This window comes from Budorcas taxicolor, chromosome 5 (assembly GCF_023091745.1).
Source record: "Budorcas taxicolor isolate Tak-1 chromosome 5, Takin1.1, whole genome shotgun sequence".
NCBI lineage: Eukaryota > Metazoa > Chordata > Mammalia > Artiodactyla > Bovidae > Budorcas > Budorcas taxicolor.
The window spans coordinates 119,133,862-119,239,555 of NC_068914.1; the positions used below are offsets into that span (position 1 = coordinate 119,133,862).

The 105,694-nt window shown below is 48.4% G+C and overlaps 4 protein-coding genes and 1 non-coding gene across 8 annotated transcripts; 2 read left to right on the forward strand and 3 right to left on the reverse strand.

Moving 5' to 3' along the window:
* Positions 1 to 5,625: 5,625 nt before the first annotated feature.
* On the reverse strand, positions 5,626 to 5,732 carry LOC128049074 (U6 spliceosomal RNA). Its single transcript, XR_008199447.1, has one exon. It is a non-coding gene; the product is annotated as a U6 spliceosomal RNA (small nuclear RNA).
* Positions 5,733 to 30,489: 24,757 nt separating this feature from the next.
* Positions 30,490 to 46,647, reverse strand: TEX33 (testis expressed 33). The gene is made up of 5 exons (XM_052641335.1): positions 46,626 to 46,647; positions 43,138 to 43,589; positions 40,958 to 41,102; positions 30,772 to 30,882; positions 30,490 to 30,578 (listed from the first exon to the last, which is right to left on the reverse strand). The coding sequence occupies exons 1-5, from the start codon at positions 46,645 to 46,647 to the stop codon at positions 30,490 to 30,492; spliced, it is 819 nt and encodes a 272-aa protein (XP_052497295.1).
* A 4,081-nt stretch (positions 46,648 to 50,728) lies between these two features.
* TST (thiosulfate sulfurtransferase) lies at positions 50,729 to 58,206 on the reverse strand. 2 transcript variants are annotated; one of them, XM_052640447.1, is made up of 3 exons: positions 58,105 to 58,206; positions 56,821 to 57,436; positions 50,729 to 51,179 (listed from the first exon to the last, which is right to left on the reverse strand). In XM_052640447.1, exons 2-3 carry the CDS (start codon positions 57,413 to 57,415, stop codon positions 50,881 to 50,883), a joined length of 894 nt encoding a protein of 297 aa, XP_052496407.1. In that variant the 5' UTR covers positions 57,416 to 57,436; positions 58,105 to 58,206; the 3' UTR covers positions 50,729 to 50,880. The 2 variants fall into 2 exon arrangements, with proteins under 2 accessions (XP_052496407.1, XP_052496408.1); XM_052640448.1 differs by having other exon boundaries at positions 57,865 to 58,183.
* A 205-nt stretch (positions 58,207 to 58,411) lies between these two features.
* Positions 58,412 to 68,294, forward strand: MPST (mercaptopyruvate sulfurtransferase). 3 transcript variants are annotated; one of them, XM_052640022.1, is made up of 3 exons: positions 58,412 to 58,480; positions 63,457 to 64,078; positions 67,044 to 68,294. In XM_052640022.1, exons 2-3 carry the CDS (start codon positions 63,484 to 63,486, stop codon positions 67,340 to 67,342), a joined length of 894 nt encoding a protein of 297 aa, XP_052495982.1. In that variant the 5' UTR covers positions 58,412 to 58,480; positions 63,457 to 63,483; the 3' UTR covers positions 67,343 to 68,294. The 3 variants fall into 3 exon arrangements, with proteins under 3 accessions (XP_052495982.1, XP_052495980.1, XP_052495981.1); XM_052640020.1 differs by lacking the exon at positions 58,412 to 58,480 and adding an exon at positions 58,482 to 58,576; XM_052640021.1 differs by lacking the exon at positions 58,412 to 58,480 and adding an exon at positions 58,811 to 58,942.
* A 24,343-nt stretch (positions 68,295 to 92,637) lies between these two features.
* KCTD17 (potassium channel tetramerization domain containing 17) lies at positions 92,638 to 102,448 on the forward strand. Its single transcript, XM_052640723.1, has 6 exons — positions 92,638 to 92,811; positions 94,000 to 94,108; positions 96,409 to 96,500; positions 97,434 to 97,529; positions 99,295 to 99,420; positions 102,419 to 102,448. Exons 1-6 carry the CDS (start codon positions 92,638 to 92,640, stop codon positions 102,446 to 102,448), a joined length of 627 nt encoding a protein of 208 aa, XP_052496683.1.
* The last annotated feature ends 3,246 nt before the right edge of the window (positions 102,449 to 105,694 follow it).

Genomic DNA, 105,694 nt, shown 5'->3' on the forward strand with positions numbered 1-105,694 from the left:
ACTTCACTCTGTATAATAGGCTCCAGTTTCATCCACCTCATTAGAACTGATTCAAATGCATTCTTTTTAATGGCTGAGTAATATTCCATTGTGTATATGTACCACAGCTTTCTTATCCATTCGTCTGCTGATGGACATCTAGGTTGCTTCCATGTCCTGGCTATTATAAACAGTGCTACGATGAATATTGGGGTACACTTGTCTCTTTCAATTCTGGTTTCCTCAGTGTGTATGCCTAGCAGTGGGATTGCTGGGTTATATGGTAGTTCTATTTCCAGTTTTTTAAGGAATCGCCACACTGCTCTCCATAGTGGCTGTACTAGTTTGCATTCCCACCAACAGTGTAAGAGGGTTCCCTTTTCTCCACACCTTCTCCAGCATTTATAGTTTGTAGACTTTTTGATAGCAGCCATTCTGACCGTCGCGAGACGGTACCTCATTGTGGTTTTGATTTGCATCTTTCTGACAATGAGTCATGTTGAGCATCTTTTCATGTGTTTGTTAGCCATCTATATGTCTTCTTTGGAGAAATGTCTGTTTAGTTCTTTGGCCCACTTTTTGATTGGGTCGTTTATTTTTCTGGAATTGAGCTGCAGGAGTTGCTTGTACATTTTTGAGATTAATTCTTTGTCAGTTGCTTCATTTGCTATTATTTTCTCCCATTCTGAAGGCTGTCTTTTCACCTTGCTTATAATTTCCTTTGTTGCAAAAAAGCTTTTAAGCTTAATTAGGTCCCATTTGTTTATTTTTGCTTTTATTTCCATTACTCTGGGAGGTGGGTCATAGAGGATCCTGCTGTGATCTATGTCAGAGAGTCTTTTGTCTACATTTTCCTCTAGGAGTTTTATCGTTTCTGGCCTTACATCTAGATCTTTAATCCATTTTGAGTTTATTTTTGTGTGCGGTGTTAGAAAGTGTTCTAGTTTCATTCTTTTACACGTGCTTGACCAGTTTTCCCAGCACCACTTGTTAAAGAGATTGTCTTTTCTCCATTGTATATTCTTTCCTTCTTTGTCAAAGATAAGGTGTCCATAGGTGCATGGATTTATCTCTGGGTGTTCTATTTTGTTCCATTGATCTATATTTCTGTCTTTGTGCCAGTACCGTACTGTCTTAATGACTGTAGCTTTGTAGTAGAGCCTGAAGTCAGGCAGGTTGATTCCTCCAGTTCCATTTTTCTTTCTCAAGATTGCTTTGGCTATCCAAGGTTTTTTGTATTTCCATACAAATTGTGAAATTATTTGTTCTAGTTCTCTGAAAAATATCATTCATTGGTAACTTGATAGGGATTGCATTGAATCTATAGATTGCTTTGGATAGCATACTCATTTTCATTATATTGATTCTTCTGATCCATAAACATGGTATATTTCTCCATCTGTTTGTGTCCTTTTTGATTTCTTTCATCAGTGTTTTATAGTTTTTATATATAGGTCTTTTGTTCCTTTAGGTAGATTTATTTCTAAGTATTTTATTCTTTTTGTTGCAATGGTGAATGGAATTGTTTCCTTGATTTCTCTTTCTGTTTTCTCATTGTTAGTGTATAGGAATGCAAGGGATTTCTGTGTGTTAATTTTATATCCTGCAGCTTTATTATATTCATTGATTGCTGCTGCTGCTGCTAGGTTGCTTCAGTTATGGCCGACTCTGTGAGACCCCAGAGACGGCAGCCCACCAGGCTCCCCCGTCCCTGGGATTCTCCAGGCAAGAACACTGGAGTGGGTTGCCATTTCCTTCTCCAATGCATGAACGTGAAAAGTGAAAGTGAAGTCACTCAGTCACATCCAACTCTCAGTGACCCCATGGACTGCAGCCTACCAGGCTCCTCCACCCATGGATTGTCCTGGCAAGAGTACTGGAGTGGGTTGCCATTGCCTTCTCCATATTCATTGATTAGGTCTAGTCATTTTCTGGTGGAGTCTTTAGGGTCTTCTGTGTAGAGGATCATATCATCTGCAAACAGTGAGAGTTTTACTTCTTCTTTTCCAATCTGGATTTCTTTTATTTCTTTTTCTTCTCTGATTGCTGTGGCTAAAACTTCCAAAACTATGTTAAACAGTAGTGGTGAAAGTGGGCACCCTTGTCTTGTTCCTGACTTTAGGGGAAACGCTTTCAATTTTTCACCATTGAGGATAATGTTTGCTGTGGATTTGTCATATATGGCTTTTATTATATTGAGGTATGTCCCTTCTATTCCTGCTTTCTGGAGGGTTTTTATAATAAATGGATGTTGAATTTTGTCAAAGGCTTTCTCTGCATCTATTGAGATAATAATCATATGGTTTTTATCTTTCAATTTGTTAATGTGGTGTATCACATTGATTGATTTGCAAATATTAAAGAATCCTTGCATCCCTGGGATAAAGCCCACTTGGTCATGATGTATGATCTTTTAAATATGTTATTAGATTGTGTTTGCTAGAATTTTGTTAAGGATTTTTGCATCTATGTTCATCAGTGATATTGGCCTGTAGTTTTCTCTTTTTGTGGCATCTTTGCCTGGTTTTGGTATTAGGGTGATGGTGGCCTCATAGAATGAGTTTGGAAGTTTACCTTCCTCTGCAATTTTCTGGAAGAGTTTAAGTAGGATAGGTGTTAGCTCTTTTCTAAATTTTTGGTAGAATTCAGCTGTGAATCCATCTGGTCCTGGGCTTTTGTTTTCTGGAAGATTTCTGATTACAGTTTCGATTTCCATGCTTGTGATGGGTCTGTTATTTTCTATTTCTTCCTGGTTCAGTTTTGGAAAGTTATACTTTTCTAAGAATTTGTCCATTTCTTCCACGTTGTCCATTTTATTGGCATATAATTGCTGATAGTAGTCTCTTATGATCCTTTGTATTCCTGTGTTGTCTGTTGTGATTTCTCCATTTTCATTTCTAATTTTGTTGATTTAATTCTTCTCCCTTTGTTTATTGATGAGTCTGGCTAATGGTTTGTCTATTTTATTTATCTTCCCAAAGAACCGCTTTGGGCTTTGTTGATTTTTGCTATGGTCTCTTTTGTTTCTTTTGCATTTATTTCTGCCCTAATTTTTATGATTTGTTTCTTTCTACTAACCCCAAGGTTCTTAATTTCTTCCGTTTCTAGTTGCTTTAGGTGTAGAGTTAGGTTATTTATTTGACTTTTCTCTTGTTTCTTGAGGTAAACCTGTACTGCTATGAACCTTCCTCTTAGCACTGCTTTTACTGAGTCCTATAGGTTTTGGCTTGTTTTGTTTTCATTTTCATTCATTTCTATGCATATTTTGATTTTTTAAAAATTTCTTCTGTGGTTTGTTGGTTATTCAGAAGCGTGTTGTTTAGCCTCCATATGTTGATATTTTTAATAGTTTTTTGTTCCTGTAGTTGATATCTAATCTTACTGCACTGTGATCAGAAAAGACATTTGGAATGATTTCAATGTTTTTGAATTTACCAAGGCTAGATTTATGGCCCAGAATGTGATCTATCCTGGAGAAGGTTCTGTGTGTGCTTGAGAAAAAGTTGAAATTCACTGTTTTGGGGTGAAATGTCCTATAGATATCAATTAGGTCTAACTGGCCTATTGTATCATTTAAAGTTTGTGTTTCCTTGCTAATTTTCTGTTTAGTTGGTCTATCCATAGGTATGAGTGGGGTATTAAATTCTCCCACTATTATTGTGTTACTGTTAACTTCCCCTTTCATACTTGTTAGCATTTGCCTTACATATTGCAGTGCTCTGATGTTGGGTGCATATATATTTATAGTTGTTATATATTCTTGTATTAACCCTTTGATCATTATGTAGTGTCTTTCTTTGTCTCTTTACACAGCCTTTATTTCAAAGTCTATTTTATCTGATATGAGTATTGCTACTCCTGCTTTCTTTTGGTCTCCATTTGCATGAAATATCTTTTTCCAGCCCTTCACTTTCAGTCTGTACTTAAGGGTCTTGTTTTTGTATCCATTCAGCCAGTCTTTGTCTTTTGGTTGGGGCATTCAACCCATTTACATTTGAGGTAATTATTGATAAGTATGATCCCATTGCCATGTACTTTGTTGTTCTGGGTTCAAGTTTATACACTTTTTCTGTGTTTCCTGTCTAGAGAAGATCCTTTAGCATTTGTTGAAGAGCTGGTTTGGTGGTGCTGAATTCTCTGAGCTTTTGTGTGTCTGGAAAGCTTTTGATTTCTCCTTCATATTTGAATGAGATCCTTGCTGGGTACCGTAATCTGTAGGTTTTTTTCTTTCATCACTTTAAGTATGTCCTGCCATTTCCTTCTGGCCTGAAGAGTTTCTATTGAAAGATCAGCTGTTATCAGCTGGAATCCCCTTGTGTGTTATTTGCTGTTTTTCCCTTGCTGTTTTTAATATTTGTTCTTTGTGTTTGGTCTTTGTTAATTTGATTGATATGTGTCTTGGGGTGTCTCACCTTGGGTTTATCCTGTTTGGGACTCTCTAGGTTTCTTGGACTTGGGTGACTATTTCCTTCCCCATTTTAGGGAAGTTTTCAACTATTATCTCTTCAAGTATTTTCTCATGACTTTCTGTCTTCTTCTTCTGGGACTCCTATGATTTGAATGTTGGGGTGTTTGACATTGTCCCAGAGGTCTCTGAGGTTGCCCTCATTTCTTTTAATTCTTTTTTCCTCTCTACTTCATTTATTTCCACCATTCTCTCTTCCACCTCACTTATCCTATCTTCTTCCTCAGTTATTCTGGTTCCCTCCAGAGTTTTTTTGATCTCAGTTATTGCATTATTCATTATTGATTGACTCTTTTTTGTTTCTTCTAGGTCCTTGTTAAACATTTCTTGCATCTTCTCAATCCTTATCTCCAGGCTATTTATCTGTAACTCCGTTGTTGTTGTTGTTGTTTTTAATTTTATTTATTTATTCATTTTACTTTACAATGCTGTATTGGTTTTGCCATACATTGACATGAATCCGCCACGTGTGTACATGAGTTCCCAATCCTGAACGCCTCTCCCACCACTCTCCCCATATCATCTCTCTGGGTCATCCCAGTGCACCAGCCCCAAGCATCCTGTATCCTGTATCGAACCTAGACTGGTGATTCGTTTCTTACATGGTAGTATACATGTTTCAATGCCATTCTACCAAATCATCCCACCCTCTCCCTCTCCCACAGAGCCCAAAAGTCTATTCTATACATCTGTGTGTCTTTTGCTGTCTCACATACAGGGTTATCATTACCATCTTTCTAAATTCCATATATATGTGTTAGTATACTGTACTGGTATTTTTCTTTCTGGCTTACTTCATTCTGAATAACCAAGTTTATAAGTTTCATCCACCTCATTAGAACGGATTCAAATGTATTCTTTTTAATGGCTGAGTAATACTCCATTGTGTATATGTACCACAGCTTTCTTATCTATTTGTCTGCTGATGGACATCTAGGTTGCTTCCATGTCCTGGCTATTATAAACAGTGCTGCAGTGAACATTGGGGTACACTTGTCTCTTTCAATTCTGGTTTCCTCGGTGTGTATGCCCAGCAGTGGGATTGCTGGGTCATAAGGCAGTTCAATTTCCAGTTTTTTAAGGAATCACCACACTGTTCTCCATAGTGGCTGTACTAGTTTGCATTCCCACCAACAGTGTAAGAGGGTTCCCTTTTCTCCACACCCTCTCCAGCATTTATTAAAAATATGGAATGCGTCATGAATTTGCATATCATCCTTGCACAGGGGCCATGCTAATCTTCTCTGTATCATTCCAACTTTAGTATATGTGCTGCTGAAGCGAGCACTGTAATTCCGTTTGTTTGTTTGTTTGTTTTTTTCAAGATTTTGGATCATTTTTACTATCATTATTCTGAATTGTTTTTCAAGTAGACTCCCTATCTCCTCCTCTTTTGTTTGGTTTGGTGGTCATTTATCATGTTCCTTTACTTGCTAAGTATTTCTCTGTCTTTTCATCTTGTTTATATTGCTATGTTTGGGGTGGACTTTCTATATTCTGGCAGTTTGTGTTTCCTCTTTATTGTGGAGGTTCCTCCCTGTGGGTGAGGTTGGATGAGTGGCTTGTCAAGGTTTCCTCGTTAGGGAAGCTTACATCAGTGTTCTGGTGGATGGAGCTGAATTTCTCCTCTCTGGAGTGCGATGAAGCGTCCAGTAGTGAGTTTTTAGGTGTCTATAGGTTTGGTGTGACCTTGGGAAACCTGTATATTAAAGCTCAGGGCTATGTTCCTGCGTTGCTGGAGAATTTGCATGGTATGTCTAGCTCTGGAACTTGTTGGCTCTTGGGTGGAGCTTGGTTTCAGTGAGGGTATGGAGGCTTTTGGATGAGCTCCTATCGATTAATGTTCCCTGGGGTCAGGAGTTTTCTGGTGTTCTCAGGTTTTGGATTTAAGCCTCCTGCCTCAGGTTTTCAGTCTTATTCTTACAGTAGCCTCAAAACTTCTCCATCCATACAGCACCAATGATAAAACATTTAGGTTAATGGAGGAAAGATTCTCACAGTGAGGGAACCCAGAGAGGTTCACAGAGTTACATGGAGAAGAGAAGAAGGAGGAGGGAGATAGAGGTGACCAGGAGGAGGAGAGTGGGAATCAAAAGAGGAGAGAGAAATCTAGCCAGTAATCAAATCCCTATGTGCTCTTCACAGCCTGGAACACCCAAAGAGGTTCATGGAGTTACATAGAGAAGAGAAGAGGGAGGAGGGATATAGAGGTGACCAGGAGGAGGAGAAGAGGGGGGATCAAAAGGAGAGAGACCAATCTAGCCAGTAATCAGTTCCCTAAGTGTTCTCCACAGCCTGGAATACCCAAAGAGATTCACAGAGTTGGGTAGAGAAGAGAGCGGGGAGGGAGGAGAGAGAGGTGACCTAGGGGAGAAAAAGGAGAGTCAAAAGGGTGAGAGGGCAATCAAGCCAGCAATCACACTTCTAAGTAAAATGGGTACTGAAGATTGGATTCTCAAAGGTACAGAATTTATAATAAATACCAAAAAGCAAAGATTAAAAATCTAGAGTAGAGGTTAGACTCTCAAAAATACAATATTAAAAAAACAAAATAGGATCACAAAAATTATTTTAAAATATATGAAGTTTACTTTAAAAATAGGGTCTTTTTTGGCAAGGTAATAGCAGGTTATAAAAACGAAAATTAAAGGAGTAATAAAGGACTTAAAATTAAAAAAATTTTTTTAAATGATAATAGTAAAAACATACGTAGGAATTTTTCTAGAGCTGTTGTGGGCAGTGTGTGGTCAGTTCAGTTTCAGATAGTTCCTTGTTCCAGCTTATACTTCTCAAGGCCTTTAGGCCCCTTCCAATGTAGTTGGTGCCAACTACATGGTTTTAATCCGTTGCACCTGTCACTTCAAAAGCAGTTCCTTCTATTTTGGCTTGTTCTGTTTGCAAGTCTCTTTAGTGTCTAATTTCTGTCCTGACACAAGGGAGCGAAGGTGGTCACTTATTTAGGCTCACTTGTTTAGTGTGCTGTTGGGAGGGAGGAACACTGCAAACAAATATCACTGGTGTGTGTGGGGAGTGCTCGCAGTGTCTTGGCCACACTGGGTTTGCCCCCACTCATGGCATGTGTGCTTTCCCAATCTACACTGCTCAGGCTCCAGGTTGCTCTGCAGGGGGACTGTCTAAAGCAGGCCCTGGGTGGCGTGCACTTCCCAGGTCTAAGCTGCTCAGGTTCAGGCTCTCGGGTACTTCACAAAGGCACAGACTCGGTTGGGCCTGTGTTTTCCACCTTTCCCAGGTCCGAGCAGCTGAGGTGACCTGGTACTTGGTGAACGCATTCTCCCCAGGTGGGGCGGTGAGTCTTATCACCTCCCCTGTCCCAGCTGCTCAGCTTCCTGGGTGCGCAGCGGGAGCACTGTCTCAGGTGTGCCATGTGTCTCCTCTAGGGAGCTCATCTCTGGCTGAGACCCTCCTGGCGGATGTCAACCATCCAGGATCCCAGGAAAACTTGGTTAGCAACTGGGAGCCTGCTCGCAGTTTGGTAGAGGATGCCATCTCTGGGGCTGAGATTGCCCCTTTCCGGCTCTGGCTGTCGCCCGCCTGCCTCTCTGCCTCCGGTGGGGGATGGGCCGGTCCACAGTTGGCTAGCTCTCCTCTGGTATTTGCTCAGTCCTTTGTTCTGTGAGCGGGCTGGCAGTGTCTTAGGTTAGAGCTTTTCTCGTGAAAGTTCTCTCTCTCTCTCTCTTTTTTTTCTTTCTCTCTCTCTGACTATCCCACAGTTTGGGTTGCTATCTCACTTTAGCTCCCTCAGATTGTCCTCAGTGCATTCAGGCCCAGTCCTTACCCTAAGCAATGCAACCCTCGCCTCCCTGTTCAGCCCCCGCTTGCTGGTGGCAGATGTGAGCATCTGGACTACTTCTCCACTGGGAGTTGCCATTAGGCATGTAATCTATGGGCTTTATTTATTTATTTATTATTTATTTTTCCTCCCAGTTATGTTGCCCTCTGAGATTCCAAAACTCCCCACAGGCCCGCCGGTGAGAGGATTTCCTGGTGTTTGGAAACTTCTCCTCTTTCACAACTCCCTCCCTGTGACAGGTCTCCATCCCTAACTCTTTTGTCTTTCTTTTTATCTTTTATATTTTGTCCTACCTCCTTTTGAAGGCTTCCCTGGTGGCTCAGAGGTTAAAGCGTCTGCCCCAATGCAGGAGACCTGGGTTTCATCCCTGGGTCGGGAAGATCCTCTGGAGAAGGAAATGGCAACCCATTCCAGTATTCTTGCCTGGAGAATCCCCTGGATGGAGGAGCCTGGTAGGCTACAGTCCATGGGGTCGCAAAGAGTCGGACACGACTGAGCGACTTCACCTTCACCTTCACCTCCTTTTGAAGACAATGGGCTGCCTTTCTGCGTGCCTGGTGTCCTCTGCTAGCATTCAGAAGTTATTTTGTGGAATTTGCTCAGCATTCAAATGATCTTTTGATGAATATGTCGGGGAGAAAGTGGGCTCCGCATCCTATTCCTCCACCATCTTAGGACCACCCCCCTCAATAGTCTTAAATAAAGTCTTCCTTGTCTGTTTCATTTGGCAACAGAAGCCACAGTGGTGGGACTGTCCCTCAGAACCTGAAACCTGCCAGGGATTATGGGTTATGCAGAGATTTTTAATGTCGCAGAAGCTACTGGTAGGGCCTTTCCTTTAATTTATTGTACTGATTGATTTCTTAAGTTGGCACTATCACTGCACTGTGGGAATGAATTATTCTACTCAGTCAGATAGTCCTTTGAAACACTGTTGGATCTGATTTGCCAATACTTTATCAATGATTTCATGTCTGCATTTAAAAGTCTGATAAACCTATAGATCTCTTTTTGTGCTAGCTTTACCAAATTTGGGGAACATGGAGAAAAAAAAAGATAAGTAAAAAAAGCATTGCTTTCACATTTAGATTGCAGGGTAAAAAAAGCTGTCAAATATCAAGTATTTTTAAATTGTTACAGTAAAAAAAGGAGAGGACTCTCTTAATGATGCAATCATCTGCTGAAGCTTCATGCTTTCTAAATATTGTGCTGCTTCAAGAAATTTGCTAAGCTTGCTGTTGAATCATTTATGTATACTGACATAATTTTTGAACTATCATCAATTTTCATGAATTATATAATTTAGCCTGAGCAATGTTTCAGAAGCCCTTTGAAACAACTGAATTATTCAAAGAGTCTTAATATGAGCAATAAAAAGTAAATGAATATGCTCATGAGCACCAGAGGAATTCAGTTTTTTCTGGGAGGTGAGTTTGAGTTCAGATAAAGCAGGTAAAGCAATTAAGCATTGGTTTTCAGGCTTTTTATTCCGTTGGTAATTTTAGCTGCAAGCCTGTTCTTGATTAGCAGCTGGTCAAACGGCCACTCTAAAAAGGACCTTCATCTTCTTGATCTTAGGTTTTCTCTCTCAAGACGGGCTTATGTGTTTTCTTCCCACAGTTTAGGAATGTGACAGCTGCACTGAACCTAACTGGGAAGTTTTCCTTCCATCTTTGCCTTTCCTCTGGGATCATGTAAATAACACAGGGATAATCTGTTGCTTAAAAGTAACTTGTCTTAAAAGAACTTAAACACTAAATGAATTTAAGCATTTGAAAGAACTTGTTAAACAATACACTTATAAGTGGTTAATTATTATATATGCTTTTCCTTTTGTTTCTACTATTATTCTGTTTTTCAGTATTTTACAATACTTTTAAGGAGACTTGTTGGTTTCTAAAAAATACTCTTTCTACATCACAGCTGACATTCATCTCCCAAGGATCTATGTCAAAAGAAAAGCTTCCCCTGCCCAGTCCCGACCCTGCCAAGAGATGTGTCTGTCTCCTGGGGCATAATATTAATTTGATATGCTTCTTGACATATTATTTCTTAAAACTTTATTGAAGTATGGTTGATTTACAATGCCAGGTTTAATTTCTGCTGTACATTGAAGTGACTCAGTTATACACCTATATATGTGTAGTGTGTGTATATATATATATATTCTTTTCCATTATGTTTTATCACAGAATGAGCATAGTTCCCTGTGCTATACAGTAGGATCTGCTTGTTTGTCCATCCTATAGATAATAGTTTTCATACGCTAATCCCCAATTCTCAGTTCTTCCTTTCCCCCACCTCTTCCCCTTTGGCAATGTGACATATTATTAAACTGAACATCAAATTAAAACCTACATCAGAAATATACTCATGTTTTTTCTCCCTCATTAGCATTTCTACTTCTTTTTGAATTGGTTTTGGTGTGTGATATTTTACCAGATAATCAGGCATTTCAACTAGACCTTCCAAATTATGGGCACAAAGTTGCACATAATGTTTCCTTGTACTTGTCAATTTTCTCTTTCTATGACAATATCTACTGTTCTCATTTGTTTATTACACACTTTTTGTCCTCTCTTTTAAAATTAGGCCTAGGCCTGGGCAGCATTAAGTCTTCTGAAACACTCAGAATAAAATTATTGATATCATCTACATAAAAGATAAAAGATCATAAATGTCTTTAGTGCCAAAAGTTTTCTAACCCAGAAGCAGAAAAAGACCTCATATAACTTTTTCAGTATTAACGTTTCATCTCTGGTGGGTCATTATCAGGTTCCTTCAGGAAAATTCTTCACATGGAGCCTAAGGTTCCATGTGTACCAAAGCATCCAGACTTTCTTCTTTTGGTGGGAAGAAAGAGGGGAATTACTCTCACTTCTTCATTCCCCCTCCTTCTCTCCATTTTTTCTATCTTTCCTTCTCACTTTTCTTCCTTCCCTTTTTCTCCTTGTTAAATGTTGCCTCCTTTTCTTCAGGAGGCTGTGCCAAGGGCTTCGTGTCCCTCCAAGTAAAGCTTGCTTATCTCTAACAAGAAGGAATTACCCCACATCTACAAGTTCTTCACTCTAAGTAGCCATCTCAAAATTAGGTTTAAAAATAATTCAGATTTGTGGTTGGAATTGTACCTGCTTGCTGGCTATATATGCATATACTTCTCTTAAAAACTAGAGAAAAGTGAGTGAGTGTATCATTATTCCACATGAGATAAAAGGAACATGTGATTGAACATCATACAGGTCCTGGTGGTAACTTCTTCATCTGGCTGTTGCAGGGAATCTCTTGGCCATGGGCAAATCCCACTGGTGTCACTGCTGTCAAAAAGAGAACTGATATAAAGTCAAACTCTAAGACAGCCTCAGAGGTTGAAGAACCCTACCTTCGAGCAAAGGACTGGGAACGGTGCCAGGGTGCCTGGCTTACAACACTGCATATTCTCTCACAGTCTCTGGCTCAGACCAGATGTGCCTCAGCTGGATTGCCCAACTCAGGGTCTCTGGCAAGGACACGGGCAAAGTGTCAGCTGAAGCCACAGTCATCTTAAGGTTCAACTGAACCAAGATTCGCTGCCAAGTTCACTCAGTGATAACTGAGGAGATTGTGCCTTGTGTACTCTAGGACCAGGAGCCTCACTTCCTTTCTGACTACGGACCAGAGCCTGACACGCTCAGTCTTGCAGCATATAGACTGTTCCATCAGGCAGTTTGCAACATGGCAGGTGAAGGGCTTAGTTGCTCTGTGGCCTATGGGATCTTCCCAGACCAGGGATCAAACGCATGTCTCCTGCATTGGAGGAGCCACCAGGGAAACCCTTGAGAGAGTATTTTTACTGGCAGCTTCCCATTCGATGATGTATTTCAAACCAAAGATGTCTTGGGGGAATTTCTTTAAAGGAATTTCTATCAATCAAGTACTGGAACATAGATAAAACTGACTTAAGTTTGTGGGACATTGATGCTTCAGGATATGCTTAGTAATTCAACAAATAGTAAAATCAAGTGTACAGTTATAAAAGAGAGAGAGAGAGAAACTGAATAACACCTGCACAATACTCATTTTTGCAACTGGCCATGTGGACGCAACTGGTGTTAATAACTTTTCCTTCCATCACTCATTCTCTTTTCCTTGTGCCCAACCAGCACTTCCATACTCCTGGTTCTTTACCTGTCAGAGCAGCTCACATTATCCTTGAAGGTGGTTCTACCTCATTTAGTTTGCTGTAGTTCTGTTCTTACTTTTACCATGGGGCATACAATGTTATGGAGAAGGAACTAGCAACCCACTCCCAGTATTTTTGCCTGGGAAATCCCATGGACAGAGGAGCCTGGTGGACTACAGTCTATGGAGTCACAAAGAGTAGGTCACAACCTAGCAACTGAGCATGTAATGTTAAGAGGCATCACACAAAAGCCTGGATCCTTTCCGTGGTGTAATAGCAATCTTCTCCCTTGAGCATCACAACCTATGACCCCAACAGGACCATGGCTCACTTCTTGCCTGTTGGTTTAGTGATGTGATAAGCCTCAAGTGGGCAGGTGCAGCCTCAGCTTCTGGGACAGCAGAACCTTTGTCTGATGTCCCCTGTTAGAATCATTTCTCCCACAGTAACCTAGATTTCTAAACCAGCAAATCCCAATATTGCAGAGATAGGAACACAGTTTTTGCAAATGGGCCATTAGGAAAGTCTAGTCCCAGTTCTGGCCCTTGTGCCTGGACCAGAATCTTCAAAAAGTCTGAAGACTTCCCTGGCAGTCCAGTGGTTAAGCTTCCATGCTCCCACCGCAGAAAGAACTGAGATCCCACAAGCCCTGCGGAGTAGCCAGGGAAAAAAAAAAAATCTAGGTCCTCCCCTTTCCCTGATGCTCAGTCCCTTTGTAGAAAGCTAGAAGAAACATTTGCCATATACATGTTGGGCAGTGCGGCAGGGTCCTTCCTTGAAGGGACCCACCCTTCCCTTCAATCAGGGGGCTCTATTCTAAGAACCTGCCCAATTCTAGGAATTGAATAAGGGGGAAAATCTCCTTAGTGTGGTGACTCAAATCACATCCCTGTCCATTAGGAGTTTTTTCATTCGTACAGATTAAAACTTTCTTAGGCTGCCCAACTACATCACTCCCAAGTACACCATGACCAATTAACTTCTGCTAAAGCCCTCTCGGGTTATACTATTTTTCACTATTTCAGCTCTGCTTCCTAAGGTGCTAACCACACCCACCTTACAAGTACTTCCTCTTAGCCTCCACAACCCCTGGACTCCATCAAGGCCCTGAATTCAGGGAACCCATTGCAAAGGTGGCATCTCCTACATCATTCCTGGTCTGCAAAAAACAACCAGAGACTTTCAAGGAGGTTGCACTCCTCTCACCACTGAAGCAGGGATTAACGCACTTCCAAAGGTCTCTATGAACACGTGGTTTGCTTGATAGAAAGTGATGCAAACAGTGGGACTTCCCGGGTGGTCCAGTGGCTAAGACTCTGCGCTTCCAATGCAGGGGGCCCAAGGTGGATCCCTGGTTAGGGAACTAGATCCCACATGCCAAAACTAAGAGTTTGCATGCCACAACTAAAGATTCCTCATGCTGCAATGAAGATGGAAGATTCTCTGTGTACCACAACTAAGACCTGGGACAGCCAAATAAATAAGTAAATTTTTTAAGGAAAGAGAGAAAGGTAGAAAGTGATGCAAAAAGACTAAAGAGAAGGACTTATGGTGATGCTAACAATCTTTCCTGTTAGCTCAGCTGGTAAAGAACCTGCCTGCAATGCAGGAGGATCCCAGTTCAATTCCTGGGTCAGGAAGATGCCCTGGAGAAGGGATAGGCTACCTACTCCAGTATTTTTGGGCTTCTCCGGTGGCTCAGCTGGTAAAGAATCCGCTTGCAACGTGGGAGACCTGAGTTTGATCCCTGAGTTGCGAAGATCGCGTGGAGGAGGGAATGGCTACCCACTCCAGTATTCTGGCCTGGAGAATTCCATGGACTGTATAGTCCATGGGGTCCCAAAGGATCAAACACAGCTAAGCAACTTTCACTGTCACTCTTTCATACAACAGTCCTTCAGTGAAGCATCTGGTTTCTCCTATCTTCCAACAGTAAATCACTCCTTCCCTTAGTGTCTCCTGCAGAGATTGCGGGGAGATCACACCTGAAAGATCCAGCTAGCTTGATCAGTTGCCAAGTGCTTGCACATCATCACAAGTCATGTCCTGCTATGAGCTTTCCTAACAACGATGTATTCTGAGCAGACACTCTGCATGTTCATTAGATATTTTTGTCTCATGCTGCTGAACATCTGCACTGCGGTGCAGCTCCGTGTCCCTGGATGACTGATGGGGAAGAGGCTTCCCCATCTCCAGTAGGCTTTGCCACATCTCATCAGCCCAAAGTATTTCCCCCAGTTTTATTGAGGCATGGTTGATGAATAAAAATTGTATGTATTTACATGGTACTGTGTGATTTCTTCACACAACATGATGATTTAATATACTTTTGCAGTGTGAAATGAACATCACAATCAAGTTAGTTAATACATCCATCAGCTCACGTGGTAACCATGTTTGAGACCTACTCTCTCAGCAAATTTCAAGCAAACAGTGAATATGAGACAGTACAGACACTATGTTGTAATTTACATCCCCAGAACCTATTCGTCTCATAACTGAAATTTTGTACCTTTTGACCAGCATCTCCCCATTTGTCCCACCCCTAGTTCCTGGCAAACACTATTCTACTCTCTGTTTCTCTGAGTCCTGTTTTTTTAGATTCCACATATAAGTGAGATGATACAACATCTGTCTTTCTGTGTCTGGCTCACTTTACTTAGCATAATGTCCTCCAGGTTCAACCATGTTATCACAAATGGCAAGATTTCTTTCTTCTTTTATAGCTGGATAATACTCCACTATGTATATATACTACATTTTCTTTATCCATTCATCCATGAGAAGATCCTCTGGAAGAGGGAATGGCTACCCCCTCCAGTATTCTGGCCTGGAGAATGCCATGGACTGTATAATCCATGGGGTCCCATGAACACTTGGGTTGTTTCGGTATCTTGGCCATTGTGAATAATCCTACTGTGAACAAGGAAGGGCAATTCTCTCTTCAAGATGCTGCCTTCATTTCCTTTGAATACATACCCAGAAGTAGACTTGCCAGATCGCATAGTAGTTCTACTTTTAACTTTTGTGAGGAACCACCATACTATTTTCCATAGTGGTTGCACCGATTTACATTATCGCCAACAGTGTGGGCTTCGCTGGTGGCCCAGATGGTAAAGAATCTGCTTGCAATTCAGGAGACTGGGCTCAATCCCTGGGTCAGGAAGAGCCCCTGGAGGAGGATGTGGCAACCCACTCCACTATTCTTGCTGGGAGAATCCCATGGACAGAGGAGGCTAGTGGGCTACAGTCCAGAGGGTCGCAAAGAGTCATGACTGAAGTGACCTAGCATGCACACATTCACAGGAGAAAATGTGCTGAAGTAAAGAAAATGTCGTGGAGGGGGGGACACACTGTCACTTTCTGTTACAGGATTTTAAAAAGTGCCAAGCTATGGATGAGTGGCTCAGATGGTAAAGAATGTGCCTGCAATGTGGGAGACCCAGGTTCGATCCCTGGGTTGGGAAGATCCCCTGGAGAAGGGAAAGGCTACCCACTCTAGTATTCTTGCCTGGAGAATTCCATGGACAGAGGAGCCTGGTGGACTACAGCCCACAGGATCTCAGAGTCAGATATGACTGAGCAACTAACACTATCCCTATCCTGTGTGATTATGACAAAATGTGTTGCATTTGTAATCTGAAAATTGAAAGAAACAAAAAAAGAAAAATATTAAAAGTAAATGAGAAAAAATGCTGCTGCTGCTGCTAAGTCACTTGAGTCGTGTCCGACTCTGTGAGACCCCATAGACGGCAGCCCATCAGGCTTCCCTGTCCCTGGGATTCTCCAGGCAAGAACACTGGAGTGGGTTGCCATTTCCTTCTCCAATGCAGGAAAGTGAAAAGTGAAAGGAAAGTCACTCAGTCGCGTCCGACTCTGTGAGACCCCATGGACTGCAGCTTACCAGGCTCCTCCGTCCATGGGATTTTCCCGGCAAGAGTACTGGAGTGGGTTGCCATTGCCTTCTCCGGAGAAAAAATGAATTGGATAAAAATATAGGCACAGAAGAATGGAATGGGTAAACCTGTTGCTTTGGGAAAACACCAAGCTTTCCGGAAAAGGGTAGATGCACCTACATTCTCTGCGGGCCCGGCCCTTCTTTCCTTTCCAGCCGGAGATGAGGCTTGACTCAGCTTGGTGCTGCCACCTAGAGACCATCATCAGACATGACTCCAAATACAATCGGTAGTGACAGCCCGTTCTGCGGCAGCATGCAGTTTTCTTTCTAACAAGGCTGCCGGTGGAGCTTTGTGGGGACTTCCAGTGTGAAGACAAGAAGGCAGGAAAGAGTGCGACAGAAAGAGATAGACAACACATGTGTGTGCATCTGTTCAAAAGTATTAAGCATTTCAAAAGCATGGCAATAGATCATTAAACCAAGTGGGGACCCCTCTGACTGTAATGCCCTGTGTGACCACATAGGTTGCACAACGAAGTTGTCCTGGTTTGCACACTTGAGTCTGGCTATATGCATGTTTTCGATGCTTTTCTATATCTGTCATATGTGTATGTGTGTACAAACACACGTAACTGTGTGCAGGCATCAGGCTGATGTTCAGCCGTCTGTGAATACACATTTGTTCAGGTAATTGTGTATGCCCATGATGGTGTATTTGTGTGTGTGAGAGAGAAGGCAGGTTTCTGTATTTCAGGACATGGGAGCCTCAGGTCTGTGACTTGGGCTGTTGGGAAATGGTAAATGGGCTGGCTGGCTTCCTGGGAAACACTCGCAACAGATCCATCTGGACCTGCCCACCGAAAACTGCAGAACTCTCACAGGATAACTCCATACAAACCCCCACATCAAAAGACTTGATCAGATTCTAGTCCAGCTTCTAGCAACCTAAGGCTGTGCCCCTTGGATGACACCAAGCCTTCCACTGAAAGGCCTGCCTGAGAAAACATAGCTGCTGGGAGAATTTACCATCTGTTGCAGCCAACACCCAACCGTAGGTCTCTGCCCTCCCTTTCTTAGAGTGTTTGCCAGAAAGAGCTTACTTGACAAGTCCCTCCTCTATGCTTTTGAGATGTTTGTGTTTCTCCTCCAACCCAGGAGTAGCTTCCTCAAGGACCCGGACGAAAGACATCCTTTTGAAACACAAAGACCAGGGAGGCCAATCCCATCTCCCAGACTCTGGGAGGGCAGAATCTCAGCCTCCACGACTGCCAGCTCCAGCCCCCGGCCTCACCACATTTACTTGACCCAAACCTCAGGCTCTGTTTACCTTTGACACCACACCCCCGCCATCTGCATTGTCCAGGGCACCCAGCCACAGGACAGAGGATGCTCTCTGGCTTTGGGAACAGAGCTCACCAAAGGCTCCAGGGACCAGGGACTTGGGGCCCCTGGAGAGCCCACCCTGCCCCGACCCTTCAGTGGGGTAACTGAGGCCCAGGGTCCAGACGCTTTCCAGACTTCCTTGGGGGAATCAAGTTCTTTCCAGTTGTCCACGTGGTAATTTACTTCATAATGTACATTTTATTTGTCTCTCATTTCCTGAGTAAACAGTTCACAGGATCCCTGCCGCAGGGTCTGCTTCTGAGGACCCCAAACTCAGGCTGCCCTCCAAGGCTCGTACCCCCAGGGACTGCTTTAGAAGAGTTTTTTGTTTTCTGAGCTTCTCTCTGCTCAGTCAGCTGACCAGCACCCAGGCAGCCTGGCAATGGGCCATGTGTGTATCTGTCTCCTGCAGGCTGCGCTGCGCTCAGACGCCAAGGAGGGGGGCCCCTGGCTCTTCTTTCTCACCCTCCATCTCCCCTCTCAGCTTTTCTGCTTCCCAACTGAGTTTTTACCTTTTTTCCTCTTTCTTTGCTTGTTTGCTTTTTAATGATTTCTGGGGAGCAAAGAAAGATCTTCCATGTGGAAGAGAAAATGACTGCATAGCATTTATCAAGCACCTACACTGGGCCAGGCACTGCTACTGATCACTACATTTAGGGAGCCGTTGACCACCCTCTGTCCATCAAGCTGCCTGAGGAGATTTGTTCTCCAACTTTCCTGTTATTACATATGAGGACGCTAGGATTCAGAGCAGCCTTAAGGAACCCATCCAGGGGCTCACATATGTTTGTTGGTTGAGTTAGGCATCCCAAGGGAGAATGCTGAGACTCAAGTCCCAGGTCTGCCTGCCACTGTGAGCTGGGTTAGCAAAGATAAGGAGGTCACCAAGAGGTCATCACTTCACTTGATTCCTTGTGCCTCATTTTCCCCATCTGTTAATTAAGGAAATGCAAGGGTTTTCTAAAGTCCCTCCAGCCTTTGCTTTCATCCTCCTCTTTAGGGATGGAGTACGTGGTCTGCTGACCTCAGGCCACAGTCCAAGACTCCCTGCATGCCTGGTTGCCCGTAAACAATTTACCCAGGTTAATTTTCCTTGTTGACATTATCTGGCTCTCACTCAGATCAAATACTCGAGAACTTGCCTCCTCCTTCACTCAGCTTTTAAAAGATCACTGGCATTCCACTATCAGAAAGAATTTAAGGATCAGCCAACATGAAAATCCCTGTGTGAACTTCCTCCTCTGGATTCAGATACAAACATTTTAGAAGCCTCACCCTGTGCCCACAACAATTCCTGAGGAAACCACTGTTTACATTTCTTCAGAGCAATGTAACCGGTGGTTAAGGGCAAGGACTTCAGAGACCCTCAGAATTCAAATCCCAGCTCCACCACTTACCGACTGCGCGGACCTCTCTGTGCCACCATTTCCAGATCTGTAAAATGGGACCATTAAAGGAAACGATTTTGAAGGAGCGTTGTGACTGAGTTGATAAATGTAAAGCTCTCAGTGCTATTTTCTAAATGGAGTCTGCCTGGGTTTCTAGTCCCTTAAATCCAAGGACACAGAGGCTCTCCACAGTGACTCACCTTTCCTGTGGGAGACCCTTGCGAGGTGGCTGAGGAGGGGGTCTTACCTTGGGCAACAGGGTAAATAGGTAAATAGAATGAAAGGGAAAGCAAGAACCTAGGGAATATCTCTTAAGGATCATAGGTTAAGATCTGTGACTGAAGAATGTTGCTTGCCTATCAGCAAACAGAGAATGTTGCATCTGTCAACCACTATAGCCACTCAAACGGTGAGCCCCGAGGGGACTCAGGATGAGAAAGCACAGGATACCGGCCCTAGATATCAAAGGTACATATCAAAGGAATGATTTCAGGGAACCCAGACTCTGGTATCTTCCCATACAGAGAAAAGCTAAATTCCTTAACTTGAGATACCTGGTTTTCTTTAATTAATGGTAATTTTTGATGTTCTAGTTACCTAGTCTTTGTTAGAAAACCCCTCTATAGCCAGGACCACCTCCCCCCGCCCCTTACTTCTGGGGAGCAGTTCCTCTGTCTCCCGGGGTTGAAGTTCTCAGAAAATCCACCTAATCTAGCACAACCCTCAACGTTTAGGTTGTTTTTTTTACCTCCCACCCCCACCCCGGCTTCTCTTCCGGAGAAGGCAACGGCAACCCACTCCAGTACTCTTGCCTGGAGAATCCCAGGGACGGGGGAGCCTGGTGGGCTGCCATTTCTGGGGTTGCACAGAGTCGGACACAACTGCAGCGACTTAGCAGCAGCAGCAGTGGCTACTCTTCATTGTGGCTTCTCATGGCAAAGGCTTCTCTTTTTGTGGAGCATGGGATTAGTTGCTCCAGAGCATGTGAGATCTTTCCAGATCAGGGATCGAACCAGACTGGGGTCTTCCTAGACCTTGCACTGCATGGCGGCTTTTTCACCACTGGGCCACCAGGGAAGCCCTTGTGAGTCTTATTATAATTGCAAGGCCCCCTTCAGCAATAGCCATCGGAAACACTGAGAAAATAAAGGCTTATTACTTACAAGACCTGGAATTTACACAGTACAGTGGGGCCAGAGAGCGAGGTCCTGGAGAGGGAGAGAGAGAACAACCTGGGTTTCTACTTTTACTGGGGTCAAAGGTGGGGGGCTAAAGTTCTGAGGGTTCATTCTTGTCAACTACAGATTGGCACTTGCCATCCGCCTCTACTAGGATTATTAAATCAGTTGCTGCTGCAGCTGCTGACTTCCAACGCCCTCTGAAAGGAGTTCAGGGCAGAGCACAGAAATGAGGCACTCTGAGCTCTGGGAAAACTGGCAGAACAGGTCTTCAGACAGGTATCTTCAGGAGCCAGTGTATGAGCCTGACTCTGGCGCCTCCTCGTGGGGCGTCTTGGTGACGTGTATTCTCCTCGAGACTGGCAGTATTGTGCTGTGCTGTGCTTAGCCCCTCAGTCGTGCCCCACTCTCTGTGACCCCATGGGCTGTAGCCCATCAGGCTCCTCTGTCCACAGGGATTCTCCAGGCAAGAACACCAGAGTGAGTTGCCATCTCCTATTCCAGGGGATCTTCCCAACCGAGAAATCAAACCGGGGTCTCCTACATTGCAGGCACATTCTTTACCAGCTGAGCTACCATGACTAGCAGCAACCTTCTGTAAAAAATGTGTGTTTGATCGCCTGTATTCCCCCTTTACCAAAACCGCAGACATACTGACCTTCCCTTACCTCTTTGGAGCAGTTTCTCAGAGCTATCTGAGATGCTATCTCCTGGGCTATAGTCCTCGTTTTGCCCCAAATAAAACTTAGTTCACAACTCTCATATTGTGTTTTGGTTTTTTTTTTTAACTTGGCACTGTTTATTGGTGAATTTAAAACATAAGCAGGGAAATTTAAAGTGTGAGAACAAGTGACCCAAATAGTCAGTGATTGAAATCAAACAAGATCTCTATAACTGAGGAAACTCAGTGGAGGGGTAGGGGCATGGGGTGGGAGGTGGCATGACTCTTTTCTTAGTCCTGTGGCTGTGCAAGGTGCTTCTTTGTGATCTCCGTCTTTCAAGTGGATGCCTCTGTAATGAAAGCTTAAATCACGCCCTTGCATTGCAAAGAAGAAAAAAGCAAACTTCAGGGCTTACCCTCTACACTCCTTAGTATTCTGCTCATCTCTGTCTTCCATTATTTTTAAAAATATTTATTTAATTTTATTTGGCTGTGTCAGGTCTTGTTGCAGCATACAAAATCTTTGTTGCATTATGCAGGATCTTTCATTGCAGTGCACAGACTCTCAGTTGCACAGGCATGGTTGCTCCATGGCATGTGGGGTCTTAGAACCCTGATGAGGATTAAACTCACATCCCCAGCACTGCAAGGCAGAGTCTTAACCACTAGACATCAAGGAATTCCCTCTGTCCTCTGTTATCATCACCGTGTAGCCTGGGAGCCCTCTGAACATAAGGACAACTCATCTCTGTCTCTTCCATGGTGCCAAACACCCAGTACATACTAGGTGCTTGGTAAATGCAAGTCCACCGGAAAGAGATTAGGAATGGGGGAGATCCAGGCCTGCCTTCTGGCCACTACCTGGAGCAAGTCACCCTCTAGCTTGTAATCCAGGGAAGCCAGCAGCACAAGAATGGGAGAAGAGGCTGGGTTATCCCTCACGTGGCCTAATTCACACGGGATCACTGTGAAACTCACCCCCTTGTCCTAAGGACAGGCTCATGCCTTCTGTTATTACTTATAAGCTTCCCAGATGAGATGCCTGTATGCTTGGCCAGAGGGAGGAGGCCAGGCTCTTTGGCCTTGATACAGAGCATCCCGGATGACACATGAGTCCATCCACCACCACTCTCCCCCCGCCAAAAAAAACAAGGCTCCTCCCCCCTAGATGATTCCCCAAGCTTCTGAACTTGCAATTTTAATAAAATCAGTTTTATTCTTACAGCTACTGGTGGCTTTCTCTGTCTGTGCTAGGCACAATGGAAAACAGTGAAGACTAGGCAATAATTTGCAGTGGCACAATGAGTCTTTACATATTCCAGGTCCTAAGAAATCTTGCACAAAGAGAAAATTAAATCAGCATCATCCATTTGACAATGAGACAATTCTTTACATCATACTTATTAATATGTCCCAGTGTTTCTTGAAACATAGTTGGGAAACCTTGGCCTGAAAGAAAAGAATAAGCATTTATTACATGCCTGAAAGAGGGCTATGTGCTATGCCTGATCCTGGACATGCGTTTTCTCAGACAGTCCTGAGACTGGTGTTATTTTCCCTGAGGTAAAGGAGAATGAGTCTCTGATAAGCAAGGTGACCTTCTCAGGGACTAGAGCCCAGCTAGAGAGTCACTTACGGCTGCAGAGTCTCTTGTTGCCTCTTGGACTTCCTCTGGACTTACTGCGTGCAGGCGTGCATGCGTGCATGCATGCTCTCACTTCAGTCATGTCTGACTCTTTGTGACCCCACAGACTGTAGTCTGCCAGGCTCCTCTGTCCCTGGGACTCTCCAGGCAAGAATACTGGAGTGGGTTGCCATTTCTTTCTCCAGGGGCTCTTCCTGACCCAGGGATCAAACCTAGGTCTCCTGCAGCTCCTGCACTGGAGGCAGATTCTTTACCGCTGAGCCACGGGGGAAGCTTGGATTTATTACAGTTCCTGCTAGCTCCCATTTACCACGGAGACAATGATTCCCAGAGGGAGAAGGCAGAAAGTCTCTTCCAGCCACTCTGGACTGTCACTGACAGTTTGGATTTGCAAAGCTGACTATGTGTACTGTTCACTTTCAGATTAAACAGAAATTCACTCAATTGGGCCTTAGCTTCCACAGCTCTAAAATGGAGCTATGAATGAAGAGCAGGAAATACATGGTTAGAAAGGTGTAATTAAATGGTCTCTGGGTCCCCTCCTTAGCACATACATGCTGGATTTCTAAGGTCTAAGTACTTTGCTGTAATTTAGAGACACTACCACCAGGGAGCGAGCTGGACTAGGATAACAGCCAGGTACAGCAGGTCGCCTGAGTCCCAGGACGGAGCACTGGAAGTTGTTATAGGTTTCTCCCTCAGGTGGTACTTGAATATCACACAAAATATGAAGACAGATCTGAATCACTTTGAGTAAATGAAGTCCTGCAAGAATGGAGGATGAATAACTTTTCCATTCTGTGCACTAATGCTACTTAAGACCTGGTCCCTGTACCTCCTAGAAACTTAAGAATCACCATGTCTACCATCTAATGGGCTTCTCTCGTAACTCAGTCAGTAAAGAATCTGCCTGCAATGCAGGAGACCTGGGTTCAATCCCTGGATCAGGAAGATCCCCTGGAGAAGGTAATGGCAATCCACTCCAGTATTCTTGCCTGGAAAATCCCATGGACAAAGGAGCCTGGCAGGCTACAGTCCATGGGGTCGCAAGAGTTGAACACAACTTGGCGACTAAACCACCACCACCATCTAATGACCTCAGAAATACAATGAACAAGGAATGCTGTTGGAAACAGCACCAGCAACAGTGAAATTAAGGTCTCACTTAAGTTTTAAAAGCTGTGCATGTTTTATTTTGCCAAGATTGCAGCTTCTCTCTCTCCAGAATATTCAATGTTTAATTAAAAAGGGCTTCTCTTAATGTCCAGAGATAAAATCTTTAACTGAAGCAAAGACATTAAATATCTTTGTTCATTTATTCATTTTGTTCAAATTGAAATTTCTCATTTAACTTAAAATCACCTTCCCCACATTCTGTTACTCGGAGGCTCTTCCTGAGCATCTGAGCTCTCTCAGAGGGCATCTTGCCAGCTCTCGCCAGCCATTACAGGAAACAAAGCAGTTACAGAAACAAAACAAATGTAATGTGAAGTTGATTTCTGCAGTATCCTTTCAATCCACCTTCCATACTGTGAAAGTGGAAAATTGCTCAGCTCTGATGAGCAATGAAGCTATTGGGTGTATGCTTTTTTGAAGGTTACATAAATGGCACATTTCATACTGTAAGACTCATTCTGCAGACTGTCATTTCCACCCACTATGATATATCGCGAGATCTTTCCATGCTGGTGTATGTAGATGTGGTTCGGCCCTTTCCACTGTCATAAGTTATCCGCCTTGTCCATACTCTGCCTAACAGATCTGTGTGTTGTCTTGCTGTTACAAAAAATGCTGCAATTAATATCTTTGCATGAGGTTCCTTGTGTGCATGTTTCAGAGTCTCTCTAAGCTATGCAGAAATTGAAGTGCTAGGTTGTAAAATTTAATTTCAACCTTGCTAAATTCTTCCTTGCTGTTCTGGACTCATGATTCATGGAATGTATGTGACTTCTCATTTCTCTCCTCACCTATACTTGCATTTTAATGTTTGCCAACTCTATGAATTTATCGTTTTAATTTGTATAATGGTCTCTCTAATTAGTGGAGGTACTGAGCATCTTTTCAACTTGGCTATGTGGTTGCTTCTGTCATTATCAGCCCTTTGTGTTCCAGCCAGACTCTAAGTTCCTGGAAGAAGGGTTGGATCTCACATCCGAAACCCTCAGAAGGCACAGTCTCATCCAAGTATAGATTTTCTTTCTGTGAACCTTTTCCCCTTGACCTTTGTGCCCCACCTTGGAGTCCTACCCTTCAAGATTAATGAATAAGCAGCTCCCCAAATAAGCATGCTAGGTTTGTGCTTACACAATACCTTCAGTCTGGAATGCTGTATCTCTTCCAGGCCATCTGAACCTACCTACTCATGTCCCAAGGTTCACCTCAAGATCTTCCTTTTCTATGAGGTCATCTATGAGCCCCCAGCCCTCTCTCCCACCCCAAGTTCACCTCTGTGCTTCCATTGGCCCCATATGACCTTCTCACTGCATGTGTAAAACTTATGAGGATCTTTGATTGATTCATCTCTCCACCAGACTCTGGACTCCTTGAGGACAGGCACCATGTTTTATTCATCTCTGAGCTTCTGGTTTATTGTTCAGTACTGGACAGAGGGTAGAGGCATAGTATGTGTTTGTCAGATGGGTGGATGAGTCTCAAGGCCAGCTCCCTCCACATCAGTTCTCTGCAGACTGTGATGTCCTTAAGGACAGAACTGTATAATTCATATCATCATGCCCTGCGGTGGCTAACAGAGCCAAGTGATTATGGCCCTCAGTATCTATGATTGCCTGGTAGATCAGAAAACAACTTTGGACAGATTTTCCTGAATTTTCCACCCCAGCTTCCGGCTGGAGAATTTCCTTGGTCTCTCCAAGCCTCAGTTTCCTCATCTTCATAAAGAGGATGATAATAGCATTGAGGATGGCATAAGGATGAAATAAGGCTGTGTGTGTAAAGCATCTGGCACACAACCATAAGCATCTGACATATTATAATTTCTACATCAGAACAGGATGGGGTCTACTTTAGCTACAATTCTCTAGATGGCTCATTTTTTTTTTTTTTCAGTTGCCATATGTGATGAGCAGATAGTTCAGTTCAGTCGCTCAGTTCTCTCTGACTGTTTGCAACTCCATGGACTGCAACAAGTCAGGCTTCTCTGTCCATCACCAATTCCTGGACCTTGCTCAAACTCATGGCCACCAAATTGGTGATGCCATCCAACCATCTCATCCTCTGTCGTCCCCTTCTTCTCCTGCCTTCAATCCTTCCTAGCACCAGAGTCTTTTCCAGTGAGTCAGTTCTTCACATCAGGTGGCCAGAGTCATAGCTCAATCGGTAAAGAATTTGCCTACAATTCAAGAGGCATGAGTTCAATTCCTGGGTTGGGAAGATCCCTTGGATAAGGAAGTGGAAACCCACTCTAGTATACTTGCCTGGAGAATCCCAAGGACAAAGGAGCCTAGCAGGCCACAGTCCATGGGTTTGCAAGAGTCGGACATGACTTAGCAACTAAACCACCACCAGACTTAATTGATAAAACAGTGGCAGGCTTTGAGAAGACAAAGCAGATAGTAGCTACTCAATAGCTACTATTGAATCCAGATGTTCAGGCTGGATTTAGAAAAGGCAAGGAACCAGAGATCAAATTGCCAACATCTGTTGGATCATCGAAAAAGCAAGAGAGTTCCAGAAAAACATCTACTTCTGCTTTATTGACTACACCAAAGCCTTTGATTATGTGGATCACAACAAACTGAGGAAAAATTTTTGAGAGATGGAAATCCCATACCACCTGACTTGCCTCTTGAGAAATCTGTATGCAGTTCAAGAAGCAACAGTTAGAACTGGACATGGAACAATAGATTGGTTCCAAATTGGGAAAGGAGTATGTCAAGGCTGTATACTGTCACCCTGCTTATTTAACTTCTATGCAGAGTACATCATGCAAAATGCCAGGCTGGATGAAGCACAGGCTGGAATCAAGATTGCCAGGAAAAATATCAATAACCTCAGATATGCAGATGACACCACCTTATGGCAGAAAACGAAGAAGAATTAAAAAGCCTCATGATGAAAGTGAAGAAGAAAGTGGAATAGTTGCCTTAAACTAAGATCATGGCATCTGGTCCCATCACTTCATGGCAAATAGATGGGGAAACAATGGAAACAGGGAGAGACTTTATTTTGGGGGGCTCCAAAATCACTGCAGATGGTGACTGCAGCCTTGAAATTAAAAGACACTTGCTCCTTAGAAGTAAAGTTATGACCAACCTAAGCCTTTGACTGTGTGGATCACAATAAACTGTGGAAAATTCTGAAAGAGATGGGAATACCAGACCACCTGACCTGCCTCTTGAGAAATCTGTATGCAGGTCAGGATGCAATAGTAAGAACTGGACATGGAACAACAGACTGGTTCCAAATAGGAAAAGGAGTACGTCAAGGCTGTATATTGTCACCCTGTTTATTTAACTTATGTGCAGAGTACATCATGAGAAATGCTGGACTGGAAGAAGCACAAGCTGGAATCAAGATTGCCGGGAGAAATATCAATAACCTCAGATATGCAGATGACACCACTCTTATGGCAGAAAGTGAAGAGGAGCTAAAAAGCCTCTTGATGAAAGTGAAAGAGGAGAGTGAAAATGTTGGCTTAAAGCTCAACATTCAGAAAACGAAGATCATGGCATCTGTTCCCGTCATTTCATGGGAAATAGATGGGGAAACAGTGGAAACAGTGTCAGACTTTATTTTTTTGGGCTCCAAAATCACTGCAGATGGTGATTTCAGCCATGAAATTAAAAGTCGCTTACTCCTTGGAAGAAAAGTTATGACCAACCTAGATGGCATATTCAAAAGCAGAGACATTACTTTGCCTACAAAGGTCCGTCTAGTCAAGGCTATGGTTTTTCCTGTGGTCATGTATGGATGGTGAGAGTTGGACTGTGAAGAAGGCTGAGCACCGAAGAATTGATGCTTTTGAACTGTGGTGTTGGAGAAGACTCTTCAGGGGTCCCTTGGACTGCAAGGAGATCCAACCGGTCCATTCTGAAGGAGATCAACCCTGGGATTTCTTTGGAAGGAATGATGCTAAAGCTGAAACTCCAGTACTTTGGCCACCTCATGTGAAGAGTTGACTCATTGGAAAAGACTCTGATGCTGGGAGGGATTGGGGGCAGGAGGAGAAGGGGACGACTGAGGATGAGATGGCTGGATGGCATCACCGACTCGACGGACGTGAGTCTGAGTGAACTCCGGGAGATGGTGATGAACAGGGAGGCCTGGCGTGCTGCGATTCATGGGGTCGCAAAGAGTCGGACACACCTGAGCGACTGAACTGAACTGAACTGAGACACTATATTAAAAAGCAGAGACATTACTTTGTGAACAAAGGTCTATCTGGCCAAAGCTATGATTTTTCCAGTAGTCACATATGGATGTGAAAGTTGGACTATAAAGAAAGCTGAGCACAGAAGAATTGATGCTTTTGAACTGCGATGTTGGAGAAGACTTTTGAGAGTCCCCTGGACTGCAAGGAGACATTCTAAAGGAAATCAGTCTTGAACATTCATTGGAAGGACTGATGCTGAAGCTGAAACTCCAATACTTTGGCCACCTGATGTGAAGAACTGACTCCTTGGAGAAAACCCTGATGCTGGAAAAGATTGAAGGCAGGAGGAGAAGGGGACAACAGAGGATGAGATGATTGGATGGCATCACCGACTCGATGGACATGAGTTTAAGCAAGCTCCAGGAGTTGTTAAAGGACAGGGAAGCCTGGTGTGCTGCAGTCCATGGGGTCACATAAAGTCGGACATAAGTGAGTGACTGAACTGCTCTGAACTGAAAGATAAAATCTAGTTTTTCTCACACAAGAACAGTGTCTTGCAGAAATTAGGTACCTAATATTAGAAAGCTGAGCTGAACTCAATGTTTTACACAGTCAGGTACCCAGTAAATATTAAATCAAGCCGAATTCACCTCCCTCTACTACGTCCAATCCTACCTTAAAGATGTCACTCCTTTTTGTGGAAGAAGGGGCCTGCCCCCTTTTTTTGCCAAAGATGTACTTTTGATTTTTCCAGAGGATGATGGTCACTGTGGTAGACAGTTATTGTGGTGAGTCCCCAGTGAACTGTTTCTGCTGATAGGAATGCTCTTATTTAGCCACCTCCCACTAGAAGTTTAACTTGACCGTATTTGTCTCTGACCACAGGGACATTAACAAGCTGGTATTAAGACATGATAAGTTCTAACACGTTGAGTCTTGTCTCCTTGAGAGACTCCTTCTTGGAACACAGTCACCATGCCAGGAAGAAGCCCAAGCTGCCACAAGGAGAGGCGGAGCTCCAACAAACAAAAAGTAATGCCCAACTGGCCTCCAGCTGAGACACAGGGTATGTGAGAGAAGCAGCCATTTTCACAGCAGATGCCCCATGGAGCAGAAACGAGCCATACCTTCTAACCCTGCTCAAACTGCACAATCTAAGTAAATAAATGATTGTGGTCATTTTAAGCTCCTAGGTTTGGGGTTGGTTTAGTGCAAATCAGTGATCTGGGCGTTGGAGAGTGCTATGTCTTGGAGACACCAGGTTATAAGCCTTGGGATCAGATGGCAAGCATGACTGTCTAACCTGGAACCCCTTCTCTGGGGATTCTTCCTTGGTGCCCCAATTCCGAGGTCCCTCCTCTCTTGTTACCAGGGGCCTTTATTGGTTCAAGATAAGTTTGACTTAACAGTGAGAAGATGCCCAGGTGCACATTATGAGAAGTCCAGAGGGAGCGGGCAGTGGGTGTGGGGGGGGGTGGGGGTGGGGGGAACATCTGGCCAGGAGGATGGAGTTCGGTGAGGTCATGGGGGACCAGATTGTGCTGCAGTGTCCGCCGTTCCTTTAGTCATAGGGTATCTGCCAAGAGCTGCCTGCTCTGCACGTTTCTCTCACCACAAGAGGAGCAAGGAAGGCTCCTAAGCTTTCCAAGTAGAGGAAAGAATTTCCCAGAATGCTCCACACACCTACACCTTTTCTTGCATCTCATTGGCCCAAGTTGAATCACATGCCCCTTTAGAACCAATCACTTTGTGTGTAGAAGGACGGGTTAGAATTCCTGAAGACCAATCAAAATTACCCCTGGATTGGAGGAGGCAGGGCCAGTTCCTCTGAAGTCCCTTGGATCTTGGGGAAGGAACAGATGTCTGGAAATAATTGGGGTTGTGCTAGGGAGACGGTGCAGTAAGATCTAGCAGTGGTCCCCTATAGGAGCCCTTCGCCCTGGGCGAGGCACCCCGTGGGCTTGAGCAGAGTTCCACTCTGCTCTCACATCCTTTCCTGGAATTATGAGGGAAACGTGTGTGGTGTGTGGTGTGTGTGTGTGTGCTGTGTGTGTGTGTGTGTGTGTGTGTGGTGTGTGTGGTGTGTGTGTGTGTGTGGTGTGTGTGTGTGTGTGTGTGGTGTGTGTGGTGTGTGTGTGGTGTGTGTGTGTGTGTGTGGTGTGTGTGTGGTATGTGTGTGTGTGTGGTGTGTGTGTGGTGTGTGTGTGGTATGTGTGTGTGTGTGGTGTGTGTGTGGTGTGTGTGGTGTGTGTGTGTGGTGTGTGTGGTGTGTGTGTGTGTGGGGTGTGTGTGTGGTGTGTGTGTGGTGTGTGGTGTGTGTGTGTGTGTGTGTGGTGTGTGTGTGGGGGGTGTGTGTGTGTGTGGTGTGTGTGTGTGTGTGTCCCCAGGAGGAAAGGCTGGGGTTGAGTGAGGAGGGGACGGTAGTTTGGACTGTTAGGGCTTCTGTCCTTTCTCAGTAGGCTTCTCCAGCGCTACACATTGCCCTCTCCCCCAACGTGAAGAGAGGAGCCAAGCAGAGACAAAGGTTCAGATGTGTGCCTTTCTTTATTAGCACTTTCTCTGAGCGGAGGGCACCTCTCCTGGGTTGTATCTACTTTGAGTTCTTGTTTTTGCTCTTTTCTTTCTCATCCAGTGCTTTCTGCAAGTTCATGTTCATTGCATTTTTCTGGTGCCACCGTCCTGCAGAGAGGAGAGAAGGAGCCACCACAAATCACCAAGAGGATCTCTGGAGTGTGCGGGTCCCAGTGGCAACCTTATGTCTTCCGGGCCCACCCCAGGGCTCTGGCCGCTGCTGTGGATTCTCTCAGGACCTTAGGCCAACACAGCCTACCCAGGGAGTTCCCTCCTCCGCCACCCTCAGCTCCCCACCTACCCAGATCATCCGTCTTCCTGCCATGCCAGTGCTCCAAGTCCCTCACCGATCTCTCAATCACCTCGGGGGTGTAGGAAGCCTTCATGAGGCTCTTCGTCTCCTGTGGGGCCCCTGTAGAACCCCACGAAGAAAAGAAGCCCCAAGTCAGCAGAGGTCAAGTACTCCAGGGTTCATCTCTGGGTGTCAGTTTCCCCTGTGGATCATGGGTTGTGGAAGGGCAGGGGATAGGAAGGGTTAGGCAGAGGAAGGCTGGCCTGGACTCAAACCCAATGTCCATCATTTATGGACAGTATGGCCTCAGATAAGATTTTAATCTCTCAGAGCTTTGACCTCTTGATCTGTTCAAAAGAATACAATTTTCTCACAATACTGGGAAGATTACATTCCTTGGAGCAGCTGGCATGTGGCAGTTGGTACTTATATTTTCATTTAGGTCTGTGTGTTAAGTTAAAACACACACAAGGAAATAGTTACCATGATAAAAAGTCAGAAAAATCATCAGAGGACCAAATTCCAAAAGACACAAGGATTTGAATGATCAGTTACAGAGTATAAAATTATTGTCATTCAGTGTGTGAAGTTGTGAAAAAGAGAATAAAAACATAAGCAAAGAATAAAAAACTACCCATAAAGAACAGACAGGTTAGTAAAAGAAGCAAATGGAATTTCAGAAATGAAATATATTAGTTGAAAGGCAATGGGTTCAATCCCTAGGTCAGGAAGATCCCCTGAAGGAGGGCATGGCAACCCACTCCAGTATTATTGCCTGAAGAATCCCATGGACAGAGGAGCCTTGTGGGCTACAGTCCATAGGGTCTCAAAGAGTCAGACACAGCTGACGAGACTGAGCATGCACACACAATGGATGGAATATAAAATAAAAAGAAAGGTGATGGATGGTAAGAGGCCTGGGATTTGCTTCAGAATGATCTGGGGTGGGAATGAATGGGTGGGTGAGGAAAATGATGAAACAAGATTAGTTGTGTATTGATAATTATTGAAGCTGGATGGTAAGTGCAGTATCTGCTTATTAAATTCTTCTCTCTACTTTTCTTTAAGTTTGAAAATTGACATCATAACTTTTAAAAACAAATTCAACAGACAGGTAAAAGAACTAATTAGATACAGATGAGAAAAAAAGGTAAATCAGTAGATACTAGCTAAAGAAATTAAGTAGAATGCAGCATAGAGGGGGGAAATAAAGATGTGGAAAATAAAAAATTGTTAAATGAAGATTAAATGAGAGGGCCTAACGTATGTCTAATTGTAGTTCTAAAGGAGAGAGTGGAGAAAACAGGGAAAGACAATATTTGGAAAGATAGTGGCTGGATTTTTTTCAGAATTGATGAAATATATGAATCCTTAGATTCAAGAATCACAATTTCCCAGTCGGTTTAAGTAAAAAGAATTCCTTACCTAGGTACAATCAAGTAAAATTTGGAATACCAGAGACAATGAAATCTTAGAAATAGCCACAGAGAAAAGACAGATTACTTACAGAGAATAATAATGAGTATAATTAACCATCCAAGTGAAAAGGAAATAAATTAGCATTATCAAAGTGCTGACAAAAAGAAATCAACAATCTAGAACTGTTTACAATAACTCTTCCAAGAATAGGATGAAATAAAAATCTTTGTGAGCGTAAAATTTACCAACAACAGGGATTTCCTGGGCAGTCCAGTGGTTAAGACTCTGTGCTGCCAATGCAGGGGACACAGGTTTGATCCCTGCTTGGGGAACTGAGATCCCATAGGCCACACAGCTTAGCAAAAAAAATACCAACAACAGAATCTCACCCCAAATATCTTCTAAACAACATAATTCAGAAAGAAAAAATAATCCCAGAAGGAAGATCTGAGGTAAAAGAAGGGATGGTAGGCAAAGATATTGAAAACCCTGAATAAATCTAAATACACATCAATTATAACAACAGTACAATGTTGAATATATGGAGCAAAATGATGACTGTGACAGGTAAGTATTTTTGACGATGTATCAGGTGCTAAGCACAGACTGTTTCATTCAAAGCTTTACAGAACTTCCTCACTGAATTTTCCCAACAACCCTAAGAAGTGTAGTTATTACCCCCATTTTGCTGTTGAAGTCACTGAAGCACAGAAAGTTTAAGTCACTTGTCTAAAGTCACGCAGCTGGTAAGTGAAAGATGGAGGACTCAAACTCGGACCCTGTGGCTCCAGAATCCACAGCTTAAACTACTTTGCTTATGTAGAGTAAAAAACCTGTAAAATAATCACGCATTAGCTGATATTGGAGGGGTGGCAAGAATAAAGGTGAAGCATTTTAACACCTTTATATTGTTCAGAAAAGCTGAAATACCTTGATTAACTTTAGAATTTGCTAACTATGCATGTAAAAATATCAAAGATAGGGAATTCACTGGAGGTCCAGTGGTTAGGACTGAGCTTCCACAATAGGGGAACTAAGATCCTGCAAGCCACACAGTTTGGCCAGAAAGAAAAAAAGTCAAGGATAACCACTGAGACAATAGGAAGAATAAGGACAAAAATTAGATTGGGGGAAGAAAGAAAGCTCACTCAAATCCAATACAAGAGAAGGAGAAAAAAAGCAGCATAGAAAAATTAGGTCAAACAGAAAGTACAAAATAAGATCATAAAAATAAATCCAAATCTATCAATAATTAAAAGAAATGTAAATGGAGTAGACAAGCTGTTTAAAAAACAGATGATCAGGCTATAGATGTTTTAAGATATATTATTTAAAGCACATTTAAAGCAAAAAGACACAAAGAGAAGATAAAAATGGAAATACAGAAAAGGATTAATTATCACAAAATCACAAAGCAATCTAGTCACACTACATTAATATTGGATAAAATAGACTGTAAAGCAAAAGCACTATAAGAAATAAAAGTAACTGCAGTTCATTCCAGTGACATAATAATTCTAAACTAGCTGCACTGGAATAATCCCAAAATTGGTAAAGCAAAACTGACAGAACTGCAAAGAGCAATTGACAAGGCTGCTCTCACAGGGAAAGACTTGAAGGTACATCTTTTAGTAATTAATAGATTAAACAAAAAAATATTAACAAGGAATTTGAAGATTTCTATGGAGATAATTAGCAAGCCTGCTTTATTGAACAAATACAGAATCCTGAATTCAAATTATTTTCAAATATATATTGATTATCTATAAAAATTGACCATCTGCTGGGTTATAAAGCTCCACATTTGAAAGGACTGTAATCATTACAGGTCGTGTTCTCCAACGGTGATGCTATTGAGAAAGAAATCCACTTTTTAAAAAGTGATTTTTATGGTGTTTGGTATTTATCGATTTAAATGCTTACGGAACGCAATGTTACATCAGAGACTTGGACTGAAGCCCAAGGCTAGTAGAGATCAGATAACAGACTGAGCTGTGAAATAACTCCTGGGGTCACTTGGGGAGCTTGACACATTGCCCAAAAGTTTGGGGTGCACCAAGGCTTGGAACAAGAGGCATTGGCCCCAGATAAGAATGCACCAGGCATGATCCCTCAAGTGCAAGGATGTACATGCATGTGTTTCTGTGAACCAGATGTGAGCTAGTGGAGAGAGGACCAGCCTGGAGCCATTTTCAATCCTGCCTCTGATCTGGTCCTCCTCACTGGTCCCCCTGCTTCTAAGTCCTGCCCCTCTGGGTTTTGTCCTGTAACACTACAGCCAGATGGATCCTTGGAAACAGAAGTCACTCCTTAGTACAAAATCCTACAGTGGTTCCCAGTAAAAGGGCCAGAAAGAGCCTATGTCCTTAGCATGGCCCCTGTGCCTGACTGCTTTTCCCTTGCAATCCACAGGCCAAGCCCCACTCCTTCCGGTCTGTACTCAAATGTCTCCTGCCCAGGAGGTCTGACACTATAGAGAAAAGCAAAGGGATTGTTAACAAGAGTCAAACAGGGACTTCCCTGCCGGTCAAGTGATTAGGACTTAGCACTTTCACAGCCATGAGCCAAAAACAACAAAAAAAAACGGGTCAAACAAAAGTGAAATGAGGCAGCTGGGAGAAATACAGGAGAGGCTTCCAAGGTCCCTGTAAAACCACCCACTGACCCAGGAGGTGGCACACAACTAGTTATTATTATTCTTTATACTCTACACAAAGACTTTATACACTTTTCTACAAGACAGCCTTTACAATTAAAAAAAATAATGCATCTGTTGTTTAATCGCAAAGTCGTGTCCAACTGTTTGGTGATCCACGTGGACTATAGCCTCCTCTGTCCTTGGGATTTCCCAGGCAAGGAGTGGGTAGCCATCCCCTTCTCCAAGGGATCTTCCTAACCCAGAGATTGAACCCTCAACTCCAGTGTTGGCAGGTGGATTCTTTACCCCGAACCACCCAGGAAGCCTGATAATGCATCTATACTAATTTAAATGCAGGTATACAAGTTTGGTTTACTATTTAAAAATCAGTTACTATAATTTACGACATCAACAGATCAAAGGGAAAAATCACATGACCATCTAAGTAATAGCTGTATGACTTCCCTGGTGGTCCAGAGGTTAAGACTCTGTGCTCCCACTGTGGGGGTCATGGGTTCCAACCCTGGGCAGGGAACTAAGATGTTGTGAGGCACAGCCAAAAATAGAAAAACCTTATGGGGCTTCCCTGGTGGTCCAGTGGTTAGGACTCCACCCTGCCGCGGGTCTGGGTGGGGAACTCATCCATGCAAGCCAAGCAGTACAGTCAAAAAAAACTAAACAAAAACAGCTGTAGAAATAGTTAATACAACTCAACACTCATGCACGACTTTTAAAAAAATTAAAGTGCTAGCTAACTAGGAATAAATGGAACCTTCAATCTGATAAAGGGTACCTTCAAATTCCTTTTAAAATATTGGATTTAATAGTAAAACGCTAGACTCAAGAAGCAGAGAAAGATACCTGCTTATTTGCACCATTGTCCCAGATAAGCCAGCTGGGACAGATGGTACAAAGATGGAATAGAGCCTCATGGGTAATAATATGAATTCTGGTCCCAGGCTGCCAGAGTTTAACCCCAACTCTGACTATTCCTAGCTGTGTGGCCTTAAGCAAGTTATTTAAGCAAGTAGCCTTAAGCAAGTTATTTTTTCTATCTTAAAAAGGTGGCAGGGGCAGATTATAGCAATACTGCCTAAGGTTCTTATGAAAATTAAAATGTATATAAAGTACTTAGAGCAGTGCCTGGCTCATGTTACATGCTACACATAAATAGAGCCATTGTTACTATTAAAAATAAGAAGTCCCAAAGAATCTACAAACAAATTATTGGAATTAATAGGTGAATTGAGTAAGCTCTCTGGATGTAAGATTAATATACAAAAATTAAAATTGCCTCTGTGTATATAAGCAGCAAAGTTAGAAAAAAAATCACATTTTAAAAAATATACTATTTGCAATAAGCAGCAAAAAGTAGATAAATAAAAGATTTTTCAAAGTAAGTCTAACAAAAAGTTGTATAATCTTTGCAGAAAAAAAATTGTAAAGTGTTATTGACAAATTTTGAAGGTAGATTTAAGTTAATGGGGTTGTAGACCATACTCATGGATTGGAAAATTCATTGTCATAAAACTGAAAACTGCCCCTAAATTGAGCTATAGATTCAATGTATCAATACTTTCAATCAAAATGCCAACAGGATTTTTCATGGATATTGACAAGCTGATTTAGAATTTATATGAAGAGCAAAGAGCCTAGAATAAACTATGACGTTAGCTGTTCCTGCTGGTGGTGGTGAAGGGGTGGGGATTGAAGACAGCCCAACCAGATATCAGGCCACTTATAATACCCTAATAATTAAAAGTGCAATATTAGACCAGTGGACAGAATAGAGAGCCTGGAAACTGATCCATGCGCATAAGAAAACTTGATGGAGACCAGTGGTACCGCTGCAGGTCACTGGGGGGAAAAGATGAGATAATTCAGTAAAAGGTACTGAGAAAATTGGTAATTCACACCAAGGAGAAATTAACAATGAATACTTACTTCACACTGAAAACAGAAATCAACTCCACATGGATTAAAGACTTAGGTGTGAAAACCAAAACTGAATATTTTAGTAGACTATATAAAAGATTACCTTTATGACTCAGCATGGCATAGGATTTCTTCAAGCCAGTCCTCCTGGACCCTTCTCTATCTCAGTAAATGACAATCTCACCCTTTAAGTTGTTCAGGTCAAAGACCATGACATCAACCTTTATTCCCTCTCATGCATCCCAGATCCATTGGTTAGTATGTTGTGTTTACCCTGCCTTACACAAATAGCCTTTGTGCCCTGCAGATCACCTTCACCATTACCTCCTTGTGCCACCATATTGCACAATGTGTGTGCGTGCTCAGTTGTGTCCGACTCTTTGTGACCCCATGGACTGAAGCCCATCAGGTTCCTCTGTCCAAGGGATTTGCCAGGCAAGAATACTGGAGTGGGTTGCCATTTCCTCCTCCCGGGGATCTTCCCACCCCAGATGTCAAACCGGCATCTCCTACATCTCCTTCGTTGGGAGGCAGGTTCTTTACCACTTGAGCCACCTGGGAAGCCCATTCTTGCACAATGGTACCCATCAGAGTCATAAAATGCAGCAGCCCTGCTCTCTAGACCAAGCCCCCATCATTTACCCCACCTGGATTTTTGCAGGCACCTCCTCACTGGTCTCCCTGTTTCTATCCCAGCTCCCTGTGTTCTCAACACAGCAACTGGAATGATCCTTTAATCAAAGTCAATGCCATTCTCTGCTTTAGACCCTCCCTTGGTTCCTCACCTCACTAAGAGAAAAGACCTTCCTGCGGCCTTCCCCACCTTGTCTCCCACTCTTGTCCCCACCTTCCCTCCCACTCTTGTCCAGCCACAAGCACTTCCTCAGCCTGGAGCAGCAAATGCCAGGACCACCTTGGGCGGATGGAGGGGGATGGATGGGTGAGGCACACTGCCTGTCTGCTTTCTGCTGGGTGCAGAAAGCAATGCCCTAATTTGTAAGCCCTTGCCAGTTTCTGGAGTTGACCCTTGAACAATATGGGTTTGAAATGCACAGGTCCACCTATATGTGTATGTTTTTTTTTTTTTTCAATAAATTTAGTACCTGCATTTTCCTTCTATAGTTATTTGAAAACTAACTAGGTGTAGGGCAAGTTTGTGTTTGGTTATGGGTCACCATACATAGAATCAAAAGAACTAGGATTTGAGTCATGATTCTGTTTCAACTATCTCAGCGTCCTCCCTTGGGTGAGCCATTTATCAATTCCTTTGTTTGGGGGGCAGAGATAGTAGTACTTGGATTGTTGACTGTGTGCTGGGGGTACGGGTAGGGCAGTGATTGACACCCTGACTGCTCTGTGTTCAAAGGGCAATTGTAGGACTACGGCCAATTGTAAGATAGCTCATGGTATCAACAATTTGGTAAAATTTAACAATCAGCTCTTAGAAGCTGATGCAAGCTAGTTTGCACTGGCTCCATGGGTTTGCTCCCTTGACGCAATTATTTCTCAGGCTGGCTGAAGTGTGCGTGTGCATGCCAGTCGCTCAGTCATGTCCGACTCTTTGTGACCCCATGGACTGAAGTTGGCCAGGCTCCTCTGTCCATGGAATTTTCCAGACAAGAATACTGTAGTAGGTTGTCATTCATTCCCTTCTCCAAGGGCTCTTCCTGACCCAGCGTCTCCTGCATTGCAGGCAGATTCCTTACCATGTGACCACCAGCGAAGCCCTGGGTAAAGTATACACAGATGCTTTTTATATCATTCTTTTATCTGGTCCCATCACTTCATGGGAAATAGATGGGGAAACAGTGGAAACAGTGGCAGACTTTATTTTGGGGGGCTCCAAAATCACTGCAGATGGTGATTGCAGCCATGAAATTAAAAGACGCTTATTCCTTGGAAGGAAAGTTATGACCAACCTAGATAGCATATTCAAAAGCAGAGACATTACTTTGCCAACAAAGGTCCGTCTAGTCGAGGCTATGGTTTTTCCATTAGTTATGTATGGATGTGAGAGTTGGACTGTGAAGAAAGCTGAGCACCGAAGAATTGATGCTTTTGAACTGTAGTGTTGGAGAAGACTCTTGAGAGTCCCTTGGACTGCAAGGAGATCCAACCAGTCCATTCTGAAGGAGATCAGCCCTGGGATTTCTTTGGAAGGAATGATGCTAAAGCTGAAACTCCAGTACTTTGGCCACCTCATGCGAAGAGTTGACTCATTGAAAAAGACTCTGATGCTGGGAGGGATTGGGGACAGGAGAAGGGGACGACAGAGGATGAGATGGCTGGATGGCATCACCGACTCGATGGAGGTGAGTTTGAGTGAACTCCAGGAGATGGTGATGGACAGGGAGGCCTGGTGTTCTACAATTCATGGGGTCGCAAAGAGTCAGACACGACTGAGCGACTGAACTGAACTGAACTGAGAGAGACTTCCCTGGTGGCTCAGACGGTAAAGAGTCTGCCTACAATGCAGGAGACCTGGATTCGATCTCTGGGTCAGGAAGATCTTCTGGAGAAGGAAACAGCAACCCACTCCAGTATTCTTGCTTGGAAAATCCCATGGACAGAGGAGCCTGGTAGGCTACAGTCCATGGGGTCGCAAAGAGTCGGATACGACTGAGTGACTTCACTTCACTTCAAACATCACCATATAAAGACATACATAAAATTATTGAGTGATAATTGTAATGGAAGGCCAACTCCCAAGACTCAGAAAGGGACAAACTGAGGCTGTATTCTCTCTTCTCTCCCCAAGCACTACTTCTTCTTCAAGCTCAAAGGAAAACTTAGAAAGTTTTCCAGTGGTTGTCTGGTTCCTTGGGTGATGAGGATCTGAGCCAGGTAGGAGGTTTGCCAGGCCCTGAGGACACTGAGAAGGCACAGAATAAGGAGGGAGGGAAGAAAGGGGCCAGAAAGACTTGATATTTTGCAGTGAGGCCAAACTTGAATGTGGGGACAGAGAGAAGCTGCCCCTTGCTCACCAAGGACCCCCATCCGAGCAATCAGTTAGACCCCTGGGAACAGGGTCATATTTTGGGAGGTGACCAAGTACTGGGAAAAGACTCTGGGGCTTTGCAAGTGGAAGGAAAACCTGGATTTGAGTTTCAGATCCACCTTGTATGACCAAGAAGCCCTGGGGAAATTGTTTCCCATCAGCCTGTGAGATGGAGCTAGGGGTACTTCTCTGACAAATAGGACCTCAGAGGCCCACAGAACTTACTGCAGATGTCTTGGCCTCTGACCCATACTTTGCCCCAGAGGTGCCCCTGCTGGGCTCTGGGAAAGAAAAATACTGGCCTGTCAGATAGTAAGCTAATTCCTCATAAAATCCTGTCATGTTATAAGCCCCATTGTACCAAGAAAGTACATAAAGAAGGACCGTAAAGAAGGCTGAGTGATGAAGAATTGATGCTTTCAAATTGTGGTGCTGGAGAAGACTCTTGAGTCTCTTGAACTGCAAGATCGTCAAATCAGTCAATTCTAAAGGAAATCAACCCTGAATAGTCATTGGCAAGATCATTGCTGAAGCTGAATCTTCAATACTTTGGCCACCTAATGGAAAGAACCAATTCATTGGAAAAGACTGTGATTCTGGGAAAGGTTGAAGGCAAAAGGATAAGGGGGAGGCAGAGGATGAGATGAGTAGATAGCATCACTGATGCAATGGATATGAATTTGAACAAACTCTGAGAGACAGTGGAGGACAGAGGAGCTTGGCATGCTGCAGTCCATGGGGTCGCAAAGAGATGAACATGACTCAGCAACTAAATAACAACAACCAAGAAAGTTGGCTGAGGCTCAGAGAGGTTAAGGACCCTGCCTGAGGCCATACCCATTGGCTAAGCTGAGCTTTGAACCCAGGAAGTCTGATACTGTCACTGTAATCAAAGCAGGCCAGACCAGAGATCCACTGGCCTCCTCTTGGCAGATTAGGACACCAGAGGTACAGGGGGGAGGTAGGGCTGACTGTCAACTGGGAGGGACCATCTGCTCCGTGAGGACAGACTTGCCAGGGGACTGGACATTCCCAGCACTTGGCACAAGGCCTGGCATACAGGTGGCCCTTGGTGGCTGTCAAATGAGTGTCCCTGGGGATGTATCCTGGGGTCTTAGATTCCTTTGGGGATCCAGGTCCTTTCTGGCCCAATAACTTGAAGGCTGTGGGTTTTCATAGCCCATACCCTTGTCTTTTGGCCTGACCTTGAAACAAGTTTGAACGCATGTTGTAGCCCAGATCATAGTAGTCTGAAAAGATGGAGGTAATTTCCGTGGGGCTCTGGATCCTGCTGGGCCATGAGCTTGCCCTCTTCTGGCCCTCCAAGGCTTCCCCGATGGCCTTTCGAGCCTAAGTAGGAAGGGAAGGAGGGAGAGAGAAGACAAAAGGAAGGGAAGCAAAGTGAATCCCACATCTCCCCTCTAATTTCTCCTCCCTTGGAGCCTGCCCTCACCACTCCTCCCCACCCTAAGCCTGCAGCCTTCAACCAACTCCCAGTCCTGGGAGCTGGCATAGCTGAACGCCCTCATCCTCCCATACCACCTCAGCTTTCACATGGGCCTCAGGCATCAAGGAAGAAAATGATCATGAAAACTTCTCCCCACACTGAACGTGTGAATGTGTCAGTTGCTCAGTCTTGTCCAACTCTTTGCAATCGCATGGACTATAGCCCACCAGGCTCCTCTGTCCATGGGATTTTCCAGGCAAGAATACTGGAGTGGGTTGCCATTCCCTTCTCCAAGGGATCTTTCTGACCCAGGAATTAAACCCAGGTCTCCTGCATTGCAAGAGGATTCTTTACCGTGTGAGCTACCAGGGAAGCCCTATGGAACAGCACCAGGGGACATGTTTATAAGGTGGTATTATTTCCACAATTCATAAAGAAGGAAACTGGGCCTCAGGGCAGGACTCAATCCAGCATACAGCTAGAGAAGGAAGCCCTGGTTGGCCTCCTACAATGGTAGGAGTGGTTGAGCCCAGGCCTAGGAGCCAGGAACCTGGTTTGGGTCCCAACTCTGCCATATACCAGCTGCTAATTTGGGCAAGTCTCTGCTCCCCTCTGGGCCTCAGTTCCCCTACTCTTAAAATGAGGGTGGAGGTAGAACTGGGTGGTCTTTGAAATAACTTCCAGTTCTAATATTTGCTGGCCTGATGACACTTGTGATCTGGGTCACAGCTGGATTTAAACCAAAACAAAACACAGATCTCTTAATTTAAGCCCAAGACAATGATGGCCAGAGAGAGAAATGGCACGTTCCCTAAGCTAAGAAGGGCAGAGAGAGATAATGACCATACTGCCAACCTCAAGTTGGGGCAAGATCCTCCAAGTGGAGTCGGGAGTTTAGGATTTTGACCTCCCAGACTAACAGGTGCAAGGGTCACCCCACCTTAAGATGATAAAGTAGAAAGGGACCCACCCATAGCCTTTCTGACCCTGGCTCTTCTACTTGTTCTGTGTGACCCCAGGCAGATCATTTCACCTCTCTGAGCTCCAGATTTATCATTTGTTAAAAAAAAATGGTGAAGGACAGGGGAGCCTGGTGTGCTGCAGTCCATGGGGTTGAAAAGAGTTGGACATGACTTAGCCACTGAACAACAGCAAAAAAAAGAAATAATGACTAGCGCTGGGCCTGCTGTACAATGTATCCATTATGAGGGCTGAGACGGTGACTGAAAATATGTCTCAAAATGCCTCAAAATATCTCTGTTTGACCAGAAGTGGCAGGTAGGCAGGTAAGTTTTCTCTCAACTTTCAGTTGATCAGCACTGAGTTCCTGCAATGATGTATCAAGTGGGGGGAAAAGGGCCAGCATCGATTGGTGACGTCTGCTGTGAATTCAGGCTCTGTTATTTGCCAGCCTGATCTAGTCAGCCTCACTTGACGGATGTAGAGACTGGGTTCAGAGAGAAGAAGTAGCTATACAAAGTCTCCCAGGATTCAGGGGCAAAGCCAGGATTCAAACCTAAATCTTCTGATTCCCAGTCAATCCTGTCCCCTTGAGGAGACTTAAATTAAAAGCATCTAATTCTAACATAAATCTTGTAAGTGCAAAATCATTATAGACCAGGGCTCCAGAATCTGCCAGACAGTTTGGATCCCATTTAACTTGAGTTAATTTACTTAAGCCTGCTAAAGCTTGGGCTTCTAATCTGTAAAATGAGGATTATTATAGTACCTCCCTCACTGGGAAAATTGAACAGTTAGATGTGAATACTAAACAGTGCACAGTGCCTAGCCCATAGCAAGTGGGCAGTAAACACTACTCATTGATGATATTATTACTGGGACTCTGTACTCAAGAGCAACTTCCTTAGGGGTCCTCATTGCCCATCTCCATGCTTGACCCTCCTTCCACCCTTAGCTTCCTGTGCCCCGTTCTGACACCTGCTCTTCAGAGACCAGCTGGTCCACCACGTTGCTCCCAAACTTGTGACGAATGTTGTTGGGAATGCTGCTGCCGCTCTGGCCCTGGGCCCCAGAGTCGGGGTCTTCCTTCAGCACCTGGCATGGCTGAGCCCCTTCTCGTAAGGAAGCCCTGCTCTCCCTCGAGGAGGGTCTGAAGCTCCCCTTCTTCAGGGATTCCGGGTCTGAGTCCCTCCAGGGGGATCGCCGGCTGACAGCTGAAGGGGGTGGAGGCGGGATCTCCTCCAGGGAGGCCCGCTGTAGGGAGCTGCCTCGGGGGCTGTCTCCTCGGTACAGGGATGGCTTTGGGGAGACTGGGGCCTGGTACTTGAGCTTGGAGGTATCCAAAGGGCTATGGGCAGCTCTCCAGGGGTCCGTGTCCTGCTGGCCTTCCTTCTTGTTGTTTGGATGGGCCCTGGTCAGAGTGGTTGTACCTGAAAAGGGAAGAAACAGGGAAGGAAGGAGAGGAGACAGACATGCAGAAAGTGGAGGGTAGGAAAACAATGATGGGGGTGGGGAAGGGGAACAGACAGACAACCCAGAGCAGAAAAAAAAGGATGGTATGGGGTGTTGGGGGGGTGGTAGGATGGAAAGAAGTCATGGGAGATGGAAGCATGGGTGAGAAATCAGGAGAGAGACCAAGAGAGAGGGTAGTAGCCTGAAAAATGTCCCACTGGACAAGGCAGCCCTCACTGTTTTTGACCACAGGGGCTGCAGCCCCAGCCTGACCAGCCTTGAGGCTAGCTGTGTGACCTTCAGGAAAGGAGGTGACCTCTCCGTGCTTTAGTGAACTGACTCCATTTGGTTAGTTCCCTTCTGCACCTTGAACCCCCTCCATCCACCACCCCTGACCCCCGACCCCCAACAATCCAGTGAGCGACTGTGAAAGCTGACAGAGGGCATCTTTCGGCTTGGCCAAGTCACACAGCTAGAAAGTACTGGAGCTGGGTTGGCCGGCTTTTGTCCCCAGTTAGAGCTGCTCCCCAACCTCACTTCTCTCCTCTGCTCTCCAGCTCATGGAGTAGTGTCATCCCAGCCACTTCCGTGCTCTCATACCCCATCTTTCCCCTTCCCTGTCCCCATCCCCACTTGCCCTGACTTCCAGTTTCCGGGAATCTCCTGCCCCAAGCCCGCAGTTCTCCTCATTCTCTTCCCTGATCCCTGGGACTCCAGCCAAACTGCCACTCCTTCCCCACCACACCTCATGATGTCCGACCTCCCAGCCTTTGCTCACACTGGTTCTGCTACCTGGAAGTCCAGCTCCTCCTTTCCCCTAAGTCAAAATCCTCCAGGTTCTTTCCAACTCAGCCCCACCAGGGAGTCCTCACTGACACCCACCTCAAGCTGGTGGAGCCAATGCCTCCCTACAACTCTGTTCCCAGCACGCTCCATGCATCTCTTTGGGTTTTCCCCTCTCACCATCCTTGTAAGCTTCAAACCCTGTTATTTTCTCTCCCTGATCAGGGAGGGGAGTCATGGTAGTGGGTCCACAGGTGAGTCGGTCCTGGGCCTCCCCTCAGCACCCATCAGAACCCTATGCATCAGAGATGCCAGTGGCACCCATCAGTGAGGGAGTGAATGAGTAGATGGCTGCAGGGGAGTCAGACCCAGGGTCACCCTGCAGCTCATCAATTCTGAAATATCCTTTCTTCTCATATTATCATCCTTGACATCCGGCTGCATCTGACAGTCAATGCCCTCTGGTCTAACCAGTGATGTTTTCTTTCCTAATGACCAGTAACAGTTCACCTTACAACCCCCTGCACTGTGACTTACAACACATTTTATATAGCATTTTACACGTGGTATATAATAGACACCTTCTTACTGGGCAAAATACAGAAGACAGGTCTGTCTCTGCCCCCTCCCCACATACAGCCACCCCCACAATCCTCAGTTTCAGGTGGTAGCTGTCCCTCCACAATGTTTTGGATGGATCCTCCAGTACTCCTGAAAGATACACAGCCCTGTGGGCTCAGGAGGAGTCCTGCCCTGAGCTGGGCTTCCATCTCCCCACAAGCACAAGGCAGGGCCATGGTTGATGAGGCCAGTGCTGAGTGCTCTTACTGCTGTCTGCATGCATTCTCTTGAGAAGGTTCACTGTCCCCATCCTGGAAGCCTCGTCCCCAGAGGCGCCCTTTTCTTGGCTGCCTGTTTGTTGGCCAGAACCACAAGACAGGAGGGAGGGAAGGCAGTCTGGTTTGGGGGAACAGGTTTCTCCTCTTTTGTGCAGACAACAAAGGGGCAAGAACAGGATACTCTGACTTCAGCTCCATGTGGGTAATGATCGTGGGGAGGAGAATAGTGAGGAGGAAGCGGGCAGGTCTCCAGGATCCATACTCCTGTTTCTCCCAGGCTGTGCTACTGCCTGCCTCCTCTCAACACAGTTTATCTTAATTGCCTGCTCACCCTCCACTTGCCCTGTAGGGTCAGGAGAGCTGCAATGGCTGGGAACATATCTCCTGCCCCGGCTCAGAAAGCCAGTGTGTGTGTGTGCTCAGTCCCTTCAGTCATGTCTGACCCCATGGACAGTAGCCCACCAGGCTCCTTTGTCCATGGGGTTCTCCAGGCAAGAATACTGGAGTGGATTGCTATGCCCTCCTCCAGGGGACCTTCCAGAGCCAGGGATTGAACTCGCATCTCCTGCGTCTCCTGCATTGCAGATGGATTCTTTATGCACAGAGTCACCTGGGAAGCCCAGCCAAATCAATGAATAAATAATTAAAAAAAAATATTGCAGGGAATTCCCTGGCACTCCAGTGGTTAGGACCCCACACTCTCACTGCCGAGGGTGCAGGTTCAGTCTCCGGTCGGGGAACTAAGACCCCGCAAGTTGTGTGCTGCAGCCAGAAAAAAAAGAATAATGCAGTGATTAAGGCAGGATCCTAGTTCCTCCTCAAGGAATGTCTCTGAGTTTTTCTCAAAAGAAGTAAGGTCTCCACCCTGGTGGAGGATGAAAGCTTCAGACTGGAGCACAAGATTCCTAGAACACCACTCTGTTATCTCACGACCAACCAATCAGAAGGAAGTCACACACCTTACAGCCTTCTCCCCAAAGCCTATAAAATCTTCTGCCTGGAAACCATTGAGGAGTTCAGGGGTTTTGAGCCAGAGCCACCCATTTTCCTTGCTTGGCCCTGTAAGGAACTTTTTCGGCTCTAAACTCTGATGTTTTAGTTTATATGGCTTCACTGTGCCATGGGCACATGAACTTGCGTTTGGTTACAAGAGGGGACACTAAGGTGGGGTCATAATCCCCAGACCAGGCAGATGGGAGGGGATCAGCAACCCTCTGTGCCCTTCCTCTTCTTTCTGTCTTCAGATAGAAGCCTCAAGGAAGTCGGGGCCACACAGCAGGTCTAGAGGCCAGAGCAAGACTAAGAGGGGGAGGGGTTGGTCCCTGCTGTCCTCAGGGGTCCCTCCAGAGGCCCTGCATGTGCACTCAGCATGTCCCTGCTTGCCCATCCTACCTGCTCGGTGGCCCAGCTCCATCGGCTCTTGCTGTGGAACAGGTAATTCCAAGCCTAGTCCTGCAGACAAAGAAACACACAGGGCCATCTCAAATGACAAGTCTCTGCAAACAAAGATGAATGGAGGGCTGAACAGGGAGGCCTGTGGCCATCTGCCCAGCCCCTGACCAGAGGGCTCCCAGTGCTGCCTCCAGGGCTCTCTGGCACCAAGGAGCCCCTCTGCTCCATCCACCCATCACCCCTGGCACTGGACCTGCTTCCTGGACCCTGGCAGGCTGGATCACCCCATCCCCAGTGCCTCTTTCTCAAGGAACCTGGGGGTCCTCTTCCTCCTTTGCAATCTTTTTCTTCTATTTCTTCCCCCATCTGTACCACCCAACCCTCTCTAGGGGCCCCCAGCAGGCCCCTAGCTGGGAGGGGCATTGCCCCAAGCCTCCCATCCTGGAGACTACTTGCCTTCTGCAAATAGGATTTTGTCTATTTTTACTAACTGGTCATTCAAAGAGAGGAACCAGCTTGGCCAACATGGAGGAGAGCCAAGAGCAGGAATTGACTCTGGGATAATCTCTGCCTTTCTTCCGAAGAACAGGCCTTTGGGTCAAATTTGAGGGCCAGCACTGGCATCTTCAAAAGCCTCTGCAGCTTTCAGGTTTATGTTCCTTTCTTCTAAGTGAATTTTTTCTTTATTCATATTCTCTTATTCTTTTGCATGTGTTTTTAAAGGATTTTGTGCAATTTGTAATATGAATAGGATAAAATGGTTTAGGATAAATGATGATTAATACCTAGATCTAAGTGGTAAGTATCTTAATAAGGAAAACATAGAAGCATCAAGTCAGAGCTGGAAAGGGTCTTTGAGATTAGTTAATCCAATCCCTTTATTTTACAGAAAAAGAAACTGAGACTCAGAGAGTGTGATTTGTCAGATCACCCAGCAAATTGGTCTCTGCCAATAAACTCAGAGAGGTTAAGAACCAGATGAATTGAATTCTCTTGAAAAATCACCCCCCCAAAAATACCCTATTAATTTTGACTTATTGTTTGGTGATTGTGCAGCTTCTGGTATGACTCTTAACGACCCTTAGCCCCCTGGTATTCATACACTGTGTTTCCCCTCAACCCTTGAGTCTGGGTTGAACTTAGTGACTTGCTTCCTTTAAAAAAAAAAAAAAAAAATTTCTTTTTTGGCTGTGTCGGGTCTCATTGCATCATGCGAAATCTTGCGTTGCAGCAAATGGACTCTAGCTGTGGCTCGTGTGCTTGGTTGCTCTAAGGCATGTGGTATCTTAGTTCCCCAACCAGGGATGGAAGTTATGTCCCCTGTACTGCAAGGCAGTTAACCACTGAACCACCAGGGAGGTCCTGGAAAGGATGCTTGTCATCAGAAGCTGGAGGGTGGGCTGAGGTGGACCGTGACTTCTCTCTTGTTCACAATCTCTCTGACTCTTCTTGGCTCTTCTTGTGCCGATGGAAGCAGCTTCTGTGTTGTGAGCTGCCTTCTGGACAAGCCCCCACGGCAAAGAACTGAGGGCCTGTGGCCACCAGCTCAAGAAGAAATGTGACTCTCAGTTCAACAATCTGAGGGACTGAGTCTTACCTTGGGCATGCTCACGGAAAGCGGTCCTTCACTAACTGTCCTTTGAGATGAGGCAGAAGCCCTGGCCAATACTTTGATCACCGTCTGTGAGAGATTCTGAGACAGATGGCCCTGCATTCCTGACCCACAGATACTATGAGGTGATAAATGTGGTCTGAAGTCACTCAGTTTGGGGATGATTTGTCATACAGAAGGAGATGACAAATGCAGCTCATATGTTAAGTATTCCCCCATCTAGGACTCTAGCCTCTTTTCACGAGGACTCACAACTGGAGAAACTGAGGCTCAGAAAAGAAATAGGACCTCTCGCAGGTGGTGCTGAAACCAAGCCCCACTTCTGTCTCCTTTGAGTTCTCTTTCTGCTCCTGTCCCTGTTCCCCATCCCCACCCCACCCCCTGCTCCCAATATGCCCACTGGAGCTCCCCATCAGCTCCAGGGACACCCCCAGTCCAGAGTGGCCTGGACTGGTTTGAACAGAAGTATAGGCTCGCTGCCAGTTTCTGACCTGGAGAGAAAGATCCCAAGAGACGTTGGTCAAGGAGGGAGGGAAAGTAGATCCCTTTCAGTCTGGGAGCTCCACTCACAAGCAGCTCTGCATAGAGAGAAAGAAGATGAAGTCCCATGTCCTGGCAGACTCCCGGCCCACTTCAGGGTCCCTGCCTCACCTGTCCACTCTCTCTCATAACGTCAGAAAACATGTGAACTGCCCTGGTGTGTTCACTCCGAGGCCCAGGAGTGCAGATCTGTGCTGCACAACTGCTGCTGGAGACCAGTGGATAGTTGCTGGGGAGCAGCCCACCCCTGTCCATTGGAGTTGCCATGGTGATCACTGTACACAGGGCTCTGTTACCTCAGAGGGCTGATAAGCCCACCCTGGGGAACAGAGGCCAAGGAGAGCCAGAACTGAGGGGGCAGCAGGGCCCTTCAGACATTGCTCACTCTCTCATCCACTCAAAATGTCCCAAGTATTCACCATGGGTTTGGTTGCATGCTAGGCACAAAGGGCTCAGATACCATCAAGTGTGAAGGATGTTCTTGGGATTACAAATTTGTTAAGAAGAGAGGGTAATTAGTTTTATCTAGGGAAAAAGAGGTGGGGCTCACAGAAGGACCATTTGAGCTGGGTCTTGACATATGCATAGGAGTTTAACAGTTAGAAGAGACTAGACTATTAAAGGCCCAGGTGTGATTTTGAGCGTAAATTAGGTTAAGGGGAGTGGGGAGGGAAAGGAAAGATGTACCTGGAGCTGTCTGAGCTGGTTTCAAAGGGATGAGGGATCAGAGCAAAATGAGAGCAGGGGTGGAACAGCGAGGATCTACTCTCTTCCCATTAAACCCCAAGGTTACTTTCTTCCCTTGCAGCTTTCTTATTCCCACTGCCAGAGCTCTGAGACCTTCTCCCAGGGACTGAATCTGTTTCTCCGGTCCCTCCCCCCATCACTCCTCAAAAGGTCTTATTCTGAGCCAGGAAAGACACCCAAGGTAGAGACCACCTTCCTTTGGCCTATCTACTTTTTAAACATTTTTCTTTATACTTTGATATAATTAATTTATCATGTGTTAGTTTCAGGTATACTGCAAAGTGATTTAGTTATACATATATTCATTCTTTTTTCAGATTCCTTTCCCATATAGGTTATTAAAGAATATTGAGTAGAGTTCCCTGTGATATACAAGTCCTTGTTGATTACCTATTTTATGTTAAGAGGTCAGTGTATGTTAATTCCAAACTACTAATTTGTCCCTCCCTCCCCCACCCCCAACCTTTCCCCTTTGGTAACCATAAATTTGTTTTGGAAGACCGTGAGTCTGTTTTTGTTTTATAAGTAACTTCACTTGTATTATCTTTCTGGATTCCGCAGGCAAGTGATATCACACGATGTTTCTCTTTCTTGGACTCACCTCACTTGGTATGATAGTCTGCAGGCCCTCCATGTTGCTGCAGATGGCATTATTCCACCCTTTTTTATGGCTGAGTGACGTTCCACTGGACATATAATATGTACCACATCTTTCGTATCCTTTCATCTGCTGCTGGGCATTTAGGTTACTTTCATGTCTTGCTTATTGTAAAGCATGCTGCAGTGAAGATCGGGTTCACTGAGCATCATCTGATCATCACCGCTTCTGAAAGGCCCCAGGGCCTGTGGGACATTTCCCTGAACACTCATTTCAAGTGAAAGACCAGTTGTCTTCTCTTCTACCCTCTTCTCCCAGAGGGCTGGACCCAGAGCAGGAAGGGGTGGCCCCCAGCAAGCCTGGGTCTCACCCTCTTTCTGGCTTACTGATGCCCTTTCCAGGTAAGGGCCTGGTGTGCTCCATCTGACAGGCATCAACAGGCAACTTCTTTTGCCAAAACTAAATAATAAAGTGGTATCCCCAGTGTGGGGGCTGCTGTGAAGTTTCCTTCCTTGGTAGGTTCTAAGGAATTTGAAAGAGAAGAAAGTAAGGGCAAGGATGGAACCAGGGAGAAAGAGGCACACACAGCTACTTGAAAAGGCCAAGTTTATTCCAGTGTTGTTGGGGAAAGGAGCACTCTACACATTAATTCTAAAAACTTGTCCATTTCCTTGGCTGAGGAGGCAAAGATTAGCTGGAGGCCATGCCAGATAACTCTACCAGCAGGAGTTGTGGGCAAGGCGAGAAGAGGCCACCACTCAGGCCTTCCCACCTTTCCCCTGGGACACCCGGGTCTCCGGCGGGGCCCGGTGGAACCACTCAAACCAGGAGCCATCGTAGATGGCCACATCGGGCTTGCCACAGAGGTAAGCGGCCAGGGCAATGTGGCAGGCGGTGACACCCTTCCGGCATGTGGCGATGAGGGGCTTTGCGAGGTCCACCTTCTTGGCCTCGAACATGGCACGGAGCTCTTCTGGGCTCTTTTCAAAGCCATCCTCTGTCAGGAAGTCCATGAAAGGCATGTTGACTGAGCCTCGGATGTGGCCTGAGTCCAGTCCTGGGCGAAGACAGAGGACAGGACAGGGTTAGGAGCAGCACAGGGGGTGGGGGTGAGTGAGCCTGGAGGTTGGAATCAACCATGGTTATGAGGATAGAGAGCTTTGCAAACAAAAAATAACGTCCTTGCCTTTCTCAGAGCTCAGTTTATTCTAGCCCTGGCTACATCCAATGCTCATGACCACCACCCACACCCCCCATCAAATCCACCTGATATAGATATGTTCTACCTGCTTGAGAGGAGAGGGAGGAGTCTCGGCTCTACCATCTACTAACCTTTACCTTAGGCAAATTGCTTCACCTCTCTGAACCTCAGTTTTCTCATCTGTCAAATGGGCTCAGTGTTACATTCCTATGTTATAGGGCTGTGGAGAAGAGCAAATGGGATGAGGAATGCAAATGCTATGGGGAGTACTAATTGCTAAGAACATTGGGTGAAGGGGAGACACAAACCACACTCTCAGGGAGATTACAGTCTAGCAAGGAAGATAGAGGTTAAATACAGAACCACGATTCAATAATATAACGTTGCCCTATTTTACAAATGAGTACACTGAGGCTTGGGAGAAGGCAATGGCACCCCACTCCAGTACTCTTGCCTGGAAAATCCCATGGACGGAGAAGCCTGGTGGGCTGCAGTCCATGAGGTCGCTAACAGTTGGACATGACTGAGCGATTTCACTTTCACTTTTCACTTTCATGCATTGGAGAAGGAAATGGCAACCCACTCCAGTGTTCTTGCCTGGAGAATCCCAGGGATGGGGGAGCCTGACGGGCTGCCGTCTATGGGGTCGCACAGAGTCGGACACGACTGAAGCGACTTAGCAGCAACACTGAGGCTTGACAAAATGAAAAGACTAGCCTGAGGCAACCCAGCGAGGTAAAGGCAGGGCCAGGATTGTGCCAAGTCTCCTGGTTTTCTTGTCAAGCCCACAGTGTGTAAAGAGCATGTGATCTATTATTGGACGGAAGTTCAAATCCCAGCTCTGCCACTTACCGAGCGGTGACCTTAAGCAGAGGAGAGGCCGCACCTCTCTGAGCCTGTGTCCCCACGGGTAATGCGGGAAGGGCTGCTGTAAAGGGTGAAGCACCGACTACCTCAATCGGCCCACCACCCCCAGTGCTGCTGCCTCTCCATCACCTTCCCACCTACCCTGGGGGGCAGGTGAGAGTGGGGGCCCTGTGGTCCCTCGAGGACCTTCCTAGCAACCCTGAGAGGCTTTGACAGGAGCGGAATGGGGTTTTAGGCTAGCTCCAGGGTCCATTCCAGAAACTTCTCTACACCTAGTTAGGCCCCTCGGCCAAGTCTGGGCTTCAGAATAGCCGTCATGTGGGGCAAATGGAACTGGGCCATGGCTGAGCTGGTGCAAGGCCAAGGCCAAGGCCAAGGTCCAGCCTCCAGCATGGCCTTGGTCACTCCTCTTCCTCAAGTGCCCCACACCGTGGCAGACTGGAGTGCCCACTGGGAGTGGGGCCTCTTTGTCTCCCAAAGCCCCTGCTTAACCCAGACTGTGGGGCAGGACCAGGTGGGCAGCAGTGTGAGAGAGAGTGTGCCCAGTGTAACCAGGGCACATCCTGCGGCAGTGTGAAGGCAGCTGTGCCCTGTATGTCTGAGGCTCAGTTTTCCACCTGGGAAATGGGGAGATAACCACACCTATCTCACAGGCTTGTGGGGAAGTCAGCTTCAGCAGATAAAAGCCCTTAACAACCTGGCCACCCAGGAGGTGGGCAATCATGCCAAAAGTGTCCCATTCTCCTCACCTCAAGGCCAAAGAGAATTTGAAATGCGCTGGCCCAGTCAAGAGCTCCTTTGATTGACTATAGATATCCTGACTTATTAAATTATAGTGATTTATGGGTTGAGTATTCTTGCCTGGGAAATTCCAAGGACAGAGGAGCCTGGAGGGCTACAGTAAATGGGGTTGCAGAGTCACAACTGAGTGACTAACACTTTATTCCTGTTCTTATTTCATCCTCTGGTCTGGAAATTTTGATCTGAGATCTGATGTGAACTGACCCTACCAATGGGGAAAAATTGGTCTGTTGGCTTCAAGGGTGTTCTTTGCCAAGAAACCAACTTAAAATGTCTCAGGGAGCTCCCTGGTAGCCTAATGGTTAGGATTCTGGGCTTTAATTGCTGGAGCACTGGTCAGGGAACTTAAATCCCATGCAGGCACAAAAGAAAAAAAGGTTCAGTACCCAGGCAGTGGGCTGGATGAAGTACATTAAAAAAAAAAACAGCATTTATTGAGTCCTGAATGCTGTTTTGTTTCTTTCCATCCATCCCTGATGAAACAGCTTTATTGTTTTTTTCTAATTACAGAAAAGGCACCTCCTCTGAGGAAAAAAGTGGTGGTAGTGGGTGTTCTATAGATTCTGGCCCCTCCCACCCTGGGCAAGCCTCAGGAGTTGGAGGCCCTCCCTTTCTGCCAACCAGGGCCTGTCTGAGGAATTTAAATGAGCAGAAACTGGCCGCCTGCGTAGGGGGAGGGCCGGGATGAACTTGGCTGGAGAACCTCGGAGACCAGCCAACTAGGGGAAAGGCACTTTGTACCCAGGGGCAAGGACTCCTGCTGTTCCTCCAGGCCCAGCATCAGCTGCAGGCTTGTGGCTCTCCTCTCCCCAGCCACCATGCCAAACCTCTGGCATCAGGCACCCAGACGGCTTATCGAAGAAATTTTCCTGTGTCCTCACATTACCATACAGATGGGCCTCCTGGCACTAACAGGGGGCTCAGGCTCAGAGAGGTGAGGTAACTTGCCCCATGACACACAGCACAGGTGTGACGTGCACTCAGGTGTGTCCGACCTCAAAGCTTGTGTACTCTGACTACCCTGAGCCTTCCTAGAAAGAACAGCTGAGGCAGACCGAGATGACCTCTCATGATGACCAGTTCAGAGGTCTGGGACTTGGTATTCCAACTTTGGCCAAGAAGATGGTAGTTGAGTCGGCAAGTTAGCATCCCGCAGGTCACTGATAGGTGTGGGCTTTCAAGGCCAGGAAAACCTGAGTAGCTCTTTCTTGCTTTCCTCCTAAAGACATCAAGGAACCCAGTGCAGGCAGCCCCCAGCCCTGCCTGCTGGGAGTCAACTTGGCACCCCCTACCCCTTCCTACCCCAGTCCACAGCCCTGGGAAGACATACAGGCAGAAGTCACAGGACCCCATGAAGCAATATGAAGCAACGCTTCAGAACTGTGACCACCCCATGCTTGTTGACACAGCAGTGGCCTTGGGAAATAACCCCACTTTGATCCTGTGACTGGGATCGAGTTTTGGCCTCAGTGTCTCGCTGCAGAAGTTTCTGCTTCCTTTCCCTACCTGCAAAGTGGGACCACTTGGAACCCCCATCTGCCTCCCCTGCTTGGCTGCTGTAGTTGCCCAGGGGAGAATGTATATAAAGGGTCCTGCAAATAACAGTAAACATTAAGGGGTCAATATTCTCCCTCTTGACCCTCGTGGACCCCACTTCCAAGCAGAGGGGAGGAAAAGAGAATAAGGTTTATAAAGATACTGAGCTGGATCAACTCCCACCTCTGTTCTCTCCTTTTCCCTAAGGCTCCTCCTACAAAGTGAGCAATGGTGTTCAATAGGAGGGTTCAGAGGTGAAGGGAGAGACCTGAGGCCACACCTAGTATGTAAACTCAGGTCTGTCTGACTCTTACTTTTCTCCTCTTACAAACAGGACCAAAGGCACTGGGAGCACCCAACTGAGGCCAGGTGGGAGGTTGCTTGCCTGAAATGGGCAGAAAGTGGCTGTGGGGTTTTTAAGGCCCTGCTTCCAGCTCCTCTTGGGGATTATTCCTTCCAGGGACACCCAGGGCCTGCCACCCATACTCCTTTGGGTGTTATATCTGGATGGCTGAGCCCACAGGGTGCCTCCCTGATCCCATGAGCTCAGCAGAGCCTTACATGCCTAATGTCTTGTATAGGAGGCCAGCAAACCCTCTTAGGCTTTACAGACAGCCCCAGGCTTTGCAGTGTTCCTCATCCTTCTCAAAGTACCTTTCCAGCCATTGCTGTGTTTGATAAATACATAGTCAGTTGGGTAGGACTGGCATTACTCTTTTCATTTTATAAGGGAACGCAGAGAGACTGAGCAATGAACTGATTGAGGTCCCAGTATAAAGGAGGAGTAGGATTCAAACTGGGGCCTGTGCTCCCTGGTCTCCAGATGGGAACTGGAGGGGAGAAGCTGGCTACAAGAGAGGAGCCAGGGACTTTAGAATCAGGGGCTTGCAGGAGGTCCTACCTGCAGCAGCTGGCTTTTCCCCACTCTGAGACTTAGTTTCCTCATCTCTAAAATGGGAGAATGGAGGCCGAATCTGGCATCTCTACGCCCTCTGCTCATTTATTCTGTTTGCTTCAGGGCAAGCTGGGGGATAGCTAGAGAAACAATTTCACCTCTCCTCCCTGCAGTGGCATCTCAAGTGCCAAGGAGTGGAAGGTGCCTTGAACCAAGGCCAGGAGGGGCCTGCAGGAGCTGGTGCCAGGAGCTAAACAAACTTGAACCTTCAACTTCAGACCTTCATAGAGCAAGCCAGGCAGGAAAAACACAGTCCTGGAGAAAGCCACGGCAGGGAGGGCAGAGTCCTGTGTCTTCCTAGTTCTGCCTCCAACTACCCAAGTGGCCTTGACCCCCCCCTTCCTCTGTGTACCACAGCCTCCCCTCTGACCAGAGAGGCGACCTTTCATACCCTGCAGTTCTAAGAATGTTGGAATGGCTTTCACAATGCTCTCCACAGAGGCACAAAAAGGAACAGACTTTTCAACAAGTTAGTCCAAATGTTGCACAGGAGGTGGATTCCACAGAGGTTTCCTGAGGACAGTGCTGCAGCCCACCCCCCCACCCACCCCCGGAGCCATCCCGCACCCTGAGAGCAGTGAGGTCCTGGCCACTGGAGGTGTCCAGGAGAGGTGATGGCAAGACCTCTGTGGTCCTGTTAGGAGGTTCTAGAATGCAGTTCTGAGACTCCCCTCACCCCAACTTCCACCAGTGTAGAACCCTCCCTCCTTGTCTACAGAAGGGGACTCATGAGCCATATCCTTGGAGACGCCTAGCGGAGGGGCTCCCTGCTGGCCCCGGGAGCTGAGGGTGGGGCAGGATGGTGGTGCATCCTGGTTTGAAACTAGGCAGCACTGGGTTCAAATCTGGACTCTGCCACTGAATTGAGCAGGCAGCCTAAGGAAGGCCAGGGGATCTGGGAGAGCTGGGGGAGGGAGGGGGTGCTGGGGAACAGCCCTGTTCATGTGCTAAGAATTTCTGAAGAATTTGAGGGGTCCTAGGAGACTTCTGTACAGTGATGCTTGTGTGGCTCACGGACGCTATTGAGCATGTTGGGGAGCTAGTGAGTGGGCATGGATGCGGGTGGAGACGTTGTCAGTTACCGCTACTGATGCCACTCCACACAGATGCTCGGTTGTGCCTTAGCATGTGGCTACGGGAAAGCATGTGTCTGTTCCTGTGCATCACAGCTGGAAAAACCTTTAGGTTGGGCTCTCCCCTTTCATTTTACAGATGGAAAGACTGGGGCCCTCCTCGTGGCTGCTGAGGGCAAAACCTAGAGAGGGTCCCAGACATCCTACTCCCCATCTCTCCATGAGCATTGCTCCCCAGGGACCATCCCCCCACGGGGACACCTACCTACGGCATCTGGCTCCGACTGTGTGCCCAGGTACCGCCCTTGGGCCCGTGAATCCACCAGCTGGAACCTCTTTGATTCGAGGTTCTCCAGCACCTGCTCGTAGGTCTTGAGCAGGGAGCGGTTCAGCGTGGCTTTGAAGATGGCTGGCTCTGGGCGTGAGGGCTCCGATGTCACCGGGTGACCTTCCTTCAGCCAGTTCCGGAAGCCACCATTGAGCACGGACACGGTGCGGTGGCCAAACACACGGAACATCCACCAGACCCGCGGCGCATAGAAGCTGCCCAGGTCGTCACCATCGTACACCACCACATGCGTGTCGTTGCTGATGCCCAGGCTGCCCACGTAGTCGGCGAAGCCCGCCTCGCTGGGCAGCATCATCTCGTAAGGGGAGGCCTTGTCCCGACACTGCTCTATGTCAAAAAAGGAGGCGCCGGGCACATGGCGCTCCAGGTATTCCTTGCGGGCCTCGCGGGTGCCCGGCGAGTACCAGGACGCATCCAGCACCCGAAGGCCAGGGCCCAGCTTCCCAGCCCGGACGGACTCCGCCAGCCACTTGGTGGAGACCAGCGCCCGGTAGAGCACCTGCTGAACCATGGTGTCAGCTCTCCGTGTCACCTGGCGCGGGTGGGAACCAGGAAAGAGATCGGCGTGAGGACTGTTCGTGCAGTGGGCTGGGGCCTGGGAGGAGGAGCTTTTTCCCCACTGCACTCCCCAGGTGTGTCGTGTTTATGGCAACCCGGCAGGGTTGGGTTGTGCAGTGAATTAGGTTTGCAGATTCCTTAGGGAAAGCCTGGTTCCGCCGCTTCCTGCGCCCCCCGCCCGCGCAGAAGTGGGTGGAGCGAGAGGGCTGGGGATCGCGGAGCTGGCTGGTAGGGTGTCCGGCCCTAGATGCTACTATACTCTCCCTCAGGATCCTCCAGGAGCAGCAAAAATATGTCCAAGATGGGAGGAGAATGCATCTTGGGCTTAGAGACCCCTTCCTGGGAGCGTAGGGGAGTGGGCACATGGGGAACTGTCCGCTGGAGGCCTGCAGCCGCCCTCACCCGCGCCTCTCGCCTTGCAAACCTTCCTGCAGTCTCTCAGCAACCTGGGGTCGCCCGCCTCCTGAATGCCCGCGTCCGGCCCAGCTCGGTGTCCTCTGCCCGAGTTGGGTCCAGGGTTCCCGGGGCACCCCCGCCCCGCTCTCGCCACCGGGACCCTCCCCAGGGTCGCAGGTGGTTTGGCCGGCGGCCCAATCCCGAGCGGCCCGGGCGCCTACCGCAGCCCCACCCCGCCGCACTCACTCGCCCTCGCCGCCGCCCTGGCGCTTGTCCCTGCCCGCTGGAGAAGTTGGCAGGTTCAAACCCGGAGCCCGCAACTCCCCGGCCGGCCTACACCATCGCGCGGCCACCCGCGGGGGGGATCGCGCGCCGCCCGCCACTCCACACGCCCCGGCCCCGCGCCGCGCCTGCCCCGGGCCTGTCCCCGGGCTCTCGGCGCCTCTAGAACCCGCGGGGACCCAGGAGGAAACCGGACGGCAGGGGGGGGGCGGCGCGGGGCGGGGCTTGGTGGCGCGGGCTTCCCCCCAAGGCCCGGCCAGTGGAAGGTGCCGGCAGCAGAGGCTCCCAGTGGCCGGGGCGGTGGGCTGTGCCGGAGTCTCCTCCCTTTGGCCCGCAGCAGGTTGGTGGCGGGAGGAGGGTACTGCTGAGGGCTCGGGGAGGGGGCTCTCTGCGCGAGGTCATGGCCGAACCCGGAAGCCGGGAGCCCGCGACTCCGGTAACTGCTGCGGCGTGGCTCTTGCCTTTCTTTAGGGGGAGGCCGATCGTCGGGGTGCGCAGCGTGGGGCTCCCCCGAGGGGCCTGAGCAGAGCAAGGGGCCGTAGTCTAGGAGGGAAGACGCACCCCTTCCGTAGTCCAGGAGGGAAGGACGGCTGTCCGCGGCTGCTGGGGGGCGGCCCACTAGGCGGGGTCGGGGTAAGTGGCAGGGGGAGGGGGTTGTCACCTGGTGACAGGGAGGAGGACTAATAAATCCTGACCGAGAGGCCAGGAAGAGGAGGCCAACTGACCCACAGGCTCCAGGAGGACGAACTGGCAAAGAACTTGCTGGAGTGAAACGAAGCTAACATTTGTCAAGGCCTGCTTGGTGAGGCACTTTACTGGGGACTCCTACAGCTGTCACTTCCTTCCCATAACAACCCTGGGAGTAGGCCAGAAACTTCTTTAAAGACTTGGAAAAGAGTTGCCCAGGGGCTCGCGGTGACATTGAGGCCAGGCCGTTTGTTAATCCTGGATCTGAAGCCCACGTGGCAGAGGCTGCTTTTGTTTACTTGTTCATCCCTGAAGTCACATATTTTTTTTTAAAAAACTGCCTTTGTCCTTAACCTATTTCATTATAAGTGTATATAATTTAATTTTTAATAATGGCTGTGTTTAACAACCAGTTGGCTTAATATCTGAAAATCTAACAACTGCTTCTTGCAAGCTATTGAGACACCCCTACCAGCCCCTACACAGTTTTTGTATATGCTATTATGTATGCTTGGAGTGATTTTCATCCCCCTTGGAAAAAATTCTTTTTATGCTGAAACAATGATAGTCTCACGGAAAGTTGCAAAAATTCGTACTTTGATAAGCATGTACCCAGGGAATTCTCTGAGCTTTGTGCTTTGCAGTCAAGGGAGAGAGAGGGCCAGGAAGTACAAGACCAGGAAACCCTTGTAGAAGGTCGAGTCTGACTGGACCCTGCTATTCCAGGGCCCATCCCGGACGGCAGCCTGGCGCTTACGCCTTCCCTAGCACAGCGTGCATCCGGGAGACGGGCCTGGGCCTGTCCTGTTTGTCTGGGGGTCCTTGACTCCCGGAGCAGCCCCACCTACAGCCATCCAGGCCTGCCCAAGCACCTTGGAAGCTGGTCCACACCCTTCAGTTACACACATGGTCTGCTCTCCCAAAACCTCCTCTACCTCCCACCATCCTTGAGGGGAACTGCCAGTCCAGCATAGGGAGTGTGTGTGTGTGTGTGTGTCAGGATGACCTCAGACCTCTGAAGTCCCCATTCTAGACTTGCTGATGATGGATCAGAGGCCACCCATGAGAGTAACTTTGAAGAAATAATGGGATTTTTATGAAGCTGTCTTTAATGATTATTAAAACCAGCCATATGCAGGGCATTATGGTGGCACTTTGATGTTCACTGGGGCTTCCCTTCTGGCCCAGTCCGTAAAGAATCTGCCTGCAATGCAGGAGACCCAGGTTTGATCCCTGGGTCAGGAAGATCCCCTGGAGAAGGAAATGGCAACCCACTCCATTATTCTTGCCTGGAGAATTCCATGGACAGAGGAGCCTGATGGCTAAAGTCCATGGGGCCACAAAGAGTCAAACATGACTGAGTGACTAACACTTGATGTTCATTTTTTAATTTTCACCATTAAGAGGTGAAGATTGGAAGCTCAATTATAAGAAATGGAAATGGTTGTGGGTCCCTCATGCCTGCCCAGCACACACCTGGTTAAGACGGGCATGGGACTGGCACTGACTTTGAAGGGGCTCTGGCTCCCAAGTCAGCGTTCTTTCCACTCTAAATAGATCCCTGTGGAAAAAACCAAGGAGCCTCAAGAATGAGGAGTGGGGAGGGGCTGCTGTGGTTCACCATGGGGTCTTCAGGTAGTTCAGTTCAGTTCATTTCAGTCACTCAGTCGTATCCAGGTAGTTCAGTTCAGTTCATTTCAGTCGCTTAGTCGTATCCGACTCTTTGCAACCCCGTGAACCCCAGCACGCCAGGCCTCCCTGTCCATCACCAATTTCTGGAGTTTACCCAAACTCATGTCCATTGAGTCAGTGATGCCATCTAACCATCTCATCCTCTGTCATCCTCTTCTCCTCCTGCCCTCAATCTTTCCCAACATCAGGGTCTTTTCAAATGAGTCAGCCCTTCACATCAGGTGGCCAAAGTATTGTTGTTTCAGCTTCAACATCAGTCCTTCCACTGAACACCCAGGACTGATTTCCTTTAGGATGGACTGGTTGGATCTCCTTGCAGTCCAAGGAACTCTCAAGAGTCTTCTCCAACACCAAGTAGAGGCCTGCTGCATCCCTCAACATAACCTAGTGCAATGTAACCCACAGGCACTGCGATCACCCCGTAGCCAAAGCCTCTGGCAGCCTCACCCTGAACATGTCAAATCAGCTTGGATTTTCCCTTCCTCCCACCTTCACACCTCAGGCTGAGCTAGTGTGCCCCTCTGCTCCCACTGAACTCTGGACTTTCTACACTTATGTTGTGTCTCTTTTCTTTCTTTTTGGCACCACTGGGTCTTGGTTGCTGCATGCAGGTTTTCTCCAGTTGCAGCAAGCGGGGGCTGCTCTTTGTTGTGCTCAGGCTTCTCACCGTGGTGACCTCTCTTGTTGCGGAGCACCATCTCTGGGGCATGCAGGCTTCAGCAGGTGCAGCACTCAGGGTCAGGAGTGTGGCTCCGGGGCTCTGGAGCACAGGCTCAGTAGTTGCGGTACACCGGCTTAGCTGCCCCGCAGCATGAGCATGTGGGATTTCTCTAGACCTGGGATTGAACCTGTGTCCCCTGCATCAGCAAGCAGAGTCTTAACCACGGGACTACCAGGGAAGTCCTGCAATTACTTTCCTTGAGCAGGCCTGTGACCGCCAACTCCCAGGGCCTGGTCACATGGGCAGCAGGGTTCCTAAAAGCCAGGCTGCACCGAGACTGAGGGAGAGACTGGGCACCAGATATTACACTGTGGACACACAAGGCCCTGGTCCTCATTGACCTTCAGGCTGGGGAACTTTAGCCTCAGAAGTTACAACCCAATTGTAAACCTTGAGGCTGCCCCTAACCAGCTCTGCGACTAGGGCAAGGCATTTTTATCTCTAACCACCAGTGGTCTCATTCAGAAACAGGCAGCCCCACCTAGTGACTGCTGAAGGCTGTGTTGCTTAGTACATGGCCTGCAGGGGCCCTCCACAAAATGCTCCATTCTCTATCCACCCCCTTCCCCTTGGTGGCAGGGCTGCTTGGCATGGATGCAAGGTTGCACCCTGCACTGGTGGGTACACAGCCAAGGCGGTGGGTGGGGCTTACCTGTAGCTCGAACTCCACTCACCCAGCCACGCGCTCTGGTGGAGACTGTGCCTCTGCCTGGCAGAAGGGGCACCTTTCTCTAACCTGCCCAAAGGCACCTAGGGTGTCCACGCTTTGGAGCCTGGCCCTGGAAGGCTGTGAGCTGACTTGTCATGGTGGGCTGATAAACTGCTATACTCAGAACTGCTGGCCTGCAAGGGAGAGAAGAGGGTGGGGAATGAGGACCTAATCACTGTTTCCAGAGAGGAAAAAAGTTAGCCGCTCAGTCGTGTCCAACTCTTTGTGATCCCATGGACTGTAGCCCACCAGATTCCTCTGTCTATGGAATTCTCCAGACAAGCATATTGGAGTGGGTTGACATTTCCTTCTCCAGAGGATCTTCCCCAGGAGATTGAACCCCAGTCTCCTGTAATGCAGGCCAGGAAAGCCCCAAGAGTGGAAACTCAGAGAGTGAAATCAGACTTTGCTGAACTGCCTGGCAGTTGCTGTGAAGCCTGGCACCACTACCACTTCTTAGCTGTTGACCCTTGGTCTTTAGTGCACTTCTGTGAACTTCAGTGTCCCCTCCTGGAAACAATGAGAAGAATACAAACCTTCTTGAGGTTACTCATGTAACAAATAATTGAGAGCCTACCCTGTGTCCTGTAGTGTTGTAAGGTGTTGTGAGGATTAAAGCACACATAGGGATGAGATGGTTGGATGGCACCACCGACTCAATGGACATGAGTTTGAGCAAGCTCTGAGAGTTGGTGATGGACAGGGAAGCCTGGCGTGCTGGAGTCCATGGGGTTGCAAAGAGTCAGACATGACTGAGTGAACTGAACTGAAGGAGGATTAATTTACTAATTCCAGTTGCTAGTCCTCTGAGGCTGTTTTATATAAATGTTTGATGAATGGGTGAATTCCACCAAGGATCTTGGTTGATTGCAAGCAAAGCTGAGCTGCACCTTAGGAAGGGGCTAAGACTTTGCCCCTACTTGCCTTAAAGTGCCAGGCGCTTGCGTTCTAAGTCACTTCAGTCCTGTCCGACTCTTCGACCCTATGTATGGACTGTAGTCCACCAGGCTTCTCTGTCCATGGGATTCTGCAGGCAAGAGTACTGGAGTGGGCTGCCATGCTCTTCTCCAGGGGATCTTGCCAAACTAGGGATAGAACTCAAGTCTGTTATGTCTCCTGCATTGGCAGATAGGTTCTTTACCACTAGGGCCACCTGGGAAGCCAGCAGGGCCTTCTCCTAATTGCGCTCTCTCCCTATGCACCCCACCTCAAGCAGTGGTGAGAGCCATTGCCTTGCCCCTTCTAAGGGGTCATGGTCATTCTGGTAATTGCTTGGTGTATATACCCAGGCTTAGCAGGGCAAGGGAGGGGAGGCTCCGGTGATCTAAGTCTGTATCTTGTGTTTACCACCGCTGGTTTTCCGGGTTCCCTGGACTCGGCCCTCCCTAGGCTCCACTGCGCTCTCGGGCCCTGGACCCCGCCCTTGCCCCAGGGGCACAGACGTTTCCTGCCCCTGGGCCACTGGCCTCTTCCTTAATAACCTCCTGACCTCCTCCTTGTTGCCCAGGCCTGCAGCCCCAGTGTCGCCGCCGCCATGGCCTCGAAGCAGCTCTTCCGCGCGCTCGTGTCAGCACAGTGGGTGGCTGAGGCACTCCGGGCCCCACGGGCCGGGCAGCCCCTGCGGCTGCTCGATGCCTCGTGGTACCTGGCCAAGCTGGGCCGCGACGCGCGCCGCGAGTTCGAGGAGCGCCACATCCCGGGCGCCGCCTTCTTTGACATCGACCAGTGCAGCGACCGCACGTCCCCCTATGACCACATGCTGCCCAGCGCGGCACACTTCTCAGAGTACGCGGGCCGCCTGGGCGTGGGTGCCGCCACCCACGTGGTGGTCTACGATGCCAGCGATCAGGGCCTCTACGCGGCGCCGCGCGTCTGGTGGATGTTCCGCGTCTTCGGCCACCGCACGGTATCTCTGCTCGACGGTGGCCTCCGCAACTGGCTGCGCCAGGGCCTCCCGCTGAGCTCAGGCAAGAGCCGTCCGGAGCCCGCCGAGTTCCACGCAGTGCTGGACCCCGCCTACATCAAGACATACGAGGACATCAAGGAGAATCTTGAATCCCGGCGCTTCCAGGTGGTGGATGCCCGTGCCGCCGGCCGCTTCCAGGGCACAGAGCCTGAGCCCCGAGACGGTAACCAATGAGCAAAGCGCCCAGGAAGTCCCTGCCTGAGCACTGCCCTTGCCTCACTCTTGCCTTAAAGGGTGGGGTGGTGGGGTGCCAGCTGAGATTCACCCCACAGCGCGAGTGAAGACCCAGTTTCTAGTCGTCTCACTGGGCTTTATTCTAAAGTGGAGGCAATAATATTTGCCCTGCCTCCACCCCCAAACTAGTTGGAAACCCAGAATGCCCTGTATAAGTGTGAGAATCCAAACAGCCCCCTCCCAGTACTATGGATGGGGGTCACTGCCAAATGAGAGGAGGGGACAGGCCCAGTTGGGGGAAAGCCCCACATAGATGGTGCTTGATCAAGTCTACCACCATCTCTGAGGGTGATGGAGCCAGGAAAGAGGAGAGAGAAAGTGGAGAATGAAAGTCATCAGAGGGGCCAAAGGCTAGCAGAGACCAGGACAGAGGAGCCTCAAGTACGGAGAGAGATTGCTGCCCCAGATTGGAGCAGAAACTGAATAGAGGGTGGTTGCTGGCCTCGGCTGGGGCAGGGCCTCTCCCACATGGGCTTGGGCTCCCCATGGAGTTCAACATCTGGCTGCTTCCTGAGATCCGAGGAGAGGCAGCCATTCTAAAGCTTCACATCCCCTTCTGTAAGGAGCAGGGTTGGGAAGGGGTCCCCACAAAGCAGGTGGATCAGTAACCACTTTGGTGTGAGCTTTTTAATGATCTCGCAAGAGCACTTCCCCGGTGGTTGTTTAGCCGGTGAGTCGTGTCTAACTCTCTTGTGACCCCATGGACTGTATAGCCCACCAGACTCCTCTGTCCCTGGGATTCTTCAGGCAAGAATATTGGAGGGGGTTTGCCGTTTCCTTCTTTCCCTGGTGGTCCAGTGGTTAAAAATCTGCCTTCCAATGCAGGGCACATGGGTTCCACCTCTAATTGGGGAACTAAGATCCCACATGCTGCAGTGCAACTAAGCCTGAGCCACAACTAGAGAGCCTGTTCTCTTGCAACAAGAGAAGCCTGTGTGCTGCATGGAACACCCAGCACGGCCAAAAAAAAAGATCCCATGAGATGGGTGTTCTTCTCATACAGAAGGGGACATGGAGCCTTAGAAGGGCTACCTTTTCCCAGATCTCAGGAGGCAGCCAGGCATTGAACTCCAGTGCAGTACCTTTAACTGCACTGAACAACCAGTAATCCCCCAGTTATTTCTCTCATGTCTGCTTTGAGGAGGGCGCAGGGAACTTGCCTCTTCCTCTGGGAAGCTCTCCCAGAATGCATCCCTCTACCCCTGAATCAAGGCTGGCTGGAGCTTCTGTTTCTAGAGCAGCTTGGGCTCACCCTGTCCTAGCACTGTTAGGGTGATCTGAGGGCAAGGACCATGCTCCCAGTGCGTCCTGAAGACTAACCCAGCAGCTGGATGGTGTCCAGAGAGGTCCCGACACAGGGAACCCTGCAGAGCTGTGTAGACATGACTGTGGGAAACTGCTGATGGCCAAACTTTTTTGAACCTAAGTTAGTGGCAGTTTGAGATGGTTCAGCCTAATAGGAATACCACCTTGAACCTGTGGGACCCTTCAGCTTAGCCCCTGGGTGGAGGTGGGGGTGATGGAGCAATGTAGGGCAGCAAGCCAGAGCCAGACCTGGGTTCAGAGCTCTCCCCAGGTTGCACTAGCTGTGTGACACCTGGCAGGTCACCTGGTCTATGAACTGCAGCTTCTGTGTGGTCAAGTCAGAGTAGAACATGGAGCTTAAAGGATGCAGCGAGGGTTGAATGAGAGTATAAAGTGTGTTAAGTGTGTTAAGCACCTAGCTCCCTGTTTGCACATACAGGATGCCCTTGAGAAATGGGAAGTGGGATAATTAACGTGTGCTTCCCTGGCTGTGGGTCTTTACAGGGGTGCTTAATGCTTACCTCCATTGTGCTTGCTCATTCGTGAAATGGAAGATAAGGATAAACGCCCAGCCGGCCTGTTGTCAAGGTGAACGAGCTGATGTGTGTACAGGCTCCAGCTAAGTCAGTGGAGAGTATCAGTTTCCCCATTGTCCCCCCTCCACAGCCTGAGACCTGGCCTGCTTGATGCCCTCTGCCTGGGATGCTCTCAACTTCTACCACCCAGACCCTTCAACCTGGTTAAATCTTATTCTGCCTTCAGGGCTTACTCAGAGAAGCTTTCCTGCCCCTCCCCCTCCCAGGCAGTGGGTCCTGCTTGGCAGCACAGGCTCTGGGGCCTCTCTGCTCCGACTAGCTTGGGCCAGTCTGTTCCATGTGCCTCTTTCTCCTCGTCTGTACAAAAAGGAGAAGAGTAATTGCTTTCCCATAGTATTAGAGCAAGGATTAAAGGTAGAAATACAACTGAGGGGCTCCTAGCACAAAGTAAACCCTCAGTAAGGTCAGCTACAGTGATTCCTGTTACTGTGTTTTACTGTTATTTATGATATGCAATATATCCCCATGCCACCCAAGAGGGCCTTTTAGTAACACCCATCATCCCTGGAGAAGGAAATGGCAACTCACTCCAGTATTCTTGCCTGGAGAATCCTATGGACAGAGAAGCCTGGTGAGCTACAGTCCACGGGGTTGCAGAGAGTTGGACGTGACTGAAGCTACTGAGCATGCACACATGCAAAATAACGAGTATGCCAGCATGCATTTACCTAGAACTTCCTCTAATTGTCAGCACAGTCAGTCTTCAGGAAACCTGGGGCAGAGGTGCTTCTGTGGAGTCTGAGTCCTGGGTTCGGATTCCAGGCAGCAATTCACTAGATGCGTGACACTGGACAGTAGCAAACCTCAGCATCTCCTGTAAAACAGATTCCTGTAGACAGTGGCTGCCTGGGTTTCCTGCTTGTGCGGACTACCTGAGATGATGCTTAGAGAGGGTAGCGGCGTGGCTGCATGGAAGGTTCTCAGTCCTGCAGGGGCCATTCCTACCGCCCTTGTGCAAATGTTTGTTCCCTGCCTCCTGCTCTTCTGTTGCAGGCATCGAGCCCGGCCACATCCCCGGCACCATCAACATCCCATTCACAGACTTCCTGACTGAGGACGGGCTGGAGAAGAGCCCCGAGGAGATCCGCCGCCTCTTCCAGGACAAGAAGGTGGACCTGTCCCTGCCCCTGGTGGCCACGTGCGGTTCCGGCGTCACAGCCTGCCACGTGGCCCTGGGGGCCTACCTCTGTGGCAAGCCGGATGTACCCATCTACGACGGCTCCTGGGTGGAGTGGTACATGCGCGCCCAACCTGAGGACATCATCTCCGAGGGCCGGGGGAAGACCCACTGAGGCGTGGCGGGACACAGGAAGCTCGGGTGACACCCAGCCACCAGCGGTACCCAGCCTGGTGGTTCCGACTCTGCTCTGACCAGGATAGTGTTTCTTCCTACAACTCAGGTGGTACATGGGGCGACACCCCGGAGGCCAGGAACTCTGTGGACTTGTGGGCTCCCAGTGGAGGCAGCAGAGAAGGAGGCAGCGGGCACAGGGGGAGGGGAGCTGCCCTCGTGGTGCTGAACTGGAGCCCCACTTCCCTTCTGTTGAAGAAATAAAACAGTCAAGTGCTAAACCCTTCTGACTGCAGGGCTGCCTCTGCTCTCCTCCACTCCTGGGCTGACGGCTCCAACATGCCCAGCTCGGGAGCTCCGTGGAGCCAGGGCGTCTTGAGGACCACGTCCCTTCTGCTTTCTGAGCGGTGCTGAGGCCCCAGAGGCCTTCCAGTCCTGAGACCGAATGTCTCCCTGATAGCTGTCTTCTACTTCTTTTGCTGCATGAATGAATGAATGTGTTAGGCACTCGGTAGTGTCTGACTCTCTGCAACCTCATGGACTGTAGCCTGCCAGGCTCCTCTATCCATGGAATTCTATCCAGTGCTGTAGGAGCAATGGCCATACTTGATGACAGCAGTCAGGACCAATATAAACAGGGATCTCCGCATGGAGGGAACCGCCATCTCCCCATCATAAGCCCTTTCCCCTGGGGGCTGAATTTAACAGTTTAGGAATCTTCCTTTCCAGCTGGTTTCAGACAAACGGCATTTTCTCCCTTAAAAATGTCCCTGCCTCTTTAAGGAGTTGGGTTTGTTGGCAAACACATGTGAGGTCTGATCTGGCTTCCAGTTCCCCTGCCCCATGCAAGGCTGCCTGACCTTGGACACAAGGCTGAGCCCCTCTGAGCCTCAGTTTCTTCATCTTTTGTTGTTGCTGTTAAATTTTTATCTATTTATTTTTGGCTGTGCTGGGTCTTTATTGCTGCACATGTTTTCTCTAGTTGCGGTGCATGGGCTTCTCATCACAGTGGCTTCTCTTCTTATGGAGCACAGGCTTTAGGGGTTGAAGCCTTCAGTAGTTGCAGCTCCTGGGTTCTAGAGTGCAGGCTCAGTAGTTGTGGCACACTTCCCTGACTAGGGATCGAACTGGTGTCTCCTGCACTGGCAGGCAGATTCTTTGCCACCAAACCACCAGGGAAGCCCCCATCTTTTTCTTTTTAATTGTCCATTTATTTTTGTTGTGAACCACACATGGGATCCATTCTCCCACCAGGGATTGAACCTATGCCCCCTGCATTGGAATTGTGGAGTCTTCACCACTGGACCACCAGGGAAGTCCCAGTTTCTTCACTTTCAAAATGAGTGTAATCATACCTTCATTGAGCAACATAGGGACTCAATGAGAAAATCCATAGCAACTGCTTAGGTTGGTGGCAGGCATAGAGTCAATATCGAATTATTTTGTAAAGGACTTTTACTTTATCAGCGTGTTGAGTGTCTCCTGTACTTCCAGCATTGGGGGAAGGGAATGTGAGTATGAAAATTATGTTCCAGCCCTGGAAAAGCCTCTCAGCCAGGAAGGAGAAACTGGCCCAGGGTATATTTTTAGAGAGAAATGGTGAAATGATCTATTTTACAACAGACTCATTTCACAAGAGCCTTTTGATGAAGGTGAAAGAGGAGAGTGAAAACGCTGGCTTAAAACTCAACATTCAAAAAACTAAGATCATAGCATTTGGGCCCATCACTTCATGGCAAGTAGATGGGAAAACAATGGAAACAGTAACAGACTTTATTTTCTTGGGCTCCAAAATCACTGCAAACTGACTGCAGCCATGAAATTATAAGACGCTTGCTCTTTGGAAGAATAGCTTTGATAAACCTAGACAGGGTGTTAAAAAGCAAAGACACCACTTTGACGACAAAGGTCCATCTAGTCAAAGCTCTGGTTTGTCCAGTAGTCATGTATGGATGTGAGAGTTGGACCATAAAGAAAGCTGAATGCTGAAGATTTGATGTTTACAACGTGTGGTGCTGGAGAAGACTCTTGAGGGTCTCTTGGACAGTGAGGAGATCAAACCAGTCAGTCCTAAAGAAAATCAACCCTGAATATTCACTGGAAGGACTGATGCTGAAACCAAAGCTCCAGTACTTTGGCCACCTGATGCGAAGAGCTAACTCATTGGAAAAGACCATTATGCTGGGAAAGATTGAAGGCAGGAGGAGAGGGGACAACAGAGGATGAGATGATTAGATAGCATCACCGACTGGATGGACATGAATTTGAGCAAACTCCAGGAGACAGTGGAGGACAGAGAAGCTTGGCGTGCTTTAGTCCATGAAGTCACAGTATAAGACGTGACTTAACTACTGAACAACAACAAGTGGAAAGACAGGCTCAGGGATATTGAGTGGTTTGCCTAAGGGCACACAGGTATTTTGAGAGAGGAGCCTAACGGGAGTTAGAATTCTCAGGGTAGGAGCCTCTCTGGTGGATTAGGAAAACCTGAGTTGGTTTTCCCAATTTCAGGATCAAGGGGGGAAGGGAGTAGAACTCAGGGTTTGGATACACATGTGGCAAGCTTGTGGAAGGTGGCCAAGTATCTTGAGCCAGGCCCTGAGTTTTGAGCAAGGAGATTTGGTTAGGCTCCCACCCCCAACCCCAGACCCATCACCCTTCCCTCCCCCACCTCTGCCCACAAGCAAGGAACCCGCTAATCTGAGCTGGGGTTTTTTCCTCCGGGGAAGGTTCTCCATGGATCTAGAAAAGTTCAGAGGCAACATTCTCGGGGGTGGGAGAAGGGAGATGGAGACGTGCCTTTCTAGATTTCTCGGAGCTGCGGTTGGTTTAACTTTGGAGGAGTTGGCTAGGAAAGACCCAGGGCCTTCCTGAGCTCTGCCTTGCAAGTCTGAACTCCCAGAATAATTAACTGTTCCCTGCAGGGTCCCAGCCTTTGCCAGCACCCATCCTGCCTCGCCATGTGCGTTCCAGGAACTTGCAACATCGTACAGCAGGGATGATGAAAGTTTTGTCCACTTGGTAAATATTTGCTGAGCACCCCCCTCTGAGTCAGGGACACCTGGAAGTTTGCAAGCCTCATCTCACATGTGCACTGGATTTTGTCCACTCTCTGGCTTGATGCCTGGAGGGATCATGGCACCAAGGAACCCCCACCCTGCACAGTGGGCTGAATAACGAAGTGATGTGTTGATTCAGTCCTGGCTCTGCTCGAGGCACCAAAAGGTCTGCTTTCCAGACCCTTCCCAGTTGGGTCCTCAGTCATCTCATCTGGAAAATGGGAGCAAACTGCCCTGCTGCATACAGGGTGGATGTGATGTCAGATAAGGGAGCACTCCAAACAATCTAAGACATTTTCTACTGTAGGTCATTCCCTGTGTAAGAAGGATGGAGCTTTATTATCCTTAACATATGGAGGATGAGTCATTTGGGAGGAGCTGAAATTTTCAGATTAACTGAAGCTTTATAATTTTTTTAACTAACTTTTATGGGAGTATAGTTGCTTTACAATGTTGTGTTTCTGCTGTACAGCAAGTGAATCGGCTGTATGTACACATGGTGGTGGTTTAGTCGCTAAGTCTTGTCTCACTCTTTGCAATGCCATGGACTGTAGCCTGCCAGGCTCCTCTGTCCATGGGATTTCCAAGAATACTGGAGTGGATTGCCATTTCCTTCTCCAATATGTGTCCCCTCTTTTTTGGATTTCCTTCCCATTAGGTCACCATGGAGTACTGAGTAGATTCCCCTGCATTATACAGTAGGTTCTCACTAGTTATCAATTTTACACATAGTATCAATAGTGTATATATGTCAATCCCAATTCATCCCACCCTTTCTTTTCCCCTTGGTATCCACATGCTTGTTCTCTTCACCTGAAGCTTTATCATTTTAAGCATGCCAAAATTTAACAGGGGGTGGGACACAGTGTACTGAGGGTACCAGAACTCTCTGTGGCTTTGTTTCATCACTTTACTGTGAGCACTGTTTGCCCCTAAACTGAACGGCCCCCATTGCTGTGACTTTCTAGTCCTCAAGTCCTTGCACCTCCAGATCGTCCTTGACCGCTGTGCATCTTGGTTAATATCGTGCTCTCCAGAGTCTCCATCTGCTTCTAGGTGGGCCCACTCTCCAGATGATGCCAACTATTCTAGGCCTTAAACCACTGGTGAACCAGGGCCTCTGGCAACTCACTGGCGTCCACTGCCTGCTCCTCTGTCCGTGTCCCCTGTCTCAGCATGCACGGCCACCACACAGGGGTCACCTGTGCCCAGACCTGCCTGACAGCCAGTTCTCCAGAGTTGGCCTCTCTTCCCCATAGCCAATCAACACCCAGGCCCATGATTTCCACCTCTGTTCTCACTGCCTTGGTGCAGGTCACAACCCCCACTCCCGTGCCAAAGACACACAGATACAACCTGTCCAGTCATTAATTCCAGCACACACCTTCAGGAACAAGCCTTGTACTGGGATCTGGGGCATGGAGGATAAAGACATAAAGGGAACTGGCCTAGTGGAGAAGAGCAGACAGGCGGTGATGGGTGTGGCGTAGAGGATCTAAGAGATGAAACAGAACAGGAGAGGGTGGAACAGATGGCTCTGGGTCTGAGAGGCTGGTCTGCACATGCCAGTAGCCCCTTTCCGAATCCCCTGGCCCGTGCCTCCTCACTCCATGTGGAACAACAATAGGGGATGGGGTTCAGAGCCCAGCCTCCGGAGGCATCTGGACCTCCAGCTCACTGGCTATGAGTGTGCTTTGATTTCCTCATCTGTCATGGAATAATCCAGTACCCACCTCACAGGATCAGATTCATACAAGCACTGAGAACAGAGCCTGCGCAGTGAGCCCGACATCCATGCCTTATGAATTACTGATATTCTGTCCTACTCAGGTCACTCCTGCCTCCTTTTACCTGCCTGGATGCCCTTGAGGGTAGCATATCTTAGTCATGGTTCTCTGCCTGGCCCCAGCACAGTGACATAGCCAGGGCTTAATGAGCCTCTGATGTGTATATAAATATCCTGGCAGGGCTAAGAAAGACCCTAAAAAACCTTCCTTGGGACTTTCCTGGTGGTCCATTGGCTAAGACACCAAGCTCCCAATTCAGAGGGCTTGGGTTCAATCCCCGGTTTGGGAACTAGATCCAGCATGCACAGCTAAGCGTTCACATGCCATGGCGAAAGATCCTGCAAGCTGCAATGAAAGTGGAAGAGCCTGAGTGCGGCAGCTAAACCCAGTGCAACCAAATAAATACTAAATAAAATAGACATTTAAAAATCCCTCCTCTTTACTGAGCACTTTCCATATCCAGGGACAATGCTAAGTATTTTGTACCCACTTAATCCAACAACCTCTTGATGAAAGTGAAAGTGGAGAGTGAAAAAGTTGGCTTAAAGCTCAACATTCAGAAAACGAAGATCATGGCATCTGGTCCCATCACTTCATGGGAAATAGATGGGGAAACAGTGGAAACAGTGTCAGACTTTATCTTTTTGGGCTCCAAAATCACTGCAGATGATGACTGCAGCCATGAAATTAAAAGACGCTTACTCCTTGGAAGAAAAGTTATGACCAACCTAGATAGCATATTCAAAAGCAGAGACATTACTTTCCCAACTAAGGTCCGTCTAGTCAAGGCTATGGTTTTTCCTGTGGTCATGTATGGATGTGAGATTTGGACTGTGAAGAAGGCTGAGTGCCGAAGAATTGATGCTTTTGAACTGTGGTGTTGGAGAAGACTCTTGAGAGTCCCTTGGACTGCAAGGAGATCCAACCAGTCCATTCTGAAGGAGATCAGCCCTGGGATTTCTTTGGAAGGAATGATGCTAAAGCTGAAACTCCAGTACTTTGGCCACCTCATGTGAAGAGTTGACTCATTGGAAAAGACTCTGATGCTGGGAGGGATTGGGGGCGGGAGGAGAAGGGGACAATAGAGGATGAGATGGCTGGATGGCATCACTGACTCGATGGATGTGAGTCTGAGTGAACTCCAGGAGTTGTTGATGGACAGGGAGGCCTGGTGTGCTGCGATTCATGGGGTCGCAAATAGTTGGACACGACTGAGCGACTGAACTGAACTGAACTGAATCCGACAATCCTGAGAAATAGGTGTTATTACCCCTTCCTCTCATTTTACAGATAAGGAAGATGGTGGCTTAGGTCAGGTGACTCACCTGAGATCTCGGGAAGGATAGGGCTGGGATTGGAATTCTGTACGGAATTGTTTCATCATGGTGAGACAGAACTGGAGAGGGGGTCATAGAAGAGGGGTTGGGGTTTCTGTCTGGGTGGGGGGTTCATAAGCCCCATAGGAATGCACTCACACCTGCTTACACCTTTGCTCACAGGTGAGGAATAATGGAACCAGGCTAGACAGTTTGCCAAGTTATGTGTGCACTTTGATGCATATCTCCAGGACTCTTTATAAAAGTTGTACTTCCTCTCTTCAAAGAACATAGTAGCAATTGGCAGAAAAAACAGAAGGAAAGAGGCAATTATTTAATACTAACAACCACACCCAGTAATTAGGTGCAAGCATGTGATAAACTGCAGAATTGTGTGGTCCAGTGCTGAGGTCCTTTAATGGACTGGAAGCTGGTGGTCTGGAGTCGATGATAAGAAAGTAAAAGAGAGAGAGAAAGAGGCTGATATTCCTTGGTTTATGCAGAAAACCAATAAAGCCCTTGACATGGGACTTGCACTGCTTCACATAGGCACAGGGCGCCCTCTCACAAGGGTCTTGCAAGCCCAGGCAAGAAAGTGAGCTCAGCGGGCTTCTGCACTCCAAAGAATTAACCTGAGAGAGAGAGAAAAAGAAAGACACGGGGACCCAAGCTCTGATGGAACAAGGGTGTTTTAGTCAACATAGTGTGGGTATATATACTGTCTTACAAGGTAGCTTTGTTCAGCAAAGATAAAGATCAAAAGTCCAGAAGTACAAATTATCAAGGAAACATAAGGCAATCCATATTAAAGAGAGAGGGTTGTAAATAATCACTTTTTTGGTATGGTTCATAAAAAGGAAGAGGCTCATAAATAGCTACTTATCAAAATAGCTACTTATCACCATATGGAAAAACTAAGGAAGGAAATGCATGCATTCTCAGCCCCAAGAGTGGTTTGCCACTCCTCTTAATTCCTGAATATTCAGGAATTAATAAGGAACAGAGGATTCATGACAGATCCAAAACAGCACACAGGAAGCCTCCTGTTAAATACTTCGTGAAAATTCCCCTAATTTAATTATGTTTGTAAAAAAGGTCGTGATCAATTGAGTTTGTTTAGTATTAACCAACCTTATAGAGAGGTAACAATAAACAACAAATATAATTACCAAGACAATCACCAAAGTTACAGTTTCAGACCTGATACTGTGGGTACTTTGCAACCATCCTCGTGGGTCTAGCCCAGATAATTGATCAGCTAGTTGTTCAGCTAAAGTTTCCAAATTAGTAGAAGAGGGCAGACATTTAGAAAAGGTTTCAAAGATTTCCTTTTGCAGTAATTGTACATTTAGAGAGGCATTATCATGTATGTTTTGTAAATGAAATTTGATTTGTTCCCAGTTGTAGACACTATGATTGAATTGAACACAAATTCAAAAAATTTGAGTAGAATTCCAATCACATTTTAGTATCACTTGGTTTTGCAAACCTATTAATTGATCTCCAACCCATTTGATGGCTGTTTTTAATTCCTGTATTTCCTCTTGAATATCTTCATCTACCTCAGCCTGAGTAGCTCATATATTATAAGTATCTTCAGTCCAATTTTGGATAAAATTATGTGTTTGAATCGAGGTATGTAAAGCAGCTCCAGTGACAGCAGCAGTGGTGCAAATAGCTATTAACCCCAAAATGCCAAGAATCAGCCATCCAACGAATCGTTTAGACCACTGGAGCAGTTTAGTAAGTAATCTGGATGCAAGTCCAGCTGTGGGACCTTCTTCCCAGGGTCGTTGGAGATTTATTGCTAACCACAAATTACATTGAGATGGAAGAATCAAAAAGGAATCATTTCTTAAAGACATAGAGGAGTTAAGACAAGTATTTAGTTTGCAATTAATACAAGTTACAGAAAGTAAAGTCTTATTAAATTGTAAATTTCCTATGGCTATAACAAAAGGAAGTGGGACACAGACCTGTATAAAATATGACTGATTATAGAGAAAGAAATAGTTACTATGACCACAACTGGTCCCTGTGAAACGTCTGGTCCGAGTACCAAGTTCTTCAGTGCTCACAGCAAGCTTCCAGATGTCCCATTGTTCAAGCCCACTCTGTTTATCAAGGATTCTAGGATGAGCTGGGGCTAATCCACCTTCAAGCCACCAAAGAAGTCCTTTGTCACGGTAATGCTCCATCATAGTGTCAGTGACCTTCCATGTCACTTGAGTAGCATAGTCACACACAGTGCTGTTAATATCATCTGAGTAGTTAGATAACCACATACCATGGGGTCTGCAATCAACAATTGTATGGTTAGCCACAAACATTAATTTTCCTGATTTGGCTTGACATTTGTCCCAACGAACAGGAGCATATGTAAAGTTCTTATAAGTAAACCCTTTGCATAATGTTCTTTGTTCTTTCCCTAACTCTTTCCCTAAAGTCTCAGCAGTATAAACATGGTCCACAGACAAAGAAAGGGCAGTAAATAATCCAAGCAACATCCGAAAATCCTTTTGGGGAGGCAGGGCGAAAGCCCAAGTTTGTCAGCTAATGATTATGCATAATTCTGCTGTGCCCATGCACAAAGGAAGGACTTCATAACCTAGAGAAATATTAATTAGTTTTCCTTCTTCTTCAGCGTGTGAGGGCCCTTTAGTGCTCCAGGGAGAAGGCCTATGTATAGAGTCATTAGTTGAAACGATTGGTCCTCTCTCTGTCCACATGTAGTAGAGAGGGGTTGGGTATGTGAGCCCAGTAAGTATGATTAGTTAGAGCTTGAATGGGGGAGGCACGGGCAAGCAGACTGAGCATTGCCAGGAGAATGTATTCAGGACTCCGAGGCATTCCCTGTTGAGAGACCAAATTTTCAGCTTGATTAGTAAGGGTTTTTATGTGTCCCCAAGTGGGGCGATCATAAGGTTGATGCTGCCGAGGGTGGCGCTTCCTGGAGATCTTTAGAGCCACCATGACCCGTATTGGAATTTCTTCCTCCTGGGGTTTTTGTTGTTTTGTCTCTATTTTGAAGGCTGGGGGCCCCCTTGGGCTGAATCTTCCGAAGAGGAAGCCATGTGAGTTCGTTGGATCCATCTGGGGAAATACAAGCATACCCATTTCCCTGTAAGATTAGTTTCCCATATTTCCATTTTTTCGTTAACCCGTCTTGGTACCAAATGGGCAGAGGAAGAGAAGTGTCCTTCAATTCCTTGAAATGCTTTTCTGCTCTTGTTAAGATATCTCCCTGTGGTAAGTTTAAAAAATTTAAAACAAATAAAGCTGTATTAACAATAGTTATAGGTTTAGAAAATATCTTATGTTGGAATCTAGTAAAGTCTGCTTTAGATTCCTGTGTATTCCCCCTTATTAAATTTTTTTATTTGCAACTTTAGTGTGTGATGTGCTCATTCGACTATGCCTTGTGCCTGTGGATTATAAGGAATACCTGTAACATGTTTAATAGAAAAAGATTGTAAAAATTGTTTAAAGTGTCTAGAAATATAGGCAGGGCCATTGTCTGTTTTTATAGAACTAGGAGTTCCCATTACAACAAAACAAGCTAATAAGTGAGTTATAACGTGTTGTGTAACCTCACTGCAAAGAGGTGTGGCCCAGATAAAAGAAGAATTAGTGTTGATACAGACAAGCAAGAAAGAAAATGGAGAAAGTTCAGGGCAATGAGTTACATCCATTTGCCATAGTTCATTAGGTTGCAAACCGTGAGGATTAATACCTTGTGCGATGGGTCGAAGATGTAGGGGTCTACACGGAGAGCAATTACTAATAATTTCTTTAGCCTGGCGGTCTGGGATTTTCCATAGCTGGTGTAGGGAACCAGCATTGTTATGAAACGGAGCATGCTGTTCCTCTAGAGCAACAAAGGAAACCAGTTTATCAGCCTGCTCATTACCATGAGTCATGGGGCCAGGAAGGCAAGAATGTGCTCGAATATGTGTGATATAAATGGGAGAATTGCGGTTTCTAACAACAGATTATAGTTTGAAAAAGAGTTGTTGAAAAATAGGTTGATTGGAGTTTATGGTGGAGGTTTCTATATTTTTTAATACAAAAACTGAACATACAGAGTCAGAGACTATATTAATGGGGTAAGGATGTAGGCAAATAACTTGAATAAGAGCATATAATTCATTTTGTTGAGCAGAATGAAATTTAGTATAAAAGACTTTATATTCCTTAAGAGACCAGAATGAAGCTTTGGCGTTTTTAGTCCCCTCAGCTTGTGTTATAGGCTGTGAGCTGATAATGCGAGAAATAATAAATTCAGTATTTTTGAAGAAATTCCACAGCTTACCAGAAGGATAATGAAATGAAATTTCTCCAAAATATTCCAGAAAAGCTATTTGGATATCAGTAGAAGTTTGTAATACGTTCTCAAATTGAGATTTATTGATAGGCATTACAGTTTTATGAGGACCAGAGCCAATTAGAGTTTTAGTCCTATTTCTTCCATTGATAATGATTAGAGCAATTAAATGAAGGTAGGGTGTAAGTGACTTTATTCCCCTAAAATGGGTATAGATCCATTCTATTGGGTGTTCTTGTTGGGCAAGAAGTCCTGTGGGAGAATGAAGAGAGGGGAGTATAAATAATTCCAGAGGCAAATCTAGTTTGATGCGAGTAAGAAATTGCTTTTGTAATTTATTTTGCACTAAATAGAGTTCTTCTCGTGCCTCTTGAGAAAGTGAACGAGGGCTATTTAAATCAGGATCTCCTTTTAAAGTATTAAATAGGTTATTCATTTGATAATTAGCAATGCCTAAAGAAGGTCCAATCCAATTCATACCACCTAAGAGCTTTTGAAAATCATTTAAGGTTGATAATTTATCAGTACGGATCTGGGATCTGAGTTAGTTGTGGAATAATATGTTGTCTATTAACAACAAACCCCAAGTAATGGTAAGGTGTAGAGGTTTGATTTTTTTCAGGGGCAATGGTTAATCCAGAGTTTTTAAAGCATAGTTGAGCTATATCAAATGTGTTGAGTTTCTAAGATAGATGGAGCCAAAAACAACATAATCATCCATATAGTGAATAACAAGAAAGTTAGGAAATTGCTTTCTCACAGGCTCGAGGGCTTTGGCTATGTAGTACTGACACATGGTGGGAGAATTCGTCATCCCTTGTGGCAGTACAGTCCATTGGTACCATTTATGAGGTCCGATATGATTAGGATAACGGAGAGAGAAAGAGAATCTCTCTCAGTTTAAAGGGTGTAAAGGTATATTTTAAAAAGCAATCTTGTAAATCAATAATAATAATGTGCCAATTTTGAGGAATAGTGGTAGGTGATGGGATTCCTGGTTGTAATGCACCCATAGGTTTCATGGATGCATTAACTTTTCTAAGGTCTTTAGGAGACCCCATTTGTTAGATTTCTTTTTTATGACAAAAATAGGAGAGTTCCAAGGAGAACAAGATTCCTCAACATGCTTTAATTCTAGTTGTGTATCTATAAGTTCCTTAGCCGCCTGTAATTTCTCTCTCGTGAGGGGCCACTGCTCTGTCCAAATAGGCTCGTCATTCTTCCAAGTTATTTTAATAATTGTATTGTTTGTTAAATGAGCGGTGGCCCCTAGGAAAAATGTGGAATGTATAACTGAGTTTGCCATTGCATAAGTAAGTCCCTTCCTATTAGATTAAGGGGTGCATCTATCACAGAAGGTCTTAATGTTGCAGGTTGGCCTTTTGGTCCCTCACATGGATAAATCTGAGTACTGTGGTAAATCTCTTGTACTTTGGTTTGAGAAATCCCTGCAATTTGGCAAGAAATTTTTTGTACAGGCCAGGATTGGGGCCATAAATGTTTGGAAATAATATCAGATCCAGTGTAGAGGAGACCAGAAAATCTTTTACCATTAATTTTGATATTTATAGTCGGCCGGGCAAATTCAGATACCAATGATGTCCAAAAGGACTGTTTTTGATCTGTACTGCTGAATCCGCCCATCCATGTATCATCAGAGGAGTTAACAGAAATGTAAGGTAAAAGAAGTAATTAAGCAATTTTATCCCCCTTTTTGAATTGCCATAAAAATCTGAGGTAACATCATAATTTGAATTTCTCTTTTATAATCTGAATCAATTACTCCAGGGTGAACAGTAATTCCCTTAGAAGTCAAACTAGATCAGCCAAGTAAAAGACTGAAGGTCTGTGGGGGCAGGGGTCCAAAAAGTCCTGTAGTTGTTCTAGAAGGGACTGCTTGAGGGTAAAGGAGAATGTCATTTAGGGCTGGTATATCGATGGCAGCACTGCTGGATGTTGAGGGTTTGAGGGAGAAGATGGAATTTGCCCCTGGTTTTTGTTGAAGGGGACCTGGGGGGTCCCCTGCTTGGAGTTTCCCGGAATAGGTTTCCCTTCAATGTCAAATTTAGATTTACAATCTTTGGCCCAATGCATTTCTCTACAGCAGCGGCAGTGAAGGCAGATTTTTGGAGGTTTTTTTATTAGCTTTCTTAGGGCAGTCCCTGTTTAAATGGTTCTTGTCTACACTTGTAAAGCATCCTTCATTTCCCTTTCTTAAGGCAGCAACCATTGTTTCAGCTAGGATTTGCATCTTTTGAGTTTCTGATCATAGATTGCAACAGCCTTCAAACAATCAATAATAGTCCCTGTCTCACGAATTGGAGCTATAGCCTTTTGACATTCCTGATTTGCACATTCATAAGCAAGTAATTTCTCTAGTTGCCTTTTGGCTTCTTCTCCAATTATAATATGGGAAATAGCAGTTTCTAATCTAGCTAAAAAGTCAGCATACGTTTCATTAGGTCCTTGGAATATTTTCGTGTAGCTACCTGTAGGCTCCCCTTGAGGAGTAATTCGATCCCACTGTTTTTAATTGTTCATGTAACAAAGGAGGGCACTCTATGAGCTTCTATAGCGTCAAATTGTCCTGTACCAGTTATCATCTCAAAAGTAATTTGATTTGGGGGAGCTCCAGCTTGAGCATTTCTGTTAGCATGATCTCTGGCTCTATCATGAAACCACATTATCCATTGAAGATATTCTCCTGGTTTCACTTCAGTTCAGTCACTCAGTCGTGTCCAAATCTTTGCAACCCCATGAGTTGCAGCACGCCAGGCCTCCCTGTCCATCAACAACTCCCGGAGTTCACTCAAACTCACCTCCATCAAGTCGGTGATGCCATCCAGCCATCTCATCCTCTGTCGTCCCCTTCTCCTCCTGCCCCCAATTCCTCCCAGCATCAGAGTCTTTTCCAATGAGTCAACTCTTCGCATGAGGTGGCCAAAGTACTGGAGTTTCAGCTTTAGCATCATTCCTTCCAAAGAAATCCCAGGGCTGATCTCCTTCAGAATGGACTGGTTGGATCTCCTTGCAGTCCAAGGGACTCTCAAGAGTCTTCTCCAACACCACAGTTCAAAAGCATCAATTCTTCGGTGCTCAGCCTTCTTCACAGTCCAACTCTCACATCCATACACAACCACTGGAAAAACCATAGCCTTGACTAAACGAACCTTTTTTGGCAAAGTAATGTCTCTGGTTTTCAATATGCTGTCTAGGTTGGTCATAACTTTTCTTCCAAGGAGTAAGCATCTTTTAATTTCATGGCTGCAGTCACCATCTGCAGTGATTCTGGAGTCCAAAAAGATAAAGTCTGACACTGTTTCCACTGTTTCCCCATCTATTTCCCATGAAGTGATGGGACCAGATGCCATGATCTTCGTTTTCTGAATGTTGAGCTTTAAGCCAACTTTTTCACTCTCCTCTTTCATTTTCATCAAGAAGCTTTTTAGTTCCTCTTCACTTTCCACCATAAGGGTGGTGTCATCTGCATATCTGAGGTTATTGATATTTCTCCCAGCAATCTTGATTCCAGCTTGTGCTTCTTCCAGCCCAGTGTTTCTCATGATGTACTCTGCATAGAAGTTAGATAAGCGGGGTGACAATATATAGCCTTGACATACTCCTTTTCCTGTTTGGAACCAGTCTGTTGTTCCATGTCCAGTTCTAACTGTTGCTTCCAAGGGAACATTTCATGCAAAGATGGGCTCGATAAAGGACAGAAATGGTATGGACCTAACAGAAGCAGAAGATATTAAGAAGAGGTGGCAAGAATACATGGAAGAACTGTACAAAAAAGATCTTCACGACCAAGATAGTCACGATGGTGTGATCACTCACCTAGAGCCAGACATCCTGGAATGTGAAGTCAAGTGGGCCTTAGAAAGCATCACTACGAACAAAGCTAGTGGAGGTGATGGAATTCCAGTTGAGTTATTTCAAATCCTGAAAGATGATGCTGTGAAAGTGCTGCACTCAATATGCCAGCAAATTTGGAAAACTCAGCAGTGGCCACAGGACTGGAAAAGGTCAGTTTTCATTCCAATCCCAAAGAAAGGCAATGCCAAAGAATGCTCAAACTATTGCACAATTGCACTCATCTCACACGCTAATAAAGTAATGCTCAAAGTCTTGCAAGCCAGGCTTCAGCAGTACGTGAATCGTGAACTTCCAGATATTCAAGCTGGTTTTAGAAAAGGCAGAGGAACCAGAGATCAAATTCCCAACATCTGCTGAATCATTGAAAAAGCAAGAGAGTTCCAGAAAAACATCTGGTTTAAGGAGAGCTTTTATTAAAGTTCACCAATCATGGGGAATAAAATTTCCAATAGAGGATGTTATAGACTTTAGAAGTACTTTAGTAAAAGGTGAATGTGGGCTGTACATAGTTATAGCTTTTTAAATTTGTTGCATGTGATAAAAGTTAATACCCTCATATTGAGGTATTATGTGCCCTTGAGCATCAGGATTTCTAAAAAGTGGAAAGGCGTAGAAACCATCAGCTTCAGAGACTTGTGATTGCAAAGCCAGCAATTCAGAGAGCCTCTGTCATGAAGGAGAGTGAGTAGGTAGCAAATTCTTACTACAAATTCGCTGGTATTAAGAGTATGTGGTAAAAACTTATTATTGTTATTCAGAAAGGTGTTGTTGGTTTTAATGTCAAAAGGTGTCTTAGGGAAGTCGTTGCCAGAATCATTAGGTTCTAGCAAAGGAAAGACTTTGGGATTTGGGCCTGCTGGCAGGGGAGGAGCGCTTGGAGCAACCGGGGCAGGGCTTGTAGGAAAATTCTGAAATATTTTATTATGTTGTTCTAATTGGGCCTTTTGTAAGGTTTCATCATCTAATTCATATTCAGGTAGTAAGTGTTCTGCCTGTTGCCAAATATCAGGAGGGCTAGAATTACCTTGAAATGGCAGAATCACAGATTTAATGAGAGCCCACAGGGGACAGAAATCTATTGGAATATTTTTTCCCTGTCTGGCGGCTTGTTCAACATTCTCTTTGACTCGGTGCCAAATTTCTAAATCAAAACTACCTTCATCTGGGAACCAAGGATTACATTCAACCACAGTCTGAAGGCAAGCCTCTATTCACTGGCATGAAACTGAAAGTCCCTGAACTTTAAATAAGTGATGAACTAAAGTAGAAAAGTGATGGGGCTTTCCAGCTGTTTGACCCATGTCTTAGTACTTACTGACCTCAATAGGTCCTTGAGTCACTCCGTTCAAATCTGCCATGTGTACCAGTCCCCTGTTTTGGGCACCACCTGTTGAGGTCCTTTAATGGACTGGAACCTGGTGGTCCGGAGTTGATGATAAGAAAGTAAAAGAGAGAGAGTAAGAAGCTGATATTCCTTGGTTTATGCAGAAAACCAATAAAGCCCTTGACATGGGACTTGCACTGCTTCACATAGGCACAGGGCGCCCTCTCGTGAGGGTCTTGCAAGCCTGGCCAAGAAAGTGAGCTCAGCGGGGTTCTGCACTCCAAAGAATTAACCTGAGAGAGAGAGAAAGAAAGAGAGAGAAAAAGAAAGAAAGACAGGGGGATCCAAGCTCTGATGGAACAAGGGTGTTTTTGTCAACATAGTGTGGGTATATATACTGTCTTACAAGGTAGCTTTGTTCAGCAAAGATAAAGATCAAAAGTCCAGAAGTACAAATTATCAAGGAAACATAAGGCAATCCATATTAAAGAGAGAGGGTTGTAAATAATCACTTTTATGGTATGGTTCATAAAAAGGAAGAGGCTCATAAATAGCTACTTATCAAAATAGCTACTTATCACCATATGGAAAAACTAAGGAAGGAAATGCATGCATTCTCAGCCCCAGGAGTGGTTTGCCACTCCTCTTAATTCCTGAATATTCAGGAATTAATAAGGAACAGAGGATTCATGACAGACCCAAAACAGCACACAGGAAGCCTCCTGTTAAATGCTTCCTGACAGTCCAGAATGAGGTGGGAGGAGCTTCTGAAAGTTCCCAAGTAAGCTAGGTGCCAGAGAGGCTTCTGGGAACCAGTGCAGTGGTGCGGTCCCCAAGGAGGCTGGTTCCTGTCCATTCTGCCTTCTGCCCTTCTTCCCCTCTGTGCCCTCTCACTCCTGCCTCTGGCGGCTTTTCTCCATTTCTGAATCATGAAAGGCTTGAAAAATCACATAGCTATCGAATGAAACTACATATGCCCTCACCTTGAAGCAGCCATTCCACCTCTGGGAATTTCCCCTGAAGATACACCTCCAACAATAGGAAAACACTTATGCATAATTGGGTTGCTTGTTCTAACAGTACTTGTCATTTTCCAGTAGGCATGTATGGATGTGAGAGTTGGACCATAAAGCTGAGCGCCAAAGAACTGATACTTTTAAAGTGTGGTGTTGGAGAAGACTCTTGAGAGTCCCTTGGACTGCAAGGAGGTCAAACCAATCAATCCTTAAGGAAATCAGTCCTGAATATTCATTGGAAGGACTGATGCTGAAGCTGAAGCTCCAATACTTTGGCCACCTGATGTGACGAGCCGACTCATTAGAGAAGACCCTGATGCTGGGAAAGATTGAGAGCAGGAGGAGAAGGGGACGACAGAGGATGAGATGGTTGGATGGCATCACCGACTCAATGGACATGAGTTTGAGCAAGCTCTAGGAGATAGTGAAGGACAGGGAAACCTGGCTATGGGGTCACAAAGAGTTGGACACAACTGAGTGACTGAACAACAGCAAGCCTCCAGTAATGGGGTCAATTGACATGTGTGCCTCCTGAGATGACTCACTGAGAACACAGCGTCACCTCTGTGGAGTCCCTGCCAAAGATGTATCCCATGAATCAAATCATGAGGACACATCTGATAAACCCAGATTGAGAGGCCCTCTATAAAATAAGTAGCCTGTCCTCTTTTAAAATGGGAGACAAAGAAAGACCGAGGGACTGTTTCACATCAAAGGAGATTAAATAAGACATGGTAGTTGAAGGCAATACATCCTGGATTGGATTTTTTTTTTTTTTTCCTATAAAAGATACTAGTGAGACAAATGGATATTTGAAGAAATCCTCAGATAAGTTAATGGCATTGTATCAAAGCTAATTTCCTGACTTTGATCATTGTACTGTGGTTGTAGAAAAGAACGTCCTTATTTTCAGATCACACTGAAGAGTCTGAGTGCAAGGTCATGAACTCTGTAATTTACTCCCAAATGGTTTAGGAGAACAAGAAAAGAAGGAGAGAGAATGAAAAAGTAAATGAAGTAAAAATGTTAACATACTGGGTAACGGGTCTACCAGAATTTTTGGTATTATTTTTGCAACTTTTCTCCAAGTCTGAAATTACTTCAAAATAAAATTTTATTTAAACAAATTACAATACCATTTTAAAGGTTACTTTCCATTTACAGTTATTACAAGCTATTGGCTGTAATCCCTGTGTTATACAGCACATCCTTGAGGCTATCTTACACCCAATGGTTTGCACCTCCCACTCCCCTACCCTTATATTTCCCCTCCCCCACCACACACATGGGTAACCACAAGTTTGTTCTCTATGTGTTATTTTCAAACACCAGGTTTCTGATTCAGTTTCACAGGGCTGCTAACTGCACCCACATTCCAAAACAAGGTGCTAGACCATCTAAAGCAGTTCTTTCAGCCGCCTTGGTTAAGAACTAATTTAGAAACCGTAGGAGACCTCACCTCCCACCCACAGCAGAGACAGGAGACATGCCAACAGGAGCCATTGGAAGGCAGAGGGAGGCTTTCTCTAGCGGCGGTTGTTGGGGTGCTGTGGCACTCACCATGATGGGAGTTGCCTGGGGTGCCTCCCCTCCCCAAAGGTTGACTGGGTCGGTGGGGGTTTCAGGGAGTTCACTTGAAGAATTTGAGCTGTGTCGCCTGGATTCAGAGGTTGAGGGTGGAAGGAACTCAAAGGCTGGGCGAGACCTCTGCTTGGGAAAGCCTCAGGCGAGATGCTGGCCTGGCTGGGTGCTGGGTGGTGGGGTCAGTGGATGCAGCTGCACAGGGTGAATCACGTCAGCAATGAGCTGGCCAGGACTTCTGGGGAACCCACAGAGGACCCAGGTGAAGAAGATGCCTAGGGGCTGCCCAGAAGGGACTTTGTCCAGAGGGCTGTGGGGTAGGGCAGGAGGGAGCAGGACCCAGTGAGGTGGTCCTCACTCCCAGTGGGGTGCCCCAGACAGCCAACAGGAGTCTCTGCCAGGGTAGGAAACCCCAGAGCGAGCCACTCCTAGCAATGTGAGCTCCAAAGAATCCTCAAAGCTATCCTCCAGGGCAAACGAGCCCACATGAATCATTGCTCTGGCCAGAGCAAAGCTGCAGTAGAGGATGTGGGCACCAGGCAAGAAAAATCTGTCCTTTCTTTTCCCACTCCCTATTCTGCTTACAAGGCCATGCAGGAGCAGGAGGCGGTGGGGAGTGAAGGTGCAGGAGGAGCTGGGGGCCCAGGAGAGCACACAGAACTTGCAGAGGGTTCCTCCTCTGTACGATGGCAATTACAGTCAAGTCTCCCTATTGGAGTGGGAATAAAAGAGCTAATCCATGAGACTGCTTGGTGCAGAGCAGGGCCAGTTGCTGTGCTCATAAATATCTTTCTGGCAGCAGGGGCCAGGGCTGGAGGTGGTCCACAAAGCCCAGGCGGTCAGGCAGGAGCTCCTGATTTTGTACAATTCCTGATTCAAGCTTGGTTCCTGATTCTACCTGTGGGATGATCTTCCCAGGAACCAGAAGGACCTTTATGGGGAAGAGCGGGATCTCTGAGGGAGGCTGGTAAATTGGTTGACTGTCATGACCTCAGTATTGCAGAGCAGAGCGTCTGGAAAGGGGAGCCAGCAAGAGCAGATGAACTGCGTGGATAGGGTGGGCAGGAAAGCATTGCGAGGGCCACCAAGGACCCAGGCAGACTGGTGCGCTCCCCACTGGTGAAGTCTAATTGCCGGCCACACTCCCACAGGGCCCAGACAGGCCAAGAGCCCCACTAACCACCCGCTCCCCACCCCCGACCTGGCCCCGCTGGTTGAAGAGAGCAGCGTGCTGGCTGAGGGCATTCAGCAGGGGCCCCAGCGATGCGAAAGTGTCAGGGTCAAACTCAGCTACACTTCGGTGCAAATCGGAGAGAGGCAGGCATCCTTTCCTCCAGACCCTTGACTGCCCTTCTGCCATGCGAAAGGTGACCCCTGTTGTCTGCAGACATTAACGAGCCCTCTGGGTGAGCTCTTCAAGGGTAGTAGGGTCGGCACCTCCACTTCAGAATTCTAAAATCCAGCACTTGGGTCAGGCTCTGTGAATATCTGTTGACGATTAGAGGAAGTTCTAGGTGAATGCATTGTGGTTTACTTGTTATCTTGCATGGGTGATCAGTCACTTCCACCGTTTCTGACTCTTTGTGACCCTATAACTGTAGCCCACCAGGTTCCTCCCTCCATGCGAATCTTCAGGCAAGAGTTCTGGAGTGGGTTGCTATGATCTCCAACTTGTTATCTTATAGACATTCAAGTCTGTGGACCAGGCATTTAGCCTCTCTGAGCCCAATCTGTGAAATGGGATAATAATACTTCTAGCACAGGTGTGGCACATAGTAGGTGCTCAGTCATAATAACTAACATTAACTACATGTAATAACACTAAGAAGTAAGAATAACATTATGATATAAATATTGCAAATGGTGTAACGTGAGAGTTGAAGAGGTTACATAACTAATTAGTGAGATCTCACAGGAAACCATGGAGCAGAGATGCAAACTCTGGACCACGGGCCTCTGAAAGCCTGTTTGAACATTTCTGGCTGGCAAAGACTCCCTCTCTTTTACTGCATAAGCTTGTTCTTCTCCTCGGGTGACCTGGAGACGTGCCAACTCAGAACCAACAATCTCCATCCCAAAGTAAGAGGCAGATCTGCCAGCCAAGGCAGGGATGGGATTGGATTTGACGTTAAAAAAAAAAAAAAAAAGAAGAGTTGAGATGAATCAGAATGTTCTGACATTCTGAACGTGGGGCAGAGAAGGACTGACTCCAAAAAATCCAGCAGAGATGAATGACATCTTAGTCATGAAAGTGACAAGCAGATGTGAACAAAACTCTCAGATGCAGGGGATGCTGTTTAGAAAATGAGACGATTCAAAATAGGACATGGTGATGTGTTCAGGTGAGAACTTCAGGATGTATTTTCTGTTCCTTCAGCTCTGTCTGGCAGTAGAAAGTTTCCCAGGCCCCTTTAGATCTTGGGGGTTTAGCATGAGGAAATGGCAGCCACTCTGCCCTGGAGGCTGGGTCATTTGGGGTGGCTTTTCTCTCTGCCTCTCCCTCCGACCCCAGCAGAGAAGTGTTGGTTGGGCTGGTTCATTCCAGGCTGCTGGGAAATGCATCCTAGGGGGCAGTCTTTGGCTTAGCCCCTGATCTTGGACCCAAAGGACAATAGGCAGAGTGGCAGGATTGGTTTCATGAAAGCCAATATTCACAGGACCTGAGGCTTTGTCCAGGCAGCATGCTGAGTGCTCTTCATGTGGTTTCATGTGTTGTTAGCTTATTGAATCCTCACAATAACAGCATGAGCTAGGCACAATTATTCTCAATTTAGATATGGGGGAACTAAGGTTCAGAGAAGTTAAGTGATTTTGCCAAGATCACCCAACTAGCAAGCCACAAAGCCTGGGCTGGCATCCTTGTCTGGGAGCTCTGTGCCCTTTAATCCATCTCTCTCTCCTGTCTCACTTTCAAGCCCTATTCTGAGCCATGTTAAAAAGCACCCGAGCCCTGCTCTTCCCAGAAGGGGACAGCAGGGGGCAGTATAACCAGCAGGCATTTGAAGTCTGACCCTTCTCCAGGGTAACCATCATCCTGAGAAAGTGTCCAAGGGATGTTTAATTTTATCCTCTAAATTCAGAAGACATGCATAAAACTATGAAGAGTGCCAGTCCATGATTACAAGCAGAATAGTCTGGGATTCCGTGTTTTTTCAAAGACTCTCAAGCCCACCTCCTCTAATCCTAATCCCCCTCTAGGGAAAGGACCACCCCTAGTGCCTTCATCTCTGTGTTTCAATGTCTGGCACACAGTTGGTGCTCAGTAAGCAGTAATGTCACTGAATGATGGTTGGTGGGAGGGAGGTGGTATTGCTTCAGGTGGGAACATTTTAAGTGCTTACTGAAGGGATGCTGGTGTTTAGGCATAAGTGGGGGCTTCTGAGGAAAGAGGGGTGTAAGCCTCCCCCTCCACTCTGGGACCAAAGATGCCGGCCGAGCCTCTGCGAAACCTTCAGGACCCCATGATGGTCCACGATGGCAATGAGCCAAGCAAACTTGCACTGGACCGCCCAGGCGGGTATAGTTTCCTCCCAGCATTCTCAGAGTTAAGAAGGCCTGTGCAAGGGTGTACTGGGACTCCGTGTCAGCTTGAGTTTCAGAGTCAGTGAGACAAGCTTGAAGGCCAGATCTGCCCTTGGTTGCCATTCCCAGCATCACCTGGAAAGGCCCATGGTCTCAGAGCCTCTATCTCATCTTTCATAAGATGGTGATGCGAACAGGATCAAACACATGGGGCTGTTTTAAGAATTCTGCACAGACATGACCTGGTCCAGAATAAGCCCCTTATCAGTGACAGCAGCTACCGCCAGTACAGAATGCCTGGGACACAGTCTCCAGCACGTTAGATGCATAAATGGTAGCTCCTGCTCTCACCCGGCTCCCTGAGCACACCTGTTACATGGGAGAGGTGGGCTTAGAATAGCACCTGGCACATAGGAAGCACTGAAGCAGTGAAATAAAACACATCAGAAGCCAGTGTAAAGGAAGAAGACTGATCCCTGTCCTGAAGACTCCCAGTACTGGGGAGGGGTTGACCCATTTGCCCCTCTAGGCCAGGACCAGAGCTGGGACTTTGTTGCTGCGAGGCCTTTTCTCCAGCTGTGGAGAGCAGGGGCTACTCTCCAGTTGCGGTGCATGGGCGTCTCATCCTGATGGCTTCTCTTGTTGCGGAGCACAGGTTCTACGGTGCATGGGCTTCAGCAGTTGCGGCTCCAGGGCTCTAGAGCACAGCCTCAGCAGTTGCAGGGCACAGGCTTAGCTGCTCTGTGCCATGTGGGATCCTCCCAGACCAGGGGTCAAACCCATGCCTCCTGCATTGGCAGGGGAACTCTGTACCACTGAGCCACCAGGAAAGCCCTTCTTTCCTTCCTTCTTTCTTTTTAATATCAGTTTTATTGTGAAATAATTCAATGTAGTAAGGAATTTCACCTCACCTAAAGAGAGATCTGAATTTTGTCCCATGACATGCCTCTTTTGTTTAAAAGCTCTACACTGTCCGCGTGTGCAGCGTGGTCTGCGCTTCTCGCAGGGGAGAGGCAACCCTCGATGGGTCAGGGCTGGCAGCCCAAGAAATCTGGGGTCTGCTCCACATTTGCTGAGTGACCCTGTGCAAGTTATTCTCTGCCTCCAGGCCTCGGCTCTGTCACACCTGCAGGAGCAGGTTGGTTCAGGCAAGCCGTGGGTTGCCACAGCTCCAGGACGCTACAGCTCCACTTTCTCAGCTTTCATTCCTCCTGTGAACTTGTTCATGGAAACTGGCCCCTTCTTGGTCTCTGGAATATGGCTCTTGCTCCTCGCTCTCCAGACTTTGTCCCGTCCTCTTCATTCACTGGGGCCACCACATGAGAGGGCCTTCCTGGGTCTCTAGCTCTGGGACTTTTCAGGTTTTCTTTGAAGGGGTCTCCTCCCTGCTCTAGGCTCAGGCCAGCCCAGCAGGCCTCTCCAGCCTAAGCTGCTCTGCTCAGTATCACACCTGCAGGACAATGGTCTCTTGCCCCACAGGCACTGGAGATACAGGCTCCAAACTGACCTCGTCACCCCTGATGCCTCCCCAGACCAGCTTCTCCTGCTTCAGGGAAACACTGCTGGTTCAAGCCAGAAGCCAGGGTTGTCAGCATGGCCCCTCCTCCTTCCTCTTTCTCCTTCCTTCTCCTTTCTTCCCACAGCCCCTTCAAGCTTCATTTCAGCTTCCCAAGTATCCACTGAAGCTGCCTACTCCCGGTTGACGCTGCCTTGGTTGGGGCTTCCCTACCCCTCATCTAGGAGCCCTCCTGGCTGGTCTCTCAGGGCTTTGAGGTGTCTCCTCTGCAGTCTCCAGAGTGGCCCAAGTTACACATTGACCACATTACTCCCTGCCTATGACCCTTAAGTGGAAGAAGACATATTCCCTGCTTTGGTTTTGTTTCAGCTGACGATGGTGGAGGACTCACCTAGCGCTTGGAGTGCTGCCTGGAGTGCTGCTGTTCTTCCAAGGCCAGTTCATAACTTATATCCTATTTCATTCATTCATGTATTCAGTATACTACAAGCCATGGATTATGCCAGCTGTTTTACCAACATAATCGAATCTTCATGACAGTGTTCTTCAGTGACACTTCCCACTTCGCAAAAGGAAAAATTGAGATTCAGAAAGGAGGTGGCTCAAGATCACACTCGAATTTGTGTTTAAGAGAACACACATTCCCAGGAGCAGGAGTCTAGCAGCTGTGATCCACTCCCTGCCAAGGGGAAAGGTTTACGGAGACAGAACCTGAGGGATAACAGAACCTTCCCCTCCTCACCCCACCACAGGGCCAGGCTGCCCAGTGAGTGTGGCCTGAGTGTGTGACACAGAGATCACTGACTGAAATAGTGAGAAGGAAAGGAAGTTAAAGAAGACAGCTTTCAGGAATTCTCTGGTGGTCCAGTGGTTAGGACTTGGTGCTTTCACTGCCAAGGGCTTGGATTCAATTCCTGGTCAGGGAACTAAGGTCCCACAAGCTACATGAAATAAATAAAGGAGGGTGACTTCTCTTCTGCTCCTTTCTCTCCCAGGACCCAAACCACATGAGGAGCTGTCCCCTTCCCACACCCTGCAGAACCCACAATAGCAGCAACCCACCCCCACCCCCGCCAAGTTATCTGGCTCAGAAGTACATCCACAGAACCAATCCCTCCTCCCCTTCCCGAATTACAGATGAGTAAACTAAGAGTCTCCCAGCACTTCATCCTACAAAAGCCAGAATGAAAACCTAGCTCTCCAGACATTCATCCGGTACCCTCTCCACTCTTCCTCCCTAGAAATGTTTCCCACGGAGCAGGAAAGGGGCCTTGGTGGTGGAAATGCACTTGAAACCCACCTGGGTTCCTGCCAGCCTGACCCTCACTAGCTGTGTGAATGCAGAAAGTCACTTTGCTTCTGTGTCCTCTTCTGTAAAATGGGTACAGTAACGTCAACTTCACAGGGCTACTGAGAGCATCAATGAATAATACAGATGCATAAAGCATCTGGAATATAGAAGGTGCTGAGCCAACTGTAAGCCCAGCTCTGTTGTCCTCAAAGAGAGTTTTCGTGGGGAAAGAGCAGAGCTCCCTTCTTCCCCAGCCCCCGCCAGCCAAAAGCAGAATGAAAGAATATTAGATAACAGATACAGGTAAATGCTGCTATAAAATTGGGGAGGGAAAAGTTTCTTCTCTTGTCAGTTGTTTGATAACCCAGACTGGACAAAGGGAAAGCAATGTGGAGGCAGAATGGGAGGATTGCTGATTCGGGGTATCACTCATCATTTTCCCAGTGACCTCGAATTTGACCTTCCCCAAACACAGAGCACTTTGGCCAAGAGCATCTTTAAGAAACCCTCGATTGTAGACCTCCCAGAAAGGACAAAGTAGGGCGGGGCTAGGGAAAGGCAAGATCCTCACTCCCGCCGCATCCGCCCGTGGAGGCTCGGACTACAGCTCCCGGCATGCCCGGCGCTCGGTACCTGCCCACCTCCAGCCTCCTTGCCCGGAGGATGCAGACGCTGGGAAGAGCGATGAGGATGGAGGCCGGTGAGGCAGCGCCGCCGGCGGGGGCGGGCGGCTGGGGCAAGTGGGTGCGGCTCAACGTGGGGGGCACGGTGTTCCTGACCACCAGGCAGACGCTGTGCCGCGAGCAGAAGTCCTTCCTCAGCCGCCTGTGCCAGGGTGAAGAGCTGCAGTCCGACCGGGTGAGGCCCACGGGGTGGGCGGCCGTTGGGGATCCCTCGCTCGCTGGAATCTGGCTATTCAGCCAGGCCTGCTCGCGGGGCTGGAAACCCGGCTGGGTTTTTTTCCGAAGAGCTGGAGGCAAGAAGAACTGGTCGAAGGAGGGGAGAAGGAAGTGGATCAGAGAGTGAGGATGTGCCCATTGCCTTGGCAACAGGACAACGCCAGGCTGGGGCCATTTGGAGCTTTTGAGCTCTACCCTGGGCTCCGCACCCAGGAGACTATTGGATAAGGTCTCTCCCATTTCTTTGGCGCTGTGGGGAGGACAGCCACGAAGGGCCTTCCCTCCGGCCCAAACTGGACTCCTGCATCACAGGAGCTAAAGCCTGCTTCTCCCTGCCCTTTGGGGTGTGGGTGGCCTAGGGGTACAGGGAGCGGGGTGGAGAAATCCCAGCTTCCTTCTGAGCTGGGCTTCGTGGGGAGGAACGCTGGCCTGGGGCACCATTTCTGGGTTCCCATCTCAGTTCTGCTGCAAACTGCCTGCATGACCTTGGGTCAGATCCTTCCCTGCTCCAGCTCAGCCTCCTGTCTGTAGCCCCAGGGGGCCGGGCTGCGATGACCTCTAAGGCCCCTTCTCTCCCATTTCCTGACCTGATGCTGTGACCTTGGGTGAGTCTCTTTACCTGGTGATGTCCCTGTCTTCTCTCTGTAGAGTTGCACTGAAACTCTCTCAAGCCTCCCTGCCCGGTATCCAATGAGGGTATCCAATGAGATAGCAGCTCCTTTGGAAACTTGTAAACATCCTCAGCATAACTGGGGTCTGCTGGAGACCGTGTAGGGCTGGCTTCAGGAAATAACCTCTAAGAGGGATGATCCCTGAGCCCTACACTGGCCTGGGTGCCACTGAAACTTCACTGGCTGCTCACAATTCTCCCCGGTTGTGGGGGAGAGGAGCAAGGCTCAGAGAGGTCAAGTCACTGACCCGAGGTCACAGAGTCAGGAAAAGGCAGAGGCAGGATCTGAACCTAGCTGTATCTGACCCCAAGGTCCTTTTACCCCATCACACCACTCCGTTTTGGAGCAAACACTGCATCCCCCGCCCCCACCCTCCCTCTATCCTTTACTGGGACTGAAGGGTGGGGGTATGTGCAGGGTCAGCAGGGAAGAGGGGCTCACTCTTTTCTCACTGCCTGTGCCCCTTGCCTTTGTAGGATGAGACGGGGGCCTACCTTATCGACCGTGACCCCACCTACTTTGGGCCCATCCTCAACTTCCTCCGGCATGGCAAGCTGGTGCTAGACAAGGACATGGCTGAGGAGGGTAAGTTGGTCCAGGGGGCTGGCCAGGGCCTGCGTCCTACACCTATCTTCTCTAGCCTGCCAGGGCCTTCCATGGTGGTCCAAAGCCATTTCTCCCATCCAGAGGAGACCTCTGTTTTCTTCCATGTTTCCTGCTTCTCATCCCAGACAGGACTGGACGCCAAAGCCTCTGCCCGGGCTGAGCCTAGGGCCAAGGTGACTGGCCCACACTTCCACTGGGTGCTTCCACTGGGTGGTGCTTCTGGGGAAGTGGCAGAAACATAGGCAGAAGAGAGAGGAAGCCCGTGAGGCCTGTAGCCTCCGCCAGGGGCAAGGGATGTCCTTTCCCCTGGCTTCCTGGGAAGCCAGTGGTGAGCCCGGTGGGGGTAGAAATGGCCATGGGAAGAGGTATGCTTCCTTCTTTGAGTGATCGGGTATCTCAGATGCCTGGTGAGGGCTCACAGTCAGCAGGGGGGTGGAATGGGTGACTCTTCCCGAGATCTGACAGCCTCTGCTGCACAGTGCTGGTTGTGGGTGGAGGAAGGGGAGTGGGGAGGCTGCTCCCCAGCGGGCGTTTGGTCCCTCCCAGGCCGGGTAGCTGAGGCCCTGTAAATGTCCACTTCCTGGCCCAGCAGATGGCAGGGAAGCCATGCCTGGGAGAATGGCTTCTTGGCAGAACTGCAGCCTGGAGCAGGGACTATAGGTGGGTGCCAAGCCCACTTTTCCTTAGAGCACAGGGTGTGGCTTTGGGTCAGCTGACCCAGCCAGGCCAGCTTGGACTTGTCACCTTTCCTTTCTGAGTCTCTACTGTGTGTATAAAGTGGGGCGGTGATCTCCATTAGGGATGTGTTCTGGGAAAACAGACATCGTAAGTCCTGGGGCTTGTACCCTGAAGGGGTCTAACACAGCCCCTCCCTCCTCACTCGGGCCACAGTCTTCCCTCCTGACCCGTGGGACACGGTAGTCTAGAGGCCAGGTGGCTCTCCAGAGGACCAGGGCTTCAGAATCAGAGCCCACTCTAGGCATCGGCTCTGGGAGCCCCGCAGCTTTCCTGGTGGCCCCTGGGGGAGCAGACACCATGGGCGTGGCCTGTGCCCAAAAGCCGCTCCCACGGGGAAGGGAGCTAAACACTCCAGCGTCACAGCTAACACCTGTTTACAGGTTCTGGATTTGTCAAAGCCCTGGCATTCCCAGCACCTTCAGACAGGACTAGGGCCCTGCTCCAAGGGGCCAGGGGCTTTGGCGGGAAACTGACTAGTGTGTGAACCCTAGAAAGTCACTTATCCCCTTGTGCCTCCATGCCTGCATCTGTGGAATGGGGTAACAATAGCACCCACCTTGCTGAGCTGCTATGAAGATAAAAGGAGTGGATACAAGTGTGTCACTTAGTGCCACGCCTAGCACCAAGGACCCGTGATACACAGTTTGCTGTCTGTCGTCTGTAGGGCCCCATGGGGGCCATTCCTGGCAGTAGCACGCACTGACCACCTCCTCTGTGTTAGGTGGATGTGAGCACTGGGGACAGCCAGGGACATCAGATGTGGGTCCTGTCCCACAGGAACCCAGAGGCCCGTTGTGCAAAGGACCTACCCTGAGGAGCTGAGGGGGTCCAAAGGCTGAGGGCTGTCCCCTTCACCAGAGAGGCACTCGCTCAGTCTCTAAGATGGCTCCCTTACCTGCATGGGGACAAGCACGCCCTGGGGCTTGTGATGAGCACGGGACAGGCTCTGCAGACTGTGAAGTGTGGTTGGTCAGTGCACAAAGATCGTGCACTTAGTGGGATTGGAGGGCAGAGGAACTTGAGTGTGAACCCCAGCTCTGCCCCGTGCTGGGTGTGAGGTGTTGCACAGCTACTGCCTTGCCTGGCCCTTGGCTTCCCTGTTTGCTCGGTGGGGGTGATGAGAGTATCTACTTCTCGTGCTGAGAATGAACTGCAGTAAAGAGTGCAACCTGCCTGGCGTGGTGCCTGCCACTTAGCACGTGCTTCATCAGTGGGAGCATGTAATCAGGGGTCAGCCAAGGCCCCTCTCACTGTGGCCTTCTAGGGTCCAGTCCCATGGGCCTGCTGCCTCTGGTTAGCCCCAGACGGGGTACTGGTAGGTGTCCCAGGTCGCTGTGCTCAGCACACCAGGGAGATGGTGCCTCTTAGCCCTGCTATAGAGAGTGTGAGTCCCCAAGAAGGGAGTGTTCCCTCTTGCCTGACCCCTGAACTCAGAGAGGCTCATCACCCTAGTGTGATGAGCAGGGGGTGGGGATGGAGGGGACAAGGTGAGAATGGGGCATGGGGGCAGTGGGAGTGATGCAGGTGCTGCTCTGTGTCAGGGGTCCTGGAGGAAGCGGAATTCTACAACATTGGCCCGCTGATCCGCATCATCAAAGACCGGATGGAGGAAAAGGATTACACCGTCACACAGGTCAGAGGGCAGCGGGGCAGCATCCATGGCCAGAGCAGGGGGTGGTGGGGAGCGGGGAGAAGGGAGGTCAGGAGAGACAGAACTAGCTTTTCTTGGGAAGGCCGAGCTGCCCTGTAAGGGGTTGTCCAGCTCCCAGATCGCCCCGCAAAGCGCCAGACTGGGAGACATGTATCAGGTTCTGTCCTTGCCTTGGCTCTGTTTGCTGTATGACCTTGGGCCAGTCACTCCACTCTCTGGATCCTGATTTCCTTTTGGGGCATATAGAGGTACTGAGAACTGCCCACCCTTCCCTTCCTCACAGGCAATATGGAGTCAGTATGAGGGTACAGGGGGCCTTGTAGGGGCAATGGGGATTAGTACACCATCCATTTCATGGGCTCAAGTGGCCCCCTGGAGCTGGCATGTCTGAGCTTGGACCCTGGGCCTAAGTGGCCGGTCTGCAGGAGGAGCTGGTGGAATTCTCTGCCCACCCTGGGGGAGAGGTAGAAGATGAGAGATGGGTAGGGAGGCACTGTCTTCCACTGTCCTTCTCTCCCCAGGAGCTTGAAGAGGGGGTGCTCTGTCTCCTGGAGGACCTGCCTCAGTTAGTGGCCCAGGATGCCTCCTAAGCCCTTCTTCCTTACCCCTTGTATCACCTGTGTCCCAATTTTGGTCCTGCAACTCTTTAGCTGGGTGACCTTGGGCCAGTAACCAACCCTCTCAGAGCTTCCATGAACCTTCCTAGGGTTTTAGGTGGGATTAAGTGAAATCACGCATGTTGAGTGCCTGGCACATCGCAATTACTCAGAATGTGACTTCTGGCTTACCACCCCAACTCCATCCCCTCCTTCTGTCCTTCTTAGGGGTAGAGGGTAAGTGAGGAGCAGGTGCTCTCCCATCCCGGGATGCTGGGCACTCCCACAAGGTGCCTTCCACATCGCCCTCTGCCCGCAGGTCCCACCCAAGCACGTGTACCGCGTGCTGCAGTGCCAGGAGGAGGAGCTGACGCAGATGGTCTCCACCATGTCTGATGGCTGGCGCTTTGAGCAGGTGGGTGGAGCACGCAGGAGCCACATGTCCAGGCAAAGCAAGCTCCTGTCTTCCTGCAGCCCCAGCCTTGGGGTTCCCCACTGCAGCCCCTACCCAGGAGTCTTCTTAAGGCAAACAAACAAGATTAAGAAAGGCCACACTTGGCAGCAGATTGATTGGGAAGGAGAGACAAAGGAAGCCCCACGGGCCACAAGGCAGCTCTGGCAAAGCCTCCCAGGAGCTGGGTAGCGTTTACACCGAAGTGTGTGAGTCTCTGCCCCCCAAGCGACAGTTCTGATGAGAGGAGATAAGATCCGTAGAGGAGAACGGAGGTCCCCTGGGGGCCACACCTCTTGTAGCAACTCCACAGGCATAGATTCCAGGTCCCCACAAGGGACATGCCCAGTTCCAAGCATGGCCGCCTTCAGAAGCACAGAGCGGCAGCCTCCCCTGAGGTATTCACGATGACCTGCATTTCCTTCCAGTGCTGATGCAGTTTACCAGCCAGGAGAGATTTTTATCATAAACAGGTTGCCCTAGTAATCCAGTTGACGTCACACCTCTCTCAGGTTTCCAGAGGATCAGAGCCAGCAAGCCAACCCAAGGTCAGATTGGCCCTTAAGAAGAGAAGGGTTGGGCTGCCTTTTATCCACACAAGCTCCCTCACACCTGGAGGTTGAAGAAAGGAGAGGAAGGCCAGGCTCCCCAGGATGGCCAGGCCTGGGGGGAAGAACAAGGCCAGTCCAGGAACTGGAAGCCTGGATTCACATCTAGGCTTCACCACTGACGTGCTCTGTGACCTTGAGCAGGTCATCTCTCTCTTGGCCTCAGTTTCCCAATCTGTGACATGGGCCAGTAGTGCTTCTTTTGCCAGAACATTGTGTAGATTAGAAAGACCATGGATCAAGTCTCTAGCCCAGGGTAGGCCTCAAAACAGTGAAGCTAGCTAGCATCCTATGAATTATTAGAAGCGTTTGACTCTGTAGGATTCCAGAGAGGACTCAGGGTCCTGGATTCAAATCCTGTTCCACTTATTCTGGCTGTGGAACAAACCATCCCTCAAGGCCTCATCTGCTAAAGGGGCTGGCTGGTTTTTCCTCTGTCTGCAGGATGAGGGTCCCTCTGGGCTGAATGAGACCCACCATGTGCAGAGCTTTTATCAGCCAGGAGGGGCCTTCAGATGTAGTTATTTTAGGGATCCCAGACCAAAAGTGGGGCTGCTTTCCTCTGCTCTCTAGGTGAGAGTCTGGCAATTGCATGGGCTCCTAGAGGCTGAGCAAACATGCCAGGCACCACTGGCCTAAGGAACAGGTGATCTGGTCTACCTCTATTTCCAAGAGCAAACAGAATATTCTATGGTGCTCCACCAGGTCATGTGGACCCCATTCTGCGACTTGGTTCTGGGGCTGCTTCAGCCACACCCAGGACACAGGAGCACAGTCTGCCTGTTACAGATCTCTGCCTGCTTCTGGAAGTGGCCTGCTAGATCTGGGACTAGGCCGAGTCGGGGAGGAACAGCAATGATAACTGCCTTCCCCTAAGGATCAGGACCGGCCAAGCCATGTGGGGAGGCTGGCCCTGGAAATTGACCAGAGGCACAGGTTGGGGAGGTGGAGAGGACTCTGACTTTGGGCCAGAGGTGTCCTCTGGAAAGCCAGGGGGATGGGCCTGAATGGAGCAGCAAGATCAGGGCACAGTCAGTATCTTGACATGTACCAGTGTTTGCCCACCCCTGCCCCCCACCCCACCTGACCAGTCATTTTCTCCCCACGTGCCGTCCCTCCAGCTGGTGAACATCGGCTCCTCCTACAACTATGGCAGTGAGGACCAGGCAGAGTTCCTGTGTGTGGTGTCCAAGGAGCTCTACAGCTCTCCACATGGGCTGAGCTCCGAGTCCAGCCGCAAAACCAAGGTGAGCCCCCCGCCCGACCTCAGCTTCCCTGCCTTCCCTCCCTCCCCTTGCTGCCCTCCGCCTGGCCATCTGTGCTTCTTCTTTCTCCCTCCTGCTGCACACGCCTGACGCCCTGATCACAGCTGATGCCATCCATCCCATGCCACCCATGGTCCTGTCTGCCCACGCCAGTTACCCAGGCCCAGGCTCCAGGGACAGTGAGAGGAGATTAGCCCCAGGGTGTGACCAGAGTGGACTTAGATGGTACTTGGATGGTGGGCACATGGCAGCCACGGGGCAGCATGGCACCGGGAGAATCCACTGGACTAGGGGTCTGGGCATGGTGTGAGTGCTCTGTGTGACCTTGGACAGGTCGCATCCTCTCTGTGCACCTTGGTTGTATTCTCAGAGAAGTGAGGGGGTGGACCACCAGCTTGGAACTTCTGCAATCCAAGGGGCCAGTTTAGTTCCTGGGGACCAGGGCTGGGGCAGGGAAGCCGAATCTGTTCATTCTGCCCCTTCTGCAGGCTCCCCACATAGGACTCAGCAGCAGAGGGGTCTGGAGCCCTCAGGGTCCAACCCTGTGTTTCCATCCTGGCCTGTGAGGCAGCCTCAGCTGGCTGCAGGGAGGGGGTTGATCGAAGGTCCTATCACCCCAGACCCTGAGTTGGTCAGAAGCCTCAGGAGTCCAGGGTGGAACCAGCAGGGCAGGCAGCAGCCAGGCTGGGAAGAAAGGAGAGCGTTCCTTCTAGAAGCCTGTCCCTGTGTGTTGAAAACTTAGGAACTCTGCTTCCCGTCTGTTTGTCTGCCTTCCTGTGCTGTGACTTCCCGTGCCCACCCCACCCCCAGTGGGGCCAGTGGCTGACGTGGCCTTGCAGGGGTGCAGGGTGAGCTGGCTGCTTCTGCCTCTCTGGGAGAGACCTCAGGATCTGGGATGTCAGAGCCAGTGCTGGCATCTCAGATCTGGCTGGTGTCTGCCGTGGGCCTTCCCTGGCCTCATATGTACTCTGGGTTGGTCCTTCTAAAATGAGGCCTTCCCAGGCACCCCTCAAGGATACCTCAGCCACACACACACCCTCTTCGTCTCCCCCCACTGTCACAGCGGCAGCCGCCAGCATCCTCAGCAGGTCCCCACCCTCCCGCTGGTTCCCCCAGGCTCCCGGGACGGACACGATGCCCTGGCTTCTGTGGCTGTAGCGCTCCCCTCCCCTGAAGGTCGTCCTCCTCTTGCCCCTCCCCTTCACCCTGAGACGGGGGCCCTCGGGGCCAGCCGCCAGCAGGCCCCGGTCCCCCGGTCAGTTCTGCGCTCTTTCTTCCCTGGGTCCGCCGGCTGGTTCACAGAGCGCGGAGGAGCAGCTGGAGCAGCAGCAGGAGCAGGAGGTGCAGGTGGAGGCAGATACGCAGGAGAAAGGTGCAGCCAACCCCCGAGGAGAATGATTGCTAGTAGAAGCCGGCGCCTCCCGCCCGCTCCCTGCTGGAGCCAGCTGCAGAACCTGGGGTCCCGGGGGTGGCCGGGGGTCGGGCGGGCCCACCAGGGTTAGCTCAGCCGCATGCCTGGCGCCTCACCTGCATAACCATCCCTTCTCTCACTTTCTCTTTGCAGCCCAGTCATCTCAGGATCCCGCTAACCTTTTCTCCCTCCCACCACCGCCTCCTCCTCCTCCGCTCCCCGCCGGAGGTCCTGCCTCATCTTCATCCACCTCTTCCTCCTGGATCTCACCTACACCCTGCCTCTTCCCTCTCTGCCCCTGTCCGGGTTTTCTCTCTGCCTGCTCACACCTCCATCCCGGGGCTGTCCTGGTCCCAGCCTCCTGCGCCCTCCACCCAGGCGCCCCGGCCCCGCATCCCAGAGCACCCTGCCTGCCGCCTCCTGCACCCCTTCTGGCACCTCCTGCCTCCCGGGCCGGTGGGGAGGGGAGCAGCTGCACCTCCTCAGCGCCCCCTGCCGGCCACGTCTGAGGCACTGCTCCAGCGCTTCACGTTCTCCTCACGTTTCCTCCTTGCAGGTTTCTGGCGGTACCCCCTCAGACCTGAGGTGGTGCTTGCAGGGAGGGCCTCCCCTGGGCCCCTCACCTGCCCCCAGAGCTGCCATGCCTGGTTCGTAGCCTGGCGGAGCTGGAGGGAGGGGCAGAAGCCAGAAGGGTGCTCATCTCTTATTTCTTGAACTTGAGCCGCACTTCCGGCTGATTTTCTCCCCTCACCCAAGTTTCTCAGCCTATCTTGGCCTTGGGTGTGAGGCTCTGAGAGCAGACAAGAGGGGGAGGAAATTCTCTCCCACCTGCCCATCAGCACCAGAGCCACGCTGGGAAGGAGGGAAGGGAGACGGAAGCCAGGTGCCCAGACCTCATCCCTGACGCCCAGGACTCCTAATCACAGCCTCGGGGCACTGGGTCCCCGGTTTCTGCGGGGCTGGGAAGGACAGGCCACACTTGGATGCCCGTGGCCTTGGGAGAGTCAGCAGGAGCTGGCTAAGGATTGGGCTGTGGCAGAAAAAGCCCTGGCCAGGAGCCCACAAGCCCCCACTCCATCTTATCTACCTGCTGTGACCTTGGGCAAGTCACTGTCCCTCTCCTGGCCACAGTTCTCTAAAATGGGGACTAAGACTAACAGCTGTTCTCTGTGACCTCTTGCCTGAGACACTGGTGACCAGCCTCTCTTGACTTTCACTCCCCCAGCCAGAGTCTTGGCAGAATATGGACTCCTAGGAGGCCACCACCCAGCCCAAGATGGGGCGTGGGGTTCCCAGCAGACCGGCAAGCCGGGTCGCCTTCCTGTATCCCCTCCTCCTCAGCTCTGAATCCACCTTTTCTGGGCCTCAGCCCTCCTTCTTCGCAGAAAGGACCTCGTGACTCACCTAACTCTCTCTCTCTCCCTGTCTCCCCCACCTGCCCACCCCCTCCATTTCGATCTCCCCTCTGCCCTTCTCCTGGCCCTGCACTCCCGTCTCCTCACTGGCCCCACCCCCCCTCCCGGTGTTCTGACCACCCCCACCCCGTCCCCTGCCCCTCTTATTTTCTAGCTGTTACAAGCCAGAGGCACCCGGATGTAAGGCCCCAGATCGCCTCCAGGGACTTGGGGTTCCGTTCTGAAATCCTTTATTTTTGTACCACGGGGTGGGCCCCTGGCCTGAGGCAGAGGAAGAGATCTCCCCGCTGTCACCTCTGTCTACACCCTAGGGGATGTCATTCACCCCTGCCTCCGGGGTCCAGGAGGGGGCCCGCGGGGAGCTCTCAAGCCCTGAGGTGGGCCCTGGGACCCCTGGGCAGAGCTGCCTGCCTGTGGCCGAAGTGTGGTGTTGTCCAGCTGTGTCTCCCAGGCCCCCACGTCCCTGCCCCCAGGGCCCCCAGCTGCATGGCAAATACTACGCTCCCCCCCAGCCCAGTGACGTCACCTCCTTGAGCCTTAGTCTCGCTGTGTGTCACCCAGGTCACGTCCTGCCCTAGCTGCCTCACAAGGTTGTTGTGAGGTTACCAAGAGGGGCGAGGGCCCTGAAGGCCCTCAGGGAGGGTGTAAAACGCAGGCTGGCCCAGCACAGAGATGCAGGGATTGGTGGGGGTGGAAGGTCTGGGGGTCGGCCATATCGGAAGGAGGGGGTGGGTGACTTGGCCTTCAGCTTGGCTGCTCTCCACGCCCACCCCATCCCCGCCATCCGTACTGCTGGGCGCAGAGTGGCCTGGCCAGGAGGGCGGCGGGCACTGATTCAGCAGGGGCAGTGGGGCCCCTCAGGAACTGATGGCAAGGGAAAGGGGACCGTCCTCCCTCCACCCAGGGGAGAGGCTGGGGCTGGCAGGGGCTGAGCGGAGGGGCCTCTCCCGTTTACGGGCTCCTGGGCCAGGTACTTGCTTCTCAGTTGTGTCCAACCCCATCGTGTAATAAAACCTGAACAAATCGCCAGCCTGGCTGCCTCCCTTTCTCTGGGCCACATTTGGGGACAGCGCTCTGTGCACTTAATTGTGTCTGATTCTCGTGACCCTGTGGATGAGTCCACCAGGCGCCACTGTCCATGGGACTTTCCAGGTAAGAATACTGGAGTGGGTTGCCATTTCTTCCTCCAAGGGATCTTCCTGACCCAGGGATTGAACCCATGTCTCCTGCATTGCAGGTGGATTCTTTACCTGCTGAGTCATCAGGGAAGTCCCTTGGATCAGGGGCTAAACTTAAGGTGGGATAGATAGTCCAAAGGTAATGGGGCTTTTCCCCCAAGTCCTGGGGTCTGCCTGTTGTCCCTCTCCCGTGTGTGTTGAGGGGGAGTATCACGGCTGGATCCTCTGTCTCGTGGGTGGGCGTACAGGGTACCAACGCTGCCTTGCTGGGTAAACTTTGGAAAGTATCTGCCCCTCTCTGGGTCTGTTTCTTCATGGGTAAAGCAAGGGGTTCGACGAAGTGACTTCTAAGGCCCTGACCCCAGAGTTACTCAGTCTCCCACAGCCTCCAGGCAGACGTGGATTAGCTGGGATGCTGAGGGCTGGGGAGCTGGGCTTCCGGGCATCTGGAGTTTCCCTACCTCACCACACCATTCAGCTGGCCCTCTGCTCCCCGGCTTTGCCCTGCCATCTCCACTCCATCCTAACCTCCCAGGACGTCCCCTTTGCTTCCCGCTATGATACCTTCTGATCACCTCCACCCCCTGTCCCAAGTCCTGAGAAATACAAACCCCAGGCTCCCCTCCATCTTCTGAGTCCAACAAAGCCCCGCCCGCCCCCACCCCACTTGGCCAATTCCTTCATCATGTGCTGGTCCTACTGAGTGTCTACCTTGCCTCCCTCCTCCCCTCCCCCCAGCAGTTTATCTTGCAGGTGTTGGGGGCGGGGGACATCTCTGCAAAGCCGTGATCCCCTAAGCAGAGGCCCTCCCAAGCCCACTCAACGGTCTGGGGGCCCTCACCACTTCCCTTGGGGGCCACCTGGCTCTCTGGAGTTGACTTCACTTTCTGTATCGCAAAAGGGTCACCAGGAGGCTTGTTAAAAGAACAGACTACAACCCCCACCCCAATTTCCACTAAGACTAGGATAAGGCCAGGAGTTTGCATTTCAGCAAAGCACCCTCTGGCAGTGTTCTGCTCCCCCTTTGAGAGGCCCCCTGGGGTAGTCCTGTCCCCTCCCCAAAGCTGACCCCCCCGTAGCAGCTGCTCCACCTGCTCCGTCTCCACAGGGGCCGCCCAGCAGGTGGAGGGCTCCCCACGCGTGGCTTTGGCGGCCACTCCTTGTCTCCCTTTGAAAACTCTGGAGACTAGGTCCCTGCTGAGGCCCCCGCTGCTTCTTCCTCCCACTCAGGCTCCAAGGAAGACGTGTCTGCACTTGACACCCTCCTTCTTCCCTCCACCAGGGCCCACCCCACAGCCCTCCCTGATCACTCCCACTCAGGCCACAGCCTTGGCTGCCAAGACCCCACCCCTCAGCTCCCCTCCAGCCACTGGACACACCACCCCTCAGCCTCCTACTCTGGGCCCCCACTTCTACAGTGCGTGTGTCTCCCCTACCTCTTTGGTCTTCCCTGGACCACCTTCCATGCAGAGTGGCTGGAAAATCCCCCCTCCAAACCTCTCTCAAGCTCTGCCTATCTCCTGGACATCTCCCTCCTAGAAGCACCCTAAGTTCATGATACCTTCCCAGAGCCTTTCCTTCCCCAGGTGCCCCAGGTCAGGCAATGGGTCCTCCACCAGCCCAGCCGGGAGAGGTCCTCAGATTACCCCCACCACCAATGCACCTGGAGGATAATGAAGGTCCTTCAATGCTGTGTCCATCCCCACTGCCCTGCTTGGTCCAGGCCTCCTCCTTCTTGAGTTCGGCAGCAGCCTCCTCACCAGCTTCCCTGCCTCCCATTTTCTCCACGCTGATGTCCATGTTGGTTCTAAATGTGAAGCCACTTGTGTGTCACCTTCCTGCTCTAGAACCTTTCCTGGCTCCCCAGAGTGCCCAGCATCAGATCTTTAGCTCCACTCCAAGTTCTTTACCATCTCATCTCAGTTTGCCCCTCCCCAAAGGAATTCTGCAAAGAATTCCTTTGCTTTGCCCCTAACCCCAACCTCTGTCCAAACTAAAAACAACTGACTTTCCTTAAGAGGCCACTGACTTTGAGGACTCTGTGCCTTTGCACATCCTCTTCCCCTGCCTGGAATGCTCTTCCCTCCTTTGGCTGCCTTTGAATCCCAACTCAAGTTTCCTCCAGGCAGCTCTCCCTGACTTTCCAAGTTACTGGCTGCCTCCCCCAGAACCCTTCACACTGGATCACCATCCCACCCCTCTCGAGATCAGGAGCCGAGTTCTGTGAGCTCCATGACCCCACTACAGCACTT

What these genes read in the sequence shown, in the direction of transcription:
- TEX33 (XM_052641335.1), bottom strand. Translation starts at nt 46,647, where the DNA reads ATGGAGCTGGGCCACCGAGCAG. An exon ending in GGAGCTGGGCCACCGAGCAG is followed by an intron (nt 43,590 to 46,625) that starts GTAGGATGGGCA and finishes TTCCCTTTTCAG; the next exon opens with GTACAACCACTCTGACCAGG. An exon ending in CAGGAAGACGGATGATCTGG is followed by an intron (nt 30,579 to 30,771) that starts GTAGGTGGGGAG and finishes TCCTCTCTGCAG; the next exon opens with GACGGTGGCACCAGAAAAAT.
- TST (XM_052640447.1), bottom strand. Translation starts at nt 57,415, where the DNA reads ATGGTTCAGCAGGTGCTCTACCGGGCGCTGGTCTCCACCAAGTGGCTG. An exon ending in GTCGGAGCCAGATGCCGTAG is followed by an intron (nt 51,180 to 56,820) that starts GTAGGTGTCCCC and finishes GTCTTCGCCCAG; the next exon opens with GACTGGACTCAGGCCACATC.
- MPST (XM_052640020.1), top strand. Translation starts at nt 58,541, where the DNA reads ATGGCCGAACCCGGAAGCCGGGAGCCCGCGACTCCG. An exon ending in GCCGGGAGCCCGCGACTCCG is followed by an intron (nt 58,577 to 63,456) that starts GTAACTGCTGCG and finishes CTTGTTGCCCAG; the next exon opens with GCCTGCAGCCCCAGTGTCGC. An exon ending in AGAGCCTGAGCCCCGAGACG is followed by an intron (nt 64,079 to 67,043) that starts GTAACCAATGAG and finishes CTTCTGTTGCAG; the next exon opens with GCATCGAGCCCGGCCACATC.
- KCTD17 (XM_052640723.1), top strand. Translation starts at nt 92,638, where the DNA reads ATGAGGATGGAGGCCGGTGAGGCAGCGCCGCCGGCGGGGGCGGGCGGC. An exon ending in AAGAGCTGCAGTCCGACCGG is followed by an intron (nt 92,812 to 93,999) that starts GTGAGGCCCACG and finishes TTGCCTTTGTAG; the next exon opens with GATGAGACGGGGGCCTACCT. An exon ending in ATGGCTGGCGCTTTGAGCAG is followed by an intron (nt 97,530 to 99,294) that starts GTGGGTGGAGCA and finishes CCGTCCCTCCAG; the next exon opens with CTGGTGAACATCGGCTCCTC.